The sequence below is a fragment of the Salmo salar genome, chromosome ssa13, assembly GCF_905237065.1.
Source record: "Salmo salar chromosome ssa13, Ssal_v3.1, whole genome shotgun sequence".
NCBI classification, from domain to species: domain Eukaryota; kingdom Metazoa; phylum Chordata; class Actinopteri; order Salmoniformes; family Salmonidae; genus Salmo; species Salmo salar.
The window spans coordinates 39,176,938-39,300,923 of record NC_059454.1 but is presented as its reverse complement, the minus strand read 5'-3'; the positions used below and the strand labels follow the sequence as shown (position 1 = coordinate 39,300,923).

Sequence of the window (123,986 nt, the reverse complement as noted above, 5' to 3'; positions counted from 1 at the left end):
AAAGGTACAGGACAGCAGGCAGGCTCAGGCAGAGTGGTCAGGCAGGCAGGTTCAGAGACAGCACAGGGTCAAAACCAGGAGGATGAGAGACTGAGCGATGATCAATTAAAATGATAAACTTGGATTAGCTAACACAACGTGCCATTGGAACACAGGAGTGATGGTTGCTGATAATGGGCCTCTGTACGCCTATGTAGATATTCCATTAAAAATCTGCCATTTCCAGCTGCAATAGTCATTTACAACATTAACAATGTCTACACTGTATTTCTTATCAATTTGATGCTATTTCAATTGACAAAATATTGCTTTTCTTTCAAAAACAAGGACATTTCTAAGTGACCTGAAACTTTTGAACTGTAGTGTACACAGTGGGGAAAAAAGTATTTGATCCCCTGCTGATTTTGTACGTTTGCCCACTAACAAAGAAATGATCAGTCTATAATTTTAATGGTAGGTTTATATGAACAGTGAGAGACAGAATAACAACAAAAATATCCAGAAAAACACATGTCAAAAATGTTATAAATTGATTTGCATTTTAATGAGGGAAATTAGTATTTGACCCCTCTGCAAAACATGACTTAGTACTTGGTGGCAAAACCCTTGTTGGCAATCACAGAGGTCAGACGTTTCTTGTAGTTGGCCACCAAGTTTGCACACATCTCAGGAGGGATTTTGTCCCACTCCTCTTTGCAGATCTTCTCCAAGTCATTAAGGTTTCGAGGCTGACGTTTGGCAACTCGAACCTTCAGCTCCCTCCACAGATTTTCTATGGGATTCAGGTCTGGAGACTGGCTAGGCCACACCAGGACCTTAATGTGCTTCTTCTTGAGCCACTCCTTTGTTGCCTTGGCCGTGTGTTGGAATACCCATCCACGACCCATTTTCAATGCCCTGGCGAGGGAAGGATGTTCTCACCCAAGATTTGACAGTACATGGCCCCGTCAAATGATGCGGTGAAGTTGTCCTGTCCCCTTAGCAGAAAAACACGCCCAAAGCATAATGTTTTCACCTCCATGTTTGACGGTGGAGATGGTGTTCTTGGGTCATAGGCAGCATTCCTCCTCCTCCAAACACGGCGAGTTGAGTTGATGCCAAAGAGCTCCCTTTTGGTCTCATCTGACAACAACACTTTCACCAGTTGTCCTCTGAATCATTCAGATATTCATTGGCAAACTTCAGACGGGCATGTATATGTATTCTTGAACAGGCGCTGCAGGATTTCAGTCCTTCACGGCGTAGTGTGTTACCAATTGTTTTCTTGGTGACTATGGTCCCAGCTGCCTTGAGATCATTGACAAGATCCTCCCGTGTAGTTCTGGGCTGATTCCTCACCATTCTCATGCTCATTGCAACTCCACAAGGTGAGATCTTGCATGGAGCCCCAGGCCGAGGGATATTGACAGTTCTTTTGTGTTTCTTCCATTTGCGAATAATCACACCAAATGTTGTCACCTTCTCACCAAGCTGTTTGGCGATGGTCTTGTAGCCCATTCCAGCCTTGTGTAGGTCTACAATCTCTCACTGTTCAAATAATCCTACCATTAAAATTATAGACTGATCATTTCTTTGTCACTGGGCAAACGTACAAAATCAGCAGGGGATCAAATACTTTTTTCCCCCACTGTATATATTCACACAATATATAAAACACAGGCAAATCACGTTTTTGACTGCACTGGGCCTTTAAGAATTATTTCATCAAGATGGTGTATTGTCTCTTGTCTTCTGAATGTATTCAGTGAATCATTCCAGCCTCCTCCATCATGTCTTTGGGTGGGTGGTCAAAGTCCCACATTGTCTAATGAATGCCTGGCTTGCAACCAAACCAGGCCTCATTATCATGGGCTTGCTCCTAGCCAGGGCCCAGCTTGGAAATAAATATTTATTTAGATAAAGTCTCTGCCTCAAGGCTTGTCAAACCTTATCTTGATGTCAGTAGAACATGTGTGCATATATTCATGCCCACTTCTCACTTTTAATCCAAAAAGCTTCTGATGCGTGAGACGTCTATTTTTAGATTGTGGTATGGCATTTAATGATGTGCCTTGCTGTTTGATTTGTCTTTTTATTTGTCTTGGAATATGCTGGCTGTCTTGATCCAAAGATTGACTGGTTTTGAGTGGACAGAACAATATCCATACAGCAATTTGTATTACCATATCCTCAATACATAATAACAAAATAAATCAAAACATTTTATAGTATGATTTTTTTTTTCTTCGCATTACAATTAATTGATTGTCTTGAGACTGATATATGCTGGTGATAGTCAATCAAAGCTAATCCTCTTTGTAAAGGTCTCAGTAGGCAGGAAATGCAGCTTGTAAAGGCATCACTAGTCACTCAATAACCATTTTGAAGCATATGAAGGAAAACAGTGGTATACATGACCTTCATGCTTAATTTACAGAACTGCTTTTAATTCAGACCATTCTTTGTACCACTTGTTCGTAAGTGAACAATAATAAGATAATGAGCAAAGAAAAGGGAGTCTTGAATGTAAAATAAGTGTTAAATTACCCCTTGTAGTGCAATTAAAACTGGCCTCTCCATGAACTTTCTCTGGGCTCACTTGAGGTTCCCTCAGGCTGTTTAGGCCAGGGAAATGCTGACAGCACAGTACAGGCTCTACTTATAGACGGAACATTGATTGCACTATCACTGCAGTTCTCAATTCATTACTTATGAATCTGAGGATACAGGCAAGAGATTGGAGTTGATAACTTTATTGTCTTTGTTTATTGCTATTGTTCAATTTGTAGGATTCTTCATTAAAATCCTGGTTTAGATTTGCCCTTGAAAAATATTATCCAAATCCTATTGGTTAAAAGCTTTTGTGTAATTCTTATTTCTGTTAGACTTACCTCATTATATGTCTATTATAATGTATCATTGTCATACCCGGATCTGTTTCACATGTCTTTGTGATTGTCTCCACCCCTCTCCAGGTGTCGCCCATCTTCCACATTATCCCCTGTGTATTTATACCTGTGTTCTCTGTTAGTCTTTTGCCAGTTCGTCTTGTTTGTCAAGTCAACCAGCGGTTTGTCTCAGCTCCTGCCTTTCTCCCAGTCTCTCAGTTTCTCATCCTCCTGGTTTTGACCCTGTGCTGTCTCTGAACCCGCCTGCCTGACCACTCTGCCTGAGCCTGCCTGCCTGCTGTCCTGTACCTTTGCCCCACTACTCTGGATTATTGACCCCTGCCTGCCTTGACCTGTCGTTTGCCTGCCGCTATTGCTGTATTAAACATTGTTTCTTCAACAGTTTGCATCTGGGTCTTACCTTCATACCTGATAGTACTAACTGGCCATGACTGACCCAGCAGACCTGGGCCAGCGGTGCAACGCCATCTCCTCCCAAGGAGCCGCCATTGGTAGGCACAAGCAATTACTTTGTGGTCTTATGGAGGGGGTCCAAACGTTGGCTGAGCGCCATGACCGGTACAGGACGGCAGGACGACTTGTATAATGACTGACAAACTGCCCAGAGAATGTATGAAAAAAAATTGAATAATAGTAAATGTACGGTCGGTAGCGTATTGCTGCCACTCAGAAAAATACTTTTTATGTCATTATTCCGAGATGAGATCACGTTACTACGAAATAATTGAATAACTCATTATAACGAAAAAGAAAACGTTATAACAAGAAAGATGTCATTATTATGAAATCATCCAATTGCACATTATTGCTTGGCTTCCTCTCCGGCACAGGTTGACCTTATGGCTGGTTTGCTTGAGTCGATCAACTTTTATTTGCTCCCTGGTTTGAAGTATTGGGATATATTAGTGTCATTGAGCATTATAGATGGTGTTGTCATTAGTTTATGTATATTGCGGAGAATTCTGTGTTCTCTAAGGCTCTACAGACATCAAAAACATTCAGACCTCCTTGAGGGTTATTTCTTATTGATCAACAGATGCAGCTGTAGGAGTGGTGGTGGCCACTGGAGGGCAACTTTAATACTGGAGCATATGTAGGAGCTCATCGTCATGAAGTTCATCTATCAGACTGTTAAAAAGTCACCACTAGCCGGCCTCCTCCCAGTACCCTGCCCTGAACCTTAGTCACTTTTCTAGCCAGCTACCACCCTGTAACCTACCCTGCACTCTAGAGACTGCTGCCCTATGTACATAGTCATTGAACACTGGTCACTGTCAGGTCTGCTCCTGCTATCTATATATATATATATATATATATATATATATATATATATATATATATATATATATATATACACATACACATATATATATACACACACAGTGTATTCAGACCCCTTGACTTTTTCAAAATTTTGTTATGTTACAGGCGTATTCTAAAATGGATTAAATCGTTTTTTCCCCTCATCAATTTACACACCAATACCCAATAATGATGAAGCAAATACAGGCTTTAAGAAATATTAGCAAATTTTAAACAAATAAAACAATGGAGATATCACATTTACATAACAATTTAGACGCTTTACTCAGTACTTTGCCCCTTTTTAAAATTTTCGCCTAAAATTACATACCCAAATCTAACTGCCTGTAGCTCAGGACCTGAAGCAAGGATATGCATATTCTTGATACCATTTGCAAAGAAACATTTTGGAGTTTGTGGAAATATGACATGAATGTAGGAGAATATAACACATTAGATCTGGTAAAAGATAATACATAGAAAACACCAACTTTTTTTGTATTTTTTTTGTACCATCTTTGAAATGCAAGAGAAAGGCCATAATGTATTATTCCAGCGGAGGCATACTTCTGATTTTGGCCACTAGATGCCAGCAGTGTATGTGCAAAGTTTTAGACTGATCCAATGAACCATTGCATTTCTGTTCAAAATTTTGTGTCAAGACTGCCGAAATGTGCCTAATTGGTTTATTAATAACTTTTCATAACTGTGCACTCTCCTCAAACAATAGCATGGTATTATTTCGCTGTAATAGGTAATGTAAATTGGACATTGCAGTTAGATGAACAAGAATTTAAGCTTTCTGCCAATATTAGATATGTCTATGTCCGGTGAAATGTTCTTGTTTCTTACAACGTCATGCTAATCACATTAGCGCACATTAGCTCAACCATCCCGAGGGTGGGACACCGATCTGGAGAAATCCTTGAGAGTTTAAAAGCTTGCCAGTCCGGGCCTAAGCCTGTGTTCCTGGCCTTAACCCAAGCATCATCTCTTTTATGATTGACTTCTGATAATTCCAGAGTGTACCAGGCATTTGATCTACCTTTAACCCTTCATTTTTTTGAAGGGAACATGATTATTGTCACGGATCCCCCGGTACTGCTGCTCATTCCATTCACCAGCTCCGGAGGTCTACGTCACCGGGCTTCTAGGCATCACTGAACTGGATTCATTACCACCAACCCCGGACTGTCTTGTCTCATTACACACACCTGGTTCCTATTCCCCCTGATTAGTATGTGTATATATGTGCCCTCTGTTCCTCATTGTCCTTGTCGATTATTATCCCATGTCCGTTGGTCTTGTGAGTACCTGTGCTCTGTTGTATCGGCTTTCATGCTACATGTTATTGTGCATTTGTTATTACGGATCTCGACACGTATTATTTATAGGTTTACACCTCGCTCTTTTGTTTGGGTTACATCCCTGTGTTATATATATATATACACGTGTTCGTTTTGGGCTTCGTTTTCATTACGTACTTTATTTTGGGTGGAGAAATAAAAAAAACTATTACGTATTCCTGCGCTTGTCTCCTATCATTATACAGCGTGGCAATTATCCACAATAGTGTTGAAGAAATCTGCAAATAGGCTCAAAGCTAAATCAGGTTCAGGGATTGATGAAATACAATCAAGATCATTAAAATAAAGATCATGTAAAAAAAAGCCTGTTCACTGAAGGGATTAAAGTTCCTCTTTGTGGTGGCACGAGGCTCAGATGATGGAATTCTCTCATCTCCAACACAAACAACTGGGCAATGGTCACTATTTTCTTTGCATTAGCGTAGCCTCTTCTGTAGCTTGTCAACTATGTGTCTGTCTATCCCTGTTCTCTCCCCTCTGCACAGGCCATACAAACGCTTCACACCGCGTGGCCGCTGCCACTCTAACCTGGTGGTCCCAGCGCGCACAACCCACGTGGAGTTCCAGGTCTCCGGCAGCCTCTGGAACTGCCGATCTGTGGCCAACAAGGCAGAGTTCATCTCAGCCTATGCTACCCTCCAGTCCCTCGACTTCTTGGCGCTGATGGAAACATGGATTACCACAGATAACACTGCTACTCCTACTGCTCTCTCCTCATCTGCCCACGTGTTCTCGCACACCCCGAGAGCATCTGGCCAGCGGGGTGGTGGCACTGGAATCCTCATCTCTCCCAAGTGGACATTCTCTCTTTCTCCTCTGACCCATCTGTCTATCGCCTCCTTTGAATTCCATGCTGTCACAGTTACCAGCCCTTTCAAGCTTAACATCCTTATCATTTGTCGCCCTCCAGGTTCCCTTGGAGAGTTTATCAGCTTGATGCCTTGATAAGTTCCTTTCCTGAGGATGGCTCACCTCTCACAGTTCTGGGTGACTTTAACCTCCCCACGTCTACCTTTGACTCATTCCTCTCTGCCTCCTTCTTTCCACTCCTCTCCTCTTTTGACCTCACCCTCTCACCTTCCCCATACTCACAAGGCAGGCAATACGCTTGACCTCATCTTTACTAGATGCTGCTCTTCCACTAATCTCATTGCAACTCCCCTTCAAGTCTCCGACCACTACCTTGTATCCTTTTCCCTCTCGCTCTCCTCCAACACTTCTCACTCTGCCCCTACTCGGATGGTATTGCGCCGTCGCAACCTTCGCTCTCTCTCTCTCCCGCTACTCTCTCCTCTTCCATCCTATCATCTCTTCCCTCTGCTCAAACCTTCTCCAACCTATCTCCTGATTCTGCCTCCTCAACCCTCCTCAACCCTCCTCTCCTCCCTTTCTGCATCCTTTGACTCTCTATGTCCCCTATCCTCCAGGCCGGCTCGGTCCTCCCCTCCTGCTCCGTGGCTCGACGACTCATTGCGAGCTCACAGAACAGGGCTCCGGGCAGCCGAGCGGAAATGGAGGAAAACTCGCCTCCCTGCGGACCTGGCATCCTTTCACTCCCTCCTCTCTACATTTTCCTCTTCTGTTTCTGCTGCTAAAGCCACTTTCTACCACTCTAAATTCCAAGCATCTGCCTCTAACCCTAGGAAGCTCTTTGCCACCTTCTCCTCCCTCCTGAATCCTCCTCCCCCTCCCCCCCTCCTCCCTCTCTGCGGATGACTTCGTCAACCATTTTGAAAAGAAGGTCGACGACATCCGATCCTCGTTTGTCAAGTCAAACGACACCGCTGGTCCTGCTCACACTGCCCTACCCTGTGCCTTGACCTCTTTCTCCCCCTCTCTCTCCAGATGAAATCTCGCGTCTTGTGACGGCCGGCCGCCCAACAACCTGCCCGCTTGACCCTATCCCCTCCTCTCTTCTCCAGACCATTTCCGGAGACCTTCTCCCTTACCTCACCTCGCTCATCAACTCATCCTTGACCGCTGGCGATGTCCCTTCCGTCTTCAAGAGAGCGAGAGTTGCACCCCTTCTGAAAAAAACTACACTCGATCCCTCCGATGTCAACAACTACAGACCAGTATCCCTTCTTTCTTTTCTCTCTAAAACTCTTGAACGTGCCGTCCTTGGCCAGCTCTCTTACTGTCTCTCTCAGAATGACCTTCTTGACCCAAATCAGTCAGGTTTCAAGACTGGTCATTCAACTGAGACTGCTCTTCTCTGTGTCACGGAGGCTCTCCGCACTGCTAAAGCTAACTCTCTCTCCTCTGCTCTCATCCTTCTAGACCTATCTGCTGCCTGTGATACTGTGAACCACCAGATCCTCCTCTCCACCCTCTCCGAGCTGGGCATCTCCGGTGCGGCCCACGCTTGGATTGCGTCCTACCTGACAGGTCGCTTATACCAGGTTGTGTGGCGAAAATCTGTCTCCGCACCATGTGCTCTCACCACTGGTGTCCCCCACAGCTCTGTTCTAGGCCCTCTCCTATTCTCGCTATACACCAAGTCACTTGGCTCTGTCATATCCTCACATGGTCTCTCCTATCATTGCTATGCAGACGACACTCAATTAATCTTCTCCTTTCCTCCTTCTGATAACCAGGTGGCGAATCGCATCTCTGCATGTCTGGCAGACATATCAGTGTGGATGACGGATCACCACCTCAAGCTGAACCCCGGCAAGACGGAGCTGCTTTTCCTCCCGGGGAAGGACTGCCCGTTCCATGATCTCGCCATCACGGTTGACAACTCCATTGTCCTCCTCCCAGAGTGCTAAGAACCTTGGCGTGACTCTGGACAACACCCTGTCGTTCTCCACTAACATCAAGGCGGTGACCCGATCCTGTAGGTTCATGCTCTACAACATTCGCAGAGTACGACCCTGCCTCACACAGGAAGTGGCGCAGGTCCTAATCCAGGCACTTGTCATCTCCCGTCTGGATTACTGCAACTCGCTGTTGGCTGGGCTCCCTGCCTGTGCCATTAAACCCCTACAACTCATCCAGAACGCCGCAGCCCGTGTGGTGTTCAACCTTCCCAAGTTCTCTCACGTCACCCCGCTCCTCCGCTCTCTCCACTGGCTTCCAGTTGAAGCTCGCATCCGCTACAAGACCATGGTGCTTGCCTACGGAGCCGTGAGGGGAACGGCACCCCCGTACCTTCAGGCTCTGATCAGTCCCTACACCCAAACGAGGGCACTGCGCTCATCCACCTCTGGCCTGCTCGCCCCCCTACCTCTGAGGAAGCACAGTTCCCGCTCAGCCCAGTCAAAACTGTTCGCTGCTCTGGCACCCCTATGGTGAGAGACAGAATAACAACAAAAAAATCCAGAAAAACACATGTCAAAAATGTTATAAAATGATTTGCATTTTAATGAGGGAAATAAGTATCTGACCCCTCTGCAAAACATGAGTTAGTATTTGGTGGCAAAACCCTTGTTGGCAATCACAGAGGTCAGACGTTTCTTGTAGTTGGCCACCAGGTTTGCACACATCTCAGGAGGGATTTTGTCCCACTCCTCTTTGCAGATCTTCTCCAAGTCATTAAGGTTTTGAGGCTGACGTTTGGCAACTCAAACCTTCAGCTCCCTCCACAGATTTTCCATGGGATTAAGGTCTGGAGACTGGCTAGGCCACTCCAGGACCTTAATGTGCTTCTTCTTGAGCCACTCCTTTGTTGCCTTGGCAGTGTGCTTTGGGTCATTGTCATGCTGGAATACCCATCCACGACCCATTTTCAATGCCCTGGCTGAGGGAAGGAGGTTCTCACCCAAGATTTGATGGTACATGGCCCCGTCCATCGTCCCTTTGATGCGGGGAAGTTGTCCTGTCCCCTTAGCAGAAAAACACCCCCAAAGCATAATGTTTCCACCTCCATGTTTGACGGTGGGGATGGTGTTCTTGGGGTCATAGGCTGCATTCCTCCTCCTCCAAACACGGCGAGTTGAGTTGATGCCAAAGAGCTCCATTTTGGTCTCATCTGACCACAACACTTTCACCCAGTTGTCCTCTGAATCATTCAGATGTTCATTGGCAAACTTCAGACGGGCATGTATATGTGCTTTCTTGAGCAGGGGGACCTTGCGGGCGCTGCAGGATTTCAGTCCTTCATGGCGTAGTGTGTTACCAATTGTTTTCTTGGTGGCTATCGTCCCAGCTGCCTTGAGATCATTGACAAGATCCTCCCGTGTAGTTCTGGGCTGATTCCTCACTGTTCTCATGATCATTGCAACTCCACGAGGTGAGATCTTGCATGGAGCCCCAGGCCGAGGGAGATTGACAGTTCTTTTGTGTTTCTTCCATTTGCGAATAATCGCACCAACTGTTGTCACCTTCTCACCAAGCTGCTTGGCGATGGTCTTGTAGTCCATTCCAGCCTTGTGTAGGTCTACAATCTTGTCCCTGACACCCTTGGAGAACTCTTTGGTCTTGGCCATGGTGGAGAGTTTGGAATCTGATTGATTGATTGCTTCTGTGGACAGGTGTCTTTTATACAGGTAACAAGCTGAGATTAGGAGCACTCCCTTCAAGAGAACCCATAAGGAGAATAACACAATAGATCTGGTAGAAGAAAATACAAAGAATAAAATAACCATTTAAAAGAAAAATGTCTACCACCATCATTGAAATGCAACAGAAAGGTCCCAAATCTAGCCATCACTCTGGTTGGTGTCCACAAGAGGGCAGCAGTGCATGTGCAACGTTTCAGACTGATAACTTGAAGTATGAGCAAGCTACATGACATTTAGTGTGAAGTCACCCAGGTACATTTGGGCAAATCGTTAAGGACACATTTACATTACATTTTTCTGCAAGAATATCGTCAAATCTGTATACTTCGACTTTGATTTAGCTTTTCCAGTATTAGTAGCCATATTGTAAGTTCAACATTTGCAAAACACCCAGTTTTCATAACTCTTCACATTCTTGTATTTTTTTTGTCCAAAAGGAAAAAAGCCTTGCTATCGCACAAGGTTAGCAGCAAAATTGTGCTACATATACGGGGTTCCCGTAAAGCCCAGCTCATTGGCTATCTAGCTAGCTTTGTTTGACCCCGATTGGTGCTTATTTGACAAAGTTACAGTCAATCAAGTGAAGGCCGCCCATGTCATCGACATGAAGGCGTCCCTCTCTGACCAAATTTGGTGTCCTATAGGATATACTACACTCCTAATGGATATAGTGAAGTCTGGTTACGTTCTAGGATCTCTGAGGAATAAATACGAACGTAATTTGACTGCTGGAAACAACGTTTAGGGTTAATTTTTCACACATTCCTTTCTTTGCAAATAGAACGAGTGGAAATACAAAATCGATCGTGCATGCTATATGGACCTTTTTAGGAAATGAAAAATAATTTTATCTAACAAAACGACACTTCATGTTATCTCTGGGACCCTTGGGATGATAAATCAGAGCAAGATTTCGGAATGTAAGTACACATTTCACCTTCAGAGGTGAATTTATCAAACCTATTGCGGCAGGGGCGAAAATCTGATATCAACTTTGGGGGGGACAATTACATGAAATTTTCTCGAGCAATTCCTGAGGGGGACACCAAAAGTAGTGCTGTAACACATAGCCTACATTGTAATATGGTAAATGTATATTGAGGAACCAAAGAAATAAGATGTTTGCCGTACTCCTAACTACCGGTACCCAAAACTACACAACTACTCACAACAGCAATACCATTGCCTTTAACAAATCTTAGTTCAGTCACCAGTTTAAGTTGAGAGTGGGGGTATCCATGGCATTTTCCAATTATGTTCCTATTTTACAAGTAAAAAAATGGAGAACCTTTCATAATGTTGCCAAACAAAGAATCAACAAACTTACCTGAGACTCCCTGTCTCTGCCAGTCTGTCCCTGCATATCTGTCCCCAACTCTGCTGTCTGTGTGCCATCTGTTGCCTGCTCTGCCTAATGACATCATTGTGAAACATTTCCATTAGAATTTCATTTCTTTCTTATGAACATTTTATCAACTAGTCTTTGAGATATTAGGCTACTAGGGTTCTTACTTTGCGTTTTGGTGTACTGAAAAATACTCAATTTTTCTACCTGGCTGGCTGGCTACACACACACAGTGTGTAGGTTATTTACAGTAGGAGATGGGCTTCTATCATCTTATCTTTTATCATTCTATTTGGGCTTCGATCTAAAAGGTAGCTAGCAAATGTGAAACGGATTAAAATGACAAGAGTTGACAGCTGTATGAGTTCACCATTTACACAACATATGCTGCAACCTTTTGTAATTTTAATAGTTTGTTTCATATTGGCTGGCTTCCAACAATAGCTGAATTTGCAAAGCTAGCGAGCACCAATTCAGTTTCAGTGGTGTTTGCTATAATCTTTGCTACCCGGGTGAAATAAAATAAATAAATAAAAGTTCCCTTGCGACAATTTAGCTTTTGCAACGAGACCATTAAATATATTTAAGACAATGGTAGAAGAGAGTGTAGTTCTGTTCAGTTTGGACTTCAGTTTATCGCTAACCTTATCACAGGGACTTTGAAGCACTAACTTACATCATCTGCATGCTGATCTCGGAATAAATTGACGATAGCAAAGATTCCATCTTTGACGAGGCCACATAAATGGAATAGGTACTAGCTAGCTTAATCGTTAATATTTGCGCGCTAACTCTGCATATTCAGCTAGTGTGTGTGCGCGATTGACTGGATTAACCTCACGTCAGTTACGTTCATTGAGTGCCTTTCAGACAGTGGCTACGACCCCTCTGTTACCTTGCCAGTGGATCAAACCATTGTGAGGAAAAGGGTGGGGGGGGGTCGCAATCTTTTGAAACTTAAAAACGCGCTATTAAGTGTCTATAATCAGCACAATTGCTTTCATTGCGTATTATTAATATTATTTAAATTACATAGTTATGTTTCAGTGATATATTGGGGGGGGACAAATCATATTTTTCCCAGGATGGGGGGGTCGTGTCCCCCCCGTCCCTCCCGCGATTCCCGCCCCTGTATTGCGGTGAAAAAAGTGTTTTGTTGTTAGGAGCTCTCCTCAAACAATAGCATGGCATTTTTTCGCAGTAATAGCTACTGTAAATTGGACAGTGCAGTTATATTAACAAGAATTTAAGCTTTCAGCCGATATAAGACACGTATATGTACCGACATTTGTTGTTTCTCTAAAATCTGCGATCGTGACACACGGTGCTGAATGATTTACAACTGCCCCGTTGACGGGACGCCTATCACTAAGAAGTTTTTGAGCATCTCAATTGCGTGAAGGGGAAAGAGTTCCATTAGGTCGTTTGGCGACCCGTTACAAAATGAATGACAACTCAGAAATCTCTGCAATGTACACAAACTAATGACAACACCATCTATATTGCTCAACGAAACTAATATCTCCCAATGTCACAAACCGAGGAGAAAATAAAAGTGAATCAACTCAAGCAAACCGCCAATAGGTCAACCTGTGCATGAGAGGGAGCCAAGCCTGCAGAGTAGCCTATGCTAGTGTTTCAGCATAATAAAGGCTATTTATCATAATAACGTGCAACCGATTATTTCGTAATAACGTGATCTTATCTCGTAATAATTAAATCAACAACAACAAAAAATCGTAGAGGCAGCAATACGCCTAAAACTTGTAAAAAATAAATGCTAATTTTCATATGTAAAATGTTCCTCCTTTGAGACACTAGATGGAGATATTCTTCACTTTCAGTTTTTTGGCACCCTTGTCTCTCTTGACTGCTCAAGATTGAATCAAGAGCTGTAGGAGAAGTATTGGAAGGTAAAATTATTTATTTCCAGCAGAAATTATGTAAGGCTGTGTTCAGTGAACAAAAACAATTCCCAAGCAGATATTTTGCTTGCCTCTTTAAAATGGCTCATATTGTAGTGCAATATTTTGTAGCCAGTGTCCAAAACTCACAAGCCCCAAGATCACACGTTTACATTTCTCTTTCAAACTTATGGCTCCTAAGTGCACTGCCAATGATATTAATTGTATCTGTAAAGAAGATATATTCTTAGCTTGCATTCATCACATTCTACATAGAGTAGATGATAATATTTATTCTGGCAGCAGGATATTACCAGAGGTAAAAAGCCCATCATTAAGAACTTTGACTGATGTCCTCCTGACATCACTAGCCACACTGAAATATGTCTCTGCTTGATGGAAATGTACCAGAATACCTAACAAAAATTAAAGGGCATGTCATGAAATAGATTATTCCCTATTCAGTTAACATTGTGTAAAATGTAAAACAAAATGTATTTTAAAGATGGAGCATTTTTTGAAACTTTATGTGTAGTGTTGTCATTGATATATAATTATGCATTTATAAAGATGCACATGAGACTGTGGTCGTGAATCAGCCAAATGGATGCAACGTCAAAAGAGTGATCACACACACACACACACACACACACACACACACACACACACACACACACACACATGTAAACCAGACATAACTCCAGCTGGGAGTGGGATGGTACAGCAGGACTGATTAATGTACGGCTTGCTAGACATCAGTCCTGATGACGTTGTTTCCATGACGTTGACTCCAGACATTTAAGAATTCAGCACAGTCGAATTGTTAATTAGTATTAATATGACAGTTCAAGTGTGGGATTGAATATCAATACACACCTTTGGAGGGAGAAGTGGTAGAGAGATGGAGAGAGAGAGAGGGGGGGAGAAAGAGATAGAGAGAGGGACTAGGAAAAACCCAGTATGGGGTAGGAACAGATAATCATAACCTGCTGAGCTAGTACACTTTAATTTCAGACAATAGTAATCATCTCCCTGTGCTCTGATGTGCTTTGCTTAATTAAATGCTATGCTAATTGTTTCATAGTATTGCTCTTCCATAGGGTGGAAGCCTTAGGGAGTTTGGTATAACACACCTTGGCTTTCCTCTATCAGGCAGACAAAAAGAGTGAATTCCTGTGAGTCTCCAATGAAATGCTTATTATGTATGAGCTCATGTGGGGTGCATTTTATGGCTGCCAACTGGAATGTAGGTGGTTTCTTTCTATGAGCTCCCCATCCAAGTGGAGCACCAAGGGAGCATTTTCACTATTCATCAACGCCGAACAATACCTTGTATATTTGGTCATTTTAAACCTGCCATTGTAAGATGCACTTGTAGTCTTAGTTCAATAAAGAGGAATAAGCAGTATGTGGATTTACACCACACTGCTTCAGCACCCTCTGCAATCCAGACCTGAGTTCAAATACGTGTATATGAATATTTGTAATAAAAAAAAAACATTCTGTGTATTTCAGTATTTTAAAATACACAGCCCAAAACAAGTACTTTTATTTGAGTATTTGAAAGGTTATTTGGTTAAAAAAAATAATAATAATATTTGAAAGTATTTTAAAATACATATTTCAAATACTATTATCATAAATACCTGGGTTAAATGCATGGGAGTGTATTTAAATCAGTGTATTTAAGTATTTTCAAATACTTTCCAAGTGTATTTCCAAATACATTCCAATATTATACTAATTGTGTTTTCTGAATACTTGTTTTGAAAAGTAATTGAAATACCTGAAATTGTATTTCAATCCAGGTCTGCTATAAACTAGAGGTTGACCGATTAATCGGAATGGCCGATTAATTAGGGCCGATTTCAAGTTTTCATAACAATCTGAAATCGGTATTTTTGGACACAAATTTGGCCGTTTTTTGATGATTATTATTATTATTTTATTTTTTTACACCTTTATTTAACTTGGCAAGTCAGTTAAGAACACATTCTTATTTTCAATGACTGCCTAGGAACGGTGGGTTAATTGCCTTGTTCATCGGCAGAATGAAAGATTTTTACCTTGTCAGCTCAGGGATTCAATCATGCAACCTAACGGTTAACTAGTCCAACGCTCTAACCACCTGCTTTACATTGCACTCCACAAGGAGCCTGCCTGTTATGCGAATGCAGTAAGAATCCAAGGTAAGTTGCTAGCTAGCATTAAACTTATAAAAAACAATCAATCAATCATAATCACTAGTTAACTACACATGGTTGATGATATTACTAGTTTATCTAGCCTGTCCTGCTTGCATATAATGGCTTAGTTACACGTTGCTCCAACCATAAACATCAATGCCTTTCTTAAAATCAATACACAAGTATATATTTTTAAACCTGCATATTTAGTTAATATTGCCTGCTAACGAGAATTTTTTTTTAACTAGGGAAAATGTGTCACTTCTCTTGCAACAGAGTCAGGGTATATACAGCAGTTTGGGCCGCCTGGCTCGTTGCGAACTGTGAAGACTATTTCTTCCTAACAAAGACAGCCGACTTCGCCAAACGGGGGATGATTTAACAAAAGCGCATTTGCGAAAAAAACACAATCGTTGCACGACTGTACCTAACCATAAACATCAATGACTTTCTTAAAATCAATACACAGAAGTATATATTTTTAAACCTGCATATTTAGCTAAAAGAAATCTAGGTTAGCAGGCAATATTAACCAAGTGAAATTGTGTCACTTCTCTTGCGTTCATAGCACGCAGAGTCAGGGTATATGCAACAGTTTGGGCCACCTGGCTCGTTGCGAACTAATTTGCCAGAATTTTACGTAATTATGACATAACATTGAAGGTTGTGCAATGTAACAGGAATATTTAGACTTAGGGATGCCACCCTTTAGATAAAATATGGAACGGTTACGTATTTCACTGAAAGGAAAAACGTTTTGTTTTCGAGATGATAGTTTCCGGATTCAACCATATTAATGACCAAAGGCTCGTATTTCTGTGTGTTATTATGTTATAATTAAGTCTATGATTTGATAGAGCAGTCTGACTGAGCGGTGGTAGGCAGCAGCATGCTCGTAAGCATTCATTCAAACAGCACTTTCGTGCGTTTTGCCAGCAGCTCTTTGCTGTGCTTCAAGCATTGCGCTGTTTATGACTTCATGCCTATCAACTCCCAAGATTAGGCTGGTGTAACTGATGTGAAATGGCTAGCTAGTTAGCGGGGTGTGCGCTAATAGCATTTCAAACATCACTCGCTCTAAGACTTGGAGTAGTTGTTCCCCTTGCACTGCATGGGTAACGCTGCTTCGAGGGGGGCTGTTGTCGAAATGTTCCTGGTTCAAGCCCAGGTAGGAGCGAGGAGAGGGACGGAAGCTATACTGTTACACTGGCAATACTAAAGTGCCTATAAGAACATCCAATAGTCAAAGGTATATGAAATACAAATCGTATAGAGAGAAATAGTCCTATAATAACTACAACCTAAAACTTCTTACCTGGGAATATTGAAGACTCATGTTAAAAGGAACCACCAGCTTTCATATGTTCTCATGTTCTGAGCAAGGAACCTAAACGTTAGCTTTCTTACATGGCACATATTGCACTTTTACTTTCTTCTCCAACACTTTGTTTTTGCATTATTTAAATCAAATTGAACATGTTTCATTATTTATTTGAGGCTAAATTGATTTTATTGATGTATTATATTAAGTTAAAATAAGTGTTCATTCAGTATTGTTGTAATTGTCATTATTACAAATAAAAAAAATAAAAAAATTGTCCGATTAATCGGTATCGGCGGGTCTTTGGGCCCCCAATAATCGGTATCGGTATCGGCGTTGAAAAATCATCGGGCAACCTCTACTATAAACACATTGACATAATCTGGGTAGACATGCTGGAGAGAATGTACACAGGGTGGAAGACTAAACATACAGTATTATAGTGTTGTCTTTGACATGAAAGCACTGGTAACACTTAACATCAAATGCTAGGCTTAACAGTGGTTCCTTCTTTTATGCATACACACAGTGTCATCTAAGCAAACCTGTTATTAGGATAACATTTATATTTGAATTAATATGTCATTCTCTTCAAGGCAGATTATATCTCACCAGTGCAGGTCAGGAACAAAAAAGAAAGAGACATTGAATCTAAGACCCTTTATAACATCTGAGTTGTTTGTATTCAAAATCTGAGTTGTTGACCAATAATATTACTGTAAAATTAACCTCCAATCAGATATCAGACCTACAGCCCTGTAAAGACACAGAAGCTCTGCTTCTCAGAGGTGTGACAATAGGGGTTGGCAAGAGGAACACAGAGAATGCTGAATTCCTAACACAATATAGTTGATAAGAGTCCCTTCGGGGGCTGGGTCCCCCAACAGAATTTTAGGGTGAGGTGGGTGACCTGTGTGCTCACTTGGTTGTTTGTTGTTCCATGCAGCCTGAGCCCATACAGCTAGTTCTTTGTCAACCATGTCATAAAGGGATGTTTTTTATTTAGAGGGCAAAACAACGGCTTTTGTTTTCCGATGCCTCATTGGATGGCAATCAGAAGCCAATGATCTGTACCCTTGTGGATGATTGCTGTCTGTCAGCCCTTGTTTTAAAGACTTGGTACTCATTATCACCCTTTAACGTCCCTTATTCCCATATGCAATACATGTTTAAATCCAAATTACACACACACACGGGATGGTATTCTTCCTCTCAATACAACCATTCAACGCTTGCCTGAACAGTCTAGTCTCATGTAGTTTTTCATGAAAAAAAGCACACAAGTCTGCTTTATTATCATGATAAATCATGTCTGATGTCAGATTTGCTGATGGTGTACGCATCACAATCAGTAACTGAATGAGAGCATGGTGATGTGCATAACATCTGCAGCCACCGAGTCCCACTGCAGGGAAATAAAGGAATAAACATGGATGGAATTAGGGAAAATGTCCCTAAAAATGTCCTCTTTGAAATGACATTTTGAAGTTTATACTGCCTATTCCTAACACCATCAAAGAGCTCCAATAGAACATTCGAACTCTTTACGCTATGTCCAGTCCCTTTATTTCGTAACGTCAGCAAAATGTTCTGTTTTTTTTTTTATAGACACATTCATCATATTTCTGTCTTGTCTACTTCAGACATGGGGAATAAAGAGCAACTGCTGCTTCCATCCGGTCCCACCCACTGCAGAGACTCAGCAGACGTTCATCCCTTACATTATCCCTATCTCCTTTCCAATAACACTGCACAATTAATCATCCATGTCACATAATGTATGCAACTGTAGAGGATGACCCAGGGTAACCTAGCTCAGAATGACACATTTAAACCACATAGAGGAGTTTTAACTGCTATATTGACTATACCCTTAAAGAGGAAATCTGCAGTTGATACATCCATTTTTGGACTCATAAATTAATTAAATGCAGGGGCACAACTTTCCCGTGGGACAGGGGGACATGCCCCCCCCCCCCCCCCCACATTCTGACATTGCATTTTTGACCCCCCCAGTTGTATCATTGTGATGCACAATGAGGCAACAGTGTGCTTTAGGACCATGCAGATTACTCCGAGCGGTCGGGTAGGCTGTTTGGAGTATTTATCCAACTGGATAAAAAAAAATAGTTATGTTCCCCCACGTCTAAAACCAAACTTGCGCCCTTGATGAAATGTACCCATTGATTATTGAAGAATTTAACTTGTAAATGCCTCATGAGCTTCGTTCAACTGTTGTAGCCCATCAGAACCCAACTTTTTTTTTTACTCCAATGTTTGTAAACAAATTAAAAGTAAACAAACACTGTATAGCCTCAAAACATGATTACAATTTTCATTTTAACACCTTGCATCTATAGCACTGTCTGAATTTGAGAGTGGTTACATTTCTCCAGACCCATTCCTCAGCTTTATACCGAAACAGTGGTGAGGATTACGTTTTGCTATTGTTTTAACTCCGGATTACTCCTTCAAGTGGAATTTTTGTGTATTGACTGTGACTTTTAGAATTAAAATCTAGTACACTCTTGTGTAGTTGTATGCAGTTTATGAAGTCAGTCATCATCATTTTCATAATTACTTCCAATGTACTAAAAGATTTATACGTTTTGCCTTAATGAGAGATAATGAGGGAGGAGATTTATAAATGGAGACACTATCTTTGACCCACCTCGGAATATGGAACTTGCAGAATTCAGAACACGGAACACTCTGAACACTTTCAACAGTCAAAGTGAAAGAAAGTCAATATATTTTTTCTAAACTCCACGAAGAAGTCAAGTGACTGTATGATGAGAAGGAAGTTTCTGAAAAGAGAGACATGAAAGGAATCCCTGAGAGATGTCTGAACGTCTTGTACTCACCATGTTAAACCGACTCAGTAGGGTGCAGTGGTGCATGTGCTTAGCCCCAGGCCCTGTCATGGCTGCTGCTGTGACTCACCGGGTGCAGAATAATGTATGTCCACAACAAGGTACACTGACTCACTGACTGACGCTGACCCGGCCAAACACAGGGCTTCAGCTAAAGATCAAGAGGTCAAATAATCAGTGTAGGTGGAGCAGACATAGCAAAATGTCACAGTGACATTATATGTCAAGCACCGGTTTAAATTCCTACAGGAGCATTAGAAACTACCGTTGCGCATTGTATTAAACTTGAAAATCATTGGGTGAAAGCTACTGTGTCGGCGGAATGTTCTCACTGGTTTACTTATTATGCAAAACCACAACACTGCTGGACGTCATGTTATGCTACGTCAACCATGTGAACAGCTCATAATCACGAGGGAAATGTGTTCCCTGTGTTCCTCCCAACAGACTAATTCCCTGCATGTGGGATGAAACGACACCGACATGACAGTGGCCCTGCTGCTAAAGTGTTCATTCTGGTTCAGTTTGTGGAAAATAACAAGACATTAAACTCCAGGAGGCGTCGAGAGCTGGATGTTTCTGCTTCACAGACTGTCTATGGAGTGCAGCTTCGCCTCTCATCACTAGAGATATATATATATATACACACACACACACACACACACACACACACACACACACACACACACACACACACACACACACACACACACACACACACACTCTCTCTCACACACACACACACACACACACACACACACACACACACACACACACACACACACACACACACACACACACACACACACACACACACACACACACACACACACACACACACACACACACACACACCCCGAAGACACTTGACACTTACCATAGTGGCTCCTGCCATATTGTAGAGGCAGCTGTGTTATTAGGACGGTGGATGGCGCTTGTTGAGTCTCGGTGGGCTGGAGAATGACTCAACTGGTCATTAGCTAGGAATAAAAGAACCCTGCAGAACTAACTACTGGTGTGTTTGGTGTGATGATGATCTGCTGCATGGGTACATTTAGCTTTCAATGGCTCTCGTGCGACCTTACCGCCTTGTGCTGTATTGTAAAATGTTTCTCATGGCAAAACATTGTATATTATGTTTGTACGAGTGGAGCAGATTCATAACACAGCAATATTAAAGAATTAACTGGCTAGGCACAAAAAAACATGACCTCATATTGTAATGAAAAAGTTACATCAAAATAAGATGGCTTGGTGAGATGTTTTCATCCTGTAGAAGATGTGATTATTTCCTGCCAAACACACTTTAAAATTTAAATATAAGTGTTTGCGACAGTCTCAGAGAACAGTGAGGGTTGTGTTTATCCACACAGAAAGAAATCTCATACTTCTGCCTCAGAGCCGACTATCAGATCATTCTGCCCCAGTAATTTCACACAACGAAAATCTGAAATTAGACACAATACATCAGGTAGAGGTAGGGAGAGCAGGGTCTGCACTTTTCCAAAAATACTTCTTCCTAGAACCATAAAGGTTTTTTCAGCTTACAAATACCCTAGTGCCTAATTCTCTGCACAGTGTGCTCTTCATTGCTCCTTAGTTTTGTCCAATGTCATCACTACACTCCCAATGGGATGCTTCAATGAATCCCATATCCATTTGACTCCCGAGTGGCAGAGTGGTCTAAGGCATTGCTAGAGGTGTCACTACAGACCCTGGTTTGATCCCAGGCTGTATCACAACCGGCCGTGATTGGGAGTTCCATAGGGCGGCGCACAATTGGCCCAACGTCGTCCGGGTTAGGGGAGGGTTTGGCCAGGGCAGGCCGTCATTGTACATTAGAATTTGTTGTTAACTAACTTGCTTAGTTAAATAAAGGTAAAACAAATAAATAAATGTACGTAAACTCTGAGGAGTGTCTGAATTGGCTCAGACTTATAATTGTTTGAATCAGATGGTTTCATGAAGTGGAATGGAGTCAGCAGTGAGAAAGAATTTGACTGAAAAGGTTTTGATGTTTTTTCCTCACAAGATATTATATTTGAATTTCTCAAAGGATAGTAAGTAGACTTATCTAACGAGTAATTTAAACAAAACAGCACATTTAGAATAACCTGCGTTTCCTCTTTCATGAGGAGGGTATGATGAATATTGTTTTTCCCTGTGACTCTAGGAAGGTATGAACTCTCAGCTGTCAATCATTTATTTGGAATCATCTTTGTTATCTATTCTTTGCTGTTATCTCAGAGGATTTTTTGTTGTTGAATTCTTGGAATATAGAATCCCTCACCCCTCCCTCCTCTACCTTTGGGATCTGTTGCCGTGGTGATGACTATAAGCATTTTATTCTGAGGAATGTGAAAAAAGCTCATTTAGCCTCTCATTTCCTGTTGTAGCTGCTGGTACCAGTCATTGGTGTGAGGCTCCATACATCTTAAATCACTTACAAGACAAAGCATGAACAAAGAGATGCCTACTAGGCCAGAGGCCTAGAATCCTAGGAAATTAGAAAACCATACAACCGTTCTCCAATGGACAGGATACAGCATTAGGGATTTCATTCCATTTATAACATCTGAAGGTCTAACTTTTTCAAACCAAAACTAACCACCATTGACCTATAAACAATACCAAGTTTACAGTAACCTGATCACCCAGGCTCGATATCCACAGGGTGAGAGGACAATAAAACCCTTTGCATTGAGTAATTTAGAGTTCACCCTGCACATATACAATTTTCCACCGATATCATACATCCATATAGATGGCATAAAAGTTATCTTCAGAGGACAGGTTTTAGATAGAATAATACTATAGCAGTCATGTCTGGTATCTATCGCACGTTCCAGTAATCAACCCTCTGGATACTGTAGAGAGAGAGATACATTTTGGCCCCTCAGAGAGGGGAAGGTCATACTAACCCTTAGGCATTGTCTTTGGCCATTTGCCATGCGGCCGGTGGTGACAGAGAGCACATAAATTAGCGCCAAGCCTAAAAGGGTGCTGGCTGACTGGGGTCGCTGACTGGAGTACTTTAATTGTTAATAATTCTAACAATTATTTAGCTTGAACTTTTTTTCAATTGTGTACATTTTCACTAACTGGTTTAAAGCAATCCTTTTTAAGTGGTTGTGGTAGTCGCACAATGTTTCTGTGCATATAGACGCGATAAAGTGATCAACGGAATTAGACCAAAACAATGAAAATGCCACAGAAATGCCACTCATGCAGAACAAATAGGAATAGCTGATTGGCAGCAGAGAGGCCAGGTGCGTCAGTGCACATGAAAGAACAGTGAAGACATGAGACACGCAGCTCAAAAATCTCCCCTATTGATCTTGTTTAGGGACAAAATTATACTCTAGGCTGCAGTGAAACTGTCATTTGAATAACGGAACAAAATGTTACATTCCATTCACTGCATTTGGATCAGTTTTACGTGTCCCCAACCGATTGTTTTTTTTTGTTCGTTTATTTGCGTTGTTTGTAACTTATTTTTTTACTTATTTTGTACATAATGTTTACTGCTACCGTCTCATATGACCAAAAATAACTTCTGGACATCAGGACTGCGATTACTCACCACAGACTGGCAGAATCCTTTTTTTCCTTTAACGAGTCTGACGAGCCTGACTCTAATGATATACTGCTTTCTCGGGAACAGGCCTAGATCCCTTGATTTGCGTTAAGAGGAAAAAGGAGCCAGAGGGCAGGCTGCCTAATGAGAATTCGATCGAATAAACCCCCACTTCCTTCCATTCTGCTAGCAAACGTGCAATCTTTGGAGAATAAAATCGATGACATATGCGGAAGATTAAACTACCAACAAGAAATTCAAAACTATAATATCTTATGCTTCACAGAGTCGTGGCTGAAGGACGACACTATCAACATACAGCTGGCTGGTTATACGCTGTACCGGCAGGATATAACAGCGGCGTCTGGTAAGACAAGGGGCGGCGGACTACGTATTTTTGTAAGTAACAGCTGGTACACGATATCTAAGGAAGTCTCAAGCTATTGCTCGCCTTAGGTAGAGTATCTCATGATAAGCTGTAGACCACACTATCTACCTAGAGGGTTTTCATCTGTATTTTTCGTTGCTGTTTACATACCACCACAGACTGAGGCTGGCACTAAGACAGCATTGTATGAGCTGTATTCCGACTATAAGCAACTAGTAGCAGGGGACTTTAATGCAGGGAAACTTAAATCAGTTTTACCAAATTTCTATCAGCATGTTAAATGTGCAACCAGAAGGAAAAAACTCTGGACCACCTATTTACTCCACACACAGAGACGCATACAAAGCTCTCCCTCGCCCTCCATTTGGTAAATCTGACATAATTCTATCCTCCTGATTCCTGCTTACAAGCTAAAATTAAAGCAGGAAGCACCAGTGACTAGATCAATAAAAAAAGTGGTCAGATGAAGCAGATGCGAAGCTACAGGACTGTTTTGCTAGTACAGACTGGAATATGTTCTGGGATTCTTCTGATCGCATTGAGGAGTACACCATATCAGTCACTGGCTTCATCAATAAGTGCATCGATGACGACGTCCCCACAGTGACCGTACATACATACCCCAACCAGAAGCCATGGATTACATTATAATTATAATTCCAGCATCCAAACTGTGCAGCAGCCATTTAATGAATGGAAAGAGACATCTGTTACATAACACCAAAAAGTTTGACATTTGGAGATTGTCAAGACAAGCTTGGATACTGGGTAGTTGTGCAAGGTAGGGAGGGATGTATTTGTCGGTATTGACATAGTCTATTTGATCATGGTGTTGAAAACACAAACCGTGATATTGAAGCGCCCAAAGTCTGTATACTTTGCTTATTGGTTATGTAGTGCATTGGTGGAAAATGAATTGCATAGGCTGATCATTGTCTGCAGCTGGCTCCTCTGATCATAGTGTAAATTAAACAGGCAGGGAGAGTGAAGTCATCCGTGGTGGTTGACAAACCCTTAACCTTCTGGCCCATAGCCCTGCATTGTATCAACTGTGCCACAAAAGCATGCTGAAATGGCAAAGTCCACATTTATAAACACAGGATCACTACAGTTATTGTTATTTGTGGTCGTGAACATTATTTTGAGGGGGGAGGCTGTGCAATTCTTTTTTACAGTACAAGCGGAGGATCATGTAAACATATTCTATACGTTGGGGACGAGTTGGACCAGCATACAACATAGCTCAGCATTTTAATTATGTATTTTACACAGTGATTTTTACTAATCTTTGCTCATAATTATCGAAAAGGGATTTTAGTAACCACATTGTGGGCCTGTTAGAACACATAAATCATAACATATTTTTACGAAAATCCACTTTGTTCGAACAGATTGTTTTAACGGCTGCCAATGACGTCATCCTTGCGTTCTTTAAGTAATGGCTGCTGACAATACATAGGCACATACAATGTTTTGTAGGACTTTTGTGTCTTTACCTATGTCTGCTCTTTACAGTCAATGTTCAAGGATGACAGTCATCAAACCACTGAATTATTGATTCATGTATTTATTTATTGATTCACCATTTATTTTTTGGGTCGGCAGGTAGCCTGTAAGTTAGAGCGTTGAGCCAGTAACCGAACGGTTGCTAGATCGAATCCCTGAGCTGACAATGTAAAAATCTGTCGTTCTGCCCCTGAACAAGGCAGTTAACCCACTGTTCCTAGGCTGTCATTGTAAATAAGAGTTTGTTCTTAACTGACTTGTATGTACAGTAGATAAGGGTTTTGTGAATATAGGATATTCCGTTTTGTATACAGACGTGTGTTTTGGTGGCAATTGTTATTATAAAAATGTATTTAACCTTTATTTATTACCTTCAGGTTTCTTCAGCATCCTGCGTTCAATACACCAGAGATGATGGTTAGAATGACAAATAGATTGTTAAATGCTGTAATGAGGACTTGGTATTGTGATATGGCTGATAATGTTCCTATTGAGTTGACATTTAGCGGGAATAGGGAATAACTCCTTACCAGACAGATCATGAATCTTGGTCCTCGACCAATACGGGTAGAAGGTTTATAATCATTCTAATCAATGCAAATCTCCTGATATACGCTATAATCAAATACATTTTGTCTTGGTACAAACAACACAACACAAGCTTTCAATAAAAGTATACTTACTGCCTGCAGCGAGCTGCACAGTCATATCATTAAAGTTGAGAACTCAAATTATTCCTTTTAAAACATAGACAATACTGCCGTTATCACTCTTCTTACACCATGATGTGTATATAATGTTATTCTGTTCTGGATTACCAATCCTGGAAAATGTTTAATGTAACATCCTTCTATTCCTGGATTGAGAAATGATTGTGTGTCAACTGTCAACAAATCAACCACACCATAATAATCTTCCCTTCGATGACATGCAGGACATGTTGGTAGTGGTACTAGGAAGTAACGCTGTGAACGTCTCGCGGACTGTGACGCCTTATGTTGCTGTGACTAATGTTATGTCTCTTTCCACACCAGGATGTAATGCATCCCCCATACATCACTGTATACAGTCTTAGACCCACATGTACAGTAGCCTACATGTAATTAATTATACTTTATGAGTACGTAAGTCACCCTGAGCAGTTCACTGAAACAGTATGTCTGTATTCAAAATCCTACAAGTTTATGTAATCTTCAATGACAGGTTAATGTGTTCATAGATCATTTCCCCCTCTCATTTGACCTATTTACTAGTAGCTAGTAGCCAGGGAACTCTAACATACAGTCTGGGGGTGTCAATAATGAGCTTAACTGTGAGTCAAAATTTAAATATTTTCTGATTCCACTAAAGCTAAAGTTCAAAATGTGTGACTAACATACTGTGACATAGAGTGCCGTACATGCGGATACTCACTCAAATAGTTAATTCCCTTTCAATATCCTATTTTCCCTAGCCCCTTAACATAACCCTAACCTTAACCCCAAACCCCTTAACCTAATCCAAAACCTAACCCCTAATTATATCCCTAAGCCTAATTGTAACCCTAATCCTAAACCTTACCCATAAACCTAAATTAGCCCTTTTCCTTGTGGGGACCGGTGAAATGTCCCCACTTGTCAGAATTTTCCTTTTTTTTACTATCCTTGTGAGGACTTCTGGTCCCCACAAGGATAGTAAAACCAAAAACACAGACCGACCGACCCTCACACGTGTTATGTTCTTCTATCCTCATGGGGACCTAAAATTTTCCCTAACCCTAAACCTAATCCTAACCCTTATCATAACCCTAACCTTAACCCAAAACCTAAATCTAAACCTAACTCCTATCCTATGCCTAAAAGGGGTCAGCATGCTTCAGTTCGGCTGGCGCCTAGCCGAGTTCGGACTCGGCTAGGCAAACCGAACGAGTGTGCTCGCATACTCCCTTAAAAGACATTTGCTTGAAAAACAAGAAAAAAGCAGCAATAGTACTGTTTGTCCATTTTGAGAAGCCGTTGTCAGTATATTTCCTCAAAATAGTCAGAATTAATTTAAGATAACTCAAGAAATCTGTCATTAAATGTTTTACATCTAACTAAGATGTTTGGTGCAGTATTTCTTAATGAAAAAATTTGCATGAAAATGAGTCTTCTCTCATTGAATGACAACAAAGACTTTATTCAAGAATCCCTACTGTTGACCAACCACCAACGAAGGGGCATAGACTTCGACGACAGACTTCGGCTTGCATCAAGAAAAAAAAGTTGTGCGCCTGAACAGCCTAAAAAACTCTTACCCAAGTTCAAAACTAACAAAAACGTCATCATAATATGTGCACAAACTCTTCCGAACTGTATCAGCTGGGAAGCATGCGGACGCCTTAACCCTAAACCCTAACCACTAACCCTTTACCATTACCCTAATTCTAACCCTAATTGTAACCCTAGACCTACAGTAACCCCTAAGCTTAAAATAACCTTTGTCCTCATGGGGATGTGGGATATGTCCACACGAGGGAGAATTTTCCTTGTTTTACTGTCCTTGTGGGGACTTATGGGGATTTTAGGTCCCCACAAGGATAGAAGAACCAATCCACACACACACACACACACCATATACAGAAATCGTCACATGGCTATCCCTCAGGTCAAGTTCATAGGAGTGCTGATGCTGATTAGCATAGTTTTGACTGAGCGGCCCCTTTGTCATGCATTTGCCACTCTGAATCAAGTTCAACACCTACAGCCACAGACCTGTCAGAGCACAGAGATTTACCACACATGATGTTGACACAAAACCCCATTTACATATCAAAGTGAGGACCTCATGCAGCAACCTCCCTCATTTACTGAGAAGAATAATGCCCAGGCACACCTGCTACACAGTGATCAGTATTAGTAACACTGTGACATAGAGTGTCAGTCCTCATTATTTATAGATAGCCTAGCCTGACATCTTGGCCAGAAACGTAAGAGATGTTGTGTGTGTGTGTCCCAAATGGCATCTAGTTCCCTATATAGTGCACTACCTTTGACCAGGGCGCATAGTAATACACTAGGGAATAGGGTTCCATTTGGGGTGCAGATTTTGCATACAAGGATGGGAAGGTTTAATGCTGAGGCTGACTGGATTAGCTTTGAGTGGTCTTAGCAGTGGCATGGAACCTTGATTAACACTTGAATGTGTCATTACCATACAGCAAAGTTTCCTTTAATGCTAAGTAGTTCTAAATAATTCAGAGAGTAGAATATAGTATTTACAATTCAGTCAGCTGCTATACAATGCAATATTGTGATCTTAAAGATGAATGAATAATGAAGACGCTGGGTTATACATTAAATCTGTTATGTTTAATCAATGTTGTATTCTGTTTAACAGATGGGGGATGGATGGCCATTCCAGGGCTGGTGGTTCCCAGGAGATGGAGAGGAAATGGGGAGAACATGGTTAAAAATGAATATACATGTAGGTAAATTATACTTAAATTGTTAGTAGTTTGTTTTGGTCCCAAGCTAACTTTGTGTATAACTTTAAGAACAATTTGCACCCACACTATTTGTGGACCGAAATGCCCCTGTGAACAGCCCATATGTTCTAAATGCCATGCTGCGCTGTATTGTAGGTAGTACGCCTAATGAAAGTTTTGGGATGAATAGGGTGGCATAGCTGTTTCTGTTGTATCCCTTTTCCCTCGGTGAAGCATATTACTTCACAGTCAGCTGTCACAGAATTATTAAATATGGGTATACATAGATCAAAAAAAAAAAAGATATATTGCAATGGCACTATTTCTTTATATTAAGTCTGGATACTGCCAGTCAGCAAGGCTGTAGGGCAAACAGGACTGTCACGTCCACAAGTCTATTTCTCTCTCAAGCGCATTAGCAAAATACAGCGCCGTCACACCAGTCTATCACCATGCTTAATGAATGTTTTCCAGCAGTGGCAGACATGATGCTGCTCTGTCCCGATAGTAGTGTTATATTATTTATATATAAGCATTTTAATCTTTTAATTAAGTAGGGACAGACACAATTGTCTCCCGATTGATACAGTGTATAAACAACAGTCTGATGCATTACACCATCACGCTTTAGTTTATGCCACTTTCCAGTGTTTCCCACTGCTCCCATATACAGTAGTACCTACCTTATGGCTTGGGCAACAGGTGGCTGGTGAGTGACCCTCCAGTATTAGCCAGATACACCACAGGTAAATAAAGATGACCGGATCAGCTAGAGCAAATGGAGAAAGTAATTGACTCCTTTGAAGAGGTGCAGCCGGAAATGATTTGTTGTCTGAGCAGATCCAATCCTCATTACCTGGGAGTAACCGATGTATCCATCCAGGACCGGAGGAGACGAGGGGGCGAACAATGACAGAGATAAGCGTGCTATTATCCTAGCAACCATCTGAAGAAACACCTGCAAAAAATGGACAAGACTCTTTCAACACAGCGGCTCTGTCTCCAGCCAGGTCACACCATTTGTCTCGGCTCAGTCATGTAAGGGAATCAAAAGGGAATCTAGGCCGGGTCGCCCTCAATATGATTTTGTATGTAGGCTAGAGGAATTGTTTGTTCCATCCCATTCTTCATTAGGTTGATTAAATCCCAATTGAATAATGTTAAAGTCAGTATCAATGTAATTAAGGCTCAGCGTCAGGGAAGTTCATGAAGAGTTTTACTATGATTGTGTGGAGACTAAGTCAAGTCAATTAAAACAAGTTTCTACTGACTGTAGATTCATGTAAATGAATGATTCATATAAAATATATCTCGAGGGTCCAACCCTTATCATAACAATGATCTGAAAATAAACCCAGTATTGTGTTCAGTCAACAGTTGAATCAAATATTACCAAGAGAATATAGCTGTTAGTTTCAATGGAATACTAACACAGCAAATATCACACATTTATTATAGTATTAAGTGCAGTGTTCTAATATAACATATCGATAAAGCATCTAAACGTACACCTGCGCACACAGACACACTCACAAGATCGTCTCGTTTACCAATACAAACATGTGCAGCCAAGAACACTTAAAAGGCTATTAAGATGCAGCCACTTGCAAAAATCACTCCGAAGTCGATACAGACAGGGATTAGGTCGGGTGATATGTCTCCCATACACAGTCAGTCCCTCTTCCTCCTCTTTCCTCCTCCACCCTCCTCCTAACTATTGTAAACAGTCAGCACGCTAAGCAGCAATCTGAACTCAGGGTTAGACGTAACTTAATAAACGTAAATCCGGGACACTCCAATCAGAATGAAATGTTAAGTTTTGTATGGTATGTATTCATTTGTGGATGTCCATCATACATTTTGTATGATATGTTTTGAATTACAATTCAAATGATATGTTCCGAATTGCAATTCGTTCAATATGTTATGAATTTGCTAAACAAATGATATGTTCTGAATTCCAATTTGTTGTGGCTAACGTTAGCTAGGTGGCTAACGTTAGCTAGGCTAGGGGTTAGGGGTTAAGGTTAAGGTTAGGTTTAAGGTAAGTGTTAAGATTTGGGTTAGGAGTTGGGTTAAAGGAATTTAGTTTAGGGGAAAGGTTAGCTAACATGCTAAGTAGTTGAAAAGTTGCTAATTAGCTAGAATTGTCTGTGATGAGTTTCTAACACACAACCTTTGGGTTGCTAGATGTTCACATTATCCGACCCATCCACCCTGATCAACTACCCTACTTTTGTTTTTGCCTTAAGTAACCTTCTCTAATATGTAACCATACCAAACATAATATATCACACTCATTTGAGTGTCCCGGATGTACTTTTACTATGTTACGTCTACTCTGTGATACCAGGCTATAAGCACAAGCAATCACGTTGTGGAGGGGGGAGAGGGAGAGGAGAGGAGCAGTGAGCGGTGCCAGCCACAGGGGATTTATCTTAGACCAGGGAGGGAGCGATACCGGAGGGGAGTGAAACCAGAGGGGAGACCCGGAGCGGAGGGATCAGCCGACCTGAGAAAAACAAGCAACCCACTGGTCCTAATGAGAGGCTTTTCATTACTACACACACAGACAGAGACAGAGGTAGTAACATGGCGTGGGAGGGAGGGGAAGGGGGGGAAACAAGGGGAGGAGGTCTTTAGTATCCATATGAAGGTGTTGCCGGGTAAACTCATCTGTTGCGGTTCTTTTGAAGGGGGTTAGACTGAGGGAGGGATGGGAGGAACGGGGGAGCGAGGATGCACAGTTCATATTCAATTGTTGCCGAGTGAACTCATCTGTTGCGTTCCATTTGCCAGAGCTTCAGAAGAAATGTGATGCAATTATTCTGTCCCTAGAATACCTGGGGGCATAAATGATAAATTAAGCCTTAGCCTACACACTCGTACACACACTGTCCCCAACCGTAAGCCACATGTGGGCATACACATATACATATACACACACATAATACACATACACACAAACTTGGCCAAGATCAGACATACACTCACATTTAGACATGCATATACACACTAACCTCCACACTGGCACACACACACACACACACACACACACACTCTTGAGAGACAGTACAAGACAGAACAACAAGAATCAGCTGTACGGACAGAGACAAGTCTCGTTTATCTTCTGTCTATGCCGGGCGGCTGTGTGTCCGTTTGCCTGGGTGCAGTGCCTCATGCGTTACGTGGCGTGAGTCTCCTTAGATGATCACGTTGCTGAGATACAGTGCTGAGAGGCAGAGGATGCAGCTGGGAGCATGAGTCCTGACGGAGAGGAGCATGACATGTTCTGTCAGAAAGCTGTGACCCTGATTGTTGACCTCTGCCTCCAGAACCACCAGTTATTGGACCAGGACACCTGCCAGGACTTCTTGTTTCTGTTGTCCAACCAGAGCTCGGACTACAAGGACCCAGGTAAGAACATTTAGAACATTTTAATAGAACATTCCGCATGTTCTATTATAGTATCTATATTCCAGAATATTCCAGGCACTATGTTTCTGCACTGTGTGAGTTGGTGACTGTAATTGGTTTTCCCTGCTGTCACTAATTTTTGTTTCTGAAACAGTGAGCTCATATTTGTGACATTAGCACTGAATGTGCCTTTCTTGAGGTAACAACTTGTATATACAGTACAGTATGATTGGGACTTCGATTTAATTACATTTTATATGTAGATGCAATTTTTCAGAACTAATGTATTTTTTTGAAGAAAGAAATCACACATGCACGCGCACACGTTCGTGCTCACACTCGGCATTACTTATTTTCTTTAACTTTTTTTTTAACCACCCAGTCGATGGTTGCTTGGGTAGGGGTCAGGTTGTGCCTTGGACCCATCTAAGGAGTTTGTGTGACCGCAGGGCAGAGCAACCATAAGTATACAAAATAAACTCAGAGTGACTTTTTAGTTTGTCTGGGTGAACAGAGCTCCTATAACACTAACAAATCAGCCTTTAGCTGACTAATGACTAAGCCTTTAGCTTATGCTGTCCTGATCACTCAACTTTACTCCATACATTTTCCCTTACACCCAAAAGTACTCGTTACATTTTGAATGCTTAGCAGCACAGGAAAATGGTCCAATTTAAACACTTATCAATAAAACATCCTTTGTCATCTCTACTGCCTCTGATCTGGCGGACTCACTAAACACAAATGCTTTATTTGTAAATTATGTCTGAGTGTTGGTGTGTGCCCCAGGCTATCCATGAATTAAAAGAAACAAGAAAATGGTGCCTTCTGGTTGGCTTAATATAAGTAATAAGAAATGATTTAAGGCCTCCCGAGTGGCGCAGTGGTCGAAGGCACTGCATCGCAGTTGCTAGCTGTGCCACTAGAGATCTTGGTTCGAGTCCAGGCTCTGTCGCAGCCGACCATGACGGAGAGACCCATGGGTCGGCACACAATTGGCCCAGCGTCATCTGGGTTAGGGGAGGGTTTGGCCGGCAGGGATGTCCTTGTCCCATCGTGCTCTAGCGACTCCTGTGGTGGGCCGGGCGCATGCACGCTGTTCCTCCGAAACACCGTACACCTGGCTGGCTTCTGGGTTAAGCGGGCATTGTGTCAAGAAGCAGTGCGGCTTGATTGGGTTGGGTTGTGTTTCGGAGGACACATGGCTCTCGACCTTCGCCTCTCCCGAGTCCGTATGGGAGTTGCAGCGATGAGACAAGACTGTAACTACCAATTGGATACCATGGAATTGGGGAGAAAAACGGGTAAAAGTAAAAAGAATATTTATACTTTGACTTCTACTTTTGATGCTTAAGTATATTTTAGTGATTACATATACTTTTGATACTTAAGTATATTTAAAACCAAATACTTGTAGAATTTTACTCAAGTAGAATCTTACTGGGTGACTCACTTTTACTTGAGTCATTTTCTATTAAGATATCTTTAATTTTACTCAAGTATGACAATCTAGTACTTTTTCCACCACTGACAATATTGATGCTTGGATGGAAAATGTAATGAGAGGACTCATGAGAATCTAGACACACTTTACTTTAGTGAAGAATCTCGCTCAATGCTATTAGTACATTTACTGCCACAAAGTTAACGCAATGAATGAGAGGTACTTTCAAAAGTTCTCAAATGTCCCACTGTGATCTGTTATAGGAGTCATCCCAATCATTAATTATATCATGTACACACTCTATTTTTTCGATTGACATTTATCTGAGGGCCTATCATAATGAAAAAGATTACTCATCCTACATTACAGTCATCTGCATATTATTGAGTATTGAAATGGCTAGGAAGAGTTCTGCTTATACATTTAACATAAGTGTGCAAATATTAGCTTTTGATGACATAACCTGTAGGCCCATATATTGCAATCTATTCCAGAGAGTTATAGAACAACATAGCCATTTATATAACAGTTCATTATAGCAAGTGGACTAATTTAGTATTCATATATTTGACCATTATTTTGTATTCATGATTATAAAAGATCTTGTTATGTACATATATGTCTATATGAATGGAATACGATGTTAACATTTAAATGGTTTTGTAAATGCTTATGCATAGATCAATACATCAGTGAAACATAGAGCTACAGTATAAGACATGATTGAAGAGCCAGCCAAAGAATTTGGACTGTAGGCAGGTACACAACAAATGTCATTCAGCTATGTTTCTGCTAAGATGAGTCCCCCGAGGGTATGCGTCACACCATTCCTGACAAAATCCTGTGTCACTCCGCATTATCCTCAGCGAGGGAATCGAACATACTTCACCGTGCCATGGGCGTCTGCCACTAAGCTGTGGGGGCATTAAATGCCATTGCATGTTATTCGCACATCACTGCCAATCTCTTCTGCCACATGAAGGCTAAACTGAAGGCGTTTGTCTTTCTTATTGTGTGGGAGAGATGTAGAGGGGAGATATAGACAGAACTCAGATCAGGCGAAAGCCTGGCACTTGCTACCTGGGACTGTGTTGGGCAACTGTAGGATACTGTTTACTGTATATTCACATACCAAAGGAGAGGTGACTTAGAACGGTTTATTATTAAGACATCCACTTTGTATGAGAGGCTATATATCAAATCAAATGTATGTCACATGCGCCGAATACAGCAACTGTAGACTTTACTGTGAAATGCTTAAGGTGGCAAGAAAAAGTATGTGAACCCTTTGAAATTACCTGGATTTCAGCATAAATTGGTAATCAATTTGATCTGATCTTCATCTCAGTCACAACAATAGACAAACACAGTGTGCTTAAACTAATAACACACCAATTATTGCATTTTTCTTGTCTATATTGAAAACGTCATTTAAACCAATCTCAGTATGCGATTTGGAGTGGGTCCAGTATTTCTGGGATGATGGTGTTGATGGGAGCCATGACCAGCCTTTCCAAGCATTTCATGGCTACAGATGTGAGTTCTTGAGCATGTGGACTATGGTTGTCTGCTTGAAAAATGTGGGTATTTTAGACTGGTTCAGGGAGAAGTTGAAAATGCAATTGAAGATACTTGCTAGCTGGTCAGTTGATGCTCTGAGTACGCGTCCTGGTAATCTCTGGCCCTGCGGCCTTGTGAATGTTAACCTGTTTAATGGTGTTACTCACATCGGCTATGGAGAGCGTGATCACACAGTCGTCCGGAACTGCTGATGCTCTCATGCATGGTTCAGTGTTGCTTGCCTCAAAGCAAGCATAGAAGGCATTTACCTTACCTGGTAGGCTCGTGTCACTGGCCAACTCGTGGCTGGGTTTCCCTTTGTAATCCGTGATAGTTTGCCACATCCGACAAGCGTCAGAGCCGGTGTAGTAGGATTCGATCTTAGTCATGTATTGGCGCTTTGCTTGTTTGATGGTTTGTCAGAGGGCGTGTCTGGATTTGTGTCCCACCCCTTGAAAGTGGCAGCTCTAGCCTTTAACTCAGCGCAAATGTTGCCTGTAATCCATGGCTTCTGGTTAGGATATGAATTTACGGTCTCTGTGGGCACTGCGACGTCGATGCACTTATTAATGAAGCCAGTGACTGATGTGGTAAACTCCTCAATGACATCGGATGAATGCCGGAACATATTCCAATCTGTGCCGACGCAACAGTCCTGTAGCTTAGTGGACGCTTCATCGGCCTTCTTCCGTATTGAGCGCATCATTGGTACATCCTGTTTGAGCTTTTGCTTGTAAGCATGAATTAAGAGGATGGAGTTATGGTCAGATTTTCCAAATGGAGGGCGAGGGAGAGTAGAGGTGATAGAGTTGTTTCGCCTCTAATTGCACTGGAGACAAGCTGGTAGAAATTAGGTAAAACGGATTTCAGTTTCCCTGCATTAAAATCCCTGGCCGCTAGAAGCACCGCAACTGGGTGAGCATATTCTTGTTTGCATCAGTTTGTGGTGATAAATAGACAGCTACGAAAAATATAGATGAAAACTCTTGGTAAATAATGTGGTCTACAGCTTATCATGAGATATTCTAACTCAGGCAAGCAGAACTTCGAGACTTCCTTAATATTAGAGATTGCGCAACAACTGTTGTTGAAAATAGACAAATAGAGATTTTGTGTCACTGGCCGACACGATACACTGTAATGTCAAAGTGGAACTATGGTTAAGATATTTTTACAAATGAATTACAAATAAAAAGCTGAAATGTGTTGAGTCAATACTTATTCAACCCCTTTGTTATGGCAAGCCTAAATAAGTTCAAGAGTAAAATAAGTTGCATGGACTCAGTCTGTGTGCAATAATAGTCTTTAACATGATTTTTGAAAGACTACCTCGTCTCTGTACCCCACACATACAGATAATTGTAAGGTCCCTCAGTCGAGCAGTGAATTTCAAATACAGATTTAACCAATTCAAGACCAGCGAGGTTTTCTAATGCATCGCAAATGAAGGGCACCTATTGGTAGATGGGTACACATTTTTTTAAAAGCAGACACTGAATAACCCTTTGAACATGGTGAAGTTATTATTAATTACATTTTGATGGTGTATCAATACACCCAGTCACTACAAAGATACAGGCATCCTTCAGTTGCCAGAGAGGAAGGAAACTGCTCAGGGTTTTCACCATGAGGCCAATGGTAACTTTCAAGAGTTACAGAGTTTAATGGCTGTAATATGAGAAAACTGAGGATGGATCAACAATATTGTAGTTAATCTATAATATTAATCTAAATGACAGAGTGAAAAGAAGGAAGCCTGTACAGAATAAAATATCCCTAAACATGCATCCTGTTTGCAAAAGGGACTAAAATAAAACTGCAAGAAAAACTGTCTTGAATAAAAAGCATTACGTTTGGGGCAAATACAACACATCACTGAGTTCCACTCTTCATATTTTCAAACATGGTGTTGGCTGCATCATGTTATGGGTATGCTTGTCATCAGCAAGGACTTGGAGTTTTCGTTAGGATAAAAAGAAACGGAATAGGGATAAGCACAGGCAAAGTCCTAAAGGAATACCTGGTTCAGTCTGCTTTCCAACAGACACTGGGAGTCAAATTATCTTTTCAGCAGGACAATAACCTACAACAGCTTGACATTAGAGTATTTTCTGTAGATCGTTGACAAAAAATGAATTAAATACATTTTAATCCCACTTTGTAACACAACAACATTTGGAAAAGTCAAGGGGTGTGAATACTTTCTGAAGGCACTGTACATACATTGAATGGTATACCTTGAGAGAGATGACTTTAATGGGTTTATATAAGACATCCACTCAGAGGCTATCCTCCTCACCTTCTAGAACACGCTTTGAGGATAATTTGTAGTGGCAGAAGATTTAATCAGAAATGTAGTGACATGTACACTCTAGATCCATCATTGTCGTGTAGAAACTCTTTATAGTTCCAATGTCTTAAAAATGTTTGACAGTGACATGAGGATTGAAGCTGTTCAGTGAAAGAAAAATGCCAATGGGAGGTCTTGATTCAACTCATTATTGTTATTTGTCACTCCCAGGGAATTTATTTTAAAATAACCTTATTGTGTTGTGTTTACCTTTTTCCTGCTGCCTTTGGAGAGATAGGAGGGTATGAAAAAGCTAATGCATTTTTCTGCTGCTTTTCATGGTGGTGATTGAAGTCATTTTCTTCTTTGTGACAAAGCTAAAGAACTACGGCTTTGGGAACAAACAATCATATATCTTCAACTGTCAGACAGCAGACGCACAGCAGCAGTGGTAATGTACAGGCAGGGGAATTTCCCAGAGAGCACTGTGCTTCTCGTGTAGGTTTTCATGTTTGTCTTTCCTCATTTATTCAAATGCTGTTAGGAGAAATTTAGAAAGATTTCTAATCCTATGTGCATTCCTTACAGAACAGGGTCTTGATATTGCTTTAGAATATTAATCTTGGTGTATGGTATTGATGGGGCAAATTTGTTGACATTGAGTTTGGTTGTATTCCTATGGAAATGGTCATATAGAGGTGCACACCTGCTGCTTCTTATGGAAAAGAAGACAACGCTGTTTAATAAGATGAATGAGAGAACAGAAAACCATCTCAGACAGATACTACTGAGATAACATTAGATTTCCCAGGTGACAACTTCCTGAACTGACATTTATTCAGTTGATGATACAGCCTAGAAATGATGCAGAATGATACAGACTAGAAAGTGTGTCACTCAAGCTGTGGCGCATTGGTCAATGAGACTAGTAGCGATATTTTCCCATTCACTTGTGGAGCCTCGCATATACACACACACACATTACTTTTTTCACGTTGCATTCACGTTATTTGACAAGTCAACCAAATGTAAATCAAAACACGACGTTGAACTGACGTCTGTGCCCAGTGCGTCAGGCTTATTACATATGCAGGTCTCTTTACTAGGCACAGCTTCAGGTGGGCGGGCTTGACAAGGCTGATGTGATCACATCATACAGTATCTCACTCGCCTCTGTCATTGTGAGATTGTATTACCTTTATCACTTTGGTGCCATTTTTACAAGTATGTGGTACATTTTCACAACTCTAAGCACAAAAATCTAAACATATCATCAAAATGGCTCATGTGTCAAAACTCTAAGCACATTTTCAATTGACTGTACAATAAACAAATTCACAAAGTCACTTGTTCACTGCACCAAATCACTCTTTCAATTTGGATACAAGTATCTGCTTTTCAAAATGCAATAGTCACATTACTTTATGATTTGTTAACAATACATTTAACTATCAATTAATTGGTGAATGGGCAATGGTGAATGGGTGAATGGGCAAGACAAAATATTTAAGTGCCTTTGAACGGGGTATGGTAGTTGGTGACAGGCCAGGCGTAGGGGTTTGTGTCAAGGATTGCAACGTTGCTGAGTTTTTCACTCTCAACAGTTTCAAGAATGGTCCACCACGCAAAGGACATCCAGCAAACTTGACACAACTGTGGAAAGTACTGTATGAAAATTATGTTTACCATAGACTATTCTTTGTATTCAGCACTTCAAAAATAACAGTTTTGAAATGTGTATATTGTATTTTTTGCTTTCGGATTAAATGTTAGTTAAATGACTAAACAGTGAGCCTATCATTAGCTGTTGTATTGGTGACTAAATTAAATGTTCTCATGGTATTTCACAGAAAACTTAGATTTTGCATGAATGACTCAGGGTTGAAAGGTGTGTTTAACTCCGATGAATGCACAATCAAAGGTTCTGAACCTAAGATGGGGGCATAACAAATGTTATGAGTTTAGACTTTTGTACTTAGAGTTTTGAAAATATATCACTTACATCTGAAACATGTGCCAAAGTGATTGAGAAAAACTGTACCCGGGACCTGGCTGGTGCATGGCAGAGGAGATTGGCTTCACCCGGGATGCATCCCAAATGACACCCTATTCCCTATGTAGTGCACTGCTTTTGACCAGGACCCATAGAGTTCGGGTCAAAAGTAGTGCAATATATAGGGAATAGGGTGCAACTTGGGGCGTAACCCAGATCATTTATTTATGATGGTCTGGTCGCTCCTCAGTCATCTATTGGCAGGCCAGGAACGGATGACGCATTGCAGGTGAAATCCAAAACAACAAGACAAGAACATCAAACTGTGGAGATTACTGTAGAACACCCCAGAAGAACTACCCTTGAATCATTTATATTCACACACTCACACTGACTCTGTGTCTTACAGAGACAACATTTCACAGTGAGTACACAAACACAAAAAAAACTACTTTGGAAAGCATTCCATTTCACTGTGTGAGAGAACATGGTGATTGATGCCTATGAGCACTGCTGTGGTAGATCTTCCGACAAATACAGAGTCTGATCGGTGACAACATCACGGGTGGATTGCAATGAAGACGCTGAACTTCGCATGGAGCACTGTGTTAGCGCTGGTTTTCTTAAAAAACTCTTTAAGGCTAGGCATCCCGCTAGCCTTAAAAGGAAGGATCCCAGCAATAACATGGTGTCGTTTTGTTAAATAAAATCCTTTATATCCCAAAAAGTCTGTTTAGTTGGCGCCATCGATTTGAGTAATCCACCCGTTCAACATGCCAAGATAGGAATCCAAAAATCTACCCCTAAACTTTGTTTCAACAAGTCAAAATACGTTTCTATTTAATCCTCAGATACCCTAAAATGTAATCAAACTATAATATTTCATAAGCTCAATAGGAAAGCGATATTAACAGGTGCACGTTGTCTTCATGGAGCAAGCACACACAAATTTCCAAGCAGATGTCCTTGTACTAAAACTCATTATTCTTATTCGTTTTGGAAGAAACAAGCCTGAAACCTTGAACAAAGACTACTGACACCCAGTGGAAGCCATAGGAATTGCATAGTGGGAGCTAGATTTAATATTTCCCTATACTTTCCATTGGAAGAGTATGGGCTCTTAAAAAAAAAAAAAGAATCTGGTTGGTTTTTATTTGGATTTTCTCCTACCATATCTATTGTGTTATAGTCTACTACATTATTTAAACATTTCTACAAACTTCAGAGTGTTTTCTTTCCAATGGTACCAATTATATGCATATCCTGGCTTCAGGGCCTGAGCAACAGGCAGTTTACTTTGGGCACGTCAGTCAAGCAGAAATTGAGAAAAAAGGACCCTAGCCTAAAGAAGTTTTTTAATTAAAGCGATACTAACAGGAGATTGTAATGGCGCCAGAGAGGATGGCTGCCGTTTTATTGGCTCTTAACCAACCGTGCTGTTTTGTTTGTTTTTTCACATTGTTTGTAACTTATTTTGTACATAATCTTGCTGCTACCGTCTCTTATGACTGAAAAGAGCTTCTGGACATCAGAACAGCGATTACTCACCTTGAATTGGATGAATCATTTTTCTTTAATGAGTCGGACGAGAGGGATTTACTCAAGACACACGAACAGGACCTCATCCCTGTCATTTGCAGCAGAAAGAGATGGAGGTTTCACGGAAGGAGATCAGGGTGCTTTGTGAGGATCCACTGACGAGTGGCTAATCTGCCTTTGCCATCGGTCCTATTGGCCAACATACAATCGCTGGATAATAAATTGGACGAACTAAAAGCATGTATAGCCTACCAACGGGACATTAAAAACTAATATCTTATGTTTCACCGAGTCGTGGCTGAACGACGACATGAATAACATACAGCTGGCAGGTTATACACCTTATCGCAGTGTGTATCGGATAGAACAGAAGCCTCTGGTAAGAGAAGGGGTGGCGGTCTATGTATATTTGTAAACAACAGCTGGTGCACAAAATCTAATATTAAGGAAGACCGTTTTCCTGTTTGCCATAAGCAAACATGAAAGCGCTCATCCAGAGGCGGCGCTCCTAGTGGCCGGGGACAAAACACTACAGGACAGACTGGAATATGTTCCGTGATTCTTCCGAGGTCATTGAGGAGAAGACCACATCAATCACTGGCTTCATCAATAAGTGCATCGACGACGTCGTCCCCAAAGTGACTGTACTTACATATCCCAACCAGAAGCCATGGATTACAGGCAACATCCACACTGAGCTGAAGGGTAGAGCTGCCGCTTTCAAGAAGCGGGATTCTAACTCGGAAGCTTATAAGATATCCCACTATGCCCTCCGACGAACCATCAAACATGCAAAGCATCAATACAGGACTAAGATCAAATCGTACTAGACCGGCTCCGACGGATGTGGCAGGGCTTGCAAACTATTACAGACTACAAAGGGAAGCACAGACGAGAGCTGCCCAGTGACAGGAGCCTAACAGACAAGCTAAATTACTTCTATGCTCGCTTCGAGGCGAGTAACACTGAAACATGCATGAAAGCATCAGCTGTTCTGGATCACTGCATGATCACGCTCTCCGCAGCCGATGTGAGTAAGACCTTTAAACAGGTCAACATTCACAAGGCCGCAGGGCCAGACGGATTACCAGGACGTGTACTCCGAGCATGGGCTGACCAACTGGCAAGCATCTTCACTGACATTACATTTTCAACCTCTCTCTGTCTTGTTAAAAGCAGACCACCATAGTCCCTGTGCCCAAGAACACTAAGTTAACCTGCCTAAATGACTACCGACCCGTAACACTCATGTCTGTAGCCAATGGAGTGCTTTGAAAGGCTGGTCATGGCTCACAACACCATTATCCCAGAAACCCTAGACCCACTATAATTTGCATACCGCCCCAACAGATCCACAGACGATGCTATCTCTGTTGCACTCCACACTGCCCTTTCACACCTGGACAAAAGGAACACCTATGTGAGAATGCTATTCATTGACTACAGCTCAGCGTTCAACACCATAGTGCCCTCAAAGCTCATCACTAAGCTAAGGACCCTGGGACTAAACACGGGGCTGGTTGAGAGAATGTCAAGAGTGTGCAAAGCTGTCAAGGCAAAGGGTGGCTACTTAGAATCTCAAATATAAATTATATTTGGATTTGTTAAACACTTCTGGTTACAACATGATTCCATATGTGTTATTTCATAGGTTTGATGTCTTCACTATTATTCTACAATGTAGAACATTGTAAAAATAAATAAAAACCTGGAATGCTGGAATGAGTAGGTGTGTCCAAACATTTGACTGGTACTGTAAATAGCACTTTTCAGTAGTGCTCAAAGCATGCCATTCCATGAGCGCAGCATTTTTCCCCCAACTTGAATCAATGAGCCCAATCAGTCCTCCATGACAATAAAATCATAAACAACAGAGTAGGGCTGGCTAATAAATCCTTCGTTTTGAGGTTATGCTCAGGTAAAACAAATTGGCTAATCTATACTTCCATATTTCCAAGTCCTATTCTTGAAGATCAAGGGATATAACATTTATTGGAATGACTGAGATTCTGATAGAAATTGGTTTTTAATGTAAAGATATAATTTAATCGTATCATTATATGTAGTAGAAAGCAATGGGTTAGAAGAAGCCTACATAACCAACCCATAAAGTGAAATTTAACATCCATATATAGACAGCTATGTAAACTTTAACATTGATTTATCCTACAATAGCTGTCGTTCAATTGGTAACTGCATGTCTGGCAGTGTGGATGTTACATTTTAGTGTGGATGATGGATCACCACCTCAAGCTGAACCTCGGCAAGACGGAGCTGCTCTTCCTCCCGGGGAAGGACTGCCCGTTCCAAGATCTCGCCATCACGGTTGACAACTCCATTGTGCCCTCCTCCCAGAGTGCTAAGAGCCTTGGCGTGACCCTGGACAACACCCTGTCGTTCTCCGCTAACATCAAGGCGGTGACCCGATCCTGTAGGTTCATGCTCTACAACATTCGCAGAGTACGCCCCCGCCTTACACAGGAAGCGGCGCAGGTCCTAATCCAGGCACTTGTCATCTCCCGTCTGGATTACTGCAACTCGCTGTTGGCGGGGCTCCCTGCCTGTGCCATTAAACCTCTACAACTCATCCAAAACGCCGCAGCCCGTCTCGTGTTCAACCTTCCCAAGTTCTCTCACGTCACCCCGCTCCTCCGCACACTCCACTGGCTTCCAGTTGAAGCTCGCATCTGCTCCGTAGGCAAGACAATGGTGCTTGCCTACGGAGCTGTGAGGGGAACGGTACCTCCGTACCTTCAGGCTCTGATCAGGCCCTACACCCAAACAAGGGCACTGCGCTCATCCACCTCTGGCCTGCTGGCCCCCCTACCTCTGCGGAAGCACAGTTCCCGCTCAGCCCAGTCAAGCTCCCTCACGACGCCAGGACAGCGGAGTCAATCACCAACTTCCGGAGACACCTGAAACCCCACCTCTTTAAGGAATACCTGGGATAGGATAAAGTAATCCTTCTAACCCCCCACCCCCCCCCAAAAAAGATATAGATGTACTATTGTAAAGTGGTTGTTCCACTGGATATCATAAGGAGAATGCACCAATTTGTAAGTCGCTCTGGATAAGAGCGTCTGCTAAATGACGTAAATGTAAATGTAACTGGTCTTCTAATGCCTCTTAAGGGGAAAGTAATCTAAAAGTAACTGAATGTAATCAGATTACATTGCTGAGTTTGGGTAATCCAAAAGTTACGTTACTGATTGCAACTTTGGACTGTAACGGATTACATCTAGAAAGTAACCTACCCAACCCTGCTTACCAGAAATTCGACTTTCCCATTCATCACGGGAGCCCTTCCTATTACATATCTTAAATGCTTCATCAGAAACAACAGTTCCTTGGGCTGTATTATCTCTTGATGCAGAAAAAGCTTTTTAAAGATTGGACATACAGCATCTCTGGTCTGTCTTAGAACATATGGGAATTGGCTCCAATTTCAATAATTTGATTAAAACGCTATATGGCAATCCTTCAACCATAGTTCTAACAGGCAATGACTGCTCTGCTCTGTTCAGAATCACTAGAAGCAACAGACAATGCAATCCAATTTTTCCTTTGCTATTTTTATTATCCATGGCACCCAAGGCAATAACACTAATTTCCTTAAAATCTATTGATCACTTCACCTCATTATATGCAGACTATATTTTAGTAAATCTAAACAATGTATCTCAATCGCTTCCAAACACATTGAAGTTTATAAATCAATTCAAATTCGTCTCAAGTTATAAAATGGATCTAACCAAATCATCCTTACTGCCTCTCAAGACCCTGATGGAGGATTCCATCTCTACTTATGGAATCCCAATCGTTTCCCATTTTAAATACTTGGGATTAGATATATTTCCTTCTTTTGATAAAACCATTGACAAAAACTTTAACAGAAAGCTCAAATAAATTCAATCCGGTCTCGTTAGATGGAATAATATCCCAGTTGCTTTAACAGGCAGAATATCTATAGTCAAAATGAATATATTGCCACGGCTGAATTTCTGTAGTTCAATACTTCCCATGGCTCTTGGGATAAAATTCATAGTGCGGTTTCAAAATGAATATGGCAAGGTAACATTTTTTTAAAACAATGTAACTTGGAATCAAAATGGCATGCCCATACTCCAATATTTCTCAATAATGCTTTGCTATCCGTAGGGTGGCCTTTTAATTCCCCCGATGGTCCAAATGTGGAATCTGTACCCTTGCCAAGATCATATAATGATTTGAGAACATTCCATGATTTGAAAGATACATACAAAACGGACACAAAGCCCTCCATCACCCCCCCCCCAGACAAATCAGACTATGCCCCAATCTTACTTCTAACATTCAAGCAGGAAGTACACGTGGTAAGATCTGTTCAATGCTGGTCTGACCAATGAGAACTTATGCTACAAAACACCTTTGATCACATGGACTGGGAAATGTTCCAGGTCGCCTCCGACAATAATGTCAATGTGTATACAGACTCAGTCACAGGGTTCATCAGGAAATGCCTTGGGGATGTTGTCCCAACAATGACTATTCACACATATCCCAACCAGAAACCTTGGGTAACTAGCAACATCAGCATAAAACTGAGAGCGTGGACCAACGCATTTACAGTGCCTTTGTAACCGATATGAAATGGCTAACTAGCTAGAGGGGTGCGTGCTAATAGCGTTTCAATCGGTGGCGTCACTCGCTCTGAGACCTTGAAGTAGTTGTTTCCCTTGCTCTGCAAGGGCCGCGGCTTTTGTGGAGCGATGGGTAACAGTGCTTCGAGGGTTACTGTTGTCGATGTGTGCAGAGGGTCCCTGGTTCGAGACCAGGTAGGGGTGAGGAGCGGGATGAAAGGAACACTTACATTGATGCTGTTGACCATGATCACTGGTTGCTGCGGAAAAGGAGGAGGTCAAAAGGGGGGTGAGTGAAATGGTTGGCGGTGTGCGCGCTAATACTGTTTCAATCGGTGACGTCACTCACTCAGACCTTGAAGTAGTTGTTTCCCTTGCTCTGCAAGGGCCACAGCTTTTGTGGAGCGATGGGTAACGATGCTTCATGGGAGGCAGTTGTTGATGTGTGCAGAGGGTCCCTGGTTCGGGGCGAGGAGAGAGACGGAAGCAATGCTGTTACACTTTCAGAAAGTATTATACCCCTTGACTTATTCCACATTTTGTTGTGTTACAACCTGAATTCTAAAATCTACACACTGGAATTGTGATACAGTGAATTATAAGTGAAATAATCTGTCTGTAAACAGTTGTTGGATAAATTACTTGTGTCATGCACAAAGTAGATGTCCTAACCAACTTGCCAAAACTATAGTTTGTTAACAATACATTTGTGGAGTGGTTGAAGAAAGAGGTTATGACTCCAACCTAAGTGTATGTAAACTTCTGACTTCAACTCTAAGTCAAAACTGTAACTAGGCTGCTCAGGAACAGTCAATGTTGTCTTGTTAAGCAACTCCAATATATATTTGGCCTTGTGTTTTATGTTATTGTCCAGGTGATTTTGTCTGTGCTTAGCTCTATTCCATTTATTTTTATCCCTAGTCCTTGTTGATGACAAGCATACCCATAACACGATGCAGCCACCACCATGCTTGAAAATACGAAGAGTAGTACTCAGCGACGTGTTGTGTTGGATTTTCCCCAAACATAATGCTTTGCATTCAGGACATAAAGTTAATTTCTTTTCCACATTTTTAGCAGTTTTACTTTAATGCCTTATTGCGAACAAGATGCATGTTTTGGAATATTTGTATTCTAAAACAGGTTTCTTGTTAGGTTAGTATTGTGGAGTAACTACAATGTTGTTGATCCAGCCTCAGTTTTCTCCGATCACAGCCATTAAACTCTGTAACTGTTTTAAAGTCAGCGTTGGCCTCATGGTGAAATCCATGAGCGGTGTTCTCATCTCCGGCAACTGAGTTAGGAAAGACACCTTCATTAAGTTTGCCTACGACATGACGGTGATCGGCGACGAGACAGCCTTCAGGAGGTTAGAGCCCTGATGGAGTTGTGCAAAGAGAACAGCCACTCTGTCAAGGTCAGCAAAACCAAGGAGATGATCGTGGACTACAGGGGGAGCACATCCCTATTGTTATCGACAGGGCTGCAGTGGAGAGGGTCAAAAGCTGCAAGTTCCTTGACAGATGACCTGACATGGTCCAATCACACCACCACCGTGGAGAAGAAGGCGCCACAGCTCCTCTTCAACCTCAGGCAGCTGAAGAAATTCGGCATGGGCCCTTGGGTCCTCAAGAAATTCTACAGCTGCACTATCGAGAGCATCTTGACCGGCTGCATCACTGTCTGGTACAGCAGCTGCACCGCCCTCATACATGTGTGCAGACGGCCCAATACATCACTGGGAGGGAGCTCCCTGCCCTCCAGGACATCTACTCCAAATCGTTAAGCATTCCAGTCACCTGAGCCACAGACTGCTCACTCTGTTACCATCTGGCAAGCGGTATCAGAGCATCAGCCCTCGGACCAACAGGCTTCGAGATAGCTAGTACCACCAAGCCATCAGACTGCTGAACAGCTAATCCCAGCTGTCACCCTGCACAGACCTGCACCTTAGAGATTATTTGCAATGACTACCCACACATCCAACCCTTACACACAAACCTATACACAAACACGTGCACTCTCAAACACACACACGCAAACATACATACGAACAGTCAACACTGCTGTCCTATTAGACAGTATATTATTTATTCCAATACGTGACCAAGTCACTTGACCAAGTCTGTGAATACAATGTAAATACAGTCCATTATTACTATCCATACTGCCTCTTATTACTTCTATTCCTTGTTATTCTTTGACCTGACTCCGTTTATTGTTGACTGATGTACTGCATTGTTGAGGGAGCTAACGCATAAGCATTTCACTGCACCTTTTATACCTGCTGTAAACTGTATGTGACAAATAGATGTATTTGATTTTAAGAATTATATGACCTGTATAGAAATACATCCGTGCTTGTATCTCAACTAGAAGAATTGCATTATCTCCTCAATTTTCTCATTTACAACTCACATCAGTGCTTTGAACCCAACTCATTTACCCAGAGATGTAGATTAGTCACCTCCTATGCTGCTGACAACGCCACCGAGAGAGGTTGGGATTGTTGATTTGGCTCCAAGCAGACAGAGTTTGCATCTCAAATGCCACCCAATTCACTTTATAAACACAATGACCAGGGCCCAAATAGTGCACTATATAGGGAATGGGGTCCCATTTGGGACACCAACAGTCATTCTATTCTGTTTCCCCATCACCAGGACTGCTCAATGCAGCCTGTCATGCTGAAAGCTATAGCTCCAGCTAACCCTCTGGGGGTAAAACTCCTGCAATGCTCACTGAGTTGATGTAGAAACACTTACAACCAGACGTGGGCCCCCACTTCATCAACCACATTGATGTGCGACATTAGACACACTTGATTTCGTCTTAAAATGTTGATGTATCCAATCAACTTGGATTTGATCTTGGAGTAGGCAACATTTTGGTGAGACTTAGTAGAGTAAATGCCTTAGCCAAATCTAGCCTCTTCTTAGTGTTTTGGTGAGTCTTGAGGATGCTATAGCCAAATGTAGCCCATTCTTCTTACTTTGGTTTTACTTGCAGTGAGGTGGTATGGTGTTATGGCTGTGGGCAGAGTGAAGTAAGACAGCTGTTATTTACATGCACTACATTAGAGCCCTGAGGGTAATACAGTAGTATGACACTATAATGAAGAGGTTAACATTGTCAACACCTTATTCGCTAATTGGATGAATATGTTGTATGCGTGAAAGAACGTAATTAGTTACAAAATATCACAGCTTTTTCAGGGGCGAGCCAAGGGTATAATGTATTACATGTTGCTGGATGGTCAGTGTTGTCTATTGTTTAAGCTATGCAGCAAAGCGCGTCATGTTTTATCATCTAACATTACGGAGTGGAACTGAAAAGCAGATTAAGCATGCTTTAATTTTATTCAATCATGTTTGATAAATACTTATAAATTCTATGCAATTTATATACATGTATATTACTCTTACTCAAGATATGTAATGTTCGTGCTCAATACTTTGTTGTAGGGTAAGTTCATAGAAACTGGGTTACTCAGCACACCTTCTGCATCTGTTGCCATTGGCCCTTTAATTTCCTGGAATCTTTCCTGGTTCCAATTCTGTGTTTTCCCCTTATAGTCCCATTAACTGTCCCCTGAGGGAATGTTACTCCAAAAAAGTGTGTGTGTGTGTTTGTGCATGCAAAGAAGCACGTTTCTGTTTATGAGTGAGCCAGAGCATTTGAAGGGGTGGTGTTACATTAAAGCTAATGACAATATGTTTGTCTCACTTGCACAAAGACAAAGCAGAGGGGCAAATTAAGGTTTGTTGTGACATTTCATCTCTTGATTGTATTAGAGCTCTGTGCAAACCAGCTACTGCATGAAGTGATGTTACCCAAGCTGACAGGAATTGATGGAATGACCTTCTAGCTTGTTAAACTCCTGATAACCTCTCCATGGGACACTGAGAAACACGTGGAAAGAGACAGTTATGCCTCTATGATGAATTTGTCACTTATGTTCTACCTACAAAACACTGAGGTTGCACAGCCACAGGAGATTTGCAAAGCATACTGAAGGAAGGATACCTAGGGAAACGTTCTCTAACACACAGATTTGTATAACTGACGTGTGGTTGAAGGTCTGAGTAGAATCAGTGTTCAGTATTCTCACGTCATCGTAGGCAGCGGGGTCCATTTCTGTTCGTCAATGTGACAGAGAGATTAATTTACAATGCATAAAGTAAAGGTATTGGCTATATACGTACATCCGGATCTTGGATTGTCATTTAGCTGTGTTGATCTTGGCTCATTTTACGTAAATGCTGGAATTATGAAAATGTGTTACCCTGTTCATTGGCTATGCCATTTATAGTAATTATGTTCGCATACTTAACAGTCCAAAACATAAATGTAAAAATCACAGTATTGCACTTCACATTATCAGCTTTCAGAAAATATGAAAAACCAGTCAAACCAATTTACGAGCTGTCAATAATGACCTGGGCTCAGTGTAGGAAATTCCTTCATGTTAATATATCACAGATGGCAATTCATTTTCAGGCAGATGATTGTCTTCTCCACAAGGTAATCTGCAATGAGGTGTGTAATTAAGAACATGATGAGGACGGTGCTTACGCGCCATCATTTGTGTGTTTAGTTTAAGCCATCACTGACTAAACAAATGGAAAACTGATGATGCTCTCAAACCCTTCAGATAATGACAAATACATTGGAAGAGGAAAGTAATTAACTGCTGCACTGAATAGTTTACGAGTTCAACTTTAGATTCTCAGAATGCTTCTAGTTCTAGGATGTTCCTGTAACAGATTCAAGTTGAGAATATTCTAGCAACGCTCAGAAGCCCGGGAGCATATTGAATTAGTCAGGAAATGAAGTGAAACATAATGCGTGACAAAAAATACTCAAATCAAGCTTAAAAATGTCTCCTTTAATGTTAATGTCAGTTTAGTGTGAACCCCCTTTAACTTCACCCAACACAGGATTTAATGTTCTCCAGCACACAACATGGGACCCACCCTTGGCCCTGCTCTAGTCTGCTAACCCCTCTAACCGACTCTACTGCTATGGGACAAAATAGGGAGGGGGAAAGAGACAAGACAACATAGAAAGGGGGTGACAGTAACCAGGCCTCTCTCCCACAGAGGGGAGAGGGAGCTGCTGGATGGTTGACCGTTCACACCCGGTCGTAAATTAAAAGAGAGGGAGACTCTCTCGCTCTTTAGTATCAACCAAAGGAATGCCTTTGTCTAGAGACTTCTGCCCGCCCAAAACTCTAACGTCCATAAAGTGAATGGAACAATATCTCTAATGTAACGATGTGGGAAAATGTAGAAAACTAATGTAATATTGGTTTTTATTTTGTGATGTTATTAAAAACTGTATGGACTAAATAGTGTAACTTGGAAAGGATCCCCCTTTATCTGTCAAATTTTCATCCAATGTGTTTTGCATACAATGTTAAAAAAATTATGAGTGTTTTTGTTGAGATAGGAATGTGATTTTAGGAGTCAGAAGAGAACTTCTAATCATATCCTTTGTACATTAAGTAGCCCACACCCCAAGTGAGGTCAGAAGAGGGTGTCAGATGGACAGAGCCATCTCCTTGGGCCAGAGTGCATAAAAGCCTTGGTATCGAAATTAACATTATACCAGGAAACGGGAAACGAGAGCTACATGTTTTAAATGGTTGAAACTCTGAACCTCAACACGAGGTGAAGAAATAAACTCACCTTTAGACCAGCGAGAGGAAGAACTGCAGCTCATGTCTATCATGGTCCGAATTCTGAATACCAACACAAGGAGGAAGAGGCGAGAAGCTCACCTCAGACAATCACTGGGACAGCTGATGAGATGTCTTACATCAGATATCAAGAAAATATTATCTAAAACGACTATCCTACTAAGCTCATCACCAATGGTAATCATCGACACGGCTGATTGGCCTGTCTTCAGAGGACCAATCTTCCAGAACGAGTGGAAGGGAACAGTTCCACTCATTCTGCCCCAGACTACATGCCAAGTCATTGAAGCCACAGACAACTAAGGACATTGACCTCGTGGAGAATCAGAGCCTTACACCCACAACTTTCCAAGAAGGTTTGGTTCCGACCGAGATAAACGACGGATGAAGACATTTCACACGTAAATACATTCATGATTTCTTATTCCAAACAGGCGGCAATTCATGTGCAAGGTATATGATTAATGTGAGGACAGACCTAGAATGTATCCACAATAAGTGTCCTTTCTCTCTCTTCCAATCGGTGTGGTACTAAATAATGCGCAAGGCTGGGGTTTTTGCAGATCCAAGAAGATTACGGGCGTTCAGAATGAATATTTGATAAGAGGTAATGATTAATAAGATGACTGTTTATCGATGTTATAGGTAAATACCTTAGTTTTATTCTGGAGATGGTAACTCTAAACAACATCTTCCGTGGTGCCCCAAATCCTAATCATTTAATTGTTACATGATCATTTAAATCGGGTAACAATTAAACATAGTTAGTGGATTAAATAACCCTAACCCTAAACATCAGAAAGTGGGGATAGGCTCTCGATTTCTAGGGCCCAAAGATGCCCCACAAAATAAGTCTGTATGGTGATATCCAGATCTGCACGGCTCCCTGTCCAGGAACTCGAACGGTCTGAGACTCTGCTTGGCGACGTCGATGGCACCACCTCAATCAATAGTGGCTTTAGTGCCATCAATAGTGGCTTTCAGTACTGTGGAAAAAGATAACCCAGAGAGAGAAGAATAGTGTAAGGGGAACACAGGAAAAATCACATCCCTTACTTGGTGGATCTAAAGCTCCTAGATCTGCACTATACCAATGCCTCTCTCGGTCCTCTGCTCTCAGATCACCTCTCAGCTCCACAGCCCCAGTTCGTCAACAGCGCAGCCGCCCACTTTCTCACTCAAATTCGCCAGGAAGACTTCTCGTCCTGCAGACACTGGTCCAGTGCAATCCCAGTAAACACCCAAGACATGGACACTTGCATATGGGACCGATCCCCAAAAAGAGACATTCTCCACTCAACTCCCAGCCCCGAACAACACAACACACAGGGCTTTTGAAGGAAATTACAGCCAATCCCCAGCTACCTGTCTGATTAGCTAACTCGCTGCTGATCCGTCTGATCACACCAGCCCTGCCACCCACTTATCCACATAACTACCAATCCATCTCGTAACATTATCATACAACCAAGTTGGACCAAACTGAAAAATAAACTTATGATTTCTGTTAATTGTTATTATGTTTTGTGCCTGGTTTGTTAATGCAGTTAAGCCTCCAAATGTGTTAATGTTAACACATTACAGTATTAAATAACACAAATATGTGAGAACAATATTTTTTGTGAATACATTTTGGCGTTATAATAATGTTGGTAGCAACATGGACAATCATTGTGGAAATCAGTTGCATCTAAAGTCAAAATCCACAATGCAATGCCCTCTCTGTAGGCTGGCTGGATAGCTAGCTAGGATTGTCTGACAGTCTGCTGGGTGGGGCATTATATGTTCCTTAATTCATTGGATTCCTATCTCCTTTCTATAATATATCTGGCAATGGCACCATGCAATACACCCTGGACTAAAGAGGCAGATAAATAGGAAAAATGTGCTAGACCCTCAGTTAAATTACACATTTTTCGAGGTATGAATATCGCAAAAGTGTGATCAATGGCTCATTCGAGAGAAGACATTCTCCCAAGTTATGACATCGGCCAGTATTGAAATCTGACATGTACAGTATGATAGACGTTTTTGTGATCTAAAAGTCACATTCCTATTAACTTCCAGTGTAGTGAGAGCGATTTTAGCACAGTGCTAGGTCATACCGGTCGGATTTCTGCCAGTTTGAACACCAAGGACTCAGATACATGTGAAAATATGAAATGACTCAGGGAATCAATAGAACATCACTCAGAGATGCACAAAAACAATATAACATTCAAAATGGGTGAACCTTTCCTGTAATACAAAAACGACACCATTTTTACCAAACGAAGAACACTTTAGAAGTAGAGATGTTCAGTATTTCCTCGTGATTTGCCCTGGTATTGGTATTGCTGATTGAATTCAGTTTCAAGTGGCACTCCTCTTCCCAATTTCGGTCAACAGCCAGAAATACAAATCACGCTCATCACAACAACAGGGGACTAAAACGAACAGACAATGCATGATTATGAATCTGTCATAGTGTATACGACACAGAAAGGGTGTCCATGCAATCTGGTGTGGGGTCTATATGGTTAGAGTGAGGTTGCTCAGTGGGTTCAGTGCTAGAGACGTCCTTAGCATTCAGAGCAGATAGGAGGGAAAAATGGGTCATCATGGGAGCACAGCAGTGAGGGATAGAAGAAAGACGCCAGATAGTTGCACATTCAAATTGTAATCTAACCAAGTGGAAATTTGTCAAATCAGTCATGATTGATGTATATTAAGAGGCCCACAATGTGGTTACTAAAGTCAGATTTTGATATATTTGGCTGTTTTCACTGGATAACATTTAGAAGTTGTCCTTTATCCGGTTTAGAAGAATTGACTGCTAAATGCTAACTCCCGTTTGTATAAACTGGTAGCATAGCTAGCATGGAGAAATCTGTGGCGGTCGTCAAAGTCTTTTTTAACTGTAACGCAGTTGATTGGTGATGATGACATGAACATGTGTTGAGGTTGACACCCATTCAACATATTGTGAAATACACATGTAAACAACAGCCTAAATGTAAGCTAATTTTGCCTGTGGGGCAATGAGGAGATTCGTGATCTTTCCCCACGGCATCATTCCCCCACGCATTTCCATGGCATTTCTAGTGTTTTGGTTTACCACAACTATTTACCTTAATACAGTTTGTTTTGTCTGGTTTCATGGTCAATAAAGACATGGGATGACAGTGTATTTGTGTTGTCTCATTGTATCCCATTTTTTGGGGGTTTCATGGTCAATTAATAAGACACGGCAAATTGAATAATTGAAATGTATTGATCTATTGCTTAAATCTGTTAACCTCAACTGCTCTGCAATAATATATCCCCAAAAATATTGGAGGCCTATTTATTTAGACAGAATGTTTTTTATCAAACAGGGCTCACATGCATTGAAATAAACAAACACTGCAACAAAGTAGAATATCCTTGTATGAAAAAAGCCCCTTGGTAGTGAAGATGAGTAATGTTAATGTCAGGGACCACAGCACTGCTGTAGTCACAATGTCACATATAATCTACATTGTCCACTTCAGTGGTTTCCCTGGTAATTCATATCGCAGTTTACTTTCAACTGTGAGCAACACTGAATTAATTGCAGATTTGTTTGCTCGTACTACAATATAGGCTGGTGTGATACATATCACAGGGCCATTACAGCTTTCACTGATTACATTTGGAAGGAATAGACCCCCCCCCCCGTCTATTGTCAATTGGTGTGTTTCTGAAAGTCACAGTTTGTTCCAAACACTGTTTAGAGATAAACATTGGTTAGATACTGTAGCTCTAAATCCCCTGAAAGGAAAGAACTGTAGACATTAAAGCCACCTCCATCCTCCATTGTGTATGAACTCCCTCCTATCATGCCCTTCTTTTGCTAATCTCTGCACTGTCTCAGCCCTCAGTCCGTTTTTTACTTGGGTCTTTCCTACCTTCTTCTCTCCTTTCCCAAGTTAACACACTGGTCTGGCTTTGTCAACAGATCGGAAGGATTTTGAAGGAGGCTATATTAAATCTCTCGAAAGGCGTCTTTGAATAACTGAGTGGATTTCGATTTCGATTTCGATTCGTGTTCTCAGAGAGCAGTTCCAAGACGGACACATCTCAACCCTGGGCTGAGCTTTCCCTTTGAACCTCTGTTCTTTAGATTCCCCTTGTGGGGTTTCAGGTACAGAGTGATCCGCAAGCCGTTCATGCCTAAGATGACAGAAGATGTTGATGTATGGTTCAGTAGAAAGATGAATGGTGTGGAGCTATATCCTTTGTGAGGCCTGACCCGGAGATATGCCCGTAGTTCTACTATGTATTCAGGGCAGAGCGCCTTCCCTCTACTCGGATTGGCAGGCTCCATGCTTCCTCCATGATCAACTGACAGGTACCATGTTGAATCTCTAGCTACAGACACAATGAAAGAGGCAATTAAATCCACGCACAGGGGCAGATCATGAATCAGGCAGCACACCACTAGCACATGGCACACCCCCTCTACAAGGCAGGGATACGTAACTGTCCCTATGAGTCATTTCAAGTTGATAGGAAGTACGCTTGGAGAATGAATTATAATACCTGTCACTAAGTGAGACATTGTTAATAGGATGGCTTGTCATCAAGTTTAGTCATGGATTGTATTCAGCCAGTGAATTTGCTTCATACAGTACACGGCACTGTAAAGGGTTCAATATTAAACCCTTTTGTAGTCTATATAGAACCTTTTGGCTGTATACCTATGGTCAAAATGTAAGAACCATTTTCGGAAAAAGATTCTATATAGCCTACGAGGGTTCTACAGGTAACTGCCAAAATAAAGGCAACGCCAACATAAAGTGTATTAATAGGGTGTTGGGCCACCACGAGCCGCCAGAACAGCTTCAATGCGCCTGGAACTCTATTGGAGGGAAGCGACACCATTCTTCCAAGAGAAATTCCATAATTTGATGTTTTGTTGATGGTGGTTTAAAAAGTTTTCTCAGGCGTCGCTCCAGAATCTCCCGTAAGTGTTCAATGGGGTTGAGATCTGGTGACTGAGACACACACACACACACACACACACACACACACACACACACACACACACACACACACACACACACACACACACACACACACACACACACACACACACACACACACACACATACCCTTTAACCCATAAGAGTCAAAGCCCTGTCTAAGCCGGAGGGGTTCTATTAAGCAATATGGAATTGTTTTAAGAAGGTCATACCAAGGGTCATTTTGCTATTTGATTTTTAATTTTAAGACCCCTTGAAGTATCAAAACAAAATATGAAAAAATTATTTGATGAAACATTTTATTTGGCCTTACTGCTATTAGCCCAAACGACAGACGCATTGAATAACATATTCACAACATGGAACAACAGATAGTCCCAAATACATTTCAAAAGGAAGTTTGTTCTAAAATGTCTCTCCTATATCTGAGCGATATAAGAAAAATCATGTCTATATTTATTTAACTCCATATATACTTCCATTCACTTTTTTAACTGGTACCGGGGGCCTTCAGATGAGTCTTGTGAGGCGTCTTAGAGCAAAACAACCAACATGTACGTGTTTGTGAAAGTCTCACCTTTGCTCAGAGGGGTCATATTAGTTTGGACGCTACAGACAGATGTTGGCAGATCGGCTGTACCAACTTCAGACGAGTCTCCTGACACTTGTGGAGGTCTTAAAGCAAAATGAAGAACACCATTGTGTTCGTGAGAGTTTCATTTTTCCATAATAGTTTGTAGGCCAAAATGTTTGGACGCTACAGACGGTTTTGTGAGAAGACCGATTTTCATGGTCCGACAAACACCGCTTTAGCTCTGTCTGCGGAAATGTGACATAGGCGGATGTGGTGGATTGAGACACATACAATGCAAAAAATGGACATCTCTAGCTTAAACTGACAGATTTTTATGGTGATTTTTTTATTATAAAAAATTATTTTAAACCTATGCTCATTTCAGACCCTCTTTCAAAGTGTATATTTTTATACACTAAGTATGGTGGGATGTTAAGTGCTTAATTGACCTGCTTTCAAACAAAATACTTATTATCCCTTATTTACTCAAATGTTTCCTTTATTTTGGCAGTTACCTGTATATAGAACCTTATAAAGTGCCATATATCAAGCAAGCGATAGAACCCTTTTTGGTTCTATATAGAACCCTTTTTTCTAAGAGTGTACTAAACCTACCTAATATTCTAGAATATTCTATTTTTGGACTGAGGGTTGAGGCTTTGACTCAGCTTTGTCATTGACCTATCACTTCAAATGCACAGTTGTGCCTTTACTGCCCTGTCAAGTGCCAGTCCAGCTGTTGTCAGCTCGCTGTCATAAGGTCCCTGCCCTTTTAAACTTCTCTGTCATGAATAGTTTATGTGATACAATAAATAACACATTTGACTCCATATCAATTTAATACAGTATAACATATTTCTCAGATGCTCTGTGAGTTGACCTGTCTATTTTCCGTTAGAGGTGCATTTTCATTACATTTTAAACATGTTTGGTGCTGCTGTAAGTAGAAAGGCAAGGACAATGTCCGTTTTTACATCTAGTAGAACAACATTTATTTGTTGTGCAGCATCCTTCAAAATGCCAAGGCCTGTGTCTCCAGTAGCCACTGCTTCTAAGAGTTGGCGATGTTTGATTATGTAATCTTGTGCATTAATCAGTGTACTTGGCATTTGTGTTGGTGGACATACTGGACAGCAGACCCAAGATGGTAAATGAAACTTGCAGTGGTTCTAATCTCTGCTCTGACACCACTGAGTAATGTTCACCATAACGGTTATTACCCTGTAGTAATGTATTGTGTGTGTGTGTGTGTGTGTGTGTGTGTGTGTGTGTGTGTGTGTGTGTGTGTGTGTGTGTGTGTGTGTGTGTGTGTGTGTGTGTGTGTGTGTGTGTGTGTGTGTGTGTGTGTGTGTGTGTGTGTGTGTGTGTGCGCGTGTGTGTGTAATATGTCAGCAATGGTACGACAGAGACACCTCCAAGCAGGCCATGCAATAGTAGTTGAAGTTGGCGTATCGTACATGCCACTAGGTCCATTTTAATCTAAACTTTAACTCATACGTCTCCATTGGGAGACTCCACTGCAATGCTAGCAGTTAATGTAAGCAGCTAAGGGATGTTCCTCTTATCTGCTCCTTCAGTACAAAACCCTCTTCTAAGGGTCCCAGTTTGAGCACCTGCCACTGTATCATGAAGTAATACATCTTTAAATCTGATAAATCTGTGCATTTTCCAGTGTGTAGTTGGGTATTTAATTGATTTCAAGCTACCTTCACTGTGGTTGCTGGCTGCTGGTAAGGGTGTTTCTCTCTGTGCAGTCGACTGCATCAAGGCTGCGCAAGTCTAAACTGATGCCAGTGGTGTAGTGAAGGGTATACACCTGTTTTTTTTCAGTGGGCATTGCATATACTCACTTCTTAATCCCCAGGATGCGTATCCTAAGTAGTGTAGTGGAGGTATACACCATATCAATCAATAAGGCTGATGGAACAGATCAGAATGTTTAGCTTAACATGTTCATGAACTGTTATTTGTTCACATTTTAAGTGCGGCAATATGCACACGGTGGTAGGTCCAAGCATGAATGTGCACCGAACATGCAAGCGGTTTCATGGACAGAGATGGAAATATCCATTAGGAATTTAGAAAGAGGGGAGATCTAAAGATTCAACAACTATCATGGGTTTCTAATGTGACTAGGATCATGCCGTTGGCTGCTAGACAGTGAAGGAAAGTTTAATGCATATGAGGAAGTCTTTATAAAATAATTGCTAAATTTCTATGGTGGGATTTTGTCTATAGGCTACTTTGAAGCAATGTAAGACATGCCTCATAATATCAAGTAAAATGTTCAGGTTTCAAACAATTAAGTAACAGGAAAACTATAGCGATGCTAATTACAGTCCTAACCGTCTCCTGGTAGATGGAAAGCCTTTCCCAAAAGCCTTCTCATTTAAATGTTAACTAGCTGTGCCTGGCAGAATGATATAATGATTATTTGCATCAATCCATTTGACCATTTGTTTTCAAACTCCATCTCATGTTCTACAGAAACATTGCTAACCAAACAACAGTGCTAGTTGCCTGAACACTTGACTTGAAGCGTAACTACATTCAAAAATCTCAAAAGTGGTTACCTAATGTGGTTTAAGCATTGCTAAAGACATAGAACATCCACTTGTCTTTTTTTCTGTAAAAAAAGTGTGACTTTCAGAGGAAAAACCTCTGATACATGGGAATTTCTGACTCAGTTAACAGCCTCATTTATCTGTTTCAATAGTAGGCCTACTATTAGCTTACTGCAAAGTACAGCTTGGGTTGGCCTGACTGTGAAAGACCAATATGGGATTTATCCTTTTAGATCATTCAGAGTGCATGTCATTGTTTCTCATATAATTTTTCACAAGGGGCACATTTCCTTTGCCGGGCGGGCCATTGGGGAAATGTTTGGAAAAATTAGAGTAAACCCACTTCTCCAGGCACCACTACACCAATGACTGGTGCTATGCTCGTCAGAGAGAGGGGGAGGCTAGGAGGTATTGCATTCTCTCTCTCGCTCTCTCGCTTTCTGTGCTGCAATATCTTCTAATCTCAGACAGAGCTATAGCTGCAGACTGAGGCAAAATGTCTCCCAAGCATATTCAATCGATGTTGTATGGTTCTTGATTTGGCATGTGGATATACATGTATTCCTCACAGCAGATCATCTCGATTCTAGAACACTAAGGGGAACAAAAGGCCACAGTGTTCCATGTATTCACAGCATCATAAAGAGTCCATTTTATCTTCATCTAACACATTTGCTTAATCTCATTCAATCTCAAAATAAAACTAACCTTTGGAGAATCTGTTATCTGGGCACCTATTCAAAAAGATGTTTGATATTCATAAGAGAACGTCTCCTTTATTGATATTCATTCCGTCTTAACTTCCGTGTCTTCCTCCTCCTTTTGTTACGCATATATTCTGTGCACAACATACAGAGTACTATTTACAGAGTATGTTATGTTATGTTTTGTCACCCACTACTTACAAATCCACATCTATTCTCCACACACATACAGGTGTACTCTCTTCATTTGATGACTCTGTTGTCGCAGAGAATTTGCCTGCATAGCAGGAAATGCTAATTGTACTGTATTCAAGGTTAACAAGGCTTCTAAAGTTTGTAATTTCCAATTTAAAATGTCCGATTTGATTTAGCCTAACAAACTATTTATCAAACCCTACAAAAAAGTCCCATAAAACCCTTGGCCTACAATTTCCACACCTATGCAGAAATCTAATTAACACAATCGAAAAATCCCTATCAAAATCCATTTCTTTAAAACTAGAGACATCAGTATTTTTGCATGGGCTGTGTCTCAATCCACTGCATCTGCCGATATTGCCCTACCATATCTGCTGTGAAATGTGGCAGAGCTATAGTGGGGTTTGTCAGCCCATGTGACATCCCGAAAATCGGTCTTCTCACAAAAAGCCAGTAGTTTCCGAACAGTTTGGCCTACAAACTATTATGACCACTCTATAGAGACTCTCATGAACACGCCCACAAGCCTATAGGATGCCCACAAGCCTCACGGGACTAGTCTGAACGTCCCTGCTACCAGTTTAAAAAATGAATGAAACTACAGTGCATTCGGAAAGTTATTCAGAACCCTTGACATTTTCCACATTTTGTTACGTTACAGTCTTATTCTTTTTTTCTTGTATTTTATCCACCTTTTTCTCCCAAATTACGATCTTGTCTCATCGCTGCAACTCCCCAACAGGCTCAGGAGAGGCGAAGGTCAAGTCATGCGTCCTTCGAAACATGACACGACAAGCCGCACTCCTTAACACCCGCCCACTTTACCAGGAAGCCAGCCGCACCAACGTGTCAGAGAAAACACAGTTCAACTCAGTCAGCCTGCAGGTGCCCGGGCTGCCACAAAGGAGTTGCTAGAGCATGATGACCCATGGAAAGCCCCCCGGCCAAACCCTCCCCTAACCTGGACGATGCTGGGCCAATTGTGTGCCGCCCTATGGGACTCCTGGTCACGGGCGGTTGTAACACAGCCTGGGATCCAACCAGGGTCTGTAGTGACGCCTCAAGCACTATGACGCAGTGCCTTAGACCGCTGGGCCACTCGGGAGGCCCATTACAGTCTTATTCTAAAATGGATTCAATGAAAGAAAATCCTCATCAATCTACACACAATAAACCATAATGTTTGCAAATGTATTACAAATAAAAACAGAAATACCTTATTTACATAATTATTCAGACCCTTTGCTATGAGACTTGAAATTGAGCTCAGGTGCATCCTGTTTCCATTGATCATCCTTGAGGTGTTTCTATAACTTGATTGGAGTCCACCTGTGGTAAATTCAATTCATTGGACATGAGTTGCAGCATTGAAGGTCCCCAAGAACACAGTGGCCTCGAACATTCTTAAATGGAAGAAGTTTGGAACCACCAATACTCTTCCCAGAGCTGGATGCCCGGTCAAACTGAGCAATCTGGGGAGAAGGGCCTTGGTCAGGGAGGTGACCAATTACCCGAAGGCACATGACAAAGCTCTTAGAGTTTGCCAATAGGCACCTATATTAATCTGAACCTAGAGGAAAGTCTTTGTCCTCAGGCCTGGGGCGAAGCTGAAGTAATCCCGCTAAACAAGAGTGGTAAAGCGGCCTTTACTGGTTCTAACAGCAGACCTATAAGTTTGCTGCCAGCTCTTAGCAAACTGTTGGAAAAAATTGTGTTTGACCAAATACAATGCTATTTCTCTGTAAACAAATTAACAACAGACTTTCAGCATGCTTATAGAGAAGGGCACTCAACATGTACTGCACTGACACACATGACTGATGATTGGTTGAAAGAAATTGATAATAAGAAGATTGTGGGAGCTGTACTGTTAGATTTCAGGGCAGCCTTTGATATTATTGACCATAACCTGTTGTTGAAAAACTTAGGTGCTATGGCTTTTCAACCTCAGCCATATTGTGGATTCAGAGCTATCTATCTAATAGAACTCAAAGGGTTTTCTTTAATGCAAGCGTCTCTAATGTCAAACATGTGAAGTGTGGTGTACCACAGGGCAGCTCTCTAGGCCCTCTACTCTTTTCTATTTTTACCAATGACCTGCCACTGGCATTAAACAAAGCATGCGTGTCCATGTATGCTGATGATTCAGCCATATACGCATCAGCAACCACAGCTAATGAAGTCACTGAAACCCTTAACAAAGAGTTGCAATCTGTTTTGGAATATGTGGCCAGTAACAAACTGATCTTGAACATCTCTAAAACTTAGAACATTGTATTTGGTACAAATCATTCCTTAAGTGCTAAACAACAGCTGAATCTGGTAATGAATGGTGTGGCTGTTGAACAAGTTGAGGAGACTAAATTACAAGGCATTACCTTAGATTGTGAACTGTCATGGTCAAAACATATAGATTCAATGGTTGCAAAGATGGGGAGAGGTCTTCCCTGTGGCTCAGTTGGTAGAGCATGGTGTTTGCAACGCCAGCATGGTGTGTGCAACGCCAGGGTTGTGGGTTCGATTCCCACGGGGGGCCAGTACAAAAAAAATGCATGAAATGAAATGTATGCATTCACTACTGTAAGTCGCTCTGGATAAGAGCATCTGCGAAATGACTAAAAAAAAAAAAAAAAAAGAAAGGTCTAGCCGTAATAGAGATGCTCTGCTTTTTTGACACCACACTCCAAAAAGAAAGTTCTGCAGGGTCTAGTTTTGTCTAATTTTGATTATTGTCCAGTCGTGTGGTCCAGTGCTGCAAGGAAAGACCTAGTTACGTTGCAGCTGGCCCAGAACAGAGTGGCACGTTTTGCACTTAATTGTAATCAGAGGTCTGATATAAATACTCTGCATGCCAGTCTCTCTTGGCTAAGAGAGACTGGCAATCCCCGGTTTAGACAGGGCTTGGACTCTAGAGGGTTAATTATAATCCCCTAAATAAATCACATTTCCTGTTGTTGTAGGGTTATTTTCCTGCTGTGAGAAACTGGTCAAATTAAGATTGTACACCTGTACACACCACTATGTGAAAGCAAACTGAAGATGTTTGGGGGGGTGATCACAACAGGAATTAGGCTATTTGTGAAGCGAGCGACTATAACTGCTCTGGACTGAGTGAGGAGGGATCTGCCCCTAGACATTTTCTACGGTACAATATCCTGCTGACTGGCTTGGTCTCGCCTCGCAGTGCCATAGAAACGGGGTTCCTGAGTGCAGTGGAAGCTCATTCTGTCTAGGAGCTAGCGAGGGAGGGGATCGAGAGGAGAGAGAGAGAGAGAGAGAGAGAGAGAGAGAGAGGGACTAAGTGAGTAAAGAAGAGAGAGGGAACAGGGAAACATAGTGAGAGAGCCAGTCACCGGTGAGTACCATGCAAGCTGTCACTTTATATTGGATGAGTTGGTGAAAATCCTTTGCTTTGAGCTCTTTCTTTCTTTTGATCTTTGATTTCTCCAGGTGGTTTTCTCTGATGGTATGGCTGTGTGAGAAACAGGTTGTCAGTTTTTGGGGGATGAGAGGAGAGAGAGAGAACCTAGCCCTGTCTTGTCTGTGTGATGCTTTGGTCTTCGAGGCAAGCGGGTGGACGGCTTTTGTTTGCTGAATGGCTCAAGTTCATTATTGTTGCATAATTAAATTGTGTATGCATGTGGCACTGTGTGTGTGTGTGTGTGTGTGTGTGTGTGTGTGTGTGTGTGTGTGTGTGTGTGTGTGTGCGTGTGCGTGTGTGTGCATGTATGTGTGTTTGACTCTTCAAAGAGGGGGCTATCCTCTGATCCTTTTAAGCGGGGACAGACTGCTCTCTTCTTATTTGTTGATTATGTTTTGCCACTATTTCAATCCAACCAGTGTCAAATCAGTGTCTTCTCGGCTGTGAAACAAGTCTGACCTTCTCTTTCTAATAGTGTCTGTTTCTCTTCTGTATCATTTATGAAGCACTGTGTAAATATTTGATAAGAATGATTTTCTACTGCCACAGTTTTTGGCCGCATCTTTTTTCACACCTTAGCTTCAACCTAGGGTAAATGTGCCAAAATCGGACTTATTTTCTGTCTCTTGTATCTATGTAACTTTTGTATATCTCTTGTATTTACAGTATTTTATTGAGTTATATACAGTAACTGCAGAGTCAATATCTCTTGTGTTTTCTAATGTATCTCTTGTGCATCCATAACTACGTAGTCAGTGGTCCTGTACAATAGTACTGTAGCAGGGGCACATGTTTAGCTGCATAGCAGGAAATGTACAGCAGAGCGTCAGGTTAGTCACAGGTGTCTGCTATTGTTTCCTCCCATCAGGTAGTTAACCCATGTTCTCTGTGGACACATGAGCCGTGCATGGGTTTCATTATCAAGCCTCAGCAGACGGATCAGGGCTCTGTCACATTGATTAATGCTCCCGGTCTGCTGCCAAGCTAATGTGAGAGACGGACCAGGGTGCCCTTTGCTTGCTTTCATCTGTAGCTAGCACATGTACAACACGGATCGGACAGAACATCATTATGTAGTTCACTGTGTATTAGGATATAGAAGTTAGTGGGGTAAGGTACTTATAACTATACTGAACAAAAATATAAATGCAACTTGTAAAGTGTTGGACCCATGGTTCATGAGCTGATATACAGTTGAAGTCTGAAGTTTACATACACTTAGGTTGGAGTCATTAATACTCGTTTTTCAACGATTCCACTAATTTCTTGTTAATAAACTATAGTTTTGGCAAGTCGGTTAGGACATCTACTTTGTGAATGACACAATTTTTCCAACTATTGTTTACAGACAGACTATTTCACTTATAGTTCACTGTATCACAATTCCAGTGGGTCAGAAGTTTACAATGCACTCAGTTGACAGTGCCTTTAAACAGCTTGGGAAATTCCAGAAAATGATGTCATGGCTTTAGAAGCTTCTGATAGTCTAATTGACATCATTTGAGTCAATTGGAGGTGTACCTGTGAGTGTATTTCAAGGCCTAACTTCAAAATCAGTGCCTCTTTGCTTGACATCATGGGAAAATCAAAAGAAATCAGCCAAGACCTCAGAAAACAAATTGTAGACCACAAGTCTGGTTCATTCTTGGAAGAAATTTCCAAACGCCTGAAGGTACCACGTTCATCTGTACAAACAATAGTACACAAGTATAAACACCATGGGACCACGCAGCCGTCATACCGCTCAGGAAGGAGACGCTGTCTGTCTCCTAGAGATGAACATACTTTGGTACGAAAAGTGCAAATCAATCCCAGAACAACAGCAAAAGACCTTGTGAAGATGCTGGAGGAAACAGGTACAAAAGTATCTATATCCACAGTAAAACGCGTCCTATATCGACATAACCTGAAAGGCCGCTCAGCAAGGAAGAAGCCACTGCTCCAATACCGTAATAGAAAAGCCAAACTACGGTTTGCAACTGCACATTGGGACAAAGATCGTACTTTTTGGAGAAAAGTCCTCTGGTATTATGATGACCGTCGTTATGTTTGGAGGAAAAAGGGGGAAGCTTGCAAGCTGAAGAACACCATCCCAACTGTGAAGCTCGGGGTGGCAGCATCATGTTGTGGGGGTGCTTTGCTGCAGGAGGGACTGGTGCACTTCACAAAATAGACAGCATCATGAGGGAGGAAAATTATGTGGATATATTGAAGCAACATCTCAAGACATCAGTCAGGAAGTTAAAGCTTTGTTGCAAATGGGTCTTCCAAATGGACAATGACCCCAAGCATACTTCCAAAGTTGTGGCAAAATGGCTTAAGGACAACAAAGTCAAGGTATTGGAGTGGCCATCACAAAGCCCTGACCTCAGTCCTATAGAACATTTGTGGGCAGAACTGAAAATGCGTGTGCGAGCAAGGAGGCCTACAAATCTGACTCAGTTACATCAGCTCTGTCAAGAGGAATGGGACAAAATTCACCCAACTTATTGTGGGAAGCTTGTGGAAGGCTACACAAAACGTTTGACCCAAGTTAAACAATTTAAAGGCAATGCTACCAAAAACTAATTGAGTGTATGTAAACTTCTGACCCACTGGGACTGTAATGAAAGAAATAAAAGCTGAAATAAATTATTCCTTCTACCATTATTCTGACATTTCACATTCTTAAAATAAAGTGGTGATCCTAACTGACCTAAGACAGGGAATTGTTACTAGGATTAAATGTCAGGAATTTTGATAAACTGAGTTTAAATCTATTTGGCTAAGGTGTATGTGAACTTCCGACTTCAACTGTAAAAGATCCCAGATATGTTCGATATGCACAAAAAGCTTATTTTTTTCAAATTTTGTGCACACATTTGTTTACATCCCTATTAGTGAGCATTTCTCCATTGCCAAGATAATCCATCCACCTCAGAGGTGTGGCATATCAAGAAGCTGATTAAACAGCATGATCATTGCACAGGTACACCTTGTGGTGGGGACAATAAAAGGCCACTCTAAAATGTGCAGTTTTGTCCCACAACACACTGCCACAGATGTCTCATGTTTTGAGGGTGCGTGCTATTGATATGCTGACTGCAGGAATGTCCACCAGAGCTGTTGCCAGATAATTGAATGTACATTTCTCTACCATAAGCTGCCTCCATTGTAATTTTATAGAATATGGCAATACATCCAACCGGCCTCACAACCGCAGACCACGTGCAACCATGCCAGCTCAGGACCTCCACATCCGGCTTCTTCACCAGCGGGATCGTCTGAGACCAGCCTCCTAGACAGCTGATGAAACTGAAGATAATTTCTGTCTGTACTAAAGCCCTTTTGTGGGGAAAAGCTAATTCTGATTGGCTGGGCCTGGCTCCCCAGTGGGTGGGCCTTGCTCCCAAGTGGGTGGCCATATGCCCTCCCAGGCAGCGCCCCTGCCCCGTCATGTGAAATCCAGACCAGGGCCTAATTTATTTATTTCAATTGATTGATTCCTTACATGAACTGTAACTCAGTAAAATCAGTGGAATAGTTATTTTAAATTTAAATGTTTGTTCAGAATAAAAACTGATATGAATTGCATTGGTATTTATAGGGATAGGATCTCTTGTTGGCAGTGGATTGTGTCTATAAAGAATTTTTCTGCCAACCTCAAATTGCTTTAGATTGTTTGTGGATGGCTGGGCATTCAGTGAAGAATGATGATTGCATCTCTGTGGTAGGCATTGGTCCCCCATAGAGATAAGACTGTTTTATCTCTGGGTCCTCCACGTACCGTCACCTGTTCCTACGGTGCTGTTCCAGGCTGCCCGTCACTCTGTTCCCAGCAGAGTACAGCAGTAGGAGGGAGCCTAAACTAAATAAATCCTTTCCTGCCTTATCAGTTTTCCTTTGAGTCCTGCCAAAGACTGGACCCTGGTGGCGTACGAGGCGGGCAAAAGGCTGGCGGTGTGTGTGCAGGCAGGCAACAGCCATGACATGATTGTGGTTGATTAGAATGACCGCAGGGGTCTTTCTCTCTCTCCTTTTTCTGAGGAAGAAAACAGGGATGGATGGTCTTTTTTCTTCATGCTGCACATTTTACAACTTCTTGTTAAAATGTCACTTGCCAAGGGTTGCCTGTAAAAAGCCCCAGTGAGGCAGCTCAATGTGTGACTAGTGATGCACAATGGAGCAATAAACGTCACTGAGTAATGTGTGAGATGCTTGTGGTACGGTTTTCCACAGTTTCCAATGGCCTTTTGGAGATACAATCTGTGGATGCAGCGCTGACGCTGTCAAACGTGCCCTTCTGGATGATACATGATGAAAGGCTAGATGTTGATGGTAGCCATTCCTCTAGTTCATTTTCACCTTTAATGCATCATGATGAAGTTGCCCTCTGGCTCCGACCACTGTGGCCTCTCATTGGTTCAGAGACTCATAATGATGATGCATCAACATCATCTCTGTATGCTGACTGGAAGTTGTGTTTCATGGTAGAAGACCAAGGTCAGATTACATCAAGGCCATTGTAACAGATGTCATCGTTAACTCTCTTGCGTTGTGTAATAAAGAAAGGAATGCTGCCAGTGGCCCCAGTTGGTCCCAGCACATCAGATGTGCAATGCTTGATGTTGTTGATGGCTGTAGATAACATTAATCGCTTGCATAGAATTTTCAGACTGGGATTTGCAATAATCAATGACAAAAATTGAAAAAATATGACAAAATACAACATGTGTAAGTACCTCATAATAGATAGTGACAGCACATTAGATGTGCAAAGCTCGATTTTGTTGATGGCTCGATAGCATGAATCTGTAACTCTGTATTAGCAGGGAGCTAAACACATTTAGAGACCATTACATTTAGAGCATGCTAGCTAACTTGTTCATACAGCAATAACATACAAAAGCACATCACAGGAAGCCCCCAATATGTAACGGGTACCATACACATATACATCAGGAAATGTACATAGTGTACACGTTGTAAACAGAATATAGTATTTCAGACTGGGAAGAATTGGCATTCGCAATCTCCCTCTATCTGCAAGCGTAGCCAATGACAGTACAGTTATTGAACCAACCATTTGGAATACATAAACACTGAAAACATATTTCTGCAGTGGGAAGTGGAAACATAACCAACCCTTTTACACCGCTGTAGAAAACAATATTTAACAGCAGTTTGGAGTAGTGGCTACTGACTAGGGAATGGCTTATTCAAAGACGTTGTGAGTTTTTCAACACAGGATTTCAATGGACTGAAAAATGGATGTAAGCTATCAAGAAGGAGGCACATGAAGGTTGTCAAGCGTCAGAATCCCAAACTGACCATGACTGGTCCTGTTTAATACATTTAGAATGAACATGAAACACTCTTGATCAAAATGAGTAAGTAGGCTACTCGTCTCATTTTAAACTCTGCAGTGGACCTATATGCGGTGTGGGAGGTTGAAACCTAAAGAGATAGTGAGAGGAAGCAGAAAGCCCATGACCTGAACTTTGAGTAGCCTCGCCCACAACCGTTGATTGAAGTGGTGTCAATCATCGCAACACTATACTGAGAGCATTTGAACTAGTCCAGTGCACCACATGCTCTCGTCTTAATGCATCCTCATGCTGTCATTTGCAACATCCCCCTGTGAGGATGTCCCTTTATCAGTGTTGTGCCTGTGCGACTTCGGGGTCGTTGTCACGCTGGCATAAAGGGTCGGGAGACAGGTGCAGGAATGCGTAACGTTTTTTTTATTATGCCCAAATTACGGCGTGCCATGTAAAAGTACGGGGACGAAGACCAAACAGACACTATACAAAACACAGGGTTGAAAGGGCACACTATACTAGTACTAATCAGTGGGAATAGGGGACAGGTGTGTGTAATGAAAGTTCCGGAGGGATCCGTGGCAGTACCCCGACACATTGCACCAGCAGTGCAATGACACCGGCCTCGGGGACGATCACAAGAACGCAGTGTGGGTCGATCAGGACCCGATGCAGCTGCCGAAGTTGCGTAGTTGTTGGAAGGACCAGTAGCAGTGGCGTAGGACGGACCGGTTGTGGCAGCATCGGACAGGCCAGTTGTAGCTGCTGAAGTTGCGTCGTCGGAAGGACTCCTTGTGGTGACGTCGGACGACCCAGTTGCAGCTGCCGAAGTTAGAGCGTCGTCGGACGGGCTATTCCCGCTGTCTCCCTTAATGGTGCATTATTCTGTCACATTGGTATGAAGAGATTCAGGAGACAGGTGCAAGAATGCGTAATATGTTTTTTTATTAAGCCCAAATTACGGCGTGCCATGTAAAGGCACGGGGACGAAGACCAAACAAACACGTAACAAAACAAAGGGTAGAATCCCAAAACAAAAGAGCGAGAAGTACCTCGAATAAATAACACACGCGCACAATGATTAACACACGGGACGAGACCCGTAATCATCTGCGCAATCCACAATGGCACGAAAGCCAAAACACACAGCACAGGTACTCACACACCAACAGACATTGTAACAATAATCAACAGGACACTGGTAAACCAAGGACACACGTATACAATTACTAATCACTCGGAATAGGGGCCAGGTGTGCGTAATGAAAGTACCGGAGGGATCCGTGACAGTCGTCTTAAACTCCATTAAATGTCCATTTAGCTTAGTGCTTTAATAAACAATCAAGATGTGTTAATAATCTACTAATAGGAAGCAAGACTTATCTCCATTTTTATTATATTCATCCACATATCTTTTCATACCCAATCAAAGGCAATAAGAACCCATCTGCCTTCCCACTCTATGTACCAGCACTCATATCTTTATATGTGACAACTGGTAGTTAGTGATTATTCATTGCTGAGAAATGGCTTGTTTTTTGGGCAATAAAGCATTTTGTGAGAATGAAGCCTTTTTTTTCTATCTATTTAGATGGAAAATGGGCTTAATCTATTTTTATAGCAGCTCGAATGAGACCTGACAGTTTTATTGTGATACTTTTGGAAATTCAAACCTATGAAGTGGCATGGCACAGCGTTGGGATGGGCTGCTGCAACCTGGTCTCAGAGAAAAGGGTTTACTGTTATGCTAAAATGTGTGCCACTCCATTTAGTATGATATGCTACTTTACTTTAGGTTACATTACATTGTCCTTCCAATGTAATAGTGGTCACATTTGACACGTTCAGGATGATATATTACGTTCAACTGCTTTAGTATGATATGCTACATTAGGATAGGGTTTAATGTTAGGTTTAGGGTTAGGAGTTAGGTTAAAAGGTTAAAGGGTTTTAAGGTTAAGGTTAGCGGAAGGGTTAGTTAACATACTAAGTAGTTGCAAAGTAGATAAAAAGTAGTAAGTAGTTACGAAATAGCTAAAGTTTTCTGTGATGAGATTTGAACATGAAACCTTTGGGTTTCTAGACATTTGCATTGTATGCCCAACCATCCATCCAACCTGACAAATCACCCCCCTTTCGTTTTTCCCTTAAGTAACCTACTGTCCATACCAAACGTAACACACAGTATCATACTAATTTGAGTGTCCTGGATTTACATTTACTAAGTTACGTCTAGTCAATGTAATGTAGCCTAACGTAAAGTAACATATCATGCTAAATGGAGTGGCATGAGTGAGTGAGTGAGTGAGTGAGTGAGTGAGTGAGTGAGTGAGTGAGTGAGTGAGTGAGTGAGTGAGTGAGTGAGTGAGTGAGTGAGTGAGTGAGTGAGTGAGTGAGTGAGTGAGTGAGTGAGTGAGTGAGTGAGTGGTTAACAGCAGGGGCTGAGTTTCAATGAGGCTAAGTCATGATATACTGTATAATCAGTTATGATCTTCTCATATGTTGAAGTTATGCAGAATGTGTCAGGAGTTAACATTTCCTCACAGAGGATTTAAGCAATCGTATAAAATGCATGGAAATAGAATGACTAGAACATGGCATCATTGACTTGAATGGGGACGCCCGTTTTATTCATTCTATTTCTATGCTTTTAATCCTATCCGATTGCCGAAATCCAATCAGATAACTTTTAAGAAACTGGGCCTTGGAGATAAAAATGAGGAACAAAAGCAGGGTTGGCATGCCGATTGGCACAGGCCACCTCATTTTCTTTCCATTTGTACACTGAAAATGCACAAGATAGCCTATTATTTATAAAACACATAATTATTTCAAAAACAACATATTTGCACCTCTGAATAATAGGCATTATGAATTTAATGTGAAGTAGACATGACCAGAGGGCTATCATTGTCAGTTTATTGTCCTCGTGAAAGGAGGGCGTGGAATTTACATGTACACATTTTATGTCATTTAGCAGACACTCTTATCCAGACTTATTTACAGGAGCAATTAGAATTAAGTGCCTTGCTCAAGGACACATCGACACATTTTTCACCTTGTCGGCTCGGGGAATCGAACCAGCTGTCCCAACGTTCTAACTGGTAATATACCTGCCGCCCTATACATGTATTATAATACATATAATACACCATTCATTTCTATTGGGCGCAACATCATCTGAAACACAGCTAAAACTAACTGCAAATGCACCCAGCAAGTTTGTAGAGTCACAAGCTTGATGTAGTCATTGCGTGCTAGGAATATGGGACCAAATACTACACTTTTGAGTACTTTAATACCAGACTGGCCTCAGAGCCATACGAAACATATTCCACGTATTTCTGAGCACCTCGAAGACGTTTAATATCTACTAATAGAAATTAAAGAAGGGAGGATGGGTGGGCGTAATCCGCGACCGTCTAGCAATCCAAAGGATGCATGTTTGAGTCGAATGGGGAGCAACTGTATCATTTGAGCTAACCCTTCCCTTAACCCTTATTATAAACTTAACCCAATTAATCTAAGCTTCTACATACTGTAAGTTCACAGAACCTTTGTTATTTTAGTTCCCCTAATCATTCACGTAAATTATCCTAACCTTTGTTGTTAGTTCACCTTACCATCAATGTAAATTCTCACCGTAATTGTCCTTTGTTGTTACCACGCAACAAGCAACCTGGTCTCAGAAAAAGACATACTGAGTGAACAAAATATTAGGGTCACCTTCCTAATATTGAGTTGCACCCCCTTTTGCCCTCAGAACAGCCTCAATTCGTTGGGGCATGGACTCTACAAGGTGTCGAAAGAGTTCCGCAGGGATGCTGGCCCATGTTGAATCCAATGCTTCCCACAGTTGGGTCAAGTTGACTGGATGTCCTTTGGGAGGTGGACCATTCTTGATACACATGGGAAACTGTTGAGCATGAAAAACCCAACCACGTTGAATTTCTTGATACACTCAAACCGGTTTTCCTGGCACCTACTACCATTCCTCGTTCAAAGACCTTCTTTATCCTGTCTCCTCCCCTTCATCTACACTGATTGAAGTGGATTTAACAGTTGGCATCAATAAGGGATCATAGCTTTCACCTGGATTCACCTGGTCAGTCTATATCATGGAAAGTGTTCTTAATGTTTTGTACACTCAGTGTATGTTCTCAATTTAAAATGATACTACTAGACATTCATATGATATTGTACAACCGCTATTCCATTCATTATGTAACCTAACGTAACATATCATACTAAATGGAGTGTCACAGATTTAAGTACAGAATAATACGAATTGCCCTGAGACAACTTTGTTAATCCACATATAAGAGAATTTGTCCAAATATTTAGGACTAGATACATGAGGTGCTGTCATTTCTAAACATTAAAACAGATATGCATGAAAATACCCTAAAATAAAAAGTGACATTCTGCACTGTCGCCTTATTTGAAACGTTTGATCTCAAATCCAAAATGCTGGTGTATAGAGCCTAATTAAAAGTTTCAGCTTCACTGTCCAAATAAATACGTAGGGGAGTGTATTTAGGGCAGTCCACTCGGTGACAGGGTTGAGCACAGGGCAGGGCTGAAGGCTGTAGGCAAGACAGGAAGCAGAGAGCCAGGAGGCAGGCAGGGGAGACGGCAGGGGGAATGTCAACAGACTGCAAGGGCTGGTCAGGCGTTAAGGCTTGTAAGGGCTTGGCCTAGTGCTTCCAGAGAGGCTGAGTGGATGGTCCAAGGTCTGAGCTGGGCAGCTATGGAGTGTTCTCTGCTAGCTGGAGATGGGAAGAGTAGGGGGGTTGCTTTCAGCAGTGGAGAGAAAAGAAATAGGAATATGGAATAAAAAAGTAGCCTAGTGCTGGCAGGAAGGATTGTCCAAGGTCAGGCTTATCTGGTAGCTGGAGACTGAGTAGAGTAAGGTGTAAGGGAAGCATTGCACTGTGAACAAGCTTATATCTTTTAAATACAAAACATTCATCCATGGAATGACTTCAGTGCCTTCCTCTCTGTGTGAACCTGTGAGAGAGAGCTGGGGCCTCATTCATCAAAGGTGCACCAGTTTTCACGCAAAGGTTGGTATTTCTACCTTTTTAACTTGACGGGAAAGTGTGCGTATTTCTACGCACTTTTAAAACCACACGTACACACACATTTTTGTGGTTGATCAATTGTATTGCAAATATTATTATTTTGGGGGGAAATGGAGGTGTTTGATCCACAGGAATTCTAATAATGCTAGGATAATACAAACATTAAAACATAGGCCTAATGATAAAACAGATGCATTTGCCATTGGTAAGATCGCATAGCAGCATGTAGCCTAATAAAAGTAACTGCCAAAATAATGGAAACACTTGAGTAAATTAACGATACAAAGTATATTGAAAGCAGGTGCTTCCACACAGGTGTGGGTCCTGAGTTTATTAAGCAATTAATTAAGTTAATCTCAGAGCCTATACCAAGGCAGGACATTTTCCCACCAGAGAAATGTTTCCATCAAATTGACCTGTTGCGGATAAAGGCTGCGCGTGACGACATAGTGCACAAACAAAACACTTTTGATAAATACAAGTTAAATGGGTATCCATCACGTTTTGAACTTCACTGATGGTTTTCTCACATAAAATATTTTGAGTTATATAGCGAGTGTGCCCGCTCTGGTATAGGCACATGCGCTCTAGCCAACAGCTCGCAGATACAGTGTGGGTATAGCCTACATGATGCAGACATGCATCGATGATCACGTCACCAGAATAAGACCCTTGATATTTATTGGAAAGGAGCATCAAGCTTATCACCTTGCACTTTCACCACCATGTGAAATTCATCACTTATTTCATCTGTAGCCTAATAAACTGCATGGTTTCCCGAGTCGTGGTGGGAGGAACACAAAACATGTCATTTAATTCGATATGATGGTTATTACATCAATATCTGGCCTGTCATTTAAATGTTTTATCCAACATGTACTTCACTCGCTTAGAAAGGTTGGCTGGAGACCTGGTTATAGAAACCAAATAATGTATTGATGAACAAAATAGTGTGTGTGTGGAGGAAACAGAATGGGATAATGAAAAGGAAATGTGATGATGGCCTGGAGATGGGGGGTGTGAGCATGTGGGTCTGGGCAGGTGTGATGTAGTTGATTGTTTTAAAAAAATCGTACAAAAAAAGGAAAGGATTATGAGACATCCTGCCTCACAGTAACTCACTGGGTTGTGGTGAGGTGTACTGTGGTGTATTTGTCAGGGGTGCGTACTGGCGGCAGAGAAGTCAGACGCAGGAGAGCAAAACTATGTTTCCAACGGCTCAGTTTAATCATCAAAACCCACCCGATACAGAACAATGAAATAAATGGGTACATAACCCGACGCACACCAGAACATAACATGCACAAGCACTGACAACAAACAATTACGGAAAAGGACATGGGGGGGGGGGGAACAGAGGGTTAAATACACAACATGTAATTGATGGAATTGGAACCAGGTGTGATGGAAGACAAGACAAAGCCAATGGAAAATGAAAAGTGGATCGGCGATGGCTAGAAGGTCGGTGACGTCGACCGCCGAACACCGCCCGAACAAGGAGAGGGACCGACTTCGGCGGAAGTCGTGACAGTATTGATGTACTGGAGTTCTTTAAATCAGCGTTCCTGATCGTGTGTGTTTGGCAGTCATTTTAGCCACCCTTATTAAATTAATGGAGATCATGACATTTTTTGGGGGGGGGTTTCTTGTAAACCATTTTCAAAGATGGGTGAAGCTATTATAGTTCTGTGTGATAGGAGCGTAACATATTCCGTCTCAGAGCACATATCAAGGCAGGAAAAACACAATCATCAACTGATAAACGAAATATTTAACAGCAATTCATGTTTTACATAGACGTGTGGGCTGTAGCATTTACGTTTAAGTGGTTTGAATAGTCAATCAATATTGTAGAATACACTGCCAGTGTTTGGCACTCGCTATAGGAGGCATGCATTTTTTTGTCAAGGCCCAGTTCCAACTTCTCCAAATCATATAGCAAATGAGGGCGTTTTTGCTACCATAGAAGGTGGGCATTTTCCGAGCGAGGTTGTGACGCTCGTTCATGAACGCAGGCTCTGATTTATCAATGAAAACATGTGTATATGTTGTGCGCGACAGTTTAATAAATTGCAATAATTTGTTGCTCACGCAAATCCTAGAATCTCCACATATGCCAGAACGTAGTGAGAAATGTACACATGGTTGATTAATGAGGCCCCTGGAGAGGATCTGGAGAATCCTGGCAGCCGGTTAAGAGGGCCTGGCTGGCACACCAAAAGCTGTTTGTCAGAGATAGAGGCTCCTGGTCAGCAGGCAGACTAATTGCCTGATAGGACCAGGGGCCTCATTTATCAATCATGCGTAAATCTCACAAAAATGTTGTGGTCCTTTGTAACGTAGTTGGTAGAGCAAGGTGCTTGTAATGCCACGGTAGAGGGTTTGATTCCCAGGATCCCCCATACATAAAATGTATGCACGTATTACTATAAGTCGCTTCGGATAAAAGTGTCTGCTAAATGGCATATATTGTGTACGTGGAGAATCTAGGATTTGCGTGGGCAACTTCTTTGATAAATCAGACCCATACTATATTTGTGTGCTCAGGAATGAGCGTTACAACCCTGCCTGGAAAACACCCTCCATTCACCTTTTATGGTAACAACCAAAACACCCTCCATTCACCTTTTATGGTAACAACCAAAACACCCTCCATTCACCTTTTATGGTAACAACCAAAACCCCCTCCATTCACCTTTTATGGTAACAACCAAAACACCCTCCATTCACCTTTTATGGTAACAACCAAAACCCCCTCCATTCACCTTTTATGGTAACAACCAAAACACCCTCCATTCACCTTTTATGGTAACAACCAAAACACCCTCCATTCACCTTTTATGGAAACAACCAAAACCCCCTCCATTCACCTTTTATGGTAACAACCAAAACGCCCTCATTTGCTGAATGATTTGGAGATGTTGGTAGTGGGCCTTGAACGTTTCTAAAATACAATTTGATCAAATGAAATGTATTGATAAAGCCCTTTCTACATCAGCAGATGTCACAAAGTGCTATACAGAAACACATCCTAAAACCCAAAACAGCAAGCAATGCAGATGTAGAAGCACGGTGGCTATGAAAAATTCCCTAGAAAGGCAGGAACATAGGAAGAAATCTAGAGAGGAACCAGGCTCAGATGGGTGCCCAGTCCACTTCTGGCTGTGCTGGGTGGAGATTATAAGAGTACATGGCCATTAAAGCCAGATTATTCTTCAATATGTTCAAACGTTCATAGATGACCAGCAGGGTCAAATAATAATCACAGTGGTTGTAGAGGGTGCAACAGGTCAGTACCTCAGGAGTAAGTGTCAGTTGGCATTTTATAGCTGAGCATTCAGAGGTCGAGACAGCAGGTGCGGTAGAGAGAGAGAGAGTCGAAAACAGCAGATCCTGGACAAGGTAGCACATCCGGTGAACAGGTCAGGGTTTCATAGCCACAAGCAAAACAGTTGAAACTGGAGCAGCAGCACAGCACAATCTACACACAATACCCCGTAAGGACAAAGCGAAAACAGATTCTAGACATATTTTAGACAAATGTATTAAAAACAAAAAACAGAAATACCTTATTTACATAAGTATTCAGACTCTTTGCTATGACACTCGAAATTGAGCTCAGGTGCATTCTGTTTCCATTGATCATCCTTGAGATGTTTCTACAACTTAATTGGTTGGAGTCCACCTGTGATAAACACTATTAATTGGACATGATTTGGAAAGGCACACACCTGTCTATATAAGGTCCCACAGTTGACAGTGCATGTCAGAGCAAAAACCAAGCAATGAGGTTCAAGGAATTGTCTGTAGAGCTGGAGACTAGTCAGGATCGAGGGAAAGATGAACGGAGCAAAGTACAGAGAGATCCTTGATGAAAACCTGCTCCAGAGCGCTCAGGACCTCAGACTGGGGCAAAAGTTCACCTTCCAACAACGACCGTAAGCACACCACAACCAAGACAGCACAGAAGTGGCTTCGGGACAAGTCTCTGAATGTCCTTGAGTGGCACAGCCAGAGCCCGGATTTGAACCCGATCGAACATCTCTGGAGGGACCTGAAAATAACTGTGCAGCAAATTTCCCCATCCAACCTAACAGATCTTGACAGAATCTGCAGAGAAGAATGGGAGAAACTCCCCAAATACAGGTGTGCCAGGCTTGTAGCGTCATACCCAAGAAGACTCGAGGCTGTAATCAATGACAAAGGTGCTTCACCAAAGTACTGAGTAAAGGGTCTGAATACACATTTACAAAAAATTCTAAAAACCTGTTTTTGCTTTGTCATTATGGGGTATTATGTGTAGATTGATGAGGGGAAAAATGATTTAATCTATTTCAGAATAAGGCTGTAACGTAACAAATGTGGAAAAAGTCAAGGGTTCTGAATACTTTCCAAATGCACTGTAAGCACGGCAGAACCAAATCGGAGAGATAGTTAGGAGCAAGCCCATGTAATGCTTTGTAGGTTAGAAGTAAGACCTTTAAATAATCCCTAGCCTAAACCGGAAGCCACTGTAGAGAATTTGCTGCCATCAACTTCCTTATGTCTAAAACACAGGCTTCCAGGGTAGGAAATTTTTGGGCTTCACCATGTTTCATCGAAATGTACAGCTGTGTGTCGTCTGCGTAGCAGTGAAAGTTGACTTTGTGTTTCTGAACGACATCACCAAGAGGTAGAATATATAGTGAAAACAATGGTCCTTAAAAGGAACCTAGAAGAACACCGAAATGTACAATTGATTTGTCAGAGGACAAACCATCCACAGAGACGAACTGATATCTTTCCAACAGATAAGATGTAAACCAGGCAAGAAGTTGTCTGTGTAGAGCAATTAGGGTTTCCAATCTCTCCAAAACAATGTGGTGATCGGTTGTGTCAATAGTAGCACTAAGGTCTAGGAGCACGAGGACAGATGCAGAGCCTTGGTCTGGCGCCATTAAAAGGTAATTCACCACCTTCACGAGCACAGTCTCAGTACTATGATGGGGTCTAAAACCAGACTGAAGCATTTCGTATACATTATTTGTCTTCAGGAAGGCAGTGAGTTGCTGTACAACTGCTTTGTCTTATATTTTTGAGAGGAACTTTTTACATTTACGTCATTTAGCAGACACTCTTATCCAGAACAACTTACAGTAGTGAGTTTTTGTACTGCCCCCCATGGGAATCGAACCCACAACCCTGGCGTTGCACACACCATGCTCTACCAACTGAGCCACAGGTTTGGCTTTTTCAAGAGAGGCTTTATTGCTGCCACTTTCAGTGAGTTTGGTACACATCCGGAGGATAGTGAGCCGTTTATTATGTTCAACATAGGAGGGCCAAGCACAGGAAGTATCTTTTTAAGTAGTTTAGTTGGAATAGGGTCCAGTATGCAGCTGGAAGGTTTAAAGGCCATGACTATTTTCGTGACTGTGTCAAGAGATACAGGATAAAAAACTTGAGTTTGCCCATTGATCCTAGGTCCTGGCAGTTCTGTGCAGACTCAGAACAATTGAGCTTTGGAGACATAAGCAGATTCAAAGAGGAGTCCGTAATTTGCTTTCTAATGATCATGATCTTTTCATCGAAGAAGTTCATGAATTCATCACTGCTGAAGTGAAATCCTCTCTTGGGGAACGATGCTTTTTAGCGCGTTTTGCGACAGTATAAAAAATACATTTGGGATTGTTGCTTTTCTCCACAATTATGTTGAAAAAATAGGCTGATCGAGTAGCAGGGAGGTCTCTTCGATACTGCACGGTACTTTCTTTCCAATCGAGTCAGAAGACTTCCAGTTTGGTGAAGCGCCATTTCCGTTCCAATTTTCTGGAAGCTTGCTTCAGGGCTTGGGTATTTTTTGCATACCAGGGAGCTAATTCCTTGTGACAAATGTTTTTGGTTTTTAGAGGTGTGACTGCATCTAGGGTATTATGCAAGGTTACATTTAGATCCTCAGTTAGGTGGTTAACAGATTGTTGTACTCCATCCTTGGGTAGGTGGAGGGAGTCTGGGAAAGGGAATCTAGGAATCTTTGGGTTGTCCGAGAATTTATAGCATGGCTTTTGATAATCCTTGGTTGGGGTCTGAGCAGATTTTTTGTTGCGATTGCAAACATAGTAAGATGGTGGTCCGATAGTCCAGGATTATGCGGAAAAATCTACAATATTTATTCCAAGGGACAAAACTAGATCTAGTGTATGACTGTGACAATGCGTAGGTCTGGAGAAATGTTGGATAAAACCCACTGAGTCGATGATGGCTCCAAAAGCCTTAAGGAGTGGGTCTGTGGACTTTTCTATGTGAATACTGAAGTCACCAAAATGTGAATATTATCTGCCAAGGTCCGATAGGAATTCAGGGAACTCGGTGAGGAACGCTGTATACGACCCAGGAGGCCTATAAACAGTAGCTATAAAAAGTGATTGAGTAGGCTGCATCGATTTCATGACTAGAAGCTCAAAAGCCGAATACGCAGTAAAAAAAAAAACAATTATAGAAATGTTTTGTCGTCAATGTTAGCAGCACCTCCGCCTTTGCGGGATGTGTGGATGTGCTCACTAGTGTAACCAGGCCTCATTTAACACAATAAATTAATCAGGCTTGAGCCATGTTTCAGTCAGGCCAATCACATCAAGGTTATGATCAGTGATTAGTTCATTGACTATGACTGCCTTGGAAGTGAGGGATCTAACAAACCTCTACAGGATTGGTGGGTCCCCCTCGGGACGGTTGAGCTAACGTAGGCTAATGCGATTAGCATGAGGTTGTAAGTAACATGAACATTTCCCAGGACATAGACATATCTGATATTGGCAGAAAGCTTAAATTCTTGTTAATCTACAGTAACTGCACTGTCCAATTTACAATACCTACAGTTGAAGTCGGAAGTTCACATACACCCTAGCCAAATACATTTAAACTCAGTTTCACAATTCCTGACATTTAATCCTAGTATAAATTCCCTGTTTTAGGTCAGTTAGGATCACCACTTTATTTTAAGAATGTGAAATGTCAAAATAATAGTAGAGAGAATGATTTATTTCAGCGTTTATTTCTTTCACCACATTCCCAGTGGGTCAGAAGTTTACATACACTCAATTAGTATTTGGTAGCGTTGCCTTTAAATTGTTTAACTTGGGTCAACCGTTTCGGGTAGCCTTCCACAAGCTTCCTACAATAAGTTGGGTGAATTTTGGCCCATTCCTCCTGACAGAGCTGGTGTAAGTGAGTTAAGTTTGAAGGCCTCCTTGCTCACACACGCTTTTTCAGTTCTGCCCACAAATGTTCTATAGGACTGAGGTCAGGGCTTTGTGATGGCCACTCCAATACCTTGACTTTGTTGTCCTTAAGCCATTTTGACACAACTTGGAGGTATGCTTGGGGTCATTGTCCATTTGGAAGACCCATTTGCGATCAAAGCCTTAACTTCCTGACTGATGTCTTGAGATGTTGCTTCAATATATCCAAATCATTTTCTTCCCTCATGATGCCATCTATTTTGTGAAGAGCACCAGTCCCTCCTGCAGCAAAGCACCCCCACAACATGATGCTGCCACCCCGTGCTTCACGTTTGGGATGGTGTTCTTTGACTTGCAAGCCTCCCCCTTTTTCCTCCAAACATAACGATGGTCATTATGGCCAAACAGTTCCATTTTTGTTTCGTCAGACCAGAGGACATTTCTCCAAAAAGTATGATCTTTGTCCCCATGTGCAGTTGCAAACCGTAGTCTGGCTTTTTTATGATGGTATTGGAGCGGTGGCTTCTTCCTTGCTGAGCAGCCTTTCAGGTTATTTCAATATAGGACTAGTTTTACTGTGGATATAGATACTTTTGTACATATTTCCTCCAGCATCTTCACAAGGGCCTTTGCTGTGGTTCTGGGATTGATTTTCACTTTCGCACCAAAGTACGTTCATCTCTAGGAGACAGAACGTGTCTCCTTCCTGAGCGGTATGACGGCTACGTGGTCCCATGATGTTTTTACTTGCATACTATTTTTTGTACAGATGAACGTGGTACCTTCAGCCATTTGGAAATTGCTCACAAGAATGAACAAGACTTGTGGAGGTTCACAGTTTTCTTTCTGAGGTCTTGGCTGATTTCTTTTGATTTTCCCATGATGTCAAGCAAAGAGGCACTGATTTTGAAGGTAGGCCTTGAAATACATCCACAGGTACAACTGTATTACAGTGAAATAATACCATGCTATTGTTTAAGGAGAGGAGAGTGGAATAATACATTTTTAGCCAGTTAGATTTGGTTCCTGAGCTACAGGCAGTTAGATTTGGGTATGTCATTTTAGGGTCGAAAATTGAAAAAAGTGTCCGATCCTTTAGCCCTAGGTTTTAGCCCTATTTGATATGTGAGATATCTCAATCTCTTTCAGTAATGACAGGAATGGAAGAGGTCTTTATTCCAGTGAGATTACTAAGGCGAACACCGCCATGTTTAGTTTTGCCCAACATAGATCGAGGCACAGACAAGGTCTCAATGGGGATAGCTGAGCAGGCTGGCTAAAAGCCTGCTACCTGGCCTGCACCCTATCTCAATGTGGAGCTAGAGGGGTTAGAGCCCTATCTATGTTGATAGATAATATGAGAGCAACCCTCCTGGTAGGATGGAGTCTGTCACTCCTCAGCAGTTCAGGCTTGGTCCTGCTTGTGGGTGAGTCCCAGACAGATGGCCAATTATCTAGAAATTCTATATTTTGGGAGGGGCAGAAAACAGTTTTCAACCAGCAATTGAGTTGTGAAACTGCTATAGAGCTCATCCCTCCCCCTAACTGGGAGGGGGCCAGAGACAATTATTCGATACCAACACATCTTTCTAGCTAATTTACATGCTGAAGCTATGTTGTTCTTGGTGACCTCTGACTGTTTCATCCTAGGTGCCGACGTGGATAACAATATCCCTACACTCGCCAGTTTTAGCCTTAGCTAGCACCCTCTTCAGATTAGTCTTTACGTCGGCAGCCCAGCCCCCTGGTAAGCAGTGTATGATTCTTGGATGATTCACTGGATGATTCTTTTTAAGTCTAATATTGCGGCTAATGGAGTCGCCAATGACTAGGGTTTTCAATTTGTCAGAGCTAATCGTGGGAGTCTTTGGTGGCTCAGACCTCGTAACGGGTGTAGGAGAGACTTGAAAAGGCTTGGCCTCTGACTCCAACTCTTACCTTAATGGGGAGAACCGGTTGAAAGTTTCTGTCGGCTGAATGAGCGACACCGGTTGAGTATGCTCACAGCATTTCTTTCCAGAAGCCTTGAGAAAATTGTCCGGCTACGGGGACTGTGCGGGGGGAATTTATACTACTATCTGTACTTACTGGTGGCAAAGACGCTGTTTCATCCTTTCCTACACTTAAATTGCCCTTGACTAATGATTGCATCTGAAGCTGGGCTTCCAACTCGGCTACCCTCACCATAAGGCGATAGTTCTCCTGTGTATTATGAGTACAGCGACTACAATTAGATGGCATAGCGTTAATGTTACTACTTTTTGTTGTTGAGGTCCTGTAAAATCATGTCCAGATAAAGTGTCCGAGGTGAAAACGTTGAATGAAAATAGTAGAGCGAGGAAAAACCTATGACATTGGTAAATGTATTAAATGCAGAGTTTTGATGAAACGGTTATTAAAAGTAAACAGGCAGCACGGAGACAACGTGGTGTGGGCAGAATGTTTTTTTTAAATTAACATTTATTGTGATGGACTTTGTCTTACATTTCCTTTCCATAATCCCATCCCATTATCTCCACACAAAATCAGGGATACTGCTATTATGGATTCCATCTAGCCCCAACCCTAATTAACACCATTATCTAATAGTAGACCTCACCCCAGCTCAGTGTGAGAATGTTACTGTGAGGGTGTCTTATATTCTTTCCCATAATCCATTCCCATTTACTCCTCACACCTCTAGCAGGCAGGCAGATTTACTGGACATTTACGCACACCTCTTGGCAAGCAGGCAGGCAAGCAGATATGTTGGAGCCTAACCCTCGTCTTCCTTGCATGCTGTGGAGCTTAAGGATTTAGGGATGCAGAGGATTAGAGGATTTTAGATTGCAACGAGGAAGAGAGAACAACAAAAAAAGAGAAAGCCATGAAATGCAGCTATCTAAAATGGCTCAGGTGCTGCAGCATCTAGATCAGAACCCATTATTTCACCCCCTGAGGGAGTGAAGAAAGAGAAGCCACCATTGAGAGCCCATTGCTGCATGCCTGGAAGGGCGTGCTTTAGAATACTTAGAAGTAAAGGAGATAACAGGGACATGGGAACCCTGCCTTTAATCCTTTTGTAGTTTCCTGGGTATACTACTCTTCAATTATACTAGTATACTATACAAATGCTGTAATCTTTTTATCATGTTGCACTGTGTCTTAAGATATTTGCATTTCTTGTGAACGTTGAAATTGTGTGAAAAACAGATTCCCCACTGGAAAATACAGAATTTTAAATTACAAGTCTTTCAATGCCAATTTCACTTGGGGAGTTTGGAAATGCCACAGTTGCACATCTAAATAGTACATTTTAACAGTAATATTAGGGTTTCACAGCTGTCTGATACTTGTCTAAACTTCAAAGCAATGAAATGGTTGGAATCATATCCCAACAAAAGAGCCATCCTACTGGGCACACACTGGTTGAATCAATGTTGTTTCCATGTAATTTCAAATCAAATCAAATCAAATTGTATTAGTCACATGCGCCGAATAAAACAGAACAAAATACAACAAAATATGGATAAGAATAAGAAATAAAAGTAACAAGTAATTAAAGAGCAGCCAGAAAATAACAATAGCGAGACTAAATACATGGGGGTACCGGTACAGAGTCAATGTGCGGGAGGTAATATGTATGTTAGTTGAGGTAATATGTACATGTAGGTAGAGTTATTAAAGTAACTATGCATAGATGACAACAGCAGAGAGTAGGCCATTTGATTAGGTGTTTAGGAGTCTTATGGCTTGGTGGTAGAAGCTGTTTAGAAGCCTCTTCGACCTAGACTTGGCACTCCGGTACCACTTGCCGTGCGGTAGCAGAGAGAACGGTCTTTGACTAGGGTGGCTGGAGTCTTTGACAATTTGTAGGGCCTTCCTCTGACACCGCCTGGTATAGAGGTCCTGGATGGCAGGAAGCTTGGCCCCAGTGATGTACTGGGCTGTTCACACTACCCTCTGTAGTGCCTTGCGGTCGGAGGCCGAGCAGTTACCATACCAGGCAGTGATGCAACCAGTCAGGAGACTCTCGATGGTGCAGCTGTAGAACCTTTTGAGGATCTGAGGACCCATGCCAAATCTTTTCAGTCACCTGAGGGGGAATAGATTTTGTCGTGCCCTCTTCACAATGAGATTACATTGAACCAACATGGAATAGACGTTAAATTGACGTCTGTGCTAGTGGTGCACTGGTTAGCTGTTTGTTCACCCGCACCCACCCGCAATTGCTAATAACCCATCTGCAACGGTCAACTGTATGCGATAAAGTGAAAATCTTTAGCAGATACTTTCTCTAAACATGAAAAGGGACAACTTCTAAATGTTATTCAGCGAAAAAAGCCAAATATCCAAATCGGATTTTAGCAACCACATTGTGGGCCTGTACATCAATCATGATGTACAAATATTCACTTTGTTACATCAGATTTGTTGAATGTGCAACAATCAAGCATCCTTCTGTCCCCCACGTTCTGCATTCCATTGACCTCTTTACCACATCTATCCCCATTACCTTTCCAATGTCTTTCCAGGAGTTCAAACTAATTTTCGTGTCTTTGAAATCCAGACACAAGGTCATAAAGGTGTTTTTTTGTTCTTGTTCTGATAGCCTTTTGTTAAAGTTATCAATTTTTGTTGTCAGGGAGTTGTTAAGGAAGTGAGTTTGTGTTTAAACAGGACGTACCGCCCCCCTACCGTCAACCAATCATGTCAATGTGGAGCTATGCAGATTCCTCTGCAATGTTACAAACTTCGGGCGGTGCTCGGCATCGCTGGGAGACTCCGGACCACATCTCTGGATCAAGCATAAATTGGCTTTAACCTGCTAGTATAGACAATGTGCTGTAGGCTACAGCTAGAGACTGCTGAACAATGTTTTGACGGGGTGCAGGATATTTTTTTTGCCTGATGTAGATTGCTTCTGCTTATAATTTGTAGGCTATTTGTCAGTCAACTTGTCTATAATTAGATAGGCCTACATACAGCTTCTCTTCTGTTGTTATACTGTACGATGCCCTTGCCAGACTTTCTGTTCTGGTTTTAGCCCTAGCACAAGACAGCTGATTTAAATAATCAAAGCTTGATGATGAGTTAGTTATTTGAATCAGCTGTGTAGTGTTAGTGCAAAAAACAAAACATGCAACATGTAAAGTCTTGGTCGAATGTTTCATGAGCTGAAATAAAAGATCCCAGAAATTTTCAGATGCAAAAAAGCGCATTTCTCTTGAATTTTGGGCACAAATTTGTTTACATCCCTGTTAGTAAGCATTTCTCCTTTGCCAAGATAATCCATCCACCTGACAAGTGTAGCATACCAAGAAGCTGATTAATCAGCATGATCATTACACAGGTGCACCTTGTGATGGAGACAATAAAAGGCCACTCTAAAATGTGCAGTTTTGTCACACAACACAATGAAACAGATGTCTCAAGTTTTGAAGGAGCATGCAATTGGCATGCTGACTGCAGGACTGTCCACCAGAACTGTTGCCAGAGAATTGAATGTTAATTTCTCTGCCATAAGCCACCTCCAATGTAATTCTATAGGCCTGCATACTCATCAGACATGTCACCCATTGAGGATGTTTGGGTTGCTCTGGATCAATGTGTTCGACAGCGTGTTCCAGTTCCCGACAATATCCAGCAACTTTGCACAGCCATTGAAGAGTGGGACAAGATTCCACAGGCCACAACCAACAGTCTAATCAACTCTATGTAAAGGAGATGTGTCACGCTGCATGAGACAAATTGTGGTCACACCAGGTACTGGCTGGTTTTCTGATCCGCTCCCCTAACTTTTTAATGGTATCTGTGACCAACAGATGCATATCTGTATTACCAGTCATGGAAAATTCATAGATTAGGGCCTAATTTATTTATTTAAATTGACCGATTTCCTTATATGAACTGTAACTCAGTAAAATCTTTGAAATGGTTGCATGTTGCATTCATATTTTTGTTCAGTGTAAGCTGACATCAGTAAAGTTTTCTCTGTCATCTCTGCTTCTTTCGCAGAGAAAATACGTTAAGGCACCGGGGATAAAATGCAATAACGGAAAAAAAAGGGAAATATTTTCTGTGCAAAATTTCAAAATGACATCAGTTTGACTGGTTGTAAGGAAATACAAAGCTGTGCAAACTACCCAACATGTTTCTGATAAGATTTCAGTTCGGCTTGGATGCGTATTTTCTGTGGTTGAAATACTATCAGCTGTTAATATGCTGGTAAAGGCAGCACCTCTACAGATGGTATCTAACTGGGCATTGGCATTCTCTCAAGATGCTGAAAGAAATAAATCATATTTCTCCACTCCCGTTCCAGAGTCAAAAGTTTGCCTACATTTGGTGTAGGCCTATCATTTCACTGCAAGAAATGCTTAATTCTGCAGGAGTTAATATTAATACTGTGAGAGGTTATAGGCTTACAATCAGTGTCTAGATTTCAGTTTCCATTTAGCCCACCTGACCGATAGGCTACAGTTCGCCTGGCGCGTCATAAGCCTATTTGAAGTACCCATCTTGTGACTGTCGGATTTGTATAGCGCCTCATGATCATCACACATAACATAGCCGGCACTGCTATCATCCTCTTTCACCACTTCACCAAATCTTTCCCAAACATTAGGCTACTTTTCTGGCCCTCTACACTCTTTATTTCTCTTACTGAATTAAACTCGGACATAGTCCTTTTTGCCTCTTTGGATCGACATGAACCTTTTCTGCTTTCATTTGGGGATTGGCGTATAGGCTATTTTGCGCGCTTGGTGCACTTACAGTTAGGCCCTAAGATTTAGGCTTATGCACCAATGCCAGATTGCCTAAAATAATTAAAGAAAAACCTCAGTGTAGCCTATAGATATAAATTGCCCAAGAATTATATATTTATGAATTTGTTAAGGTATTGTTTTTCTCTTTTCAACCCGCCCGCCACCCACCCACCCTTCATCCACGCAATATTTCATGACCCTAAACTCGCCCTCCCGGCGAGTTGAGTCAACCCTGCATCACTAGTCTGTGCTTAGTGGGATATCTAGGAGATGTGATATTATAGCACAACTGAATGCCCCTGTCTTTGATAGCAGCGTGACTCTGAGCCACTCTCCATTGCTGTGGCTCCCCTCTCCTTCACAGGGAAATATCAGCTGTCATGGCAATGTGTTGTTGGAAGGGGGGGACTTGAGTTGTAATTGAGGGGCACAGGGCAGGGATAGCACCGCTGCTCCCACCTTCCTCAGAGATTTCCCTTTCCAGAAAATGAGCGAAGCAATACACGCCAAAGATTTTAATTCATTTGATCACCACGGATAATAAAGGATCTTGAAAGATTTAAATCCAAAAGGTCGACCTTGGCTTATCATTGAATACTCTCCTTGTTGCATTGTGGACTGCAACATCTGTAATACAAGTTCTAATGCATCATTACTAATGCAATACAACTCATGTTGTGCACTGCAAGCAGTGTATTTGGTATCTCTTGCATCGTGTCGTTAGGTCTGTGCAAAGATGGACTGGACAGTCTTGTTTTTGCTGGAGAGCTGAGTTTATTCATAACAGCCAGGAGACAGTGCATACATCTGTCTAATGACTAGGTTTCTATGGAAACCAGGTTATATTTTGAAGGCACTTGAGGTGAAAAACCCCAGGGCTTCCGTTTTCTCTTTGACTCTGCTTCAAAACAATGCTTAATTAAATTAGTGGGCCATTCTGAAAGGCTGCATATGCTCCAGCCAAGGCCTAGCTTGGTAGCACTCTATATTGGCTGAGGTCTCAGCCAGCCCTTTTTATCTTCCATTATCCTTATATTGAAATAGGCTACTTTACAGTAGAGATTTTTACTGGGACTACTGGCGCCAGCGTTGAGCTTGATGTTGATATAAATGTATGTTGGAGCTTCTGAGCTTTCAAGACAAAACAATACAAATACATTTAAATTATGACTCCTTTTTTTCCAATTATAAATCCAGAAAGATAACATATTCTTTCAAGTGGTCTTTTGATACAAGGCCTTTGTAGGCTCAAACACATGGATTGATGTTGTGGAAATATAAGGGTTGAATCACAGATACAGAGGCTTGCATTTTTCTTATTTTGCTGCCTTACAACCTGGAATTAAAATGGATTTTTGGGGGTGTTGTATCATTTGATTTACACAACATGCCTACCACTTTGTAGATGCTAAATATTTTTTATTGTGAAACAAACAAGAAATAAGACAAAAAAATCTGAAAATTTGAGCATGCATAACTATTCACCCCCCCGTAGAGCCACCTTTTGCAGCAATTACAGCTGCAAGTCTCTTGGGGTATGTCTCTACAAGCTTGGCACATGTAGCCACTAGGATTTTTGCCCATTCTTCATGGAAAAACTGCTCCAGCTCCTTCAAGTTGGATGGGTTCCGCTGGTGTACCACAATCTTTAAGTCATATCACAGATTCTCAATTGGATTGAGGTCTGGGCTTTGACTAGGCCATTCCAAGACATTTAAATGTTTCCCCTTAAATCACTCGAGTGTTGCTTTAACAGTATGCTTAGGGTCATTGTCCCGCTGGAAGGTGAACCTCTGTCCCAGTACAAGTCTCTGGAAGACAAACAGGTTTCCCTCAAGAATTTCCCTGAAATTAGCGCCATCCATCATTCCTTCAATTCTGGTCAGTTTCCCAGTCCCTGACGATGAAAACCATCCCCCAGCATGATGCTGCCACCACCATGCTTCACTGTGGGGATGTTGTTCTCGGGGGGATGAGAGGTGTTGGGTTTGTGCCAGCCATAGCTTTTTCCTTCATGGCCAAAAAGCTCAATTTTAATCTAATCTAACCAGAGTATCTTCTTCCATGTGTTTGGGGAGTCTCCCACATGCCTTTTGGCGAGCACCAAACATGTTTGCTTATTTTTGTCTTTAAGCAATGGCTTTTTTCTGACCACTCTTCCGTAAAGCCCAGCTCTGTGGAGTGTACGGCTTGAAGTGGTCCTATGGACAGATACTCCAATCTCCTGCAGCTCCTTCAGGGTTATCTTTGGTCTCTTTGTTGCCTCTCTGAATAATGCCCTCCTTTCCTGGTCTGTGAGTGTTGGTGGGTGGCCCTCTCTTGGCAGGTTTGTTGTGGTGCCATATTTTTTCAATTTTTTAATAATGGATTTAATGGTGCTCCGTGGGATGTTCAAAGTTTCGGATATTTTTTTAGAACCCAACCCTGATCTGTACTTCTCCATAATTTTGTCCCTGACCTGTTTGTAGAGCTCCTTGGTCTTCATGGTGCCGCTTGCTTGGTGGTGCCTCTTGCTTAGTGGTGTTGCAGACTCTGGGGCCTTTCAGAACAGGTGTATATATACTGAGATCATGTGACAGATCATGTGACACTTAGATTGAACACAGATGGACTTATTTAACTAATTATGTAACTTCTGAAGGTAATTGGTTTCACCAGATCTTCTTTAGGGGCTCCATAGCAAAGGGGGTGAATACATACAGCCGCACCAATTTTCCGTTTTTTTTTTAATAATTTTTTGAAACAACTTATTTTTTTCATTTCACTTTACTAATTTGGACTATTTTGTGTATGTCCATTATATGAAATCCAAATATAAATCTATTTAACCTCTTACATCTAGATGTTCCGCTAGTGGAACGACTCACCAATATCCAATGATAGAGCGTGGCGCGAATTACAAACACCTCAAAAATCCAAAAACGTCAATTTTTCAAACATATGACTATTTTACACCATTTTAAAGACAAGACTCTCCTTTATCTAACCACATTGTCCGATTTCAAAAAGGCTTTACAACGAAAGCAAAACATTAGATTATGTCAGGAGAGTACCCAGCCAGAAATAATCACACACCCATTTTTCAAGCTAGCATATAATGTCACAAAAACCAAAACCACAGCTAAATGCAGCACTAACCTTTGATGATCTTCATCAGATGACACTCCTAGGACATTATGTTATACAATACATGCATGTTTTGTTCAATCAAGTTCATATTTATATCAAAAAACAGCTTTTTACATTAGCATGTGACGTTCAGTACTAGCATACCCACCGAAAACCTCCGGTGAATGTACTAAATTACTCACGATAAACGTTCACAAAAAACATAACAATTATTTTAAGAATTATAGATACAGAACTCCTTTATGCAATCGCGGTGTCCGATTTTAAAATAGCTTTTCGGTGAAAGCACATTTTGCAATATTCTGAGTAGATAGCCCGGCCATCATGGCTAGCTATTTTGACACCCACCAAGTTTGGCACTCACCAAACTCAGATTTACTATAAGAAAAATGTGATTACCTTTGCTGTTCTTCATCAGAATGCACTCCCAGGACTTCTACTTCAACACCCAATGTTGTTTTGGTTCCAAATAATCCATAGTTATATCCAAATAGCTGCGTTTTGTTCTTGCGTTCAAGACACTATCCGAAGGGTGACACGCCCGCGCATATCGTGACAATTCTTTTTGCAATATTCCATTACCGTACTTCGAAGCATGTCAAACGCTGTTTAAATCAATTTTTATGCGATTTTTCTCGTAAAATAGCGATAATATTCCAACCGGGAGACCTTGTTTTCGTTCAAACACTGAAAATAGAAAATGGAGTCTTCACATGCACGCACGCACCAGTGTCATTGTTCTCAGAACGACCACTTTCCAAAGTCCTACTGTTTTTCGCCCAGGGACTGCAGAGTTATCATTCCCCGTTCTGGCGCCTTCTGAGAGCCTATGGGAGCCTTAGAAAATGTCACGTTACAGCAGAGATCCTCTATTTTCGATAAAGAGGCTACAGAAGGCCAAGAAATGGTCAGACAGGGCACTTCCCATATAGAATCTTCTCAGGTTTTGGCCTGCCATATGAGTTCTGTTATACTCACAGACACCATTCAAACAGTTTTAGAAACTTTAGGGTGTTTTCTATCCAAATCAAATAATTATATGCATATTCTAGTTTCTGGGCAGGAGTAATAACCAGATTAAATCGGGTACGTTTTTTATCCGGCCGTGAAAATACTGCCCCCTATCCTAAACAGGTTAAATTACAGGTTGTAATGCAACAAAATAGGAAAAACGCCAAGGGGATGAACACTTTTGCAAGGCACTGTACATGTACCACTACTGCACTAGCCAAATGAAACTAGTTCAGACAGGACAAACCGTTCAGTAAGGGAGAGGAATGGTTAAAAAAACAAATCTCACTTAAAGGGAATGTTTCCGATTATGGGGGAGGGGAGAGCTTAAGGGAGGGATAGAAGGAAGGAGAGGTTGATGCTTAGAGCTGTTTGGAGGGAGGGACCAAGGGATGAAAAGCTCAAAGCTGGGTGAAAGGAAGCAATATTTACTGTGGTTGGACCTTTCTCATTTACATCATGGTGTGATGTAATGAATAAAAAAATATTGGCCCAGGGAGAGCCAATAATGCAAGACACCATATTGATGTTTAAAACATTGGGAGTACTCCAGCTGGCTTTGAGATAAAGCCCAGATGCTATGTCTGCGCTATTAAAAGTAGCAGTAGTCAATCATCTATCACTGCATCATACCTCAATATTTTCTTCCTCACCTTTCTAAATCCTGAAGGAGATCTTCACACAGTTGTGTCAACCTCTGAGAGTATCGATTGAGTAGCCTAAGCTGACTGGTTCTGTCATGAGAAGGCGTCCTGAACAATTCCTGTTGATTGATTGTAAAGCTGATCCGTCTTGGGGGGATGTGATCATCAATAGTGTTTTAAATCCTGAGGTCAGTCCATTCCCACGCTGTCTGTCTATCTGTCTGTCTGTCTGTCTGTCTCAGTGTGGTTGGGCCCAGCACCCCACTTGGAGTAACGGCCTCACACTGCTCTGCTTCATTACCCTATACTATTTGTCTATCTGTTTGGGAAGGAACACACACCCTTGCACCATGACCAATACTCTGTGTACCTCCCAAAATGGCACCCTAATCCCTACATAGTGTACTACTTTTGACCAGAGTCCATATGTCTGGTTAAAAGTATGGCACTGTATTGGGAATAGGATGCCATTTGGGATGCAGCCACTGTCTGTCTGTCTGTCTGTCTGTCTGTCTGTCTGTCTGTCTGTCTGTCTGTCTGTCTGTCTGTCTGTCTGTCTGTCTGTCTGTCTGTCTGTCTGTCTGTCTGTCTGTCTGTCTGTCTGTCTGTCTGTCTGTCTGTCTGTCTGTCTGTCTGTCTGTCTGTCTGGGAAGGAACACAAAAGACTGCACCGTGATCAGCCCCCAGTGGGCCTTGGCCCCGCTGCCCAGTGTCTACAGCTGCAGCACTGTCTAGTGTGTACATTACATCACACAGAGAGAAAATAGAACTTCACAGCCCACTGTCTAGAGCTGTGGGCGTACATCACTGTCTCTAGTGTGGACAGCACTATATGTAGAGCAAATTGAGCTCTGATATGTCAACGATCTGTATGTCAACAATCTAATGTGCGGAAGTGTCTTGTGACAGACTGTCAGTGCACGCAATATTTGGTCCCATGTTCCGATGATTCAATGTCCGGTTATGCTGTCTTATTGGGAAATAAATATGTGCTTAGGATAATTAAACGGATACTAACAAGTGTTAGCGCAATGACTGGAAGACTTAAGTATCCCTTTAACAACCAATTGGTAATGTGTTTAATGTTATCGGTGGTTACATATCTTGGGAAAATTCTTCTCAGCCATCGTAGACCATTTCAGCGACATAAAATATCCATTCTATGCTCCTTTCAGATAGTCTACATAAACCATCAATCTACTGTATCTTCTCATTTTTCATCACAGCAAATGAAAAATGTGCCAGTGATAGGTTGGTCAACACTGTCCTTTGTGCAGAACTGTGAGAAATGGTAGTTGACAAGGAAAAGTCATGGCCGGGGATAATGTTGAAATCCCCTAGGAGCAGAGGCACAAATCCTCCAGTCTTGGAAATCTAGTCTCCCATCTTGGATAACCCTAAAGCGCTCCGTACTGGACACTCAATTTAAAAAATGATTTGATGGTAGTTCTGAACATGAGAGTTTTCATTTGAGTAAAAATGAACCGTTTTTATCTGTGCACGTTTGAAAGTTAGAACTGCACTGGAAACCGTAAGGCATCCATAAAGTTATCTAATAATAATACAAGATCACGTAACGTGTGAAAGGATTCTGAAAGGATCAAATGTAGAAAAAGAAGAATCCATGTTGATATTCCATCCGTGTTTCATTTGAACCACTTGCAAATCTTCCTGTTTAAATATTATGTCATAGGCTACAATGTAACTGTTGAACAAACAAATATCCTGCAGTAATAATGTTTAACATATGCTCATATTTGTCCATTCAACTGGGAAACAGTTGAGCCAGCTGAATTTCTAAAAGGAACTAATTGAATCTGCCTCGGAGCAGGTCGTCTTATCTATCTAACAGTTGGGAATTATGTTGAGATTGGAGTCAGAATACATTTAGAAAGCCCCAAGATGCTCAGGGACTGTTCAGTGTGAATTATTGCAGACAAGTCAGAGTAATCAAGACTGCAAAGCAGCAAAGAACGAATGCTGCAGCAAAACCGAAGAAATAAAAGTCAATTTTCCACTGTGGAAGTATGGAAACGTTGGCAAGTATCAGGTGGAGAAAAATAATTACATTCCATCAAGAATATATTTACTGTATAACACTGGGTGAAGCCAAGCCAACAATGTGGTGTTTCTTCTATGCCTTCTCAATTCATATTAATGTTTGCTTGGTGCTGCCTGTCAGCATTTTCGTTGCCTCTCCAGGTCTTTGGATCCCATTTGTTCTTCCAGAAAGCATATTCATAATGTTGAAAAATAAATGACTTGGGTTGTTCCAAGCCCACCCCACCCCCGTCTCGTCTTAACACCCACACACGTACAGATAGGCTAGAAACACAACCCATTCATTGATGCAACTATCTCTGCGGCAGTTATCCCAAGAGTCTTTGTTGCTATTGAAATAGATGATATGCCTATTTATAATTTATCAGAGTTAACTGTAATTACTTTTTAACTCAGTTGCAAGTCTAACAAAGTGTGTGCTACTGCAATGTGTGTGTGTGTGTCTGTGTCTGTGTGTGTGTGTGTTATCTTTTTACTGCTTTAAAGCTGTAAGCCTTAATGGGGGAACTGCCACATCCGTTTGGGATATTACAACAACAAAGAAGTTACTGGAAACAACCAACACTGTTTTTTTCCCTCGGACATCATTGCACACGTGATAGAACAACAAAATATGTACTGCAATTTTTTGAACCACACTGCTCGACGCACCTCACCTCTGTTTCGTTCACGAAACAAAAACAATAACAAAGGTGCAGGGGTGAACAGTGGCGCTTTATTCCCTCATGCAGACTCCATTTCTAAGGATGAGCTTTTATGTATTTATCACACACATCCATACAGCAATGAAGACAAATGTACAATATAATCATCAATCTTCCGAAAACAGGTTGGATAGTTAACATTTGGCTGACTTACCGCCAGTATTTCATTGCCACTGATACAGCAATACCAATCTATGGTGTTAATGTGATGCTACACCCACTGTGCCGTACTAATCTACTCTTCCATATTTTGTGTTTCAATCTAATTGATTCTGATTTTCTTCTCACTGTCTCCACCATCTGTTTGTCCATATTGTGTGATCCTGCGGATCTGCTCCAGATGTCACTTTTGGCCTCCTCCTCAGCGTGTTTGTGGTGTGCGGACTTGTCCTGTTGACTCTTTGTGCCTTCGCCTCCTGGAAGCTGTGCTGGGTGCCTTACTGGCAGAACAAGGCGGCAGCAGCCCTTTCCTCCAGCTCTGCAGCCCTGACCCCGGCCTGCGGTCCCCCAGACGACTGCCCCCCCTTCCACCTCCACATCCACCCTCCTCAGCACCAGTTCCTCCCAAGCCCCAACCAGCAGAAGTCACCGATCACCATGGCAACGGAGAAAGTGAAGGACCCGATGGGTTCCATGGGTTTCCTGGAGGCTGCTGTGAAGATAAGCCACACGTCACCTGATATCCCAGCAGAGGTGCAGCTCTCAATGAGGGAGCACTTTATGAGGCGTACTCAACGCATGCAGCGGCAGGCCACTGAGCCTGCTTCCTCCTCCAGGTTAGCACACACCCGCGCCATCGACATGAATACATAAACACACAAACACACACACACACACACTGAGGTGTGGTCAGAAAACTAAAAGGCTCAGTTAGTTAGCAGAAATAACAATAGTCAGTTCTAAAGAATCCCAGGAATTGGCAACCCTCATGGGAACCTGACAGTACAGGCCAAATATTCACATAATGGTAACAAAGATAGAAAATGTACTTTTAATCTACCTGAATCCACTTGAGTATTCCACAGCCGCACACACACACACACACACACACACACACACACACACACACACACACACACACACACACACACACACACACACACACACACACACACACACACACACACACACACACACACACACTAACATTGACACACAAATACATTCAGAAAACGGAATGGGTCTGGTAGTCAGCAGAAATATCAATAGTCAGTTATAAAGAATCCTCATAGGGACCTCACAAATCTCCTAATAACTGCACTAAGAAAGTTAGTCATTCATTTTTTATCTGAATCCAATTTGTTATTCCGCAGCCATTTAAAAATACAGTTTCTGCATGATTATCACAGTGCAAAAAAGGCAATTATGTTTCATTTTGTTTTGGTCCTCCCAAGCCCATATACTTTCTGCCTGTGAGCCATTTGGTGCTGTTAATTTAAAATATGGTAATTAATATCTCCAGATCACTTCATGAGAAGTAATGGAATACACTTAAAAGCGTGGGGGGAAACACCAGTAAAACAATCCCACAGCTATTATTCCACATAGCCACAACTCCAACGGGGGGTCTGATTATTGGATGTATCTCAAATAGTTTTTCAATAACATCATCTTTATGTTCTGTTGTCTTGAAAGACCCCATACCCGTATTGAAAAACAGACCCTAAGATGAGGACTATTTGTACTACTGAGTAAAATAAATTGAATCGAGGACCATACGGTTCTAGGTTCCAGAAACACTATTAAGATTCAAAACCCACTTGGATTTGAATTCACCTGCTGGGCAATCAAGCACAATTCTTCAAACACTGACTTCTCCAGGCATCACAATGAAGCTGTTTATATTTCCCCCTCTCTCTCCTCTGTCTCTGCCTTTGTATACACTGCCCTTTGCTACTACCGATTGCATGGTTTTATAAGGTTCTCGTATTTTTCCTCCTCTCTCTCCTCCGTCTCCTCTGTCTCTGCAGACACAGCTCATTCAAAAGGCACCTGCCCAGACAGATGCAGTCGATCAGCCTGGACCTTGGCAATGACTATTTGGACGAGGACGAGCAGCCCACCAGCATCGGACGCATCAAACCCGAGCTCTACAGACAGAAGACCCTGGACACTGACGAGTCCGCGAAGAACAGCAACGCCAAGAACTGTGGGAAGATCAACTTCTCCCTGAAGTACGATTATGAAAACGAGGCCCTCCTGGTCAACATCCTCAAGGCCTACGACCTGCCCGCCAAGGACCTGTGCGGCAGCTCCGACCCCTACGTCAAAATCTATCTTCTCCCTGATCGCAAGAAGTTCCAGACGCGCGTCCACCGGAAGACGCTCAACCCCACGTTTGACGAGTCCTTCCAGTTCCCCGTGCCTTATGATGAGCTGGCTGTTAGGAAGCTCCACATGAGTGTGTTTGACTTTGACAGGTTCTCCAGACATGATATGATCGGGGAGGTGGTGGTGGATAACCTTGTTGAGACGTCAGACCTCTCCAGAGAGACGGACATTTGGAGGGACATTCAGTACACCACAACTGTAAGAATATGTCTGTTTGTCCCTCACTTAAAGCAGAGTTGACATAGTCTGGTCGCAGATCTGTTTGTTCTGTCTTGCCAACTCCTACGGCCATTGTTTGGCATGACAAAGCCCATAGGAGTTGGCAAGAGAGCACAAACAGATCTGGGACCAGCCTAGAGTTAACATTGTTTACATGTGTAACCAGTTAGAAAAATAACCTCATTCTAATCATTATGCCCCCCAGAAAAAAAGATGCAATTTTTTTCAGTGTGTCATAAATACTTTTCTAAAGTAAGACGTTATTCTCATCATATGAAATGACAGTAGTTATAAGCTAAAGGCATAACAAGGACTTGTAATCATCACAAAGGTCATGAAACTGTCTGGGCAAAAAAATGTGATCCTTCTAACGACACACTGAAGTGCTCATTAATTTTTACACTAATCCTTTTTTGATGGTGTGCTGTGGATATCTTGTTGTGCTAAGTGCAGTAGTGCACTATGTCGTTGGCATCAGTTTGGAATCTATTCGATGCTTCTCTTCACTGGAAGCCACTTCAGTCAGAGTATTAACTGTGGCCCGTATTGTTGAACTTCAGCTGCCTTTGGAGGCACCGCTCAATAATCTAGCAGTTATTGCTAAAGTGGCAGAAAGCAGTTGCCTCGTTGCTCAGCACACACATTTTATTGAACAAGGAAATGACTCACTGCCAAAACTCCCTAGCTCACCATCTTGTAGGCAATTGCAAAGTTAAGTACGCAGTATGCAGACAAGGGGGGTTCTAAATGTCTCATGAATTGTTTCATTAAGGATGCAGTAGATTAGACAATATGGGGTTTAGGAGCATGTACCTGTAACATGAGCCTGAGCCTTGGGCTGGATGAAAGTACTGTTTACAAATGTAAATGTTTAGAGCTGAGAATAGAGCTAAGAACCCCAAAGCTGGGCAGAGGGGGGTTTGTGTGGAGAAGTGTACCAGCCGGCAGCTTTACTCAGTTAATAGTTAATAGATCAAGTGCATCAATAATACCAACCCACAGGCATTAGGAAGATAAAGAGTCTAGAGGGGGCGGGCTGGGAGAAGGACAGAGAAAGAATTATTGACATCAGGCAGTGTCTTAGAGCATGTTTGATCCATACAAACTATTTCGGGAGGGTTTGCTTACTAATCATTGGCCGGTTAGAGGGAGATTAGTCAATATCTGTAATACATAATAGAAATGTGTAGGAAGGCCCACTGTTTCCACTGCTTCATCCTGTGGTGATATAGTGCTAAATGATAGTGGCTGACTAGAAACTCAGAGGAATTGAAGGGGTTGTGGTTGTATGGCTTCAGAACTAAAAAAAAAAACGATCTGACCTGAGCTATAGCCATATCTTAAATCTCAACACTAATCCTGGCTCAAACCCAGATTTTTGCATTTTCCCAAATAACATTGACACTTTTTTACTGAGAGGAGGCATTAATAGCAGGCCATATTGCCTTCAGACAGAGAGGGTAAAGGTGCAATGCCTAAACTAACTGATTTGAGAACATTACTGCAGTCTCCACATTGTTCCTTAGCTTCGTTTCCTGTAACCCACTGTAACTTTCTATGTTGTATGTCTTTAGATGTGTAATTCCACAGAAGGACCATAGAGTGCCCATTTGTCACTGTCCTGCAGATTTTTCATTATAACTTCTTGAGCGAGAGCCTGATAGTCAGTTCTGTGTGCAATGGCAGGCTTCACACAAATACAGCTCTTGAGGGAAATTGTAATGACTTTGGCTTTACAATCCATTTCCATCCTAGTGTTTTTGCCCTTGCGTCAGTAGAGCCTGAAGGAATCCTTCCAGTGCTGTGCGTGTGTAACTTTCATTTTTTTCTGTTTGTTCCCACAGGAGAGTGTGGACCTGGGAGAGATCATGTTCTCACTATGCTACCTACCCACTGCTGGACGACTCACTCTCACCGTCATCAAGTGCAGGAACCTCAAGGCCATGGATATCATGGGATACTCAGGTAGGTATGCGCACGCGTGTGTGCGCGTGTGTGCGTGTGTGTGTGTCCATGTCTACGTGCATATGTGTGACTCATTGTTTGTCATAATGACCTGAAAGTAGAAATGCACCCTACCCTGACTGTTACATATGAAATTATAGATACAGTCACATAAAATGTCAAATAAAAAGAGCAAACTAAGGGAAGTCCTCTCTACCGCTTCTAGTTCTGTGGGAATCTATTAATATTCATCAGTGGCAATATGAAGGTGTCATCTGCAGCAGCTTATTTCTATGAGGTTTCAGGCAGTGTTCATTGTTATGTAAGTTTGCATCCCAAATGGCAGCCTGTTCTCTATATACTGTGTAGGGCTCTGGGCAAAAGTAGTGCACGATGTGGGGAATGGGGTGCCATTTGGGACACAGCCTAAAAGTCTGCTGTTCCATATTCCATTTATATTATCAATAACCAGATACCATTAGAGGAAATATGTTTGCTTTGGAATTAAAGTGACATTCACTGTGAGTTAAAGGTCATGAATCGGGTTGTACTCATTCAAACCAAAATAAGACATGTTATTATTTACCTCTCATCTTTATTTACATTTTACAAGTTTAACACCCCTCCTCAGAGGATTTACATGTCTCCCAGTAGTTTCTGAATAGAACTGGATCTGTGTGCAGTAAACCATGGCTAATCAACGGTACCCTGAAGCATATTTGGTTGCAAAGCAAGCCCTCCTTATATTGTTGTTTATGAATTGAGGACAGCTTACATCTGACTATTATACTGGAATAATGTATCATAGGAGCTGACAGATGAAGATTGAAATCAGTATTCACCACAACAATGTTTCACTTTATCCCGTTAAAGCACTCTGTCAAATGCCTTCACTTGCTTCGCTTTCAATACCTGAGGTGTTGACTCATCAATATTTAATGTACAGCGAATTATTCCAGACATTTTCAAGGATGTTATTGCTATATTTAGGTTTAAGTAGAGCAGGAGTGGAATACACATGGGAAATACATATGGGAAATGAAATTGATCGCAGCAGCTGCTGAATCAAAACTGATATGTTTGAGTTAAGGTGAGGTCACTGTAGGCCCTACAGTAATTGGAATAGCTTTTGATTCTCAAATGCTGAGACAATGCCTGCATGTCAAGTGTTATAGAGATAGATCTACACCATCTCTATCGCACATCACACTAACAGAGACTAACATCCAAGCATTGAAAGACAAACTTGTCATCTCATTCTCTCAGGATGTCTCTCGTGACAGACTGTTTGCAGGAAATTTGATTCTGGGTTCGAGGATTAATCTCAAGATAATGTAGCTATGGAATATAGAATTTAGATTCGTTATAACCACCTCATACCTTTCCTTTCTCTCATTGGCAGATCCCTACGTCAAAGTGTCTCTCGTCTGTGACGGGAGGCGTTTGAAAAAGAAGAAGACAACCATCAAGAAGAACACTCTGAACCCCACGTACAATGAGGCCATCATCTTCGACATCCCCCCAGACAGCATGGACCACGTCAGCCTGCACATCTCAGTCATGGACTATGACTTGTACATACTGTTTAAAAATATATATTGGCACCTACAGTTGAAGTCGGAAGTTTACATACACCTTAGCCAAATACATTTAAACTCAGTTTTTCACAATTCCTGACATTTAATCCTAGTAAAAATTCCCTGTCAGATAGGATCACCACTTTATATTAAGAATGTGAAATGTCAGAATAATAGTAGAGGGAATGATTTATTTCAGCTTTTATTTCTTTTATCAACTTCCCAGTGGGTCAGAAGTTTACATACACTCAATTAGTATTTGGTAGCATTGCCTTTAAATTGTTTAACTTGGGTCAAACATTTCGGGTAGCCTTCCACAAGCTTCCCACAATAAGTTGGGTGAATTTTGGCCCATTCCTCTTGACAGAGCTGGTGTAACAGAGTCAGGTTTGTAGGCCTCCTTGCTCGCACACGCTTTTTCAGTTCTAGGATTGAGGTCAGGGCTTTGTGATGGCCACTCCAATACCTTGACTTTATTGTCCTTAAGCCATTTTGCCACAACCTTGGAAGTATGCTCGGGGTCATTGTCCATTTGGAAGATCCATTTGCAACCAAGCTTTAACTTCCTGACGGATGTCTTGAGATGTTGCTTCAATATATCCAAATCATTTTCCTCCCTCGTGATGCCATCTATTTTGTGAAGTGCACCAGTCCCTCCTGCAGCAAAGCACCCCCAGAGCATGATGCTGCCACCCCCGTGCATCACGATTGGGATGGTGTTCTTCGGCTTGCAAGTCTCTCCCTTTTCCCTCCAAACATGTTATGGCCAAACAGTTCTATTTTTATTTCATCAGACCAGAGGACATTCCTCCAAAAAGTACGATCTTTGCCCCCATGTGCAGTTGCAAACCGTAGTCTGGCTTTTTTATGGCGGTTTTGGAGCAGTGGCTTCTTCCTTGCTGAGCGGCCTTTCAGGTTATGTCGATATAGGACTAGTTTTACTGTGGCTATAGATACTTTTGTACCTGTTTCCTCCAGCATCTTCACAAAGTCCTTTGCTGTGGTTCTGTTCATCTCTAGGAGACAAAACGCGTCTCCTTCCTGAGCGGTATGACGGCTGCGTGGTCCCATGGTGTTTATACTTGTGTACGATTGTTTGTGCAGATGAACTTGGTACCTTCAGGCATTTGGAAATTGCTCCCAAGGATGACAATAATTTTTCTGAGGTCTTGGCTGATTTCTATTTATTTTCCCATGATGCCAAGCAAAGAGGCACTGAGTTTGAAGGTAGGCCTTGAAATACATCCACAGGTACACCTCCAATTGACTCAAATGATGTCAATTAGCCTATTAGAAACTTCTAAAGCCATGACATCATTTTCTGGAATTTTCAAAGGTGTTTATTAAAGGCACAGTCAACTTAGTGTATGTAAACTTCTGACCCACTGGAATTGTGATACAGTGAATTATAAGTGAAAGAATCTGTTTGTAAACAATTGTTGGAAAAATGACTTGTGTCATGCACAAAGTAGATGTCCTAACCGATCGCCAAAACTATAGTTTGTTAACAAGAAATTTGTGGAGTGGTTGAAAAACTAGTTTTAATGACTCCAACCTAAGTGTATGCAAACTTCCGACTTCAACTGTAAATATAAATCTGCCGTGCACACTTTCCAGCCACTTGGTGGGAGTCTGTCAAGAGAGACTATGTTCGATTGAACTCAGTTTTACGTTTGCTGAAACATTGTCAAAACATTTAACTCAGACGGTTCTCTCAGAGGAGTATTCTGTATCTGTGCAGTTTGCATGATATGCCTCCTCGAATAGAGCACTCTGTGTGTTGTCTATTTTTTTTTAAACAAATGGGACAACAAAGAGAAAGAAAAGGTCAGGAGTCAGGACAATCACTTCGCTGGCCAAAGGGATGCTCTGAGGGTAGTCTTTATCAACCAACATGGCTGGTTAAATGGGTGCAGGTGTGCTAGTCTATTAACACACGTGTGTGTTGCTAACTGGCAAACCGAGTCTACTGTGGTTATCAAGTTGTCCTTGTTTACTAGTCAGTCCCTTCGATCTAGGATTATGTTGTGGGTGTAGGGATTATGATGAGGAAGAACAAACGTCACCATTGGTCTGAGCCAATCCAGAGAGGAGTTTGTTGGTGCCATTATCGTTTGTAGTTGTTGAGCACAAACCCTTTCTTCATTGCATTTACATTTCAGACATAATCTCTCAAAGAGATATGGAAATGTCTCCTTTTAACCACACAGATGACTCAGCTCTATTCACATGAATTACAACCGCGACATGATCACCTCACCTCTCCCTTTCACTTCTTGCAACTGTATCCTCTGATAACAAAATGTATGTAATAAGAGTTGGAGATGCCAAATTAGTTTATTTAAGGTCAATTCCACGATTTTACATTGGTGGGTTCCCAGAATACTTACACCGCTGCATGTAATACAAATTCAGCTATAGAATCAACCCTGCATTTTGTAATGTAGTGTGTCTGAAGAGCAGGATTAGCTGTAATGTTGTGTTGACGTTGTGTGATGTTGTGTGTGTTGTCTGGCCCCTGCAGGGTTGGTCACAATGAGATCATTGGTGTGAACCGTGTGGGGTGCAGTGCTGAGGGGCTTGGCAAGGGCCACTGGAACGAGATGCTGGCGTACCCACGCAAGCCCATTGCACACTGGCACCCCCTACTGGAGGCCAAGAAATCAGAGAAAGAGGTTAGTTCATACAGCACGTTGCAGTGTATGAAGAATAATGTGTAGACTATATTTACTATATGTACTATATTTTATATAGTAAAATATATATATTTTCAACGATCACATGTAGGATAAAATCAATGTCCGATATTGTAATAGTGTAATATCTATGTTCTAACTGAAGTGTGTGTGTGTGTGTGTGTGTGTGTGTGTGTGTGTGTGTGTGTGTGTGTGTGTGTGTGTGTGTGTGTGTGTGTGTGTGTGTGTGTGTGTCTGCCTGTGTGTCTGTCTGTGTACTGCAGTGGAAAACGCGGACGGCCAGTTTTGACAGCCAGGGCTCCTGCCCCTCCCCCAGGCGTCCTGCTAGCCCCTGAGCAGAACCACATGTGACCCTAGTGGAACGGCCCAGGTTTGGTTTGGGTCTCTTCTATCTCTCCTACTGATCCTACTTCCTGTCTGTTCTGTCTGCCTGAGCCTAAGGAGAAGCATAACCCCACTGAGTCTCTCTCTCAGTCTTCACTTTCCCTCAAGTGTAGCCACAGAGTGCTCCCAGTCCTAAGACCAGATCCTGGATCAGCATCGTCAGTTATTTGTGATAGTAACGTTGTTTAAAAAAAAATCAACATTAGAATTACTGATCTGGAGTCAGACCTAGACCTTGGGAGGCTTTGGTTTGGTTTTTATCCTAAGCTGATCTTCTCAAGTGAGTCCCCAAAGGGGAAGATTGTTGTCTGAGTGGAACAGCAGACTGCCGTTTTCCAGTGTATCTATCTTTGGGTTGAGGCTAATGGAATGTGATCACAGCGCTCTCACAGGGACTTGGTCTAAACACACTGACGTTTCTGCTCAGCACTGCAGAGCTCTTTGATGAGAGGCTCCACATGGAAATCACACTTTGAATGCAGTTGAAGTTTCCCAGAGAGACAGAGAAAGAGAACTGAAGGATATGGGGTAAGATAGGAACTGAAGGACAGTGGACGGAACTTAGGAATATCTAAAGCCGTCTGCCCTTACTTTCTCCTTTTGTGCGGCAGTAACAAAAAAACATTGTGACACAATCAAATGTGTAGTTCTTTCACCAAACATTAACTGTCATAGTAACCAAGCCAAACAAGGCAACAAACTCATTTGAAAATAGTAGCTATGTTGTATATCTTCTCGACATAAACCTTTACATTTTCGGGAGTAATGAACAGAACTTAAAGGGGTGGTTTTAACCAGTCAAATAGTGTTCATTGAGTTTATAGCGGTTCATTGAATCAACAAATGATGATCAGCACACAATATGAGCACATTGCAACAATGTTGGAGCATAGCACCTCCTGAGTGTCTTTCTATGGAGCAACAAAGAGTTAAATAGCCCACAGACTCCGAACCCCCCTTACCTGTCTCTCTTTGTTTTCTCCTAGTTAGTCTTGGTTCTCTTACCTCTTCCATCAAAGTGTATTCTCATTAGTCCCGTTCCCATAGTTTTCCTCTCTCAGCTGAACGTACTGCACTTCTTCAGCACCTTCTTATCGTGTTCTGTTCTCTGGGGTTGGTTTGAACTGTACAGCACAGTCCTCTATCTGCTAATGTAAAGTTTGTATTTCCCACCAGAATACAAATTAGATATAGAACTAGTATTGTTGTGTTTTGGGAGTTTTCCTTATCCTGCAGCGTCCAGACCTCTTCTCCAGAATAGGAGAACATGACCATCGATGGACCAATAATCAACTATTCATTTCATATTATATTGTCTATCATAAACCAGAGGTACACTGGAGCAATTTGTAATGGGGTGACTTTCAATCTGCTCTTTATACAAGGATTAGTTTATTGAATATTGTTGAGGAGTTTGATCTAAATCCAAACATGATTTGCATTATTGAACATTATTCAACAAAATCCAATAAGTCAGCGTTTACGGTACATGTAGGCAGTCATGTAGCTACTTCTTCTACTGTTTTTCTAATGGTTGTACTGCTGGATATTGGACAGATATACAGTACCAGTCAAAGGTTTGGACACAAATACTCATTCAACGGTTTTTCTTTCTTTTTTACTATTTTCTACATTATAGAATAGTAGTGAAGACATCAAAACTATGAAATAACACATATGGAATCATGTAGTAACCAAAAAAAGTGTTAACAAATCACTGTTTGCCTTGATGACAGCTATTGCACAGTCTTGGCATTCTCTCAACCAGCTTCATGACGAATGCTTTTCCAACAGTATTGAGGGAGTTCCCACATATGCTGAGTACTTGTTAGCTGCTTTTTCTTCACTCTGCAGTCCAACTCAGTTCAAACAATCTCAATTGGGTTGAGGTTGGTTGATTGTGGAGGCCAGGTCATCTGATGCAGCACTCCACCACTCTCCTTCATGGTCAAATAGCCCTTACACAACCCAGAGGTGTGTTTTGGTTCATTGTCCTGTTGAAAAATAAATATATGCGGATATCATCTGTTCACCTACTCTGCGTCTCACAAAGACACGGCGGTTGGAACCAAAAATCTCTCAAATTTGGACTCATCAGACCGAAGGACAGATTTCTACTAGTCTAATATCCATTGCTGGTGTTTCTTGGCCCAAGCAAGTCTCTTCTTCTTATTGGTGTCCTTTAGTAGTGGTTTCTTTGCAGCAATTCGACCATGAAGGCCTGATTCACACAGTCTCCTCTGAACAGTTGATGTTGAGATGTGTCTGTTACTTGAACTCTGTGAAGCATTTATTTGGGCTGCAAACTGAGGTGCAATTAACTCTAATGAATTTATCCTCCGCAGCAGAGGTAACTCTAGGTCTTCCTTTCCTATGGCGGTCCTCATGAGAGCCAGTTTCATCCTAGCGCTTGATGGTTTTTGCGACAGCACTTGAAGAAACTTCGGATTGACTGACCTTCATGTCTTAAAGTAATGATGGACTGTTGTTTCTCTTTGCTTATTTGAGATTTGTTCTTGCCATAATATGGACTTAGTCTTTTACCAAATAGGGTTATATTCTGTATACCACCCCTACCTTGTCACAACACAACTGATTGACTCAAACACATTAAGAAGGAAAGACATTCCACAAATTAACTTTTAAGAAGGCACACCTGTTAATTGAAATGCATTCCAGGTGACTACCTCATGAAGCTGGTTGAGAGAATACCAATAGTGTGCAAAGCTATCATCAAGGCAAAGGGTGGATTTGTTTAAAACTTTTTTGGTTACTACATGATTCCATATGTGTAACGGGCGTCGTAAGGATTGGACCAAGGTGCAGCGGGAACGTGTATACTCATCTTCTTTATTAAATCAAAAGAAGAAAAAACAAACAAATCACGTATACAAAACAATGAACGACACTAAACAGTCCTGTCATGTGCACAGACACAAAGCAGGAGACAACTACCGACAAACCCTATTACAAAAACACCCCTATACATAGGACCTTCAATCAGAGGCAACGAGGAACAGCTGCCTCCAATTGAAGGTCAATCCAATGAACTAAACATAGAAATAGATAGACTAGACTGAACATAGAAATACACTAACATAGAACATAGCCCAACAAACCCCGAACCACATAAAACAAACACCCCCTGCCACGTCCTGATCAAACTACAATAACAAATAACCCCTTTACTGGTCAGGACGTGACAATATGTGTTATTTCATAGTTTTGATGTCTTTACTATTATTCTGCAATGTAGAAAATAGTAAAAATAAAGAAAAACCCTGGAATGAGTAGGTGTGTCCAAACTTTTGACTGTATAAAAAGGTAAAAACTAATATTGGTTTGATTATAATGGTTATTTAGTCTATTTCTACATTGTGGTTCTATGAGTACAATCTAATAATTGATGTCATCTCAATACCCAAATGTGTATCAAACAGACAAAAGAAAACAACCCCATTGGTGTATAGTTTTTTGGTGCCAAACGTGTTTGTAGCAAAAGTAGACTATAATTTGTTCTGTCACAAAAATAATTAAAGTAATGTCAGTCATTGAAATTTCCAGGCCACCCATTCGTAAAATGTATGCACGCATGACTATAAGTCGCCTTGGATAAAAGTGTCTGCTAAATGGCATATGTTATATATTATTAATTCATGTTTTCTTTCCAGTGAGACTCATTATATTCTGCGCTATGTAGTAAATGTATTGTTTCAATTATTTGAGAAAATACAGCAGGGATTACAAATAGTTTTTAATAATAACTTGTGCAACCAAACATGGGCTACCAATTAATTGATCTATTTTCCATCAATGTAATTGTCTGCATCATTTCCAATTCCCCATATATTTTTTTGGTAAATATATATATATATATTTATATATTTATATTTAAAAAATATATATTTTCCTTTATTATTTTCCCTAATTGGGGTAAAGTTATGGACTACAACACTGAGGCTTCCACTTCCAGCTGATACTGTAATACTATAAACATTTTATGAACACAGTATATTTTACAATAGCTTTCTTTTGTTTTTAGTCCCATTCTTCAGATACCCTCAACCCCTCCCATCTATCTCTGAAGAACATCCAGTTTTGATTTCTATTTGCCATATATTTTTAACTGTGCAGTTTCAATAAAGTTCTGAACCTAAATACATTTTACGGACACAGTATATGAGTTATCTTGTTATTTTTTGTCTCACCCTTCAGCTCCACTCAACCCCTCCCATCTATCTCTGAACACCATCCAGTTTTGATTTCTATTTGCCATATATTTTTCAACTGTGCTGTGATGTTTCACAAAAGTTCCAAACCTTTCTATTCTCATAGTTTCTACAGATTGTAAATTAAAGACACCAATTTGATTAGAAGGGTTTTTGTTTGACCCAGTTGGGTTATGTAAGATGTAATAGAAATCAGGAATCTTCCTTAATGTTATTTTATGTTGACCATGACAGTGTTTTGATTATTTTACTAATTGACAAGCACATGTTTGAAAGCACATAGAGAAACAGGTTGGTATAGTGGGTATCAGGAAGTGGGTGTTGTTTACAGAATGTAAGGTGCGGTTTTAAGAGTCACCTTCTCTAATTTAAGCTCTTGAGTGCCCTAAACCAAAGCCTCTACATTAATGTATCCTGTCAACAGAACTTTGGCACTGTGGTTATGTAGCAGTAGTTGTTTGAACTCTTTCTCCATGCATTCTATCTACACAACTTTGGCACTGAGATTTGGTAGTAGTAGTTGTTTTTTAACCCAGGAGGTTATAGTGACTTAATGATGGTACTGGAATGGCCATCCAGATGACAATGTGGCTTCCGCCTGACTACAGCTATGCAGCAAAAGCATGTTTTGAAGATGGTATAAATCAAACAGAGAGGATGCAGAAGAAGCATGGTAAAAGTGAACAAATGTACTTAACATACACACATTAGATCACTGTTTTAGCCATTTCCTTCCTCTAGAGAGAGCAGGCATTTTGTTTGGGAGACAGACAAAACAGACAGAGATTCAGACAGATAGTGTGGGGGAAACTAGCCTAGAGATAGTCGCAGGCCAATGTCTTGCAGTGAGTCAGTGACCTTTCTCTAATAAGCAGTTGGTAGGTCTATGAGAGACAATACAATGAGTCATTTGTTGGATTCCCTCACACCATTATTGTGTCTTTCTTCACAATAGGATTGTTCAGGTTTCCTCACATACTATATTTACTGGTTACAATCCTGATAAGATCCCTCCTTCCATTACTGGTAGACTCCTCATATCTGACTCACTCCAGTTTGTTAAAAAAAAATGACGTATGGTTTTATGTTTTCTCACATATATACAGTAGGTATACACTTGTTGATTAGATTTCTGATTAGATTTATGTCATTTATTTTACACTCCTGATATTTGACTCCAAGTTTGTTTCTATTTGACAAAAATGTATGAAATAACTGACTGTAGTTTTGTTCTTCCTCTGTTTCAGTGGTGTGTTTAATAATGATGATGATCTTCTGTTCTGACTATATAGACTAGTGTGTTTGTTTCCATAGTATGTAATAATATTATGTTATATAAATTTTGCCTCAGTTTATGTACTGTTTTAAAGACCTTTGTCTGTTATTATTATTGTTGTGTTTCTCAATATGATCTTGTATCCTTTCCATTCGTCATGGATAGCACTGACTTTCCAATTTTTTATTGAAGATTTGTACTTGTAATATAACTGTTTTGACAACTGTTCTTGTAATTGAAGCCTGTTAGGGTTTTTTTGTTTGTTTTTGTTTCCTTTTAAATCCTGAATTGTTAATGACTCATAATATGAGGTCCAATGTGTAATAAATTGAACAAAAAATAATTATCTGTTGCGTATTTACATTTTATTTCATTTAAATGTATTTTGCAAGAATGAAAGACAGAAGTTATGAATTACGGTGGTGCAACATTTAAAGATGTACACTACCATTCAAAAGTTTGGGGTCACTTAGAAATGTCCTTGTTTTTTAAAGAAAAGCACATTTTTTGTCCATTACTATAACATCAAATTGATCAGAAATACAGTATAGACATTGTTAATGTTGTAAAGGACTATTGTAGCTGGAAACGACAGAGTTTTTATGGAATATCTACATTGGCGCACAGAGGCCCATTATCAGAAACCATCACTCCTGTGTTCCAATGGCACGTTGTGTTAGCTAATCCAAGTTTATCATTTTAAAAGGCTAATTGATCATTAGAAAACCCTTTTGCAATTATGTTAGCACAACTGAAAACTGCTGTCCTAATTAAAGAAGCAATAAAGCTGGCCTTCTTTAGACTAGTTGAGTATCTGGAGCATCAGCATTTCTTGGTTCGATTACAGGCTCAAAATGGCCAGAAACAAAGACCTTTCTTCTGAAACTCGTCAGTCTATTCTTGTGATGATAAATGAAGGCTATTCCATGTGTGAAATTGCCAAGAAACTGAAGATCTCGTACAACGCTGTTACTACTCCCTTCACAGAACAGAGCAAACTGGCTCTAACCAGAATAGAAAGAGGAGTGGGAGGCCCCGGTGCACAACTGAGCAAGAGGACAAGTACATTTGAGTGTCTAGTTTGAGAAACAGATGCCTCACAAGTCCTCAACTGGCAGCTTCATTGAATAGCACCCGCAAAACACCAGTGTCAACATCAGCAGTGAAGAAGCGACTCCGGAATGCTGGCCTTCTGGGCAGAGTTTCCCTGTCCAGTGTCTGTGTTCTTTTGCCCATCTTAACCTTTTCATTATATTGGCCAGTCTGAGATATGGCTTTTTCTTTGCAACTCTGCCTAGAGGGCCAGCATCCCGGAGTCACCTCTCCACTGTTGACGTTGTGACTGGCGGGTACTATTTAATGAAGCTGCCAGTTTACAGCTGTGCTTACATAATTGCAAAAGGGTTTTCTAATGATCAATTAGCCTTTTAAAATGATAAACTTGGATTAGCTAACACAACGTGCCATTGGAACACAGGAGTGATGGTTGTGGATAATGGGCCTCTGTACGCCTTCTTTCCAAAACAAGGACATTTCTAAGTGACCCCAAAGTTTTGAACGGTAGGGTATGATGAATTATGGTGGCACACATAATATTTTTTTTTTGTATTTATGTAAGATTTCTCCTCTGTAAAGTTTTTGTGACATGATATTTCTCTCTGATTGTGCAGATGAACTTATAATTTAGCCGGAGACTGTCAATTTCACGACTACGTATGTCAAAGTGAACAACAAAGGGAGCAAGCAGCAGGGAAGAGTAAATTGGATTAACTAAAACAAGTGGAATGCAAATAGCCAAATTACATCTTGAGGAGAGCTGGGGCATACATTCCATCATGGCATTCAATTATTCACAGTTTTTGATCTCTGCCCCAAATAAATCCAGTTGTTGCAGACATATTACAATTCCAATCTAATTCAGAGCTCCATTCAACATAAACTTTATATCAAACTGGGGTTGCAATAATATATTTTATATCAGGCACCTACAGTACAGTAATTCAATGCATTATTTCAAGTAAAAAATACAGAGGTACATTTTCCTGTAGAGACAATGTATACAGTATGGACAGTGGGGTGAGTGGTATCAAAAAAACAAATCTATGTCTCCAGTGATAGTCTTCATATTAGAATGTTTTCTCTGACTAAAATGTTATTTGACTAAAATACCCACTCGTCCATCCACTTAAACCATTAGCTTCCTCTTCATGGACAGTTTGTAAAGGATCAGGTAGCCGTCGTCCCAGGCATAGATCTGTTTCTCCTGAGGGTTGTACTTAAGGCTGGCGTGGACTCCATACCTCCTGGGGAAATACAGTAGCGGAGCCTCCTCATTGGTCACCATATCGTTTACGTCAAACACACACTGAATACGAGAGCGACTAGGCAACCTGGTGTTGTAGACCACATAGACCGTCCCACAGACCACGAAGGCTGCCTCCGCATTCACCTGGGGACACTGTGTATCCCACATCTGCTCGATATCCAGGCTGTCTGGGTCCATCTTAGCCAGGTTGATGGACTCACTCTCCCTGGTGGTGTAAAGGGCCCAGAGGCCTTCCTCATCGGCAGCCAGGTCCACAGCAGTCTCTGGGTTGAGGCTGTAGACAGGTCTATGGTCTGCCACCTCCACTGGGAACACAGCACTGTCTGTCAATGTGCCATTCGCCAGGTCATACTTAATGACCTGGAGCTCGTCAGCCCCCTCCATCACGTAGTAGGCATAGCCGTTATAGACGGCACCACCGGTGCCACTCCACAGAGATGGCAGTCTTATGGGCCTGCTGTGGGCTACTCCTGGGGAGGATGAGAAGTCTAGAACAGAGCTGAACTGGTACACGGTGTCCTCTGCCGTGCCGTTGAAGATGTAGACCTTAGAGGTCCTGGCGTCTTTAGTCCACATGCCCTTGGGGCTGCCCATCCTCTTCAGGATCTTCATGGCTCTGATGCTGGAGATGATGTCTATACAATCTGTTGATAGAGAAATGGAGATGGTATCGTGAATAGCCGTTTTCATGAGTGGTCTTAATAACATTGTCAGATGTAATGACAAATCTGGTAATTATGAAGACGTTTTTGTACAGTATACTGTATAAAATGACAACAGATAATGATTATAACATATAAAATATTAGTATTATAAATGTTAATTGTCTATTTGTAGTTTTTAAAATCAAAGATGAGTTCAGGCTGGTCAGCCTGGTCTCATAGCCTAGACGTAACATAGTAATTGTAAATCCGGGACACTCAAATTAGTATGATATGTTACGTTTAGTATGGTTACATAAGAAAGATGTTTACTTATAATGCAAATGTCTAGCAGCCCAAAGGTTGCAAGTTCGAATCTCATCATGGAAACTTTAGCAACTTTTCAACTGCTTACTACTTTTTAGCTACTTCGCAAGTACTTAGAATATTAGCCAACCCTTCCCCTAACGCTAACTTTAACCCTTTAACCTAATTCCTAAACTTAACCCTAATCTTAACTCTAACCCCTAACCCCTAGCCTAGCTGGTAGAGCATAGTGTTTGCAACGCCAGCATGGTGTGTGCAACGCCAGGGTTGTGGGTTCGTTTCCCACGGGGGGCCAGTACAAAAAAAAAAAAAAAAATGCATGAAGTGAAATGTATGCATTCACTACTGTAAGTCACTCTGGATAAGAGCGTCCGCTAAATGACTAAAATGTAAATGTCTAACATTAGCCATCTAGCTAACGTTAACCACCTAGCTAGAATTCGTCAAATATCATGCATTTTGCAAATTCGTAACATGCAGTATTGTACATTTTGCAAATTCGTAACATATAATACAAATTGTAATTCGTAACGTATCATTGTCAGATGTGATGGACATCCACAGATGAATACATACCATACGAAACATTACATATACTAAATGGAGTGTCTCGGATTTACTTGCAGAATACTACTGAATGCTCTGAAACCAGGTTGGTTAGCATCCAGGCATCCAGTTCACATTTCCTTCTCTTGTTGCATCAGCATGCCTCTGCAGTGTCCTTGCCCACCTGAAACATGTTTTGATGTCTACTTCAACATGCAGGGCACATAATGTACCCCGCAGGCTGCAGCAGGCTATTTCAATGCAGTCCAAATTAAAATGAACTCAACACAATCAAAGGGAAGTGGAAGAAGCAGCTACATTGTGCTTTGGAAATTGGGAAAGATGAGTGACACACAGATATGCTGAAGTATAGTAAGGTGGTCTTTTCTTCCAAGAGCCTTTTGCTGTAAAAAGTACATTTTAGCTCTCAAGACAACAAAAAGACTTCCTCTCAATCAGGAGGGGGGGGGGGGGGCTGTTCCGTTCCATATGCATGGAACACTCCTTGAATATGGACTTTCAAAGTATTGCCACTGACCTGAGGGCAACATCTGGTTCCCCCTTTCAGGTAGAGTAAGAGCTCCTGGTAAACACTTTACATGAATGATATAACTGTTTATTTGAGATTTATACACAAATAATTAACAGTTTCTAAACTACTTCTAAACCTTTTATAAACATTTTTTTATGTTAATGTGTTATCGAACCCCCTGATCACTGAGGAGGGTTATGCAGATGCTGAAACTCTTAGACGTCTGTTTGCTCTGTGTTTTACATGAGGTTATACAGTTGACTAAATGAACCTACTGTCTGTGAAATTGAACTTTGAATCGCAACATTATTTGTACCAACCCGCTGTGAGTCACGTTGTAGGTAGTAAAGCCAGACTACCCGTGTCCATGAAGTACAAATAGGAGACTGGTTCCCCCCTCAAATAAATGACTCATAGCCAACTAGCGATAAATCTATAGGAAAATAAAATTAATGACTAGCCTACCCACTGATTCAAAATGTAGCTCTAAATTGCAACATTTTTTTTTTACTTGAAACAAATCTTTGTTTCCTGCCTCTTTTGCTGTGGAATGGGTTTTCAGGGGAGGACACCAACTGCCAAGAGTGGTAAAGAGCTTACTGTAAGCCTAAAAATACTGTAACCATGCTCCATAAGCCAACAGGTCTCCCTTAGCCAAGTCTCTTTCAGGCAGGGAAATGAAGGCACTAGATCAAAGGCAGTCATCCTGTACAGGACGTCAGAGCTCTACGCCTCACGCTCCCCCCAACTCCCCATACACTGCTCCTCTCTCTACTCACCCAAGACTCTGGAGTACCCATCTTCCTCTCCCCCTTTCTTCATCTCCTTCACCCGCTCCTTCACCTCCAGGTCCACATCCACCATTCTGTCTTCCTGGTTCACACAGGGCCTAGCGGGGTTTTGGGTTTCGATGTAGTCCATCTCTCTCTCGATGCGGTCCATTCGTACCCCTGTCCCCTCCAGGTCTTGGCGCAAAGTACCGTGGTCCTGGTTTAGTCCCTTTATAAACTCAGCAGTCTGCTTCTTGAAGTGCCGTAGCTCTGTGTTGTAGTGGTTCGACTGCTCGTGCCATATGAGCATACGATCCTGGGGGAGCATAATGTGTTATCAAGGACGTTGATTTGGTGTGTGGCCAATGATTGAGGATTACTGTAATGCTGGGTGAATGTAATTGTCCTAGTATCAGACTCTAGTTCCTTCCAATCGCACAGGTCTTAAGCACAAGGACAACACTGTGGACAGAGTTCTGAGAAAACTGTATCAGGTGTTGGTGTTTGAACGCGTGTCAAACCAGGGTCATCATGATAATTTATCGTGGCAGAAAGTATCAGCACCCATCAACATCAATTCCACCATCAAAACCTCACATGAAGAAACAAGTTTGTTGTTTATTATCACAATGTTGTTCAGTGATCTGGTTCAGTGACAGTGAACCACAGAGGTTGACTCATACTAAGATTGACAAAAGGTCAAATAGGGGGTGCTTATATATACGTAGCTTTTTCTGTGTATTTATATATATAAGTGTGTAACCTGGACAAGTGTGTGGAAAGGAGACACCCTCGTAGACTGTGGTTACGCCAATGGATCATGTCATCGAGAGAGGTTGAGAATGAAAAGGAATAACTGATTATTTCTCCTCTGTCTAAGACCCTACAGTTTAATTTTCTCTCTTTTACTTGAGTGAGTCCTTGGTTGGATTGGAATAAAAATACTAAATGAAAAAAACGTTCTGAATTGATTTATTCTAATTACTAATGTAAGAGTCGAGCCAGCGGCACCATGGGAGGGAGATTTAAAAAAAGATCAAAAGGACAGGAGGGAGCAGGAAGATTTGAATGATAAACAAATGATTCATTTCAGTCAAGTTAATGTTATTTGTATTGTCACACTATTTTACCAATTTTTGGGGTGTTATATTCGGAAATGCCTCGAAAGAGGAAACTAACGAGTTACATGACATGGTCATAATGAATAGATAGATTGGTGCATATAAATGACTGCATTCTGGACTCTTGATTACTGTAGCTAATAATACTGTAGGATCTACAGCAGACAGAATGGAGCTGCATTCCACTACTTGGACACTTCATCACGCTCAACATATACTGTAAGCAAACTTGGCATAATCAGTATAAAATAGCTGCAATATAGGAGGAGTAGAACACACTCCCACAAACCTGGCATATTATATTTGACAAAATTAATATTGTACAGTGCCTCAAACAGCATTTTCATTTGGCCAAGAGAAATTGCAAGGCACACTTTTGTTGATACATGTTCTTGCTTATTCTAAAGAATAAGATTTTGCCATTATCATTTTTTGTCAGTAACTGCTGTAAATCTTCCTATTGTTTTCATTATCAATGTGTTGTTATCTTTGATCCTCATGAAGAGTTTCACACTGCTTAGTGTGTATTCTGAGAAGGGGAACGAGAATAGGTGTCACGACTGTGTGTAGGATGAGACCAAGGCGCGTATCGTTCCACATCTTTATTATATTGTGAAACTTAGCCAAACAAACAATAAACAAAACACAAACCGTGACGCCAGAGGTGCAACATGCACTAACTTAAAATAATCTCCCACAAACACAGGTGGGAAAAACAACTACTTAAATATGATCCCCAATTAGAGACAACGATGACCAGCTGCCTCTAATTGGGAATCATACAAAACCCCCAACATAGAAAAAATAAACTAGAACACAACATAGAAAAAATAAACTAGATAAACCCCCCAGTCATGCCCTGACCTACTCTACCATAAAAATAAGAGCACTCGATGGTCAGGACGTGACAATAGGAGAAGTACTCAGGCACAGATACGACAGCTCACGGCCACTGATATTCTCTAAGGGCCTTAGCCAGAGAAGTTGATGAGTCGAACAGAGATTGTATTAATTGGATTGCTTTAGTCAACACGTAAAAATATATAAATAAAAAGAAACCTTGCAGGCAGACACTGAGAGCGAACAAAAGTTTTGCAGAATATCAGAGATAAAGCCTGACACATGGCCTTGATTTTTTGTCCTTGATTTCACAGTAACTGCTGTTTGCTGTTCTTTCAGAAAGATGTTGTCTCACTAGCATTCAAAAAGAAAACTTGATTCACCATAACTGCATCATTGATTTGATTCGTGTTCCTTGCCTATAACTTTTCTTACACCACTTTAGGTGGAGTTATGCGGTGTAAAACTGTTGTTTAGGAGTTTGTCTCTTACCTCAATGGCAAGGAATCTGTTCTCCAGATAATCCATGAGACCCTGGTAGTAATACTGACCGTTGGTGAGGACTAGGACCAAGGAGAGGAGGAAGGGGACAGCCGTTGTCATGGTTGATAGATCCAAGGGACAGTCTGGGCGTCCTGTACGTAAGTCCAGGTAGCAAAAATACTTCCTTCTGTCTGGTCCGGTCTCCTTGTGGTCTTCTTATGGTTGGTTTCCTACAGTGTGAGTGTTCGTGAATAACTGTGTGTGTGTGTGTGTGTGTGTGTGTGTGTGTGTGTGTGTGTGTGTGTGTGTGTGTGTGTGTGTGTGTGTGTGTGTGTGTGTGTGTGTGTGTGTGTGGGTGTGTGTGTGTGTAAGCCTGTGTGTGTCCCTGTATGTGGGAGAGTGTGTGTGTGGATGTGAGAGAGAGAGAGAGAGAGAGAGAGAAGGGCCAGGTTCTTGGGTTTCAAACTCTTTGGCTCACTCACGTTGCTGGAATGTTTTCACGAACTCCCAGGGAGGAGCCTTGTTCCTCTAGCCCCTTTCTGTCCTTAAAACGTGAATGTACTGTTGTACTGGACACTGAGCAACACTGTGTGTGTGTATGTGTGTGTACGTGTGCGTGCGTGCATGCGAGTGTGCATGTGTACGCGAGTGTGTACGTGCGTGAGTGTGTACGTGTGTGGGTGGGTGCGCCCGTGCATGACTGTTGACCGAGAGATAGACAGTTGTTTATGGATTTGCGGCTGGAGCACAACCAAATCCCTTTCACGTAGTCTCAGAGTATATAGTATATATTCTGTCTTTGTCTTTGTCTAAGTTTTAGCTCACAATCTCAATCACTTCTGCAACTTCTCTTTAAGCATTCCTTTGCAAATGAAAATTGTGCCAAACTCTATGATCAAAGGTCATGAAGAAATTCTTGACTGTGGTGTACATCATCCAATCTAATACATTTCAAACACAGATACAGTAAATGCTTCACATGCAAATCTTTATAAATCCAAGGTATTTCATCATCCTCATCATATTCAAAAGCAATATTCCAAATCTGTTTTAATAATGTGCGTATCCCTACAGATCCTTAAATAACAGCAGGGAGTCTAAAGATAAGCCCACTGCAAACCAGGACACACAAAAAAAATTAAAACACTTGTTATTTCGAAGCTAAAACAAAATGTAATTCACTTACAGTATATCGCCATCATACAAAGCCTCAACTCTGGTGGGCCCACACGGGCTGGCTTATCAAATCAAATCAAATGTTATATGTCACATGAGCCGAATACAACAGGTTACAACCGTACAGTGAAATGCTTACTTACAAGCCCTTAATTTAACCAACAATGCACTTTTAAGACAAAATAACTGTTATGAAAGTATTTACTAAATAAACTGAAGTAAACAATAAATAAATAAATAAAAATAGCAACAAGGCTATATACAGGGGGTACCGGTACAGAGTCAATGTGCGGGGGCACAGGTTAGTCGGGGTAATTGAGGTAATATGTACATGTAGGTAGAGGTAAAGTGACTATGCATAGATAATAAACAGAGAGTAGCAGCAGCGTAAAAATGGGGCAGGGGGTGGTCAATGCAAATAGTCCGGGTAGCCATTTGGTTAGCTGTTCAGGAGTCTAATGGCTTGGGGGTAGAAGCTCTTAAGAAGACTTTTTGACCTAGACTTGATGCTCCGGTACCGCTTGCCGTGCGGTAGCAGAGAGAACAGTCTATGACTAGGGTGGCTGGAGTCTTTGACAATTTTTAAGGCCTTGCTCTGTCACTGCCTGGTATAGAGGTCCTGGATGGCAGGAAGCTTGGCCCCAGTGATGTACTGGTCTGTACACACTACCCTCTGTAGTGCCTGGCGGTCAGAGACTGAGCAGTTGCCATACCAGGCAGTGATGCAACCAGTCAGGATGCTCTCGATGGTGCAGTTATAGAACTTTTTGAGGATCTGAGGACCCATGCCAAATCTTTTCAGTCTCCTGAGGGGGCGTTGTCGTGCCCTCTTCATGACTGTCTTGGTGTGTTTGGACCATGACAGCTGGTTGGTGATGTGAACACCAAGGAACTTGAAGCTCTCAACCTGCTCCACTAAAGCCCTGTCGATGAGAATGGGGGCGTGCTCGGCCCTCCTTTTCCTGTAGTCCACAATCATCTCCTTAGTCTTGATCACATTGAGGGAGAGGTTGTTATCCTGGCACACCACTGCCAGGTCTCTGACCTCCTCCCTATAGGCTGTCTCATTGTTGTCGGTGATCAGGCCTACCACTGTTGTGTCGTCGGCAAACTTACTGATGGTGTTGGAGTTGTGCTTGGCCATGCAGTCATGGGTGAACAGGGAGTACAGAAGGGGACTGATCACACACCCCTGAGGGGCCCCCGTGTTGTGGATCAGCGTAGCATATGTGTTGTTACCTACCCTTACCACCTGCTGGTGGCCCATCAGAAAGTCCAGGATCCAGTTGCAGAGGGAGGTGTTTAGTCCCAGGGTCCTTAGCTTAGTGATGAGCTTTGAGGGCACTATGGTGTTGAACGCTGAGCTGTAGTCAATGAATAGCATTCTCATGTAGGTGTTCCTTTTGTCCAGGTGGGAAAGGGCAGTGTGGAGTGCAATAGATATTGCATAATCTGTGGATCTGTTGGGGCGGTATGCAAATGGTGTTGATGTGAGCAATGACCAGCCTTTCAAAGAACTTCATGTCTACAGATGTGAGTGCTACGGGTCGGTAGTCATTTAGGCAGGTAACCTTGGTATTCTTGGGCACAAGGACTATGGTGGTCTGCTTGAAACATACTGGTAATACAGACTCGGTCAGGGACAGATTGAAATCGTCAGTGAAGACACTTGCCAGTTGGTCAGCGCATGCTCGGAATACACGTCCTGGTAATCCTTCTGGCCCCGCAGCCTTGTGAATGATGACCTGTTTAAAGGTCTTACTCACATCGGCTACGGAGAGCGTGATCACACAGTCGTCCGGAACAGCTGGTGCTCTCATGCATGCTTCAGTGTTGCTTGCCTCGAAGCGCGTATAGAAGTCATTTAGCGCACCTGCTAGGCTTGTGTCACCGGGCAGCTCGCGGCTGTGCTTCACTTTGTGGCCCATAATAGTTTGCAAGCCCTGCCACATCTGACGAGTTTCGGAGCCGGTGTAGTAGGATTTAATCTTAGTCCTGTATTGACACTTTGCCTGGTTGATGGTTCGTCTGAGAGCATAGCGGGATATCTTAAATGCGTCCGGGTTACAGCTCTACCCTTTAGCTTAGTGCGGATGTTGCCTGTAATCCATGGCTTCTGTTTGGGTTATGTACGTACAGTCACTGTGGGGATGACGTCATCGATGCACTTATTGATGAAGCCAGTGACTGGTGTGGTGTACTCCTCAATGCCATCGGAAGAATTCTGAAAATATTACAGTCGGTGCTAGCAAAACAGTCCTGTAGTTTAGCATCTGCATCATCTGACCACTTCCATATTTAGCGAGTCACTGGTGCTTCCTGCTTTAGTTTTTGCTTGTAAGCAGGAATCAGGGGGATAGAGTTATGGTCAGATTTGCCAAATGGAGGACGAGGGAGAGCTTTGCACGCGTCTCTCTGTGTGGAGTAAAGGTGGTCTAGAGTTTTTTTCCCTCTGGTTGCACATGTAACATGCTGGTAGAAATGAGGTGAAAACGGATTTAAGTTTCCCTGCATTAATGTCCCCGGCCACTATGAGCGCCGCCTCTGGATGAGCATTTTCTTGTGTGGAGTACAGGTGATCTAGAAACAGGAAACCACTCACCCAGAGGCGGCGCTCCTAGTGGCCGGAGACTTTAATGCAGGGAAACTTAAATCAGTTCTACCAAATCTCTATCAACATGTTAAATGTGGAACCAGAGGGGAAATAATTCTAGATCACCTGTACTCTACACACAGAGACGCGTACAAGCTCTCCCTCGCCCTCCATTTGGTAAATCCGACCACAACTCTATCCTCCTGATAGAGTTGAAGAAGGAAGCACCAGTGACTCGGTCTATAAAAAAGTGGTCAGATGAAGCAGATGCTAAACTATAGGACTGTTTTGCTATCACAGACTGGAACATGTTCCGGGATTCTTCCGATGACATTGAGGAATACACCACATCAGTCACTGGCTTTATCAATAAGTGCATTGAGGACGTCGTCCTCACAGTGACTGTACGTACATACCCCAACCAGAAGCCATGGATTACAGGCAACATTCACACTGAGCTAAAGGGTAGAGCTGCCGCTTTCAAGGTGCGGGACTCTAACCCGGAAGCTTACAAGAAATCCCGCTATGCCCTGCGACGAACCATCAAATAGGCAAAGCGTCAATACAGGGCTAAGATTGAATCATACTACACTGGCTCCGAGGCTTGTCCGATGTGGTAGGGCTGGCAAACTATTACAGACTACAAAGGGAAGCACAGCCGCGAGCTGCCCAGTGACACGAACCTACCAGATGAGTTAAATCAAATCAAATGTATTTATATAGCCCTTCTTACATCAGCTGATATCTCAAAGTGCTGTACAGAAACCCAGCCTAAAACCCCAAACAGCAAGTAATGCAGGTGTAGAAGCACGGTGCCTAGGAAAAACTCCCTAGAAAGGCCAAAACCTAGGAAGAAACCTAGAGAGGAACCAGGCTTTGAGGGGTGGCCAGTCCTCTTCTGGCTGTGCTGGGTGGAGATTATAACAGAACATGGCCTAGATGTTCAAATGTTCATAAATGACCAGCATGGTCAAATAATAATAATCACAGTAGTTGTCGAGGGTGCAACAAGTCAGCACCTCGAGTAAATGTCAGTTGGCTTTTCATAGCCAATCATTGAGAGTATCTCTACCGCTCCTGCTATCTCTAGAGAGTTGAAAACAGCAGGTCTGGGACAGGTAGCACGTCAGGTGAACAGGTCAGGGTTCCATAGCCGCAGGCAGAACAGTTGAAACGGGAGCAGCAGCATGGCCAGGTGGACTGGGGACAGCAAGGAGTCATCATGCCAGGTAGTCCTGAGGCATGTTCCTAGGGCTCAGGTCCTCCGAGAGAGAGAAAGAAAGAAAGAGAGAAAGAGAGAATTAGAGAGAGCATACTTAAATTCACAGAGCACACCGGATAAGATAGGAGAAATACATAAAAAATAACAGACTGACCCTAGCCCCCCGACACATAAACTACTGCAGCATAAATACTGGAGGCTGAGACAGGAGGGGTCAGGAGACACTGTGGCCCCATCCGATGATACCCCCGGACAGGGCCAAACAGGCAGGATATATCCCCACCCACTTTGCCAAAGCACAGCCCCCACACCACTAGAGGGATATCTTCAACCACCAACTTACCATCCTGAGACAAGGCCGAGTATATCCCACAAAGATCTCCGCCACGGCACAGGGACTATGGTAGTCTGTTTGAAACATGTTGGTATTACAGACTCAATCAGGGGCATGTTGCCTAAATCACTTCAATGCTCGCTTCGAGGCAAGCAACACTGAGGCATGCATGAGAGCATCAGCTGTTCCGGACGACTGTGTGATCACGCTCTCCATAGCCGACGTGAGTAAGACCATTAAACAGGTCAACATACACAAGGCTGCGGGGCCAGATGGATTACCAGGACGTGTGCTCCGGGCATGTGCTGACCAACTGGCAGGTGTCTTCACTGACATTTTCAACATGTCCCTGATTGAGTCTGTAATACCAACATGTTTCAAGCAGACCACCATAGTCCCTGTGCCCAAGAACACTAAGGTAACCTGCCTAAATGACTACCCGTAGCACTCACGTCCGTAGCCATGAAGTTCTTTGAAAGGCTGGTAATGGCTCACATCAACACCATTATCCCAGAAACCCTAGACCCACTCCAATTTGCATACCGCCCCAAACAGATCCACAGATGATGCAATCTCTATTGCACTCCACACTGCCCTTTCCCACCTGGACAAAAGGAACAGCTATGTGAGAATGCTATTCATTGACTACAGCTCAGCGTTCAACACCATAGTGCCCTCAAAGCTCATCACTAAGCTAAGGACCCTGGGACTAAACACCTCCCTCTGCAACTGGATCCTGGACTTCCTGACGGGCCACCCCCAGGTGGTGAGGGTAGGTAGCAACACATCTGCCACGCTGATCCTCAACACTGGAGCTCCCCAGGGGTGTGTGCTCAGTCCCCTCCTGTACTCCCTGTTCACCCACGACTGCATGGCCAGGCACGACTCGAACACCATCATT

General features: G+C 41.8%; 2 protein-coding genes across 3 annotated transcripts; one reads left to right on the top strand and one right to left on the bottom strand.

The window, feature by feature from the left end:
- The first annotated feature begins 31,332 nt into the window (after window positions 1–31,332).
- On the top strand, window positions 31,333–106,318 carry syt6a (synaptotagmin VIa). Its single transcript, XM_014136078.2, has 7 exons — window positions 31,333–32,024; window positions 95,859–96,294; window positions 97,489–98,047; window positions 99,913–100,033; window positions 101,415–101,586; window positions 104,114–104,264; window positions 104,549–106,318. Exons 1-7 carry the CDS (start codon window positions 31,868–31,870, stop codon window positions 104,618–104,620), a joined length of 1,668 nt encoding a protein of 555 aa, XP_013991553.1. The 5' UTR covers window positions 31,333–31,867; the 3' UTR covers window positions 104,621–106,318.
- A 5,641-nt stretch (window positions 106,319–111,959) lies between these two features.
- On the bottom strand, window positions 111,960–118,118 carry olfml3a (olfactomedin-like 3a). 2 transcript variants are annotated; one of them, XM_014136080.2, is made up of 3 exons: window positions 117,770–118,118; window positions 115,326–115,632; window positions 111,960–113,144 (listed from the first exon to the last, which is right to left on the bottom strand). In XM_014136080.2, the coding sequence occupies exons 1-3, from the start codon at window positions 117,878–117,880 to the stop codon at window positions 112,360–112,362; spliced, it is 1,203 nt and encodes a 400-aa protein (XP_013991555.1). In that variant the 5' UTR covers window positions 117,881–118,118; the 3' UTR covers window positions 111,960–112,359. The 2 variants fall into 2 exon arrangements, with proteins under 2 accessions (XP_013991555.1, XP_013991557.1); XM_014136082.2 differs by having other exon boundaries at window positions 117,829–118,118.
- Window positions 118,119–123,986: the final 5,868 nt, after the last annotated feature.

What these genes read in the sequence shown, in the direction of transcription:
- syt6a (XM_014136078.2), top strand. Translation starts at nt 31,868, where the DNA reads ATGAGTCCTGACGGAGAGGAGCATGACATGTTCTGTCAGAAAGCTGTG. An exon ending in GGATATCATGGGATACTCAG is followed by an intron (nt 100,034 to 101,414) that starts GTAGGTATGCGC and finishes TCTCATTGGCAG; the next exon opens with ATCCCTACGTCAAAGTGTCT. An exon ending in CCAAGAAATCAGAGAAAGAG is followed by an intron (nt 104,265 to 104,548) that starts GTTAGTTCATAC and finishes TGTGTACTGCAG; the next exon opens with TGGAAAACGCGGACGGCCAG.
- olfml3a (XM_014136080.2), bottom strand. Translation starts at nt 117,880, where the DNA reads ATGACAACGGCTGTCCCCTTCCTCCTCTCCTTGGTCCTAGTCCTCACC. An exon ending in ACAGATTCCTTGCCATTGAG is followed by an intron (nt 115,633 to 117,769) that starts GTAAGAGACAAA and finishes ATGCTCCCCCAG; the next exon opens with GATCGTATGCTCATATGGCA. An exon ending in TGGGTACTCCAGAGTCTTGG is followed by an intron (nt 113,145 to 115,325) that starts GTGAGTAGAGAG and finishes CTCTATCAACAG; the next exon opens with ATTGTATAGACATCATCTCC.